The sequence below is a fragment of the Hyperoodon ampullatus genome (assembly GCF_949752795.1).
Source record: "Hyperoodon ampullatus genome assembly, chromosome: 1".
Classification (NCBI taxonomy): Eukaryota; Metazoa; Chordata; class Mammalia; order Artiodactyla; family Ziphiidae; genus Hyperoodon; species Hyperoodon ampullatus.
Genome location: NC_136914.1, coordinates 121,967,459 through 122,098,174, shown reverse-complemented (window position 1 = coordinate 122,098,174; position 130,716 = coordinate 121,967,459). Strand labels below are relative to the sequence as shown.

The 130,716-nt window shown below is 44.2% G+C and overlaps 3 protein-coding genes across 12 annotated transcripts; 1 reads left to right on the top strand and 2 right to left on the bottom strand.

Moving 5' to 3' along the window:
* Positions 1 to 16,864: 16,864 nt before the first annotated feature.
* Positions 16,865 to 87,166, bottom strand: TTC13 (tetratricopeptide repeat domain 13; the record flags this gene model as incomplete). 10 transcript variants are annotated; one of them, XM_079708915.1, is made up of 23 exons in its annotated part: positions 16,865 to 16,979; positions 18,481 to 18,560; positions 18,702 to 18,780; positions 20,552 to 20,631; positions 21,585 to 21,720; positions 24,006 to 24,115; positions 27,937 to 28,021; positions 28,863 to 28,946; positions 31,211 to 31,303; positions 32,127 to 32,259; positions 33,230 to 33,360; positions 36,850 to 37,006; positions 39,023 to 39,197; positions 39,493 to 39,634; positions 41,128 to 41,210; positions 46,905 to 47,015; positions 47,968 to 48,084; positions 50,811 to 50,903; positions 52,619 to 52,684; positions 61,721 to 61,791; positions 65,048 to 65,123; positions 69,176 to 69,270; positions 86,884 to 87,166. In XM_079708915.1, 23 exons carry the CDS (start codon positions 87,149 to 87,151, stop codon positions 16,865 to 16,867), a joined length of 2,580 nt encoding a protein of 859 aa, XP_079565041.1. The 10 variants fall into 10 exon arrangements, with proteins under 10 accessions (XP_079565041.1, XP_079565040.1, XP_079565042.1 ...); XM_079708914.1 differs by having other exon boundaries at positions 24,006 to 24,112; positions 86,884 to 87,151; XM_079708916.1 differs by lacking the exon at positions 50,811 to 50,903 and having other exon boundaries at positions 86,884 to 87,151.
* A 224-nt stretch (positions 87,167 to 87,390) lies between these two features.
* Positions 87,391 to 99,301, top strand: ARV1 (ARV1 homolog, fatty acid homeostasis modulator). The gene is made up of 5 exons (XM_079728271.1): positions 87,391 to 87,636; positions 92,039 to 92,158; positions 94,741 to 94,894; positions 97,814 to 98,038; positions 99,080 to 99,301. The coding sequence occupies exons 1-5, from the start codon at positions 87,427 to 87,429 to the stop codon at positions 99,220 to 99,222; spliced, it is 852 nt and encodes a 283-aa protein (XP_079584397.1). The 5' UTR covers positions 87,391 to 87,426; the 3' UTR covers positions 99,223 to 99,301.
* Positions 99,302 to 110,278: 10,977 nt separating this feature from the next.
* FAM89A (family with sequence similarity 89 member A) lies at positions 110,279 to 127,842 on the bottom strand (the record flags this gene model as incomplete). The annotated part of the gene is made up of 2 exons (XM_079697150.1): positions 110,279 to 111,366; positions 127,570 to 127,842. The coding sequence occupies 2 exons, from the start codon at positions 127,840 to 127,842 to the stop codon at positions 111,103 to 111,105; spliced, it is 537 nt and encodes a 178-aa protein (XP_079553276.1). The 3' UTR covers positions 110,279 to 111,102.
* Between the last annotated feature and the right edge of the window lie 2,874 nt (positions 127,843 to 130,716).

Genomic DNA, 130,716 nt, shown 5'->3' with positions numbered 1-130,716 from the left:
TGGCGAAGCCCCCGCTGCTTCTCCTTCCTCTGACTCAGGAGAATGTACTGAATACACAGCCAGCCACCCTGACATTCATGGGCCAGAGCAAGAGGGCAGGCAGAGGGTCATATGCCCTGTGTCTCAACAGCTAAAAGTTATAAATCAGAGTAACAAACTATTTGAAAAGTATATGCTATAGCCTCCTAACTTGAAAACTGTACCTTCGTAAAGACCTGGAAGACCATGTTTGAATTTAGAAGTTTTAGAATCCTTGGAGTTCCATGTGAATTGGTGGCACAGGGTGGCACCCAGGTACCTTCTTTGCCCTCCCAGCTCTGACTGGCATGGCTAAGGGCCTCGAGTGCAGGCATGTGGACACCTTGACCCATCCATTTGAGCTACGTCAGCAAAATACTATCATATCTGTGCTTAATTCCTACCTGTTGAATTATCGGTGCTTAGCAAAAAAAAGGAAAAAAAAAATTAACGGAGGGGGCAGTGTGGGTGATGTTCCATGCCACCCTTTCCATAAGCATGTGCCTGGAGTGTGTACAAGAGAGGAAGGTGCAAATCTGCTGTGTTCTCTGTTAGTCTTGAAGGGTAGCAGAACCTGCCACCCTAAAACATGCTGTTTTGTTCTAAGGATTATTTTGAGCTGAAGGCAGTTGGAAGAAGAAGATACCAGAAAAGCTCCCTGCCCTCCCTCTATTTGCCTAAAAGCAGGATGTAAATTTGCAAAGTTGTCCCTCCTCACCTCCCTACCAGAAAAGACAAAGGCTAATTCCCCTAGACAACTTTAGACCCTTATTCAGGGAGAAAGCTTGGACTCAGATCTGCATAACAAGCCTCACTTGTGTTTACGGTGCTTTTCCAGGTAACCTCCCCAAAGTCTTCTACCCTACACCTTTCTTTCTTTTGTCTTTAGCTCGAGATGGTATTTAAGCTGGAGTTCTAAGCCGCCTTGGAGAGTTTCTCCTTTTTCCCTGGGTTTCTCCCAGGTACACCTGAGGTATACATGTTAATAAACTTCTGTGTGCTTTTCTCTTGTTAATCTGCCTTTTGTTGCAGGGGTCTTAGCCAAGAACTCAGAAGGGTAGAGGGAAAATTCTTTTCCCTCTTCCATAGTTTCAATTCTTTCTTGTTTGTCTTTCATAGAAGAAGTGTTTAAAAATACATTTCCCCCCCAAAATGGCTTCTAAATGCAAAAAAACTACCTTATGTAGGGCTGGACATAAGAAAGTGCAATCTGTCCCCATGCTGGAAGAAACAAATATTGTGATTTAATGTTGTTGTTGGACTTCTGGAGAGATGGTTTGTCAGACTTCAATATGGCATTCAAGGGTAATTTGGACTCTGCTCAATATTTACCTTATACATGGTTCTCTATCATCAGAACAGTGTTTTAGAAATTATAGCAGAATAAGATGAACCAGGAGAGCAACTGTCAACTTGGGAGACCAGTTCGGGGGCTGTTGTTCCTATAACAGCATGGAGGTCTCAAGTAGGACCAGGAGCCATAGATGTCAGAAATCAGTCAGACTTGGTAAAGCCCATCTTTCCTTATTTTTAAAAAATATTTATTTATGTGTTTATTTATTTATTTTGGCTGTGCTGGGTCTTAGTTGCAGCACACAGACTTCTTAGTTGCGGCATGCATGTGGGGTCTAGTTCCCCGACCAGGGATGGAACCCGGGCCCCCTGCACTGGGAGCACAGAGTCTTACCCACTGGACCGCCAGGGAAGTCCCAAGCCCGTCTTTCTGAACAAATCTAATCAAGTCATTGCCATGCTTTAGCATCTCCCTCAGAGAATGAAGTCCACAGTCCTTAGTACAAGTGCAAGATCTGAGTACAAGTGCAAGATCTCTTAGTACAAGTACAAGTGTAGGCTCCACACTACCTTTCCAGCCCCATCTACAAAGCCATCTCAAGGTGCCGGGCACTTTCACATCTCTGATTATTTTCTCCCGATTTTGCCGCTTCTGGGAAGATTCTTCTATCCAACCTGGCATACTCTTATTCACCCTCCAAGACCCAACACCCTCATTACCTCCTCTGAGTAGCCATCTCCCAGCTATCTATTTAGGCAGAAATAAATCGGTCCTTTTGGTTTTCCCACAGCACTTTGTTCTTCCACAGTCACCATCGTTTTGTATTATTTGTCTTTCTTCTGAATCAAGCCCGAGATCAAGCAATCCAGGTGAGGGAAGCAAGAAAAGACACCCAACAGGAAAGCAGTTGGAAAATAGCAAAAGCCAGGGTAACGCTAGGGCCCTGGACAAAGTAAGACAAGGGTATCAAATCAGAGGCTGAGGTAGAAACGAGAGACCATCTGGAGGTGATGCCGGAGCACAGAGCACAGTCCAGAGCTGGTAAGTCTGGGCGGAGTGACAGCATCTGATTTACAGTGACGGCAGCTGGTAGGAAATGCTTCTCAGAGCCCTCCCTGATCTCCCAGGAGCACTGCACTCATGGTGCTGGGGAACAGAATGAGGCCAGACACACTTGTCTCTCCTGGGATTTCATAACACACTTTTCTAACTCATTTTGATGCCTTTCCCAACTTTTCCAGATTTGATCACATCACCAAGGTTCCTGGTAAAACCTCTTTCAAAACCCCCTATAGGATGCTCCCCTCAGTGGTTTTATTGTCTTTTTGAAGCTTTAAATGCTGGTTAAGTAATGCAAGAAGTGTCCACCTAGATTGATCGTACCATAGCTGCTTAAACAACTGAGAAATTGCTTCTCGCGCCTCAATTCTCTCACTTCACTGTAAAGAAAGAAAAACCAATGGTTTATATAGGACAGTGTGATTGTCATTTTCCCACTGAATATGTTTCTCTCTCTGACTTGTCCACCTTTTCCTACTACTGTCCTATTGTCCTCTGCTATTCCTGATAGTAGAGTTATTGTTATTCCGAATTTGCATGCAGTATTTAAATTATACATTAAAAAAAGACACGGCTTTTTAAGATCTTTAAAAACCTGATTTCTAAAACAATGTGACTTCAGGCCAGGAACTTTTTCAAACTCTTGACTTTAAAAGAAGCATTTAAATAGAACATGTCAAATTTTTTTTAAAAAACTTCTTGGCCACACCCCACGGCATGTGGGATCTTAATTCCCCTGACCAGGGATTGAACCAGCACCCCTTGCATGGGAAGCATGGAGGATCTTTACTGGATATAGTTCTTGCTAGGAATCAAGTGCACTGTTTAACATTAAGTGCTACCAAAGGGAAAGGAACAAGCTTATCTGTTTGCAAGGTATCAACAGAGCCTTAACTTGCATTTACAGGGATGTATGCTGTAATCATAGTGGACGTGCGTATGTACAGGACCCAGAGTACAAGTGGAATTTTCCTTGTGAGAGGCTGAGGCTGGGATAATTTTCCTGACTAATGTGAAACAGAGAACTGTTCCTATAAATTGCAGTAATCGAAGCCCATTTGCAAAGAGGCAGAAGACTTGGGGGCCTGTTGCTGTCATATAAGCTCATTTTAGCAACTAAAGGTTAACTCCCCATTTCCTGGGGAGGGCTCTCTCCAGAGGAGGACTGAAGCCCAGTAAAGGTGAGGCAGCGTTTGGTGGCCATGTCCATGGTATGACCCACAGATGTCATTACCCTGGTGTTCATGAGTCCTCATACTCAAACCTTCCATGACTCGCTCTTTTATTAACTTGCCACCTGTTGCTTCTTGTGATTTCTTTCTTTTCTCTTTGTTGCAGCACGCGGGCTTAGTTGCCCCATGGCATGTGGGATCTTAGTTCCCCGACCAGGGATCAAACCCACGTCCCCTGAATTGGCAGGCGGATTCTTAACCACTGGACCACCAGGGAAGTCCCGCTTCTCGTGACTTCTAACTGTCTGTTGGTTTAGTAGCGGAACACTCTGACTTCACACCAAGGCATAGTAGAGAAAGGTGAGGGAAAGAGCCTCATGTGCCTCGTGAGGGTCTGGCTGGACCACACAGCTCAGCCTGCTTTCCTGAGTTCCTTTTAAAAAGGAGAAATTCCACTGCAGCTCTTAGACCCTCGGGTATCCGCCGACTGACACCTGGCAAGAGCCACGCCCCCTGCGTTTTACAAACAGGGAACCTCGCTATTGCCCAAAGTTAGCAAGTTGGGGGATGCCTTTTCCCCAACCCTCAAAACTAGCTTATTTATAATGTCCCAACACCAAACTAATGAAAGTAAAGTGAAACCTGAAGCGTCTGTCCGGCGAGGATGGAATCACGTGTCTGCGCAGAGAGAAGAGCCGCCCTTTGCTCCACCGAGGCCTCGCTGGGCCTCACCCCCAAGCCCTTTTCAATTTTGCGTTGCAGATGTCAGTGTCCCAGGCCACCTCTCACTCCTCTGTCGTAGCCCTTCTCTCACTTAGCCGTCATTACTGATTTTTGTCCAGAGACACCTGCTGAAGATGTCAAAGACATAGGCTCTGGGTCACATGGCCAAGGCTCAGATCCCAGCTCCACCATCTGCTGGCTGTGTGATCTTAAGTGACTTTCTTTTTCTCCTCTTCCATAGGTGCTACCTTATTTCCGCTTCTATGTGTCTCACAGGAGGACTAAATGAGACAAGTGAGTGCTTAGCACGGTGCCTGGCAAATAGTAAATGCTTGGCAACTCTCAGCTGTGACTATTATGATTGCTTGTCTCTTTCCGTAACTCAACTATGAGCAGGCCGTGATTATGTCTTTTTTGTTTCTGTTCCCCAGCGCTTACTTAGCTCAGTACCTAGCACTTTTGATGCGTTCTCAGTAAACATCTATTGGTTGGATGGATGGGATGAATGAAAGAATGTATGAACTGGAGACAGTTCAGTGTAAGCAGTGTCCTGTGTCCCATCTTGTTCTTTTCTCTTGTATTGGAAAGACACGTGTAATGCTGAGAACCAGTGTAGGGACAGGTTTCATAGCACAGGCTCCTCTGCCTGTGTTAGGTGGACACTGTGTCCCTTGTCTACTCTGTCATGGTCTGAGAACTATCTTTTCACCATAGTCACCAACGTTTTTCCCCAGACAAAAACTACCTACTGACACTTACCACCAAGAAGGTAGACTAGGTAAGAGCGATGGGTTTAGCTATCTCAGCAAAACATGGTTCTACAGAATCTGTTTTCTCATGATGCAAATTGCTGCAGATATAGCCACAAGCAAAAAGAAATAGCAGAGGGGCTTCCCTGGTGGTGCAGTGGTTAAGAATCCGCCTGCCAATGCAGGGAACATGGGTTCAAGCCCTGGTCCGGGAGGATCCCACATACCGTGGAGCAACTAAGCCCGTGCGCCACAACTACTCAGCCCGTGTGCCAGAACTACTGAAGCCCACGCGCCTACAGCTGGTGTTCTGCAAAAAGAGAAGCCACCGCAATAAGCCTGCGCACTGCAATGAAGAGTAGCCCCCGCGAGCCACAACTAGAGAAAGACTGCGTGCAGCAACGAAGACCCAATGCAGCCAAAAATAAATAAAATAAAATAAATTAATTAATTTAAAAAAAGAGAAATAGCAGAGAAACATATATGTGTAATAAAATATAAAGAGATACATGGACCATATGATCTCACAATTCAGGGTCACAGTTACCTCTTAGGGACGACAAGGGCTGCTGATGAGACTGGGGGGAGAGTACATGGAGGGCTTCAACTGTTTTCTTAAGCTAGGTGGTGAGTGCCTAGGTGTTTGTGTATCATTTTTTATACTCCCTGTGTTTATTGTTTAATAAGTTGAAAGCAATCGCCAAAGATCATGAAGACAGTTCAAAAAGGAAATACAAATGGCCAATAAACAAGAAAAGCTGTTAAAGTTGGGGGCTGGAGAGGGAGAGAGAGATTGAGACAGAGACAGAGAGAGAGACAGAGAGAGAGGGAGTGAAGGAGGGAGAGAGGGGAGTGGGGAGAGAGATCAAGAAAGAAAGCCTAGCTGGAGAGAGCAGAGAAGGCTCTGCCAAGAGGAGGAAAGAAGCCTCTATGTAACGAGAGGGTAAAGGAGGACAGGCAGTGAGTCGCACTCACACACTCTGCCTCCCACTCTTTTTAAAAATTTATTTATTTATTTATTTGGCTGCGTCGGGTCTTAGTTGCAGCACACAGACTCAGTAGTTGCGGGGCGTGGGCTCAGTAGTCACGGCATGCCGGCTTAGTTGAACCGCGGCATGTGCAATCTTAGTTCCCCAACCAGGGATCGAACTCGTGTCCCCTGCATTGGAAGGTGGATTCTTAACCACTGGACCACCAGGGAAGTCCCATCCAACTCTTGACATTAGGACAGAGTGAGGGATTTGAAAGGCTTTCCTGAGCGTGAGTCTGAGGAGGCAGAAAAAAACCCAAAGTTTAGACTATGAAATTATTTATGACCCTTATGCCCAACACAGAGTGGTTTAAGGACAGTGAGAGCCAGAACTGTACTGGTCTACAAAGCAGTACAAACTACAACAGTGGTTGCTTTCTCCCACGTCTGCCACGAAGGATTCAAAATGCAGAGGCCTTGGGTAGAGGTTTTATCGGTATAAAAGTATTTGTGGTTACACCAAATGCATATAAAAAGGAGAAACTATTTTAAAGTAGCTCTGACTTTTCTGAAAGAATCTTCTCAAATTAGCTACTTAGAGATCATTTGATTTAAGAATTTGTAGTTGGATGACTATACAACAAGCAAAAGTTTTAGGGCCAGAAGAAACACTGTGGATTGTTTAGGTTCACGCTTTCATGTGCCATATAAATTAAGGCTGGAAGGATTAAGTGATTTGCTTGGTGGTAAGCGGCAGGGCTGGTTCTGGAACCCAGGTCTCCTGACTGGATGCTGTGCACAGCTCATGTGGCTGCCTTGGTTCTAGAGCAGCCTCGGGGGGATTCCCGACTGTGAAATCTCACAGGGACGTCAGGACATTCTGGTGTCCTCACACATGGCACAGCACATCCCAGTCTGCTCCTCTAACTGCAGGAACTGAGACACCCAGTGCAGGACTGACCTTGGATGAGGTGGCCCAAATTCACTGTCAGAAAGGCATCCTGATGTGACTCTCTGGTCAACAGTCATCTGTGTGATGATGAACTTCTCAGCTTTGGATTATGCGTTGATAAAAAGAAGAGGCACAAGCCAATATGCCAGAGTCAGCAATTTTGAGGTTCATGTCACCTGGTCCATCCTTTCTGGGTCTTTCCCAGTTTCCTCAGCAGAGTTTCTTCCCTTCTCTGTTCACACCAGATTTCATAGGCTGTATTATACCGACCTAATTTGTGTTCTCTCTCCTAGTAGGGCCATGGGCTCCTTTGGGACAGGGTTTCTTACTCAACTCCAACTCCATTATCTAGGACACTGCTTGGCCTCTAGTGTTGCTGGGACCAAATGATGGCCAAATGTGCCTGGGAGTAAGGCTCCACGTGAACCAATCAGGAATATAAATTAATGTTCATGCTCACCAAACAAAAGGCCACTTATAATCAGGGGCACTGTATGAACGCTCATCTAAACCAGAATACATTTGAATGAAAAGGGGCACTATTAATAATTATAGTGGGACAACAGGCATAAATCAAGACTGTTCTGAGCAAACTGGGCTGTATGGCCACCCATCTTGTAACTTAGGTTTGGGAAGTTTCTCCTCTGGAAATCATGCTCAGTTAGAAAAGATACATTATCCTAAATACAGGTAAATGTATGACTTGAAACCGCTAAGAAAGGTCTGCTGAACAAAATAAAACAACTACACTCTATCAAAGCATATTGGACAAGGTGGGGATTGTCAGCCCAGCAATGCCCATCCCCTTTTCGTTGTCACTACAAGGTCATCACAGGACTCTACCCTATGGCCACAGTTGATGGTTCTTCTGCCATCAATGGTCACCTGACCTCAGTTGGCCCATCAGAGTCCTTTCCCTGAGACCATCCTGGAACTAGGACTGAGACTGATGGCCTGTCTTTGGGTCCTGGACCAAAGCCTAGTGCTTGTGGTAGCCCTGAGCCTACCACGTGGGGACCGAGGGTCTGAAGACAGCAGCAGGAGCAGAGACGGGACCCCCACCTTCCAGCCCGGCCCTAACATTCTGAGGGCCTGAAGCAAGATTAGAGACGGAAGGCCACATTTCATATGCCTAAATATTTGGAGGTTGTAAACCCATTGTCAAATAGAATACGTTATGTCTTCCTATCTTGGTACATTTCATAATAACAACCGAGAAGGAAAAATATGTGTAAGGGTAGAGGTTTTATATGTTCCAAGGTTGGCAAAATACCAAAGACACCTGAGTTTTTTTTTAAGTTATAATTTTTTTAAAATTTTATTTATTTCTGGCTGCATTGGGTCTTCGTTGATGAGCATGGGCTTTCCCTAGTTGTGGCGAGCGGGGGCTGCTCTTCGTTGCAGTGCGTGCGCTTCTCATTGCGGTGGCTTCTCTTGTTGCAGAGAAACTGCTGGAAAGCAGTGAATGAGGCAGGGTTTGCAGTGGTACATTCTGCCTCATCCATTAGCTGATGAAATCATATACAAATAAAACATTGTGAGCACACTAAAAAAAAAAGAAAGAAAGGAAGTCAATTATTGCTGACACAAAACTAAAAGGGCAGGTAATGTATTGAATGACAACTAGATTTTGTAATGAAGTGAAAAAAAGAAAACAGGTATAAGAAAGCATGGACCCATACTGATAAGATTGTCCTTGATGGAGATTAAAAGATCAAATGGTAAAACTTTATTAAACAAACATAGTCACAGCTAGGGAAGAGTTAGGTTAGGGGTTTTTGGTTGACTTAGGTCAGTAGTGTGATTAACTGCCTCACAGAATTACTGCAGTCTTTGTTATATTTATATAAAATTTATGACATATATTTACCATGCATATATACATATATAAATTCCTGGGCTTCAGGTAATGTTCTGTTTCCTCATCTAGATGCTGTTTATAAAGGTGTGTTGGGTTTGTGACAATTCACCAATGTAAACACATATGTGCATTTTTCGTATTATGTTGTACTTCAACAAAAAGATTTTTTAAAAGAAAAAGATAGGGCTTCCCTGGTGGTGCAGTGGTTGAGAGTCCGCCTGCCGATGCAGGGGACACGGGTTCGTGCCCCGGTCCGGGAGGATCCCACATGCCGCGGAGCGGCTGGGCCCGTGAGCCATGGCCGCTGAGCCTGCACGTCCGGAGCCTGTGCTCCACCACAGGAGAGGCCACAGCAGTGAGAGGCCTGCGTACAGAAAAAAAAAAAAAAAAAAAAAGATAGCTCCTTTACACACTGTGCTGGCCAGACCATAGCTGGACTGTTATTTTTATAAATGTTTCATTTTAAGAAGAAAGAAGAGGAGGTATAAGTTTAAAGAGGAAGGGAGAAGAGCAATATAAGGGGCTATTTAGCCTGAAGAGGAGAAGGCCCATGGGTTGGAGTGGTCAGAGGCTTTGTGCAGTAGAATCAGCGATGGTGTCCTTTATAGCCCTGTCAGCCTTCACTGTGTAACTTGGGAAACTCACCTCTTCATGTCCCAGTTTCTTCCGTTACAAATTGCAAGAGCTCAACCAGATAATCTGAGAACCCTTTACATTCTAAACTGCTGGATGCATTGAAAGGCATGTACCTTAAAACGGGAAGGGTGTATTTCAATTTTTCTTTTTTTTTTTTTTTGGCTGTGTTGGGTCTCCGTTGTTGCATGTGGGCTTTCTCTAGTTGCGGCGAGCGGGGGCAACTCTTTGTTGTGGTGCTTGTGCTTCTCATTCCGGTGGCTTCTCGTTACAGAGCACAGGCTCTAGGCATACGGGCTTCAGTAGTTGTGGTGCATGGGCTCAGTAGTTGTGGCGCATGGGCTTAGTTGCTCTGCAGCATGTGGGATCTTCCCGGACCAGAGATTGAACCTGTGTCCCCTGTACTGGCAGGCGGATTCTTAACCACTGCGCCACCAGGGAAGCCCTGAAGTGTGTATTTCAATGGTTTGTTGGTTCCCCCCTTGTACTATTCTTCTGTATTGCATATATTTTTATGCATTACTTTAAACCTTTGTGAACTGGGATGGATAGTTAACATACACATATTTACCTGAAGCAGAAGATGCTATATTCACTTCAGGAGTGACTTTTACACAACAATGGTAATTTAGGACTTAATTTGCATGTAAAAATTGTTCTAGACCTACTAAGCTTACTAACTGAAAGATTCATTGATTCAGAATCTATTTTTGGTCAGAGATGTATTATTTTAAATTCTGATCCTAGCAAGTGACAATTGTTAGTCTTAGTTGAGATTATAAGCCTTAACAAATTTGTTCATTCTTAGGCAATCTCTAGAGTTGCATTAAATTACAAGCCAATCCATATGGTCCCCCAATGGATGACCGCTGGGAGATCCTCTAAAAACATGGTGGCATTTCTACCTGGTATATGGCGGGAAGCAGTCAGTGCACTTTACAGCTTTTTTCCTTCCTCCTTCCCTCCCTCCCTCCCTCCGTCCCTTCCTTCCTTTGTCCACCCAGGTCAAATCCCAAGGGGGATTCATCCCTGGGCCTGCTGTGCTCAAGGCAGTTTTATTTTATTTTTCAATAAAACATGGTAATTTTCACATTTTATTTCCTTTTAATACTTTTTTTTTAGTTGAAGAAGAGTTGATTTATAATGTTTCAGGCGTACAGCAAAGTGATTCAGCTACACACACACACATGTCCTTTTTCAGATTCTTTTCGATTATAGGTTATTACAAGATATTGAATATAGTTCCCTGTGCTATACAGTAGGTCCTTGTTGTTTATCTATTTTATATATAGTAATGTGTACTGTTAATCCCAAATTCCTAGTTTGTCCCTCCCTCCACTTTCCCCTGTGGTAACCATAAATTTGTTTTCTATGTCTGTGATTCTGTTTTGTAAATACGTTCATTTGTGTCATATTTTAGATTCCATATATGTGATCCTATGATATTTGTCTTTCTCTAAGTATTTTACTTAGTATGATCATCTCTAGGTCCATCCCTGTTGCTGCAAATGGCATTATTTCATTCTTTTTTATGGCTGAGTAATATTCCATTGTATATATGTGCCACATCTTCTTTAACCATTCATCTGTCGATGGACATTTAGGTTGCTTCCATGTCTTGGCTATTGTAACTAGTGCTGCTATGAACACTGGGGTGCATGTATCTTTTTGAATTAGAGTTTCTGTCTTTTCCAGATATACGCCCAGGAGTGGGATTGATGTATCATATTGTAACTCTATTTTTCTTTATCTGATTGACTTAGTAAGCGGACATATATTCAGGGGTTAAGGCCAAGAGTACCGGAGCCCATCCCCACTGCCCCGCCCCCCCAAGTAAGTCCTTGCTTACTCAGTGGCAAGCACTCAGGCAAAATTCAAGAGCTGTGACGGGCAAGTCACTCCGTCATCTGAGCCACTAAAGTAGAGTTAACACCGGTGCTTACTTAGAAATATGCCAGCCGTGGTAAGTGCTCAAGATGTGTTAGCTCCAGAGGGCCCTCCCCCGGGGAAGATGGCAGCCAGCCCCATGGAGAAGTCCCCAGCCCAGCACAGGCCCTGAGAGCAGAGGAGCGACAGCCGATGGGGGAGCCTCCAGCGTGGGTGGACGGTTCAGCCCCATCCTGCTCGCGCAGTACGGTGTCCAGTGGCCGCCGAGGGGAAGGGGAGGTGAAGAGGCCACGCGTGCACCGGTGGGCCAGCGATGGCCAGACACAGTGGCCACACAGTCGCAGCCGCTGCTAGTGAGCAGGGCACGCACGCTGCACCCAGTGGGGCCCATTGGGACTGAGCACAGTGGGCAGCTGAGCCGCCCCACTCCGGGTCAGACCGTCCTGTCCTGTTTGATGGGGAGCTTCAAAAAGGCAGCTTTTTTTTTTTTTTTCAAATATTTATTTTGGCTGTGCTCGGTCTTAGTTGTGGCATACGGGATCTTTAGTTGTGGCATGTGGGATCTCTGGTTGCAGTATGCGGACTTCTTAGTTGCGGCATGCGTGCGGGATCTAGTTCCCCGACCAGGAATCGAACCCGGGCCCCCTGCATTGGGAGCTCAGAGTCTTACCCACTGGACCACCAGGAAAGTCCCCCAATAAGGCAGCTTGAAACTGGAAATGTCTGAATCACCGTGATTCGGTGATTGGGTTACATTTTCCAGTCCTGGTAGAAACTGGAGCTTGTGAATTGAGTTGTATTCAATTATAGAGAAATATCAGTTTCATATATGTTTGCATACCCAACTTTTGTGGACTACCAGTTATAATACTGGTAAAGTTGAGGCTTCCAAATTGTAGAACGAAAGTGATTTTATATTTGTGGGAACGTAGCTTGAAGAACAGAAGGATTACCATAATTCTAATCACAGCTATATTATTCAAGAAGATACTTGGTTCTATGGGGTTTCATAAAGGGGAGGAAAAAAAAAAAAACTCCCAAGGCAGCGAGGCAGGTTTTCATATCCTAGCTCGATGCTTCTCACGTATGGTTCCTGGACCACCTGTGTGTGAATCTCCTCGGGGAGGACGCAGACCCCAGGCCTATCCCCAGATCCCCGAGTCAGTAATCGGTGGAGATTTTTCAAGCTGGTGGTGGTGATTTCCTTTCTCTCTCCCCTCTCCCATTCATCTCCCTGCGCTGCAACTAAACTCTGTGATTTTTACCCCAAACCCCTCAAAACCTGTACTCTTGCTTAAAACCACAGGGACTCCCACTCTAATTATCGTCTGATGCACAAGCATGGAGGGGCGGTCTGTTTTCAGGGTAGCAGCACCGTCCAGCACAACTTTCTGTGATGATGGAAATGTTCCCGTCTCTGTCCCGTCCAATAGGGCAGCCGTCAGTCACCGGCAGCTCCTGGGCACTCGGCATGGGGCAAGTGTGACTGAGGAACAAGTGTGTACTTTCATCTTATTTAACTGCTTTAAATTTAAATAGCTTGGGCGTGACAGTGATGATGGCTGGACAAGAGCATATCTGGGACACTTTGGAGTCGACTGGACGGGCCAGGGCAGGCTCGGGGAGGTCCCTGGGGCTCTGGCCGGAGCTGCTGGGTGGGAGGGGGTCACTTAGGGAATAGGGAAGAGTCGGGGAAGGAAGTGACGTTGGGGTGAGGAGTCCCCGGCTCCAAGACAGACATCTTGAGAATGTTCATGAACATACAGCCAACTCCTGCTGGTCTGGGACACACAGGTTTCTTCAGGTGACTTTGCTGATCTCTGCTCTGATTCGTATAAATCTTGCCTGAAAGGCAAGCACTGGAGAGCTGGAGCTTAGTTTCCTGTCCCTCACACTTTCATCATCAGAAATTATGTTCCACGCAAAATTCCTAGTTTGCTAACAAGTCTTACCTATAGGATCTTTTAGTCTTTTGAAAGTTTGAACATGTTGTTCATAGGAGCCTTTTTACAAATAGAGCTGAGATACTTGGAAAAGTCTATAACAACGTGTTCATAATCCAGTTAATTGCCACCAGAGGACACCATTTGGGGTTATTCCCATGACAAAGCTTCTTCTAGTCTAATTCAGAACTCTCTAGGCTGTGCTATCCCATATAATAGCCACTAGCTCCATGTGGCTATATGAATTTAAACTCTTTAAAAATAAACTCTCAGTTCCTCGGCCACACTCACCCCACTTCAAGCGCTCAGCAGTCACATGTGGCTGGCGGCTGCCATACTGAACCAGGCAAATTCCAGAACATCCGCATCATGGCAGATAGTCTCACTGGACGGTGCTGAGTTAACTGTGAGGCTCCCGTGGAAGGAGAAGCCTCAGAGAGCCGAGGGAAAGAAAAGAGAGTGGCTCTGGAGCGTGCAGGTGAGGGGAAGGGCAGAGAGAGGCCACGTCACGCGTGGGCCGGGCTGCGACTGTAGAAGGCTGAGTTTTATCTCCTGGTGCTGAGATGGTTTGCGGGGATTAATCAGAGCGGCCGCGGGAAGACAAGTTGAGACTGCAGAAGGGGTCAGGAGAGATTCCAGGCACGGGGGAGATCGCGATGGAACTGAGGGCAAGTGGAGCGACAGGGGGTGGTGTTTTGTAGGAGGGAGAGAAGCACTGGCTTGTTAATGGACTGCGTCCTGGGTGACATTTCTGGACCAATGCACAGCCCCCTCTAACACACACTTCAAATCATCTAGGGGGTAAACGGGTCCTAAGACAGACAACTAGTAGGCAAATGAATTACTCAAAGAATTTCTAATGGTAATAGCTGTAGCATAAGAGAACCAAAATGCAGGTATACAATTAGACCAACCCGCAAAACACTGGGAACCCAGCCTCTCACACTCAGATCTGACCTGGGGCAGAAAAGCCTCTCAAACCTGGCGTTTCCAGTTCTCATCACAGAGCTGGGGGTAGGCTCAGGGTACCACAGGCCGAGCAGGAGAGCCCTGATTTCTGTGCCACGAAATCGAAAGGATCAGGGTATCTGATGAGCTAAAAACCAAACACAGACAGAAGACACGGAGCAGCCTTGTTTCTTCAGAATGATCAAAAGTTTTCTATATAAAATTTTAAGGATAAAGGTGAACCTGATTCTGATTTTAAAGACTTACGTTTAAAGAAAGCTTTAAACAGAGGACAGCGTGTATGATGCAACTCTGATTTTTAGGTGAAATTGTTCAATGTAACAGAAGATGTGATGAGAGAACTTTAAACATTATGATATAAAAATGCATTCCAAATCTTCATGACCTTCTCGAGACAAGAACCCTCAAAGATGGGAACAGGAGTCCAGTACCCTCTCGGCCACCAAACAGACCTGCTCTGTTCAGACCACAGTCAGATTGGCTCAGGTATTTTGGGACTTGGAGCAGAAGATGAAAGGTTTTCCCAGAACATCTTGGGATCACAGAATTTGGCATTTCAGTATGTCTAATGACATGAGAGTTATAATACTCGCATGAGGAGAAACTGGTCTATTTAAATGAAAGCTGAAACGTAGTCACTTGGAGTTGGTAAACGAAGTTTCAAGGAAAAATTACATACTAATTCTGGGGTTTCGACACACTGTCGTATATTTTAGAAAAGTCAGCTAATTTATTTGGACCATTTCCCCAACTGAAAAATGGGTGTCTCTCACTTAAAAATCTTGAAGAGTTGGTGATAAAGTAAAGAAAAGTCCTTGATAAAGTTGAAAGATTTTGCTTTTGAGATAATAAGGAAAAAAGAGGGAAAAGTTTAAAAATGTATTCATTTCTCCTTTGTTTAATCTCTGCAATCCCTATCTCACTTGGCAATGCTGTAGGCTATACCTGGATGCAGCTCCTTTGTGGCTTCAGAAGTCTTTAGGTAGCCCAGTTTGGTCAAACAGCATGAAGTTGAGAGTGCAGAGAACTGTAACAGATAGATGGAGATTTTGCACGGAACAGTGTTAAGTACTCTGAATCTTGAGAAGAACCTGCGAATGAATCCTTGCTGCCTCGAGACCGTGGTGAGGCAGGCTAGGCCCTGGGGGTCAGAGAGGCCTGGCTGGATCCTAGCACCTTGGCTTTTAATAGCTGGGGGACCCGGGAGAGTCATCAACCTGCCAGAGCCTCAACTCCCTTATCTGTAATATGAAAATGAAGACCCAAGGGAAAGCTGGCCTGTGGGTGTGAAATCTCTTTCTAAAGTCAGGTGTGCCTGACAATTTCTATCACCATCCAGATGAGAGGAGAACACGAGCCAATCTTTTTTTTTTTTTTTGCGGTACGCGGGCCTCTCACTGTTGTGACCTCTCCTGTGGCGGAGCACAGGCTCCGGACGCACAGGCTCAGCAGCCATGGCTCACGGGCCTAGCCACTCCGTGGCATGTGGGATCTTCCCGGACCAGGGCACGAACCCATGTCCCCTGCATCGGTAGGCGGACTCTCAACCACTGCGCCACCAGGGAAGCCCGAACACGAGCCGATCTTGGTGGCTGTTCTGAAGCACACGTCAGGACCCAGAACAGCATCTGTCCAAAGGGCAAGTCCTATCTGACTAAATGGCCACGTTCTGCTGAGACCACAGACAACTCTGCCAGTCCCCAGCGTTAAGTCCCTGCCAATGAGCATGGACGCCTATAGACACTGCTGTGTCCCTCTCGTGCAAGCCTGCGAGACAAAAACTAAATAACGGAAAGAAGCAGTGACTAGTTTAACTCTTTAACAAAAATCAAAGAAAAATGAAAATGATTTGGAAATGGCAACAGTTTAATTGAACCCTTTTACTGTCATCTACCCTGTCTGAAAAAGGAAATCAGTAATTTTCTGACTGTTCTTATAACCTGACAGTGAAACTGGTTCACACAATGAAAACGTACATAATCCAGTGTCAAAAACTGGTGATTTACAGAAATCACCCCCATTTATTTTTTCCAGCAAAGAGGAGAAAAACACACGTTTCCACAACTCAGTGTTTGAATCACTGGCAAAAACTGTCTGCCTCATTCAACGTTCCCGGCCACGAGCTCCTGGAGCACTCTGATGGCCACGAATCTCCCGTGGTTCAAACGAAACGGAGAGCCCACGCATGAGGATTATGTGAGTTGAAGACAAGATGCCTTCTCACAATGTGCCTAAAAAGAAGGTCTTTGAAGAATATCCAGATCTTTAAAGGAATGAAAACACTCCTGTTTTGTTGTTGGTTTTGTTCCTTTTAATGATTGATTTTTGGTTTTTGGAATAAACTTTCTTCACTGGGACGAAGGAGTTGTATGACTTGTAAGTGGAAACCAAGAGGCCGCTGGCTAATACGTATGCCTCCCCTCCCACAGAGCTTTTCTGTCGCCCCAAAACCCTCTTCCATGATTTTTGTTATGGTTCGGAAAGGTAAGGAAAATGACTTCAAGTATTCAATTCCTATCAAAAACTGGTATCAAAAGTAATAAAGGACCTAATTTCTTTATATTTCCATGTTTTAAAAAATAACTTAAGAAGCAAGAGGTCCGGCCCTTTACTTGTATAAATACCACAGCGTAACTAGAGTTTCTTAAGACAACGTGGGGAGGAGTCCGTGTTGAGCACCTCGATCATTGATCTTAACGTTGGGAACGTCTCGGACACGGACGGAAGAGTCTTGTAAGAAGGTGAGATACTGAAAAAGAAAAACACAGAGCAAGGGTGTGAAAATCAACATAGCTGTACAAAAAAGGCAAAGCTTACGGTCTATTAATTCCTATTACGATATTCACTTTCCAGTACTCCCTACGCACGACAGCAGACAATGTTACAAAGCAGGGGGCGCTGTGAACAGAGCAGGTCCTGCTGCAGCGATGGTCTGGGGTACGGGCAGGCTCCCACCATGAGCTGCTGGGAAATTCAGCCAGTCTTCGGAAAGAAAAATCAACCCGATTTGCACAGCAAGTGTTACGCACACACGTCCCATTGGGGCACATGCTGGACATGGAACCGGGAGACACAGGTTTCGGGTCCAGCCTTGACCCTTATCAGCTTTAGGGGTTCCTTTCAGCCCCGCTTCCCATATCTGCAGCAAGAGGGAGAGGGTTCCTAACTCCCAGAGCTAGCAGGAGCATGGGATAGGTGTCAAGGTACGCTGTGAAATGGCAGCTGCACAACATAGGGTAGTGTTGCTATCTTTTCCTTAAAGAGTTGTTGAAAGATCAACCCTGTAAAATGATGTAGGAAACAGAGGCGAGGGCTTTGACCTTATGGTCATGTTACTAAGACATGTGTAAACTAGTAAACGTGAAACAAGAATATACTGCAACGAGGTGTAGCTGTTAGGAGTTTCCATTACAGAGCTCATGGAATCCTTGCAAACTGGACAAAAGTGTCCTACAGACACAAATTTCTGTTTTAAACAGAGCACAAATTATCCAGCAACTTTTAGAGAGGTTGCTGTGTTCAGTAGGTAATGAAAGGCAGAACTGGAAGTGGTTATGATATAAAAAACATAGAGAAGGAGCAGGAATAAATAAGGTTAAACGGTGAGATTTGCTTATTCTTAACTAACTCTGAAAGCATCTGTGAGTTTAATTTCATCGCAAATTTACACGTTCCCCGTGGTGCTTCTGAAAACAAGGGCCAGGAAAGATCAGAGTCTGCTAGGCTCTCTTACCGTAATCGTCAGGGGTAATTTCTGGCTAGCATTTCCTGACTCACGTGTATTCCGCACCTAAATAACAATAAAGTACCACCTTCCCAAAACCTAGAGCGCAGGAAAAATGCAGCTGAAAGGCAAGGCACTACCACCGAGACTCAGTCTGAATCGGGTGCAGCTCAGTGTTCAAAGTCACTCCCGAATACTGACCCTGAGAGTCTGGGACAAAGGGCGGATTAGGCAAGAGATATGGATATCTGACTCTATAAATAAGACATTTGTAACCCTTTCTTCACAAACTGGTTTCCTTACTTTATTCATTATTCACGTTTATCCATATACTCACCTGCTAACGGGTCTTAACGCAACAGCAAAAACATTTTAACCTTGAAAAGTGGATTAAATTCACTGTATAATCATAACTCATAAAAATGAGTACAATTCCAGTTTCACGACGCTCCAAAAGTAACGGGGAGCCCCTTCTTTCCCTTTTCAGTTGTAACATCCTTTTGTTTGACCCCTATCAAGCAGTTACCTTTTCAAGTTCATCCAGCTTTTAGCTATTTTGCTAAAGGCCTCTGAACCAGGGGCGGTCATAGCTTCAAAGTCAACCAACTGAAAAAGAAAGAAATTTAACAATGTGATCAAACATGGAGGGGAAGCTCCCTTTGGGATCCGTTGCATTCGTGTGTCTCAACACAGAACTCCACAGATTGGGATTTAAATGTTTCCCTTCCAGCTCCAGCTCCGACATACCTTCCCTTTGGGAATTTTTCCTGCTACTTCTTTTCCACTCGCCATCAGGGCTCCCACAATCACTGAGTAAGCGATCAAGCTGTTTAGGTAAAGAACAATTACCAGTCAGTCCCAGGCCACGGAGAGTTACCACGTTAGAGCTCACCACGGATTTTCCATCCTAAGAGATGACATTTTATTTCTCTTAAGAATTCTCTGGACATTAAACATAAGAATATTTTCATTTGCCTTAAAAATATTTACTAATTTACTAATAAAACTATTTACTGATTTACTAATTTAAGGGTAAACGTGTAAGAATAATATTTTTCTGAGAACAAAAAGTTTCTTTTAATTCCTCACTTGGCTTTTCTATTCTTGTGAAAGAGTGAATTAGAAAATGTGCCTGCTTATATTTTTAACAGCTTCATGAAGCTTGGCTTTAAAACGCAATATATACGATATACTTTGTCAATGCAAACATATTAATATTATTGTTTAAACATTAAACACTTTGGCCCTGAAGAAGAAACAAGCAGAACGCGTTTGCAGAACGCACTAACAGACTGGCCCGAAGCCTGCTGCGTTACGAGGACTTCCTGGCATGTCCGGACTCACTCTGGATCCAGATGTCTTTGTGGCACCAGCTCTGTGCCCTGTGCCAGGCAGCCCAGGACGAAGACAACTAAGACAGACGTCTTGCCCCGGCGAGCTGACACCAGAGAGAGTGAGCCCGTCCCGGGGTCGCCTGCCAGGGAAGCCCTCACTGAGGCCGCGGCCACGCTGCATCTTCGAGGGCCACGGGTGGGGCCCCCGAGGCAGAGGAGGGGGAAGCGGGCCGGCAGGGGCGGGGGACAGGAAGGTGTGGGCATGGGCAGGGGGCGCGGGGAGGCAGAGAGCAGGGCGGCACAGCCGCCGTGAGGACACGTGCGTGCACAGCGCCTGCGAGGGCGGCAGGCGGAAGGCGGCAGGCGGCACGTGGAGGCTGCCTGCTCGTCACCCATCGTGGGCACATCTAATGACGACTGTCCTGAAGGCACAAGATTTATGTTCCCACTGTGTTTCAATGCCGTCATTGCCGTTATGTAAGTTCCGCGTAAGGGCACGCACCTGTCTACACCGCAGAGTGATCGCCACAAGCCTGGTTTCCATCCATCACCACGCAGGGGACCCCCTTCGCCCATGTCGCCCACCCGCCCCCGACGCTCTTGTCATGTTATAACAAAATTTACCACATTGTGGAGAGTTTTACTTTCTAAAGTAGTACTTAAAGATCAAGACATTTAAGTGTATTACTTTAGCCAAAACATCTTAAAGTCAAACATGTGCTAACAGTGGCATATGCCATTCGCATGATTTACTGTACACGGTACCAGATAAAAGGGAAGAAAAAGAAAGCTCTACAGACACATCCTTGTTTGAATGACACCTGAAAGATGCCTGATGAATTCAGTAAGTAGCAAGAATTCATTCATAATAACAGAAATACTTTGCAATGGTTGGTGACCCAAAAGTATTACACGTTAGGGCTAAAGGTCAATGAATGGCCATAACTTGGGGCCAAGGGGAGAAGAGGGCAGGGTACAGTCTGGGCAAATATCAGGAATTAAAGCACAGGGAGCACACGTGTGCACACAGTGAGACTTCGAGCTCCAGCCTATAAACGCCAAGTACCTTCTTTTAGAACTACCTTCCAAGACCCTTGGTGATGCAGTAGATCAAGGACATCATGTTTGGGTGGACTTTGAGAAAAACCAAAGGGGTCTTCCCGCTATTGCTGGGGTACCTGTACCCAGGGCCACACAGGAGATGTAAGCAAAAGGAGTGCGTTCTTCACTCCAAAAACTGTCAGATTAGAGGATAGCACTCACCTGGATCCACGAGAGAGTGGCATTAAATTATAAAAGTAATAAACTAAGGATAAGATTAAGTTGCCAACAGCATCAGTCTCCTAGGAAAAAAAGACATGTGCTTATGAATTTAAATAACAGATTATAAACTCATTTCTTATTAGGTGACAAGACACATCAGAAGCATTTACATTAGGAAGAGGATTATTTCATTCTTCTCCTACAAGAACCTACTTTTCACATCCTTGAATATTTTATACTCTTTCCAATGATTTTTTTTCTCACGAGAGGGTATACATTCAGTTCGGTTTACAGCAGTATGTCCCCAGCTGCCTTTAAAACTGAAACCTTTTCTGATAAACCTAGACATCTGTTTCAGTCTATAATGTTACTTGAAATGTCAACATATACATTGAGATGAAAATAAAACAAAGCACTTATTAATACTGAATACACTTTCTCAGACTACAGGCCTCTCTACTCCAGGGTTCTGATTAGTGCCCTATCCCTGCCCACTGAGATTTAGGTGATCAGTATACTTAATTTATGTGTATAAACTGATTAAGATCCTGAGAAACAAAGTAACTTCCCAAGGGCCACGGGCATCCATTCCAGAATGCGGATGGAGTGGCCGCTACACTGTCCACACAGTGACAGCTACAGCGACGGAGGTGACATTGCAGCTCCTGCTACCAAGGAGCCCCTCCTTGAGTCGGGGAAGCAACGGAGGGAAGAGGTCACAGTCCAGGAGAGTGTCACTAAATGCAGCACAGGTCATGTCCATCATGGACCAACCTGTTCTCTTAAATCTTGACAAAGCCCAAATTTCTGATACTATGACACAGTCACTACATACATGTATCATTCCCCCTCCCCAGTTTCTGTAGTTACTAACTACGGGAATTGTCTCTACAAGAATATTAAAAGAAATATTTACCGCTCAATTAAAGCTGATTTCAAGCATAAACTGTGTAATCCCAAGGAAAGGGTAAAGGCTTTAAGAAGTTTACAGAAGAATCAGAAGAAGCATGGATAAAATGAAGATAAAACCTACCCCAAATTCTGATGAGAGAATCAGTACTTTTCCTTTTGCTGTTAGATCTTTATAAAGTGCATCTATTTCGGCGTGATATAATTGTGTTCTTTCTTCTGTGGTCTGGGTTTCCACGGAAAATAGTATATTGCCTACCCTAAAAATACAAGAAGGTGTGTCCAAGGCACGTATTATACGGTTCAAAGAGCTAAGCACAGAAGGGTGGGGAGGGCAGCGTGGTGACGGGGTCACGGGACGCAAGGAAGACTGTCTCTGCCTCTCTGAGCAGACAGATGGGGCGTGTCTCACAGCAGGCAGCTTTTCCACAAAATACGGTTTTGCTCAGTCTAACTGTAGGCCCTGTTTACGTGAGCTTAAGCTAACACAGGAGGAGGAAACTACACAGAGTACAATGTACTTCAATGCCCAGGAAACATTTTATCAGACAGCCACCCTATTACAATAGAAGAGCAGGGGCCGGGGCTGTGCCCTGAAAGCGAGCTCAGGGCCTCCACTGTTTCCTTTTCTTTAAGCTTCTGCTGCATGTGTAGCTCCATGTGAGGCTCTGTGGAGCATATAAATTCTATGCAACAGGTATTTACTGGATAACGCCGGTACCCAAACGCTGAAAATACTCCTCAGACCCTCTAAAGGACAACACAGCAGAGCTGCCGCCTTGATGGAGGGACGGAGGGGGAAACGAGGCCACAGATTATGATGAGACCATGCGTAGAGCTGTTACAGTTCATCAGAGGTCCCAAGGAGAGAGAGTTGATCTACTCTGGAAGACATGGAAGAAAACAGGAAATGCTTGCGGAGGAAGGAGCCTGAACCTGGGTCTTGAAGAGGAGGATTGCAATGCCAGAGGCTCAGAGCCAAGAGGTGGGAGGTGACCTTGGGGAACAAGCAGTCCAGCTGAATTAGCAGGCCAGGCACTGGCAGGAAAGTGCTTCAGGGAAGGCAGGAAGCGTTGTTTGAGGCCATGACTACAAAAGGCCTGAATGTGCGGCAGGGGGGCCGATTTTGGTGTCAACAGGCAAGGGCAGGGTATGGACTGGGGAGGGAGTTCTGGAGCCACGGGGGCACCCCGTGGACCTGGCCTTAGGACCCGAGGAAGCACTGGTCAACCACAAGAGACCGGAGATGGAGGCAGGGTCATGAGTCTAGGTAGGGGTCAGAGGCCCCGAGCAAGACTGACAACAAATGGGGTGAGACAGAGAGCTGAGCAAAGATGCTGTGTTTCAGGGAAGGCCTTAGGGACTCTTACTCGGCAGTTCCATTTCTGCCTGGGAATTTAATCATGGGTGGATGAAGAGGTAGGAGAAAAAATTTCACCTCGGCAGAAAACCCTGGAATTCCTTCTTGGGGGAGAATGACCCTTATTGGGAAAGTACTTTGATAAGTGGCTTGGGTTAGAGATGGAGACCTCAACGACGTGGCAGAGTCATAGAATCTGGAAGTTGCTAAATGGGTGTTTCCTCGTGAAGGCCCATGTAAGTTCGGACAAGGAAGCCAGAGCCCAGGAGGGGCTGAGAGGACATGGCTCCCACGGCTGAGCTGCCGGAAGTCCCTGATGCAGAAGTGGTGGAGCCCCCTAGGGAAGCAACTGAGGAGTGCGTGTTTCGGGGACGGCAGTGAATGGAGAAGGTCAAGGTCATTCCATCCAGAACTCAAGGGGTATGGAGGCTCCTAGGTGAAGTTTGGATTTCAGATGTAAATAAAATGATCATTAATAAAAACGGTCACTGCGGCGCTACTACTGATAAGGTGAAAAAATGGGAAACACCCTGAATGATCAGTGACAAAAAAATTAGTAGGAGCAACTCTACAATATCCCTAAAATGGAATACTATGCAATTTTTAAAAATGCTTCTAAGAATAGTATATGGGGAAATGTTTGTAGTAAGGGTAGAAAAGAAACAGGTTATAATACAATATGTACAGTATAATCTCAGTTTTTAAAGGAAATAATGATTTAAAATTTTTAATCCTTGCTTATCTGTATTCTAAAGTTTCAATAAGACTGCACTTACACTCTCATACTACATTAAAACCTATATTTAAAAATCCAATAATAGCCTTCAACCTGCCAATCTCTCATCTTTTTTCCATTTAATTGGTAAAAGTCTTCCCCACGACAAACTTCAAGAACCCAGAAGAATGCTTTCCACAAACCACATCAGACATTATACTTAATATCTAGAAAGTTGTTAGATTTAGCACAGTCAGAAAATCTATCTGCTGGTGTAATAATCTAAATGTCACGTTAAAAAAAAAAAAAAAAAAAAAGCTGGTTCTCGTTACACACTGGACCTTGATAATCTCCGTTTCAGGAGACAGCCAAAGCCCAGGAGGTCCGATCTCCCACGGCAGCGCCAAGCGTCTGCATGCCTTCTGACACCAGCCCCCGTCTGCACACCCGCACGTGGGAAGCACACGTACTTGTCTCCTGTAATAGTGATCGTGAAGCCATCATATTCCTTCCCTTGGTCTTTGAGGCTGGGAACTTTTGTGTTCACAGTGAACCCATCCTTCGTTTTAGTATTAAACTGCTTTCGGGGAAAAAGAAAATTCACGTTACTGCTGAGATTCGCTGTAAACTCCCAACTGCCACTCTGCAGCTCCGACTCCGACTTTCATGTTTTTAAGAAGGGTCATGGTGTGCCAGACACCGTGTATTCTCTGTCCTGGCCCCATGCCCCGACCCAGACTCTCAGCCCAAGTCACGCTCCCCGTGGCCCCTGCCAGAGGGCAGCAGAGAGCCTCAGAGCAAAAGGCGCACAGCCTCCCTGCAATGGCAAGGCCCCTGCTCACTGCTAAGAGCTCCCTTTTGGTCTTTTCTCTCATTCACCTTAAGTGGCAGCCACTTTGATACTTTGCAGAATAGTTGTACTCAACATCCTGTAATTCAAAAGAGCACCTTGTGTTTATGCTAGTGCTTCTTCAAAGTAGACTCTCATCTGTCTGAAAATACTCAGAATTTTGTCAACTGAGAATTTTATACACACGCATGCACACACCCCAACTCTGCAGACCACAGAGTGACAAAGCAGAGTATTCTAAAGGAATTACACAGAGATCAGAGTGGCCCTTAAGGGTGATGAGTATGAACACGGCTTTCTGTTGAAAACACTTTTGACAAAGTGAAATGCCAATAAATTGCTCCAGAAAAATCCTCCCCAATTCGGTTATTTAGTGTAGCCAACATTTTTGTAGGATTGACAGACTTGAATAAGAGAATCAATGGTAAAATTAAAAGAGGTCGTGCTTCGCATAAAATATTGGAGGGAAAGTTTGTCCAAAAACAGCGACAGCCAGCAGGCGTTCACCAAGGTCCAGAGAAGGAAACAGATGAATGGACGTCAGCAGGGGAGCCGGCAGCAGGGGCCAAGACGGGAGGTGTCCTGTATGAGGACAAGGACTTGTAGAGGCAGAAGGCGCTAACACTTAGTATGTGCCCATGCTTGTTCCTGCTCACAGCATGCCCGTAAGACGAGACACAATCTCCATCTTACAGGTGAGGAAACCAAGTCGGTGAGATGAAGCGAGGTGAGGTCTGGCCCGAGCTGGCACGAGGGAGTGGCAGAGTGGAAACAGGGACCCAGGCCCTCTCGACGTCTAGTCCCCTAATTTACTAACCAGCTGCCCCGAGGGGAGCTGAGGTACATCTGAACTTGGCTTTTCAGAAAGCAAAAGTCAATGTGCTGAAAAAGTACACATACTTTTCAGCAAAAGTACCTATATCTCAGTGGAGGCTGTCATGGCATCATATTCACCAAGCACTTTAAACACAAAGGTGTATTTTTATATACTTCTACGTGTGCCTTTAGAAAGGCCAGTGTACCCACAGCCTGGCTGGAGGTGCAGTGAGCAAAACCACAGTGGGATGGCCACTCCAAGATGTGGCCAGACAGGCAGTGACTTTGCAGTGGGAGCCAGGCACTGGGCGGGCGATGCCCGGCCCCTTAGCTGCTCTCCAGGCAACTGCTGCCTTTTGTCCATTGCGCTTTTCTTTTTAGACAAAGATACACATATATTAAAATATCCCTAAGCTGATTTTGTATTCTGCCTAATATAGTAAACTTAAATGCCTAAAATACCCACAGGACAGCTAAAGACTAAAACCTGAGTCAGGCTCTAGTTTTCTTTCCGTCTGGTGCATCCAGCGGCCCTCGGTGCGGCCCTTCTGCCCCCTCGGGGGCGTTTGGGGAATTTATGGGAGAATGTGGTGGCTGCGGGGATGAGGTGCAGGGGACCGTCACAGAGGCGTGACTCCCACTGGACTTTCATGTAGATGAAGAACCTGTTTGTAATGTAATGATTATCTAGGCCTGGAACCAGACTCCGTTTTACACTCACACGCTAAATATTTGTTACAGTTTTAATACACACGGACTTTCCTAGGAATGCAAACAGCATATAAATTGAGGAAAGAGGATACTATACATTGCGTGGAACTTTATTAAGTGTGGTTTACCATTACAGAAAACCATTATCGCCGACATCGTAGCTCATGATACTTGTGTCACCAAATGACACATGGATACAGGGCTGCATCTGTCGCTGTCACGTTCACCAAGATTTTAGACATATGTGCAAGCAACTGGCTACTTCTTTGTGGCTTCTCATGAAGACATGCCTGAATGTTGACATACTGAAATACATGGTTTTCTACTATAAACAACTTACCTTTTAGAACTCCCTTACGGCACTATGGTGACTTTTTTTTTTTTTGCGGTACGCGGGCCTCTCACTGCTGTGGCCTCTCCTGTTGCGGAGCACAGGCTCCGGATGTGCAGGCTCAGCGGATGTGCAGGCTCACGGGCCCAGCCGCTCCGCGGCACGTGGGATCTTCCCGGACCGGGGCACGAACCCATGTCCCCTGCATTGGCAGGCGGACTCTCAACCACTGCGCCACCAGGGAAGCCCTATGGTGACTTTTGAAAGAATTTTTTGAGTAGGTGGGATACATTCTTTATGAATTTCATTCTAGTGCAGTAAAGGGGCCATCTGAACATGTTTACGGAGTTAAGATGGGTCTGAGAAGACTGAGAACCACTGTCTCAGTTCATGAGACCCTCACAACAAGCAGGTCAGTCGGAATTACGGCTCTCCAGCACCCGAGAGCCTGGGATGAGACCGGGAGAGCCTGTCAAACCCGGCGAGAAGACTGGACCCTGGGTACGGAGTCAGCTCATGGCTTTGTCCATGACGGGATTCTTCCTGGTTATTCTTTAGAAATGGATAAGCTTTGGTCAGTTATAGAAATTTCTTAACGTTTATTTGATGCAAATCAATCTCATCTACTATAGCTACAAGGAGAACATTGGTTCAAGTTTTATGTTATAGTTCAAACCATTAACTGAAAAAAACCAAATCAACCTGCTGCTGGCACATTTTTGGGTAGTTATGTTCCTAGGTGGAGAAAAGGTGCATAAAATTATAACTTCTTAATGGATTATACTTTTAAACAATATAATTTCTGTCCCCTGACGTGCCCTTTATTTTGAATTCCAATGTTTCTGATACTGATACTGCCACACCTGCTTTTCTTCAGTAGCATTTGCCTGCCTACCTTTCCACCTTCAAGTTTTTGAATGTCATCTTGTTGTAGGTGTTTCCTGTGAATAGAACACAGCCGGGCTTTAAAATACCGATCTGCGATGCTCGTTCTTTCAGTGAGGGATCGATTATTAACGTCATGTTGAGACACAGCATCCATTACAGACATTTCCTCCTTACCTTTTTTCCCCTCTCTTTCTGTAAGCTTTTAGTTGAACTGACTTCGTTTTCTTTATTCCATTTTCCTACCTTCTAGGGTCTGTTTTGTTTTATTTTCGTTATTATGCACAATGTGTTTTTATCAGTGTTTTCAAGTAGCACACTTTCTAAAACTTATAATACTTATTAACAAACATGCATTTAATAATTATGAGTTCTTTTTTAAAAAAGTACTGGGCTGCGCTGGTGGCCCAGTGGTTAAGAATCCGCCTGCCAATGCAGAGAACACAGGTTCTAGTCCTGGTCCGTGAAGATCCCCCCATGCCACGGAGCAACGGAGCCCGTGCGCCACAACTATTGAGGCTGCGTGCTAGAGCCCGCAAGCCACAACTACTGAGCCCGTGTGCCACAACTACTGAAGCCCATAAGCCTAGAGCCCATGCTCTGCAATAAGAGAAGCCACCACAATGAGAAGCCCGCGCACCACAACAAAGAGTAGCCCCCGCTCGCTGCAACTAGAGAGAGCCCAAGCCCAGCAACGAAGACCCGACACAGCCAAAAATAAATACAAAAGTAAAATAAATAAATTTTTTTAAAAAGTACTAACTGTTTCCCCTAAAAACACCTACTGTGATTTTGATGATAAATTTACCTTCATAATTGGAAGGAGGTCTTCCACTTTGTGGACCTTTTCCAGAGCTTCTCTAACTTCCAACAATCCTTTAGGATTATTAGCTCTTAAAAAGGGAAAGACAGAGAGATGGCAACTAAAATTAATACAGAAATTAATAATTATGCTCTTACCTTTAATTAAAATAAATCATCCTTAATTACTAGTGGCTCAATATTCAAAACGGTGGACCAAAAACAAAGTTTTGAAATAATGGGATGGTTTAGTCTAATGAGTATTGGGCTACAGATGAGAATTAAGGAAACAAGACAGCAGTCTGTCTAGAATGTGAACTGGGGAAAATCTGAAAGGATGGACAGCCAATGTCTGTGTGGACATGCATGGGTCTGGGCTTGGTCAGAAAACCTTGATTCTCCTATTCCAAGTATGAAATTAGAAGTAAATGTTTTTTCTTCCTAAAGTTGCTCAAATGGAAGTATCCTACTAAGCTCTTATAACAATTTTATATTTACTTGGTGACAGCTAACATTCAGAATTCCTTTTTCCCCAGCATTCTGTCCACTGTCCTATCTATACTGTACTGCCTCTCAGTTGAGGGAGAATGAGTATTAAGGCGGAAATCCCTCATTTAATCCCTAATTAAGAAATTCAAAGAAACATCCTGCTTTGAATTCAAAGAAAGGCTAGACGCTTTCAAAGAGGCTAGAAAAGTCACAGCATTGTGTGTAATATAAAAATACTCAGTTAAGGTCCACGGATTTTGTGAAGCTCTTAAAAAGAAGGTTGATAAATGATTATGAAAGGCTTTATGATTCCAAACACTACGTAAAAATATGACATATTTTGTTTAGCCCGTCAATAGGCTTGGTTTTCAAGTTTCATAAATATAACTAATGTAAAATACATAAAATTTATCCATTACTATGAAAAGAAAATTGAAAGATTACCCATGATAAACTAGAATTCTATCTTTAATAAAATGAAGAATTTTCTCAAAATATTCCAGGTATCTCATGTTGATCACCTGACCCCTGTAAGAAAAAAACAATTAAGAATGTTTTTACAAAGAAATATGTTCCACACAATATCTAATTTCAAAGTTAATTCAAAAGGACAATAAGAGAGCTGGGAAATTCACTTGTTTGCAGGCAAAGAACGGTAGAAACAAACACCTGTCTAAGTAAGACTGATGGTCAGCAACTAGGCTTATCCTGGTGGGAAAGGCACCAAACTCAGCCCTGGAGATGCCAAAACAGGAAGAAAAGTCCTCAGGTACTTAAACGGGGCTCAGACTTGTATGCCCCTTTCCTCTTATGGATCCTTTCCCTTTTTTGGCAATATGCTCCCTCCTGCCCCTCGGCGCTCCTGATAGCATTAGGGGCTAATACTCCTTCTTGCTGTCTAGGTTACTAGCTGTCTTCATCTCCTCTACCACTCTAAATAGTATCTTCCTCCTGTTTCTATCCCCACCCCCATTTTTAAAACTCTCCCAGAACCTCACGTACAGCCAACACGCCAATGTACCCATCCAACTGATGTACATGTCTGGAAACAAACATAGCCGACTGCTTCCCGGACACCGCTCCCTGGACTCCCCACAGGCGAGTCAAACCTCAGGTTCAGGAACTCACCCCAGCTCCCCAGCGTGTTCACCTACGTTCTGCCCTGGGGCTTCCTGGCCTACTGGGGCAACCACGTGCCCACCCAGCAATGGGACAGCCTACCCGCAGCTTCACGCTTGCCTTCACTTCTAACCCACCCCTAGTGTTCCGACCTTGCCTTCTCAGTATCCACTCTTCCCCTCCAGTGCACTTCCACAAAGCTTTCCAGACCTCGGTACCAGTGCACCAGAATGTTCCACAACTTTCTAACCAGTCCCATGCCTCCAAGGGAAGTCGCTGCCCTCTCATCTATTCTGCCACCTGTGGCCAAAGTGATCACCCAGATGTGTAAATCTGTTCAGCTCACTTCTCTGCTTATGATCTCTGAATGACTCTCTTTTATTTCAGGACAAAAAGTGCCTTAGCATGGATATGTTAGCTATATTTTGGGGGAAAAAAAGCTGTTTATGTTTCAGCCTCTGCCTGTCTTTCTGGCCTCGACTGCTGACAGCCCCTTAATCATAAACTATTCACCAGTCATAATGAATTAGTGATACCTCCCTGACCATGCCTGACTCACAGGTGGGTCCATGCCTCATCCACCTCTCTCTGCTTTCCATCTTTCCAAACAGCATCACCTGAAGGCTGGACTGGGACCACCCCCCGCCCCAGCATCCTGTACACGTGACCACCACCACTCTTAACACACTACATAGTAGGCTCATAGCTTAGTGAGGTCCATCTTCCTCACTAAGCTACAAGCCTTCTGTAGTGAGAGGCTGTACTTCATGGCTAAATCACCATCATGCTGCACAGCACATGGAGAGTGGCCTTTAGTTAAAGGTAGTTGAGTCTACCTGTGAATGTCACAAATTATTCTGTAAGAAACAGGAATACACAAGTCACAAGGGGAAAGGAAATTTATTTTCTAGGAATTAAAAAAGTAAATGTCTTAACATTTCCATTAAACTTAAATGTCCAAGTTGTATACTAGAATATTTCCTTGATTCAGGGTTCTGGAATTAGAAGCGTTTTAGATGTGACACAACTACCATAGGTGTAAAATTTACCCAAAATTAAATTCAGTGGGTCTGATACTGAAGCTGATACTCTTTAATATTTGCTCATCATATATCTAGAGGGTGGCTAAGCACATGAAGGGTCGGGTAACGAAGTGAGCACTTCACCCACGCCCCTGACTTGCCAGAGCCTCTGGACAAACAAAAGCTCTCCAGCTAACCTGGCTCATCCTCCCAGGAAGGCAGCTTAGCACCCAGACAGCGTTTTTCATCCAACCGCCTTGGGTGTTGCAGGGTTGGAAGGAGGAGTCTTTCCCTCACCACAAGAATTCTTTAAGCCACACGATATTATCGGGATCTTATGGTAATGTAATATTCTCCATCTAATTACTTTCTATGATGTTTTAGGACCCTTTAAAGACTGACATCTAGGCAAAAATCTGGCACTCTACCCTTCACTTGAGCTCTGCAGCAAAGAGCCTGGAGAAGGGGCACAGCATTTCTTCCTGCAACCAGGCTAGCTCAAAGGAATGCGGGAAGGAGCTTGCAGGTGCAGAGCTGATTTGTGTCAAAAAGTCACCGAGGAGGGAGCACTGGGTTGCTCGTGGTCTCCATGAACTGACGATTTAAAATAAACTCCTATGAGAACAGGAAAGATAAACAGAATGTTCATACCTGATTAAATTGATGTGGTTGTTAAAACCTCTGCTAAGACTTCGTGCTGGCATTTGATCCAACCATAACACTGGCTGGTCTGGGTCAGCAATCCTGTAAAATAGAGCTTATTTAAAAATGAAGGCCTGGGCTTCCCTGGTGGCGCAGTGGTTGAGAGTCCGCCTGCCGATGCAGGGGACGTGGGTTCATGCCCTGGTCCGGGAAGATCCCACATGCCGTGGAGTGGCTGGGCCCGTGAGCCATGGCTGTTGAGCCTGCGCGTCCGGAGCCTGTGCTCCGCAACGGGAGAGGCCACAGCAGTGAGAGGCCCGCGTATCGCAAAAAAAAAGAAGACCTTATAAAACCTAGAAATGTTCAAAAGCATTCAAAATAAAACATGTAGAGGTCTTTGGAAAACAACTGCTCAGTCCATTACATCTAAAAGTATGAAACACAAACCTGCAAATTCCAAAAAGATGTTCTAACTGGAGCAAGGAAGAAGTCAGTACAGGTTTACTAGTAGAGCAGGATTTTTCTCATGAAAATGAGTATCAGCGGTTCCCCCTCTAAACTGTAGCTGGTTGGCCAGGCCCACACTTCAAGCATAAGAAGACTGGTGCACTGAAGCTCGTTCAAAGGTACCACAGGTAATGAATGATACGCTCTTCCAGAGAGACTGCTTTTTCTACAACACTTCACTTAAAAATGTGCTCGGAAGCACAGCAACAATCAATTCCTATTTCATTAATATTCATCCAGTGTATTTCAAAGAATAATGATGTCAGGAATTTCTGACAAACTTTAGAAAGGAAAACATAACTTACAAGGCCAATTATTAGTAAATAAAATGGGATTCAAAACCTGTGAACTAGAGGAGACTTAACATTTTCTGACAATGATAAGACGTCTAGCTTATTTTCACTGAAACGTCAGTTACCGTCTCCACTTCACTGCGATGTCAAACATGTCTCTCCACTGCATCAGCCGTGTTTTCCCATTCATTCGAACCTTTGAACTGGTCCACGTACGCTGTACAGCTTGCATGACTTCTAAGGCTGCCAAACCCATGGCTAAAAGAAGGAAATGTGGGGGAAAACAGAGTTTGTAGGTACCCTTTAGAGGGAATGATCTTCGCCGACAACTCGGCGAAAGAATCATGGAATCTTAAAAAATAATAATAATTGGTTCTGATGCACCTAGGGGCCGGAAAGGAATAAAGATGCAGACGTAGAGAATGGACTTGCGGACACAGGGAGGGGGAAGGATAAGCTGGGACGAAGTGAGAGAGTAGCACTGACATATATACACTACCAAACGTAAGATAGCTAGCTAGTGGGAAGCAGCCACGTGGCACAGGAGATCAGCCCGGTGCTTTGTGACCACCTAGAGGGGTGGGATAGGGAGGGTGGGAGGGAGACGCAAGAGGGAGGGGATGTGGGGATATACGTATGCATATGGCTGATTCACTTTGTTATACAGCAGAAACTAACACAGCATTGTAGAGCAATTATACTCCAATAGAGATGTTAAAAAAAATGACAAAAAATTTTAAAGGCAAAAAGAATGAATAAAAATTAAAATAATATGAAAATAAACTGGGGAAAACGAAAAAGAATCACAAGTATTGGTAATTTAACAGGACCAGAGATGCATTACACAATGGCCTGACTAAAATTCAACTCTATCAGAGGAAATTGGAGACAAGCTCACACTTGGCCGCTCCCAATCCTGAAAGAACTGAGGTTCAAATCCCTCCTCACCCTACAATAAGGAGACAGCTCTGGTGGATGAGCTGTCTGAGTTACAGCAATGACTGAAGGCCTACCTTCTACATCTACACCAAAGCAACAGCATAAGAGCCAAAGCTGGAAGCAGTCTTCTCTCAGAATGCAGTGTGAATGAATCTATACATTTCTGTTCTGATCACATGGAGATTTTCAGTAAGCACAACAAATGATTCTTTTCAAAAGTACAACGTGGTTTACCAATCCTCTGCTCCTTTGTCATAAACACTTCCATTTTCAGATAGTTTTAAAATACCTCTGTGTATTCTCTTGTTTGGCAGGAAACCAGGTGTTTCATATTGCATCAGAGATCCCAAACGATCAGCTACACAAATCAGCTCTTGGACCTCGGGCTTATAACTCTCAAAATTCTGATGTAACACATCTCTGGAAGAAACATTACGTACATGATAAAGACTTTTACCACAGGTATCTGGTTATCCAGTTTCACCTGAAAAGCAGTCGCTTCCTCCACTGGAAAAATAATCAAGGAACTTCTGACCACGTAATCTTTACTTCAGTGGTCTGTACCCAACCAGACACAAATTCAAAGAAGGACTCTCCGTGACAGTGTGTGCACAGTCGCCGTCACGTGCTTGTTAGTAACACTGATAACTAGTTTGCAATTCAGGAGACACGTCTGAGCCTTATTTGTTCTGTAAACCTCTCCAGAACACAGGGACTGCCTCTTTTGACAACCAACCAGACCCGACCCTATGTCCATCTCCTGCTCCGGCCCCAAGTTATTTATATGATGCCAAGTGGACTTGGAATTGTGTATGTGACTGCTACTGTTTACCCGCCAATCTGCTAAAAGTTTTCGTAACAAAGACTGCAATTCTAAGTTACAGGCTGTGTCAGCGTCCCCAAGGGTTCTGTAATTCACTAGGAGGACTCCCAGGCTCTGTGGACGGTTGTATTCGTGGCTCTGAGGACACAGCACGATCGCCAGAGGGAAAAGGCACATGGGGCGAGGTTCAGAGGAATCCAGGCGCACTTCCAGGACCCTGGGGAGACACGTGGCACTGATTCCCCGAGTGAAACGCTCACTGGACACGCCGGGCCCAGGGATTGTACTGGGGGCTGACCACGTGAGCACCCCTGCCTGGCAGGTACCCTAGGCCCCCAGAGGAGGGCAGGTGTTCAGCATGAACCGCACTGTTCATACACACGGCGCAGGTGCTGGGAGCCATTCTTAGCTCTGGGCACTTGGGGGTAGGGGGAGATCCCGAAATCCCCGTTCCCAGATGCCAACCCGGGGCCAGCCTGGTGAGCAGGCCTCTCCAAGGACAGCCCTTCAGGCCACCCCCCCTTTTCTGCACATAAGTATTTCTCTAAAAAGGGGTGCTAGAGAACATACATACCTCTTTGGGCAATCTATTTTGTTTTCATTATCTTGATTATTGAAACTGACAAAAGCATACAACCTCATTACTCAACGAAAGAACCAGAACAATTATGTAGCTCTACCTACTTGTATGCCACTTTCCTGTCCTATCCTCCTGCCTCCCAGGAAGAGGTAACTTATCTTGAATTTTGTGTTCACAGTTCCCTGACGTCCTTCTTTTAAAAAATAGGTTACATATGTATATCCCTAAACAATATATTCTATAGTTTTGCTTATGAGCTCTATTGGAAAAATGATGTGACCCTGCAGTGTACCAACGTGCTGTTTTTACTCAACTTTATATTTCAAAATTAGTCCACACTGTTGCTTGGGCCATTTGTTTATACTGCTGTATAATACCCCACTAGGTGACAGTATCACATTTATCCATTTTTCTGTTCATGAACATTTAGGATGATTTTGTTTTCAGTTGTGAACAAATAAAGTGCTATCAACAGGTCTCCAAGCAGACATGTGCACAGGTACATGTTTCTCTCCTGAATATACACAGGAGCAGAACTTTAAGATTGTAGGACGTGCAAATATTCGATTTTACACAATAAGGACAAACTGCTGGCAGAAGTTCATGGAGCAATTTATACCCCAGTATATGAAATTTCCCCATATCCTCCTTCTGGTCAATACTACTATTATCAGACTTTGTATTGCTAATATTTGTTTACCTAGTGGGTGATGTGGTCGTATATATTTATGAACTGAAACATCTTTTCATATGTTTGCCATTCATGTTTTCCCCTTGATGAAATTACCTGTTCATGTCTTTTGCACTTTTCTAATTAGCTGTTTGACTTTTATTTGCAGAAACTGTTGATGTCGAAAGGTTTACAGTCAGTCCAATAATTGACCCTAAGTAGGTGATATGACTTTCCTATTTTTAAGATTTTTCTCTTTACCTTAGGTGTTCTCCAGTTACTTATGATGTGTCTGAATGGATTTTTTTTTCGTTTACCCTGCTTTTAAAAAAAAAAAAAATCTATGAATGTATGTGTTTCCTTCGTTCTGGAAAATTCTTAGCCATTATTTCTTCAAATATTGCCTCTCCTCCATTTTCTCCTTCGGGAGTTTGAATTACACACACAAGTGTTAGCCCTTCTTACATTTTACGTATCTTCTCTCTTTCAAGTTTTCTAACTCCTTGACTCTCTGTGCTCTATTTTCCAATTCTGCAATTTTCTCTCAGTTATATCTAATCTGCTTTTTAGCCTGTATACTGAATTCTTCATTTCAATGATTATATTTTCTATTCCTAGAGCTTGTTTCTTTGGTCTGCAGCATGTGGGTCTGTGGCATCTGTCTGGTCATTTTTTATAATCTCATGTTTCTTGATCATGTTTGTGGTCTCTTCATAATTTCTTCAAGCATTTCATTTGGAGTTATTGTAGAGTCTGTTTTCAACAATTCTAATACCTGAAGTCCTTAAGGGTCAAAGGACCCTTAAGGGTCCTTTGGTCATCTTGGTTTTCATTCTCACACTAATGATCTTAGTCTGTGGGAATACTTGGGGTACAAATTGGCACTAATTTCTCCCCAGGAAGGATCTGCATCTGCTTTTGTTGAGATCCTGGGAATGCGTCCAATATGGGATCACTTTAGCCCTTTGAAGGTCAACAAACCCACCCTGTCATGCCTCAAGGCACTCTCCTGGATAGGATACCTTCTTCCTTTAAAATGTGTTTACCATCCATCACTGTAGTTTGAATACCTTCTCTTTTCTTTCTTTTTAGGCATCGAGGGAGCTGATCTTTACAGATTTTTCCTAATTTTTAAGACACTGCTAGACTGCCAGGAATTAATTTCTATTCTAAATCTAATTGTTCTGTAATGGGATAGCCTTTTAGCATATCCATTTTGCCATACTGCAGCAGTATTGGCCAGTGCTGTAATTTCAAACTTTTAACATGTTAAGAAATTTGTTTTAAAGTAACACGGTAAAGGAATAATGCATATCAAACGCTACCAAGAAGTATAAGTACATTTGAAGTTTGAAGTTACCCCAATTAGCAGGGAATGTCATGCTAAAAGGAAAGACGATGTCCAAAGGTAAGCTAAAAGAAATATTTGCAGACATATCCAATTCAAAAATAAATTCATCAGAAACATGAATAGAAAGCCATTTATTGACCAAGAGATATTATGATGAACTTACAGCTCAGTGTTGAAAAAGAAAAAAAAAATCTTCATTTAAAGCACTCACTTTGAGAGTAGCACTGACATATATACACCACCAAATGTAAAACGGATGGCTAGTGGGAAGCTGCTGCATAGCACAGGGAGATCAGCTCGATGCTTTGTGACAACCTAGGGGGGTGGAATAGGGAGGGTGGGAGGGAGATGCAAAAGGGAGGGGATATGGGGATATATGTATACGTATAGCTGATTCACTTCGTTGTACAGCGGAAACACCACATTGTAAAGCAATTCTACTCCAATAAAGATGTAAAAAATAAAAAAATAAATAAAGCACTCACTTTATGTGGGGTTGCAGCCCTGGCTGCTCTTCGTAGTCTTCTATGAGGAAAGGCAGATTCTTAGCCCAGTGGTCTTTAAAGCTTCCGGGCAGGTCCGCGTCAATGTTATATTCCGTAAGGGGAGTATCAAGGTGTGCATGAAGATATCGAGAATACTCTGCAGATGGGAAATGGGATCTGACACACCCGGATATGCCAAAGAGATGGTTTTTATAGCTAACTGTAATTTTTTATAGCCAGTCTGTACAAATACTTCATAACAAACCGTTATTTAATTACAAGGATTCTGGGACTTCCCTGGTGGTGCAGTGGTCAAGAATCCGCCTGCCAATGCAGGGGACACAGGTTCAATCTCTGGTCTGGGAAGATCCCACATGCTGTGGAGCAACTAAGCCCGTGTGCCACAACTACTGAGCCCACACTCGAGAGCCGGTGAGCCACAACTACTGAGCCCACGTGCCACAACTACTGAAGGCCACTGCGCCTAGAGCCCGTGCTCCGCGACAAGAGAAGCCACGGCAATGAGAAGCCCACGCACCACAATGAAGAGTAGCCCCGGCTCGCCACAACTAGAGAAAGCCCGTGCACAGCAACGAGGACCCAACGCAGCCAAAAATAAATAAATAAATAAATTTATTTTTAAAAATTACAAGAATTCTAAATGGAGACTCCAAATTTTAGCAAGTCACTATTATATGATAACGGAGGTGGCCTGCCGCTGACTTGAGTTACCAGGGTCAAATACAAGCCAGTCAATCAGGGTCCACTTCGGCTAAATTTTAACCACCTTTCCATAAGCGACACCGAAGATCTCACTATTCAATTCCAGGGTCTGGGAATGCAAGTTCAGTGTTAGACAGAGCCTGCTTCCTTCTCAACTAATAGATCTACTGACTATGTATACGATTTCATCAACTGACTGACCAACTGTTGCTTATCTCTAGGGATGCAGTGTAGAAAAAACCAGGATTTGGAGTGCTCCCATCTTCAGTCTATAGTTCACAAGTCCAAGTTCTCCTAAACCAGGAAAATAGAGGGAATTACAATTTAGAGTAAAGAGCTGTGCTGTCGAAAAGGTAACCCCTAGCCAGCTGGCTATTGACAACTTAAGGGGTGACTAGTGTGGCTGAGGCACTGAACTTTAGATTTTACTTAATTTGAATTAATTTAAACTTAAAACTGATATTTTATTCAATTATTAGAAAACTGCCGTATGTTTGGAACAACTTACATGTATCAGTCTACTTTTACAACTTTAAACTTTATGAAATCTAAGTTCAGACCAAGTATTTCCAATGAAAATTTAGCATCCAAATTGAGATGAACTGTAAGTGTAAAATATAGGCCATATTCAAAGACTAGTACCAAAAAATGTAAAATATCCAATAAATAATGTTTTCATATTAATTATATATTGAACTAATATTGTGGATGTACCGAGTTAAATAAGACAAAATATATTATTAAAGCGAATTCCACCTGTTCGTTTTTACTTTTTTAATGTGGCTACTAGAAATTTAAAATTACACACATGGCTTGTAAATATTTTCACTTGGACAGTGCTAGTACCGAGGGCTAATGATAAAGGAAAGAGAAGGAATAAAAGTAAAGATTTGGGCTTTATATGAAAAACAAAAATGTCTTTATGTATGGCAGAAAAAGGGTAAGACTGACTAATAAAAGGATAACCCAAAGATCTGCTTTCTTCTTCATCTCAATTTAAATTCTCCAAACTATGTGGGAATTCTGATATGAAGGAATGACAGATCAAAGATACCAAGTTTTTATTTAACAGTAAAAACCTCATAAAATGTTCCTTTCCTGTCATTCCTGTATCTCTGGATGAGGTGTGACAAGTCATGGATACCCAGATGATTGTCACATTTAGGTCAAAATATGTTTTTTTGGCATAAGTAAAATTTTTTAACTTTAGAAAGAAAAAATGTGAGGAAGAGGCAAAAAAAAAAAAAAAAAAAAAAGCCCTAGATTGGCCTTTAGAAGACATGGGCTCGTCCTTCTAGTCCAGATACCACCACTAACCAAGGGGCAGCTGAGGACAAGTCACCCAGCTGCTCTGAGACTCAACTGCCTAACATGGAACATCAGAGACACAAGCAGTATCACTCCTACTCCAAGCACTCAGGGTCAGTGATTCTGCAGCTGTTTGACTTACCTCGGAGATACTTCACTTTAAGGTACTCTGGGCTGGCCTTCTGGCCTGGGAGAGGGTCATTTAGCATAACTTTAGTTTGTGCTTTTATCCCTTCATAAAACTGTCCCATTGCTACGTGGCTGAGTCCTTTCATGTACTGGCACACCTCGTTATACGGTTCCAGCTGCAGACACCGCTGAGGCATCGAAGGAGAAAATGCTGTATTAGAATCAATACAGTTTAAGGAAACTTTAAAGTACTTTCTTCTAATCTGGAATTAGGAAAGTTTTCTCTCCAGGTTAAATCAGACCAAATACATCCTCAGTAAATCAGTCTACAGGACCAGGCCATGGTTTTTTCCTCTTTCTTTTTGTTGAAGTATAAGCATTACTCTTGCCCGCCCTCCCCGCTGACCCCATTCATTTCACTGAACTTGGTTGAAGAATGACGCAGAATGGCAGTTACAGTGCTTCTCACTTACGGATGCTCACCTTGAAGTTCTTAAGGGCTTCCTGCAAGCTGCCATGGTGGTAAAGCATCATTCCCCGAAGCTGGAGGGTCTGCACGTGATTTTGGTTCAGCAACAGAGCCTTTTGAAAGCTCTCAGTGGCTGCTTCAAAATTTCCCAGCTCTCTAGGTATTTAACAATAGTAATGAACATAGTATAGGCATTTCAGTAAACATACAGAATAAGTTATCCTCAGAATTATGGTTTAATCTACAAATACGATACTTTAATGTGGGTGTTTGCTTTTTTATTTTACCACTTTATAGCTACTTAGCCTTTGACGCATCATATCCTACTTACTTTTTCTAAATCTTACCAGATTATAGGATCACCATAGAGCTCTTGAAATTCTTTAGGGGAAAATTAATTTATTGATTTCCAAAGACAAATGCTTATTCAAATCCCTTTCCCCAACTCATGATCAGCTCCAACCCCTAAAAAAACTTTGCGTAAATTTTAGTTATCTGGATAGAAACATATGCTTCTCCTTTGGAAAAAAGTAAGTAGGTTATAATCATACAGAGGTATATCATTGAGAATCAAATTCATAGGCTTATAATTTAATTTTTTCTGTCACTGAAGGTACTTCACTTAAAATCCAGTAAATCATTGTCTACTTTAAAATTCTGTAATAAGAAGTATATTTCAGAATTGTGATCATTTCAGAGTGGAAATGGTTATTACTGACCAGCCTTGCCCTCTTTCATATATCAAAATTTTTATAAATAATTGAAGAACCTTCAAAATATCCCATGTCAACTTTCTATAAATAATGAAGATTTAAAATATATATATATAACACCCACTTACATTTATACAGCACTTTACTATTTACTAGGTTCTTTCAAATCTGTTTTCAATTTATATACCCAACAAATTTGTGGGACAGGAAGGATAAATATCATCCCTTAAACCTAGAACAAATCCAAACACACTTTCTCCAAGTTAGTATGAGAGCTTTTCCAACTACGGCATCAGATCAATAAACTCTTAAATGTAATCCTTCCTGAATAAGGCACCTAACAGGGTTTTACAGAGGATTTCTATTACTGTCTCTCTCTTTCCTAACTTTTATAGTACCTTTATACAAGTCAGAATATTAAAAAATTTTTAAGCCAAAAGTCAGAATAGCTTTGCTGGTCAGGGCAATGCATGTAGTCAGGAAGCAAGGGTCCAGGCACAACTGCTCATACCCTATAGAGATGCAGCATAACTGTAACATTTCCATCCCACAATTCTAGGAATCTTCAAACAGATCCTAGTGATGTGGGTATTAACCTTAGTTACTGCCTAAAAAGGCAGCAGCGCCTGTAACTCAGCAGCCTATAATGCCACTATTCAAAGCAACAACCCTTGAAGGACTAATGTTTTCTAGACTAATATATACAGACCGAGGTTGTTTTAAGACACAGTAACAGGCATCACGATATGCTCTTACCCGTGGTTCTTTCTATGTTCCAGAGAAGATCTTAATAAGTATGTGAATGCCTATGTGATTTAGAATGACCATCTCTTTTGGTTAAGAAATGCATTTTTTTAAAAAAAATCACTATTATGTGAGGCTATCCCACTCTACGCCCTCCCTCCTACCCCTACTAACTATTAGTACTTTACTTACCTATAGGCCTGTCCCAGACTTTTATATGCATCAATAAAATCAACTTTCTGCTTCAAAGCTTCTTTGAAGGATTCAATAGCTTCCTGTAAAAAGTATATAGAAAATTATTTCATTTGCTTAACTGTTAAAATTGAGTTTCTCTCAAATCACTAAAGGACATACATATGTATGTGTATATATATATATATATATATATATATATATATATATATATATATATATATATATATATATATATACATGGTCTCTGAGTACTTTTTTTTTTAAATAGGAGTACTTAAAAAAAAGAGAGAGGTAGAAAGTACAATAAACTATGAGTCTGGAGGATTTAATTTCAATAGTAAACAAATGCATTACTATGAACAACAACAGAGCCTTAAGTTTCTCCTTCCAAAATGGGAAAACAGCTTCTCACTATCTTTTTCATTAGGACTTTGAATACTGATAACACCTGCATTTTAATATCATTCCCTTAATTAATAAAAACCCTATGGAACAAAAATAAGCCTAATAGCTGTGTGAAATGATACAAAATGATCACAGCTAGCAGCATTTGAAAGTGAGCCAACAGAAGAGACAAAAAAAAGCAAGCCCAATGTGAAATTATTTATAGAACAAGAAGAAAAGTTCCCAGGATAGCTACCTGAAGGATTCCCATGATCTACGAAGAAAAAAGAAACCGTAAAATTCAGGAGAAACCTTCAAGTTGGGGGCAGGTGGGCATGACTCCTGCCAGCCCAGCTCAAGGCGGCACTCAGGGCCCAGAGCTCCACACACTATGCTTTCAGGGGAGCCCTTGGGACCACAGTGCACTTGGCTGCAGGGGGACCCTGTGGGGAAATTGGTGATAAAATAAAAATTGGTGATGAAATGTTTCAGAATAAACATCCTAGGCTTACACTGGGATTGAATGTACTTTTCATTATGACTCTATTTATTGTGATTAAAAAAAATTACGAAGACATTTCCACATTTCCCAAGGAAAAGATTTATCTGACTTAACAGCTATAAAGGCTCACAATCTCTAAGAGCTTTAATTGAGAAAGACTTGACTTTAAAACTTCTGGAATAGATCATTTCAACCTGATTAGAGAATTCAGAGCAGAAAACCACTAAAGATATCAAATGCCTTGCCCATGGTAGGCACTCAATAAATATTTAATGACCCGGTAGGCACACAAAATAGTTTTGCAAAAGCTATACAATCTTGATTCTTTTCAGAAAGTCATTCAGCCCCTGCTTCTTGATTTTCTCAGAGGGGGCCAGCAGGGCAAGAGAGGCTGGCTTTGAAACTCTTCAAAGGCAATACTGAAGACAAAATCGTCTCATGAAGGAATGCCACTGAATAGCTACTGTTTGGGTGAAAGATGAGAACGGATAAATTTTAACACCAAAGAAATGTAAAAGAGCACTCTTCATTGGGCTTCCTGCCGTGACATAGTCTTATCTTTTAGGATTTGTACAGCTGTACTTTTAATTCAACAAACATGTATTGAGCGCCTACTATGTGCCAGGGATAGCAGGAGGTAAGGGGACATGAAGATGGGTGAGTCATTACCTCTGTACTCTGAGAACTCACAGTGTCATTAGAAAGCCAAGTAGGTAACCAGGTTATTAGAATACAAACTAACAGCTACAGCAGAGATATGAGGAAGAGGCTCTGGGAATAAAGAGAAAGAAACCACTAAACTGAGCCTGGGAGACCAGAAGAGGCTGTACAGAGGCACTGACAACTGAGCTGGGTCTTAAAGAACGAGGAGTTTGGTAAAGCAAGAGGGCATCTTGGACGGGGCAGGGGGCACCGCACAGCGGCACAGAGCGCTCACCGGCACTGGGAAAGCCGGAGGGGCAGGAGCGCAGGGGGCATGGGGTCGGGGGGAGTGGGGAAGAGGGAAAGCCGGGGCCAGAAGGAAGGAAGCAACGAGGACTGGGGGCTCTGAGGAGGTGTGGGACCTCACAAAATTTACTCTTTGTAAACATGAAAACTGCTGGTAAAAAAGAAGACACGCTGGAGAGGGGAGAGGATGGAGCCCAGATGGGAGGCGGCTGTGATAGAACAGGCAAGAGATAATGGAAGCTCAGATTGAGACAGTGCCTCTGAGGAGGGGGAAAGAAGGGTCAAATTCGGGAGAGAGTTTTCAAGGCAAACTAAGAGAGAATTTGGTGGCTGTCTGGGTATGAGGGAGGGATGAGGGAGAAGAGAGGGCAGGAAGAGTTTAGGCTGAGAACCCGGCTGGAGGGAGGCGTTAAGGAACGTTAGGAAGTACGGGGGAGGTCGTGAGTCCACTGGGGCGTGTGATGTGTGGGGTGTTTGTGGACGTCTAGTGGAGATGCCCAGGAGGCGGCTGCTGCCCACTGCACTTACTGCATGCTTGGACGCCACAGTTCTTCAAAGTCTGATTTCTCTTCAGCTTTTAAGTCTTTGGTTTCGGGGTTCCTGTCTAATCACTGCACAGCTCTCTACCTCATTCTGCCAAAGAGGGGACATAGCAGAATCAAGATTTTGAGCCATTGGGAACAAAGAAACTACGTTCGTTGAATCAATCTCTAAGCACATGAACTGGCTCTGAATTCGCTGGCATCATGAATGCAACCATCACCACTTAAGTCACTGTCTTCTTTACTAGCTAAAGGGCAGCCAACGCCCTGGGGCTGTTCGGTATAACTGAACAGAACAATCGCAGGTAACTCTCAAAGGAAAGGCTTATAATATACAATTTTTGAAATATCCTTACAACATGGGTAGAATTCAGTAGAAAAGTTCTTGCTGTTTTACTCCCTAGGAAAATCCAAAATGTCTGATATATCTTCTGAATTGGACAATTGTGAAATTTGTCATGTAATATATCCTAATATATTTCTAATGTATTATATCACAAAGTAAATAAGCCATCACCCACTCTGTTTCTAAACTGCTGTTGACCTGGAGAGACCACCTTTAGGATATAGAGATGGCTCAAACTCATTGGTCTATTTAATACTTCGCCTCTACAGTTAACGAGAGAAAGAGAGATATCTGAACTAAGTTCATTAATCTAATTAAGGCATTTCACCACTGACTCAGTTTTCCAATCTCTGTAACTGGGACACCCTCTGCTCCTTCTATACTTCACGGGGATGCTTTTGGGATGAGTGAGACACTACGTAAACACTCTGACCTCCTCACATGGCAGATCTATAAAATGCAAAGAAAAAGTTCCCATCTATTACACATGTTGCTGCTGTGTCGGTGGGCGTGGTGAAAAGGACGGAAGACCAAACCATTTGGTGAGACAGGTTCACTGAGGGGCTGCTAACACTCAGAGAATAAAAGCATTGTTTCTAGGTCTTCATCCGGGAGGTTTGGAATAAACCAAACTGAATTTTGGTCCATGTCCATTTTCTACTTAGTGTCTCTGTTATGGCTCTTTTCTGAAAAATTCTCATTTCAAAATAATACAAAGGGCCCTGCCCACGTTCCTAAACATGGCTTTACAGTTAAAAGTGAAATCAGGGCTTCCCTGGTGGTGCAGTGGCTGAGAGTCCGTCTGCCGATGCAGGGGACACAGGTTCATGCCCCGGTCTGGGAGGATCCCATATGCCGCTCTGCGGCTGGGCCCGTGAGCCATGGCCGCTGAGCCTGCGCGTCTGGAGCCTGTGCTCCACAATGGGAGAGGCCACAACGGTGAGAGGCCCGCGTACCGCAAAAAAAAAAAAAAAAAAAGAAAGAAAGAAAGTGAAATCAACTGCTTGCATTTGTTTACTTTAAAAATTATCTGTACCCTCTTAGTACTAATAATTGGCCTTTTTTTTTTTTCTATTTAAGATCTTTCTCCCTCATGTGATATTCAAGGGAGAGACTCTGAACACAGCATTGTGATTCTCAATTTTTTAACTGAAGGGGACTGAGAGAAGATGAGAAGACAGAGGGCAGAGACAAAATAAACTGGAAGACATCACCTGGCAGCTGCTCAAAGCCTGCACTGCCTGTCCGAATCCTCGAAGGGGGACAGAAAGGGTCCCTGTTAGGACCACCTCCACATACTTGCAAAACGGAGATGAGGTGTATGAAGTAAGATTTGCAAAATTCCTTCTAGTTTGGTTTTTAATGGACGGGAGTTATTTTTTAGAATCCACAAAACTTCGATTAAATTACATTCTCACATGTAAAATAATCTGTATCATCATCAATACCTGATTCAGGTTTACAGTTTATAAAGGACTTTTCACACATGTTGTTTTATGGAAGCCTCACTCTCACTTCAAGAGACAGAGAGTAGCATCATCTCTGCCTGATAAATGTGGAGGGACGGGCTCAAAGGGTTCAAGCAGCAGCTTCAGCAGTGCAGTTAATAAGATTCAGAGCGAGAGCTCAGAGCAAGGCCTTCCAACTCCAATTCAGCTCTCTGCCCTTGATATGCATTTGCCCCACTGATTCTTACTGAGCACCTACTATGTGACAGGCACTGTCTGTAACACGGAGGACTTACAACTTGGGACCTTTTTAGAGGTAAACCCTCTCCCCACCCTCCCAGTGTGTGTGTTTATGTGTGTGTCAGACCCTCAGAACTATTTTCCATAATAACACGCATGCTCTCTCTGCCAGAGTACCCTTCCCTGCCACAGGCTGTTGAAGCTCTTCCCACCTTTCCAAGTTCAGGGTTAAGTGCAGCCTACTCTGAATTCTCCACCTCCTGGTCAGAATGAGTGTCTTCACCTAGGCGGGCAGACCATCTGTGACTCTCAGGCCGGCTGTCTTCAGTCGGGCAGTTTGGGGTGTCAGGCCTTGGGTGAGAGCCAGAGCTCCACTCTCAGCTGTGTTTCTGCCCCTTGCCCCGGGCCAGAAAGAAGCTGCTGCAGGACAGGCTCCCCAAACGGGCTCGGAGAACGCAGAGTCCCGGGCAGGAGGAGGCGCAGGCAGGCTGGCAGTGGCGTCCCTGCCCCACTCAGCTGAGACAGAGCCTCTCCTTTGTCCCTCGCCTCCTTCTTCCCACAGCAGCCTTCAAGGGACAGTGCTGGGACCGCTCCTGCAGCCCCCAGAGGACCCGAGGCAGTCTGGCAGTCCCCGACCTGAACGTGGCCGGCGACCCCCTCATCAGTCCCCCTGTCCCCATCCTCCTCGGCCACCACTGCATCAGCAACCACTTCCTCAATACAGATTGGGTCTCAACTCTGTATTTCCCCCCAGATCTAGACTTCACAGCTCCTCTGGGCCTACCAACTCAAGTCTGCACCCGAGACCTTTCAGGGCCCCTCCCCCGTGCTCCAGCCCTTCACACTCAGGCTGCCTATTTGCTCAAGGGCCTGACCATGGCCCCGCCCCCCATGTCATCACTCACACCTTCCTCTCGCCTTCAGAGCCCTTCTCCTTCCCAGCCCTGCTCTGCCTTCTAGGTCAGGACGAAGTCCACTTGTTCTCTGGACCTTCCCTAACTCCCGAGTTCAAATGAATCTTTCTCACCTCTGCTTCCAAAGCACTCTGCTTTTATTGCTTTCTTTCGTGTATTCACCCTATGATAAGTTATCTGTGGGGAAAGCCTTTGTAAACTGTATTCATCCCAAGTGTAAAGCATTATTTCTCCCTTATAACCTTTCATCCTCTCCCCTTCTGCACCTTCCTCCAAGTACCTATCAGATAGTAGGCGCTCAATAAATATCTCAATGCAAACGACTTTCTAAAATAAACCAATGAGACACTTGAGACGTCATTTTAAAACCTGCCAGACTAAACCCCGCTCAATTCACCGCAAAGGAGAAGCAGGATCGCTGTAGGTACACATATGGCACAGCACTTTCACCTTCAAAAGTCCTCTGTGAAAGAAAGTTAAACCTTTGTATAGCATAGCTATGGGCTGGTTTTTGTTCAGTTCTAAGGACTGCTGAAAGTCTTCGTGGGCTGTTGCATAGTCCTACAAAAAGGAGAATGAAAAAATAAATAAAGTAGTATTCGTTAGATATTTGGACATGTCCTACTTTCGACTGATAGAGGAAAAAAAATCCCAATTTAGTTTGTGCCCTTTCTGGCTTTAAAGGAAACATTTCATGACCACGAATATTAGAAGAGTGTTACACTGTTTGTTGAAAGAGTTGATTTCAATGACAGGAGAAACTCACAAAGGTTTAATTCAAGCATACTGTCTCAACCACAAAAAAGAATATTATTTTAAATTCCATTATAGCCATAATCTGTTATAGAAATTTTACAAATTATTTTCTGGTACTAGCATTTTATTATACTGAATTCTAAAATAATTAGGACATAGATCAACCTTAAAATGTGTTATGTTGAGATTTTTAAAATCTACTTTCTTTTGCAATAGAAAAGTGTTATTAAACTGACTGTAAGCCCACAAAAATAGCTATGGCAGTCATAAGTACCACTCTGATGATAAAAGATAATCTTGCTAGATTGAGAAGCTACAGCCTGGGAAGCTGCATTAGTTCAGGTTATGGTTTTCGGGTTGTGATACCCAAAGAAATTCAAATTGTACCTCTAAGTTTAATGATCACACATTGACAACATGCATACCTGCTTCTCTATGCTGACATTTGCAAGAACAGTTAAGGTATAATCTGTAAACCAAATTTCTCTTCTTCTGTTTCTCACTCTTTCTTTTCTCCCCCAGCCCAGAATTTGTTACTGCTGACAGTTCAAGCAAGAAAATGTGTTCCTGGTACTTAATATTTCCCCACTGGGTTCGACTTCAGCTAAAGAAAATGCTTTCATAACTGTCTTATATCACGAGCTATTATTATACAGCCCCAAACCCAAATCTATCAAATAGCAGCTTTCTGAAGTGGAAGGAAAGGCGAAATCTTTATCATCATGAAAGGGCATGTTTTAAGGCAAGAACAATTCACCTCTGATATGAAGTACAGGGTCCCGCGGTGTCTGTACAGCCGTGCTGAGGGCTGAAGTTGAATAGCTTTAGTGAGATCATTCACTGCTTCATTAATTCGTCCCAGAGGGGACAGAATCTATAAACCCAAAAATGTAATTAGGGGAGAAAAGTCCCAATGATCGCCCCTACAACTGTCAATGTTTTTGACTTTTCAATTCCGCTTCACCACCCCACATTCACAATGTGACTCTCTCAGCAGTCTAGAACCCTTGACGCCACGTACTATGCAGTGAGGTTCAAAGTCAACAGCTGAGGGGCTGCCAATCTTGTCCAGCCAAGGGGATGCGGATGAACTATGACCATGGCAATTGCCTTGTCATTGTTTCATGTTCTAGGTCAAAGCAGATGTTGCTTTTCTTGAAGTGTGACCATTTGTTCCCCAACCTATCATTTACCTTTCAAAACAAAATTTGGCATGTCAAATTAATCTGAAAGATAACTTTGAACCATTAAAATAGAGGAATTGTTAAACACAGATTGGAGTCCTCCATGGTGTCTAGCTATGCCGTCTGTAGTATTAAGTGCTGAGTGGCAATTTCTAGGATTCCAGGTGTTTTGTAAGCCCTCTTCTGTGAACGACTCTCAACTCGTCTCAAGATCATCATCAGTCATGATCTGCAAGGCCGTGAAGAAACAACTGCAGGCCTGTTCTGAATGCTCTTTTGATCCAGCAATCGGTTGTGTTCAGGCAACAATGACAATACAGAAGACAGCTCAGAATGCAGAAGTTCACCCAAATGACATAAGAAAACCCAAAATGGGTATCAGTATTCATGCAATCAAGCTCAAGCAATTTATCCGGAACAAATGTCCTTAAATTAGGGTTAATTTTGTTCTTATAATAGATCATTTCCATCAAGCTTTACTAACTGGTTTCCTCCTGTGCAGGAACTTAAAACCAGCAAGAGAGAGAAGATTCAGGCAGGCATATCACCAGGGGCAAGAAAGCTCAGAGAGAGGAAAGAAATGGAAAATATGCCCTTAGAATTCAAGAAGCATAGTGGTCTAGGGTTATATTTTCAAAGGAAAAACATCCCAACCCAGTATATTAACCTCTAGAGACATTAAGTGAATTATCACACCCCAGCACAACAATCAATATGCATAATAATGACCAGAGTAACTAAAAAAGGTTAAATTATGTTCACTAAATATAGACTATTTCAGAAAGTATAAAAGTGAAAGGTTTCTTATAAAATAATTCCTGACATATATAAATGGTATCCTGTAATTTAGCTGGAAGAATCACTATGTCATGACATTATTGCCTGATAATGCCAGAAAAGGGGGATATTACTATATATTTTTAAGATCATTGGAAATCACTTTTCTGATTACTAACATCATTTGGGGTACACAACTAGCTTTTTATTAGATATACAAATTTTTTAAAGCTGCTAAATCAGTCTTCTCTCTAAGTGTGCTTAATTAAATTCATGCTTTATCATAACATTTCAGCATAGCATCAGCATAATGGCGGGGAAAAGCACAGTACCCACTCCCTGGAGCAGAAGGTCACCAAGTGAGCCACCAAACACTCACCCTAAAAACCAACAGGACTCTCGTGCAGCAGCGAACAGATTACGGTCACTTAACCCTTAGGGTTACAATCCAAAAGTGACATGAGAAAATGAATTCTTTCATTAATTAAGAAGGAATTTCCTTCAGAAAGCCAAATTCCCAATAAAACAAAAAACTCGTTTTAAGAAACTGAACTGTAACTTAAGACACTATAATTTTGAGAACAAAAACATCACATATGCAGTTTTAAAAATACTAAAACACTTAGTGTGCCCTTTGCTTGCTAAGTTTTCTCCCCCAAGAGAGGGGGGAAAAAGTCATTTGTCCCTTTAGTCCAACTATGAAATACCACCAGATCAGAAAATTAAAAGTTACGTTTTATTCAGATTGAAAACATTAACATAAATTCTAAAGCATTTCATATGGTTAAATGTGCAGTAAAATAAATGTAACATGAAACCTGGATAGTTTACTATTGTTTTATGAAAATGGTAAAATGGACCCATTTCATTTAAAAACATTAAAAGGGGTGCCTTTGCACACATTCCTTTCTCTGGCCTGAACGCCCTTCTCTACCTTGCTCCCCAGGACATGGTTTCTGACCAGCTCCAGCATCACCTCTTCAGTGAGGCCTCTGCAAACACCGCCCACGCCTCTCCCCTTGCCAATCTGTCCCAGGGCTCCAGCAGACCATGCTTCTCTGCTCCTGACCAAGCAGCCCCTCTCCCAGTGTCCACTGTCACACACGTTACCTGGAACTGTCACCACGTGTTGCCCCTCTGTCTCCACCGTGAGTCCCAAGTTCCAGTTATGGTCATGTCTACATGTCTGATCTACATGTCTATGTAGATAGGTTTATCTCATAAAAATTATATACAAGTGTGCGTGCGCGCACGCGCGCACACACACACACACACACACACATATGCTTCCAAAGGCTGTAAATCTCATTTGACCATACTGTCATATTGTTTTGCTAAAGTACGTCATGTATACAATAAACACGGTGACATATTTTTCAACAAACATTGACAGTGGTAGTACACATCATAACTGTACACCTTAATACTAAATGTTACTGTTATATGTTAAATCAGGAGTATCACTCGGCCCATAGTTTTCTAGTAATTTCAACTGTGTTTAAAGGCGTTATGTATGTATGGAGGAAAACACAATAGGTATACGGGAGTTTTAAAATTTCTCAGTAATAAAATAATAGGAAAGAAATCTGAGATTCGACTAATCCAATAACAACAGAGGGAAAAAGAAAACCACACTCACTTCTGCTCGCTGCTCAAATACCTCTGGACGATCTGGTTCCAAGGTAATTACTCGGCTCAGTTCGAACAGAGCAAGCTCAGCATTCTTAATGTCCTTGAAAAGGCATTAGCTTAGTATGAGATACACTGTTCCTCAAAACCAGCTTGAATAGATTTTCTGAAAAAACTAATAATTTAGCAATGACATAACTACTTATTTAGAAATAAATATGAACTTAGCTTCTAAATAAGAGATAGGCCAAGTTAAATAAGCTCTATTACAATTATTTAACTCACTCAAGTCTACCTACCCATCAACAGCACATGGGACCTGGCTACCTATCCCAAGTTCCACAGAGGGCAAGACATTTTCTCAATTTAACCTATTTAAACACCACATCAACAAATTTCAAGGGATGAGCATATGGACACCAGTGTGCAAAATGGTGCTGACCAGTGGCAGTGTGGGAACAGAGTGGAGCCGTGTCAGTGTCAATCAAAACCCCTAGGCCTACACACCTACACCTGGAGAGGTCTAGGTACACCTGTTCTCTTTAAAATTTACACATTACTTTATATCAAAAATATATGAGCATGTTACTTTTACATTAAAAGTGCATTGAAGACACGAGCAAATTTCACATCAAGATATAAAATTAAAAGAGATGAGAATGAGGAAGAAGCAGTTTATCACTGACCTTTACTAGGGCAACTTAGGTCATTTACTGATGCCCTGAACCTAACTAGGTTATTGATGCTCTGAATGTAACATTGTTTCCTTCCTAAATGTCTTCATTCCCAAATCTGAGTTCCTGCTCAGTCTTCCTTCTCAAGTCTCAGAAATATACAAATATTATACAAGATTTCTCCAGTAGGCCGGCAGGCAATCAGGACAGTTTTTTTTTAATTGGCAAAGATACAAAAGTGACATTTCTCCCTCAAGACATAATGTCATTTGAATATTTTTAATATAAAATAATAGAAAAAGTTTATGTAGAATGTTCAAGACTGAAAATTTGGACATCTGATCTTAGACCACTTCATTATTTACTATATACTCTCAGGAAAAGTCTTCATTTTTATACCATAGTGCCTTTGTTTGACCAAAATATATTGGGTTGACCAAAAAGTTCATCTGGGTTTTTCCATAACATCATGAGACATACTGTTATTCAAAACCAGCTTCAATAGGTTTTCTGAAAAAACTAGTAATTTAGTAATGACATAACTACTTATTTAGAAATAAATATGAACATCTTATGGAAAAACCTGGAGGAACTTTCTGGCCATCCAATACTTATTATAACCTTCCTCCTGCATTCCTCAGAGAAATAAGGGAAATAAGGCTCCAAAGACATATCTATCTGGGAAAGTATAATATAGGGTAACATATTAAAAATAAATTTTGCAAAAAAAAACTTTTATTCAACCTTTAAAAATCGTGGAAGGAACTCAGATTCTAAGTCCTACTACACTATTGATGCCCCGTCTCTCTTTTACAGCAATGAGTGTTTCTCAGGAATTCAGTCAAGGTCTCGTGTTTTTCTAGGCTTATGTCCAGCTCATCATGAAATAAAGTTTAGGCTGCCAAAGGCTGTCCTTTTGGAATAGAAAGTAACCTCAGAAGACCTGGGCAGAAATTCCCATCCCCCCACGTCCCAGTCACTTGATCTTGGAGAAGTCCCCTATGGCCATGGTCTCATCTGTGAACTGGAATGACACCACTGCGTGTTCCCTCAGAGCCCGGGGAGCGGTGAGGGGCTCTATGGGAACCCTGGTCCGAGTCCGGTCACGTAGACACTATGGCAGGCGTAACTATTCCATACTCACATGTAATCCCTTCTTTCCATAGGCTATCCCTCGGCCATAAATTGCACTAACCAGATCAGGTTCCTCCTATTCAGACCAAAACAGAAACACGTCAAAAGCCATAAACAAAACAAAACAAAACAAATCAGTTTCTGCTTAAAGCACGTTAATGCCACAAATGACAGCTCTACATTATGCTACCACTACTCATGTCAGTCAATACACAGTCCCCAACCACAAAACTCTATATTTTTAGAGCTCATTTGAATGAGACATGAATAAGAGTTTTACATCAAAAAAAAAAAAAACACTTAAAAATAGAGAAAACCAACATTACTGAGCGCTGTGCTAGTTTCTTTCGCACAGTCGTCTTACTTAAAATGCAATCCTCTCAGCAACTCTATGGGGGGCAGCACCAGCAAACACAGCTCAGAGAGAAAATGGAGGTTCGGAGAAGCAGATACAGCAGTGAAGGGCCTGGGTGATGCCCCCTCCTAGTTTGTCTGCTTACAGGTAGTCATGAAATAATCTGAAAAGGAGAGAACCCGTCGGAGCCAGCACAACAAGGAACAAGAGGTGAGTCGACTCCACAGTCTGTTGGGGATTAATACAGTCCTTTATTCTAACGGGTCAGAGCGAGAACCAGACCCTTTCTGCAACCTGCTCCCATGTGGACTGGATGCAACGCCTCTCAGGCCCAAGGACAGAGCGTCTGCTGCCCCTGCCATCAAGTCCCTACGCGTGGGGCAGTGGTATGAACTCCCGTCTGCATTTAACCTGTGCAATTCTTAGCCTCTTCTCTGAATCCTTCCCTGCATATTTAAGAAAGAAGAGTACACAGACTCTGGCTATAAGGTCCTGAAGAAAGAACTTGACAGGACTACAGCAGATGAGCTATTTTACAGGCTAATCTATTATCAGTTTCAAATCTGAGATAGGGTGTCTGCGGGTATTGCCGAAAAAGACACATCAACTTCAATGATGAGAAAGTGGGAAAAAATAAAGGATACAAAGCTATACACTGAAAAACAAAAAAAGGCTACTATAAACAGAATCAGGTACATCACCTCAGGTAACAAGTGGGTGCATTACTGGCTACAACCCAGCCAGCAGATGGGCCTCATGGTATGTGGAAAATTGGAAAAATTCAAGTAAATAATTACAGATTTCTAGCTTCTCTTGAAAAATAAAAGAATCCAACAATGACAGACCCACATTTGGGCATGGGAATGTGAGAACGTGACAGAAACATAGGCACCGCTGCCTATTTCGATGAAGGGTGTGTATTCACCAGCTTACCATGAGCCCACCCATTGTCTCTACACTACATCAATTCACTTTGCTCATTTAATGTGCTTCTCTGGCTCCCAGAGAGTTTTGGATTTCTGATTCATAACGTATGTGTAACTGACATGAAAGGTTGTCCATGCTATTTGCTAAATAGTAAAAAGTATGAGTTACAGGACGAGAGAGGAATGGTAGTCACTTCTTATAAATAATACTTATATAGGATTGTATGGGTCAGTAGGTGCACAGAAAAAAAGCTCTCCAAAATACTAACAGTAGTTTTCTCTACAGAGTGAGATGACTAGGTATCTTCCTATTCTGCTTAATACACTGATGCGTTCCTTTTAATTGTTTAAAACAAACACACTTACAGTTATAATCAGAAAAAAATGTGTTAAGTAAGACGTATTACAGAAAATAATAGAAAACTCTACTGTCAATTGAAAATATTGTATTTAAATAAAGAGAAAATTTATTATAAATTATAGAAAATTTAGGAGGTGAAGAAAAGCACAAAAAGTAAGGTAAAAGGCACCCTACAATCCTGTCACCCAGAGATAACACTTTAAACATTTAAATATTCCTCTGGAGACTTCCCTGGTGGCACAGTGGTTAAGAATCCGCCTGCCAATGCAGGGGACACAGGTTCGAGCCCTGGTCCGGGGAGATCCCACGTGCCGCAGAGCAAATAATCCCGTGCACCACAACTACTGAACCTGAGCTCTAGAGCCCGCGTGCTGTAACTACTGAGCCCGCGTGCTGCAACTACTGAAATCCGCGCTCCTAGAGCTCGTGCTCCGCAACAAGAGAAGCCATCGCACTGAGAAGCCCACGCACCGCAATGAAGAGTAGCCCCAGCTCGCTGCAACTAGAGAAAGCCCACGTGCAGCAACGAAGACCCAAGGCAGCCAAAAATAAATAAAATTAAAAAAATAATAAATAAACACATAAATATTCCTCCTGGCTTAAAGAAAGGCAGAGCAAGTAGTTTGAGAGAGGGATACAGGTACAGAGGGTGAGGAGAAGCAGGAAAAAGAGTTCCCCACTGAGGAATCAAAGTCAGACGGTCTTCACGCTTTTCCCTAGCAACGGCACCTGCCAGAGGACAGAACAGTCAACAGAGCAGCACCTTGGCCAGGCTGGGTGGGGCTGGTGAGCCCACGCAGCTCACGCCTGCTGATGACAGGCCTCCAGGGAGAGGAAACCCCTCTTTCAGAGAAGCTTTTCTCCTCAACTGAGGAAAATTTTATACCAGATGACAGGAGGTTAGTTAGAAAAAAGTGCATTTAAATAACGAGTTATTCTACTTGCGTGACGGACATCTACATACACCCTGTGGCCACCCCAGCCACCCTGGGAGTCGTCCTCATGTCCCCAGCCAACATATCTACTCAAGAAATCCCGGTGCTTTCACCTGCTGATCGATCAGCCACTGCCCAGTTTGCAGCCTTCCTCTCTCACCTGGCTACTGCAATGGCCTTAAGCACGCTCCTGTTTCTTCCCGTCCAGTCTCCAGGCCCACACTAAGCCACCTCAGGGTGATCATGGCACTCCCCTGACTGAGACTGTTCACTGCCCCCCAGCTCCTACACTAGAAAAATTAAAACACTTTCACTCTCATCCACAGTAAGAAATACATTTCACACCGTAACCCAGTACACTCATACATATATACATAAACATACACACAAACACATCAGAAACAAAAGTTTCACTAACATCGCATCAAGAGCCTTACTACACACAGTGTAATCTGGTATTTCCTTGTCTGGTATATTTCATTTAAAAAAATGCTAGCCTTGACTCACCAATTAATTTCAAGGCCCACTAAAGGGTAGCGCCTCATAATTTGAAAAACAGTGAGGTAACATCTAAATGCCTTTGCAAAAAGTACTGACCATTTTCCTGCCTCTCTGTTCACCTCCTTTCTCTGCCCCACGCACAATTCATACTCTAAAAATTGGCTTAATGGGGGCTTCCCTGGTGGCGCAGTGGTTGAGAGTCCGCCTGCCGATGCAGGGGGACACGGGTTCATGCCCTGGTCTGGGAAGATCCCACATGCCGCAGAGCGGCTGGGCCTGTGAGCCATGGCCACTGAGCCTGTGCGTCCGGAGCCTGTGTTCCGCAACAGGAGAGGCCACAACAGTGAGAGGCCCACGTACCGCAAAAAAACAAAAAAACAAAAACAAACAAACAAACAAAAAAATTGGCTTAATGGGACTTCCCTGGTGGTCCAGTGGTTAAGACTTCGCCTTCCAATGCAGGGGCTGTGGGTTCCATACCTGGTCGGGAAGCTAAGATCCCACATGTCTCACGGCCAAAAAACCAAAACATCAAACAGAAGCAGTATTGTAACAAATTCAATGAAGACTTCTAAAAAATGGTCCACATCAAAAAAAAACCTTAAAAAAATAATAATAAAAATTGGCATTACTTAGTAGTTTCCTAGATACAACAGGGTCTCCCAAGCTCGGTGCATTTGCAAATGCTCTCATCTGCCTGAAACACCCACCCCCGGCCTCTGTGCCCAAGAAAGTCCTTCAATCCTTGAACCCTCTCTTCTGATGCCTTCCAGATGCCCCTGGAAAATAGATACGCCCCTCTCCTCTGTTCCACTATATGTCATAGGGATGTGAGTCATTCATTCAACAAATATTTACTTAGGGCCAGCTAGGAGCCATGTCCTGGCCCATGTGCTATGAATACCATAGTAAGGGAGAACCAACACAGAAGGCAAAAAAGATTCTTGTCTTCTTGGAGCATAGCCAAAGAATCACAGACATAAACATAAAGTTACACCTTCAGTAAATGCTAGAGTGCTTTTAGAAAATGTATAAAGACTTAAACAAGGTTAGGAAGGATTTCCTACGGAAGAGATACCTGGGCTGAGATCTGTAGAGGATAGGGGAATCCCAGAATGACTGGTCCAGGCAGCGTGGGCAGACGGTGCAAAGGCTCAGAGGGAAGCGGGGAACACGGCATCTCCAAGCTGAGGTTGGAAAGGCAGGTAGGGACCTCAATAAGGATTTTTATCTCTAACCTAAAAGTAGCAGCAAAGTTTATGTGTGTTTAAAGTACATGTTTGTATGGTGTGTACATGTGCGTGTGTGTGGAGGGTGTGAAGAGAGAAGCCAGGAACCGAGAGCCCCATCTGTCATCTGGCATATGGAAGTGGCTCAGCCCTGGTTTGAACAGAGCTGGGAGTAGCAGATGGACAAAGGAGACACTTAGGAGGCACACAGACAGAGCTGGTGATAAAGTAAGTGGCACACATATGTGTGGAACATGTAGCCTCACATAACCCTGTGCCATTCATTGAGCTTGGCGACACTAGGATGCGAGTAGGAATTCTTTTTCAGTTGTGGCTGGGGAGGGTCTGGTGGGATCAGAGGAGAGCAGGCAGTCGATTTGGAACCCGTAATACTAGACTATAACTATGATAACTACCGCAATAACTAAACATCCTTCTGTGCGGTTGGAAGAAAATTCTGAAAAGAAGAGTCAGTCGAATGGAGAAAACCTAAATACGTTACAGATGCACATGTTTGTTTTCTCTATTATTCAATTTACACGTTATTTTTAGAATTTCTTTCCGACAGCGTAGAAGGATCTATAATTATTGTGGTTGTTACCACACAACAATACAGCCTAGTATTACAGGTTCCTAAATTTAAATAGTAGATTTTATTGCTTTTTTTGATTGATACAATTTTATTACTTTATCACTGGCTTTGGATATTAACAAGTCAAAACTCTTTCTTTATGAAATGTCACAATGAATTATTGTTTCAAATAAAAAACAATATTTATTTCTAAAAACAAATTGAGCTCAGAATATCATTTCAAAGTATTTTTGAATACACAAGTCTAATAATATTTACACTTTATAAAGTTTTCAGAATTTTAAATGAATTAAATTAAACTAATATTTCAATCGTCCAATATTACTCACTTTATGCAAATGCAAAATCATGGTATAATAAGACTGTTATCTTACTGGATCATGTCCACTTAAATGTCTCAATTCTCAAAAGAATCAATTTTTTTAAACCCATAAAAGTCTAATTTACCATCTTCATTATATTATTTACATAGTGATTTTAAAATTTACAAATATTGTTTTTCCACCACAAGGTTGGCTTTTTGTTAAAACTCGAAAGTCACTGGATCAAAGACAAACGAATAAGTCAAAAACGTCACTGCACAGCAATGTAACAAGGATTAAGTTCTGTATAAGTGGCAGGCGCACATACATATGTACATAAAAGATGGTTACAAGATCATGTGCAGAGGAATGTTTTACACTTTGTCTGCTAATGCAAAGTTCTTTCATGAATTCAATTCCACCAGAATCAGATCAGAATCAGACGAGGTCAAGGTCACACAACTAACAGCAAAGGCCAACTGCCTCATAACATTGTCACAGCACTTACGTCACCAAGCCCTGCGTGAGCATCAAAGCAGCACAGACATCAGGAAAGGGTCCCACTTTCAAGAACACTGTGATGGAGGTGCTGACACATGTGGAAGTAACACAAGGACACTGACGTGGAGACAATACTGACTGATACGCTTTTAAAATCAAGAGGTTCCAATGAAGACGGACAGATCTATTAAGTCTTGAAATTGTGCTCAGTTGGAAACCTTGATGCTCAAGGAACACTGTATTCCTTTATAGACGTGCCAAACAACCCATACTTGGATAAATATTTAAAGGAACAGTTTGAAACAACAAAGATTATGGAAATAGCCCATAAGTTTGTTCTCTGATGCTGGAGCTAAGACCACAAGAAAGTATAAAGGCTTTACATCAAAAGGTCACTCGGAATATGAGTGGCCCTCATGCATAGATCCAAATTTCACATTAAATGATCTTATATAAATGGTGAATATAATAAAATCCTAGCCCCCATGGCCCCATCTGTCTTCAGCTTTCTATGAATGGAGTCCGATTCTATGCACTCCTGCTTCACCCTGGAGTTCGCGGGCTGTCCAAGAGAAACACTTTGTCGGGAGATAACAAGCTAAAAAAAACTGGAAAAGCTTGTCTGTGAACAGTTATCACTGAAGATTTGTCAAACGATGTTTATTGGCTTAAAAATAAAGAGTTTTCGCACATGTGGAAGGGTCCTGCAAGGAAAGGATGAACATCTGATAGCATGTACTGACAAAAAAATGACCCTCTGGTGATGCTTAGTTGAGTCCTAACTTGGCATCCCTCCACGCTTGAAGAAACTCTTTACCACTATTCTGAATACTGGATACGAAAAAGTATTGCTGGGGTAAAAATCAGTTTCATTACTGCAAGACCCAGTATTGCTGCATTTGCCAATAAAAGAAAAGGAAGAGCAGTTAGATCTAAAGAATGGTCATACTTTAAAAATACAATATAAAGAGACTGATTTATGCAAATTCTGATTCATGGTAAGAAGAGGAGTTTTGTTCAATTAGAGAAGTAGCAATAACTAATCTTTGGACACTTGATACCACGTGGTTGTACAATTTCTTGATGAGATTGGCTATCAAAAATTTGAAGAAATCAACGAAAAGCTCTTAAACAGGAATTATGTGCATCAGTTTCAAACATAAAGCCTAATATGGAAAAGTTATGTCCAGAAAAGCAGGATCAAGTCTCATTAAAATTTTAAAAAAGAATTTTAGCACTTAATATCAAATCTTTGTATTTTGTATTTATCATAGTCATATAACATAAAGAAAATGTGACAGATTTTCACCAAGCTCTATCTGGATGGCTCTAAATTTGCTCCTGCTAACTCCAGTGTGTCAGATTTTCCACGTGTTATAATGCAGAAAAGGCTGGGAAGCACCGAAACAAAGGGGAAGAGAGACATCCCCAAGAAGAGTACCAACAGGAAAGCCAAAGGCATTGAATTCCCATGTAAAGATGTGTTATGAATGACAACGCAGTCTTGTCTTCTGCGGGCCCGTAGCATTTGAACTTTCTGCTGCTCCACCATCCTCTATTCCTGCCCCATCGTAGCTTGAATCACCAAAGTCACCAGTCCAACCTTATAATCCACACATTCTCAAAGAAAAGTTTACCAGTTGAAAGCAACCCAACGCAGATTGATGAAAATGTTATATCAAACTTCGATATATTAATATCTTTTCTTAGCACAAAGAGAAAAATTCTGATCTACTTTCTGAATGTTTTACATAGGTTTTACAATAATAAATGGACAACAGAGATATTATGGAGTCACTAAAATTATGATTGTAGAGAAAGACTGAAAAACATTTATAAAATTAAGTAAAAAAGTAAAACAAAATAGTACATAAGTTCAGATTATAAAAAACAAATGCATACTTTGAAAAGGTCGTAAACTTAAACAATGGTAGAGTGGCAGAATTAGGAAATTTTTTATTCCTTAAAGATTTTTTCTTTAACGTTGTTATATTGCCTTCAGCTAGACTGATAACAATATTTTTCAAAAAGTTAAATGATTTTAAATAATAAATAATTTAAATATAAATAATTTAAATATAAATAATAAATAATACGTCTGCAAGCCTGTACTGTTGTCTTCTGTTGGCTACCGAAAATTAACTGACATTTGCTCCTATAAATGTATCAAAACCTCCCTTTCAAATCAGGGTGTTAAAGTGCTTTCTTACCTTTTAAAATACTGCAATGCTAAACAGAAAGGCAATTTTTAAAACTTTATAATCTACCCATCGTACTTTAAACTCCACTGAAGAATATTATTCCCTATGACCATTCAAACACATAGCCGCTTGGATCTAAGCACCTTAAAGTAATAACTATAAAAATATCTTATAGATTATTTGAGAGTGAAGATAGAATTGTCAACATAATTAATCATATGTTTAAAAAGAGAAAACAAAAGCAGAGCAAAAATTTCAAAAATAATACTTTAAAATTAAGTCTGCCTGCTGGATTGTAAACTATCTGTTGGCTCTTATTGTATTAGCACAGATGAATATGCCAGAATGGTCCTTTGAATAGCTGAAATTAACTGAGCACTTACTATGTGCCAGGCATCTAGTAAAGTACTTTTAAAGATATTTCATTCAAACTGAACGAGAATATTTTTGGAGGTAGTTATTATTATGCCCATAATCCAGGTGGTTAAATAACTTGCTAGTAAACAGCAGAGTAGATGAGAACTTGGGTATTTCTAACTCTACTTGACCCTCCTGGACAGAGAATGGATAATGGCCAGCATCTACCAGAGTACAGTTAAATCATGACCCGAGATACACAGCCAGCTATGTCAGGCTGCATTGCAGGTCTCCTATGCAACTCTTATACTTGCGTATGAAAGCACTTGGTCTGTACCGGATTTTAACACAGCCAGCAATCAATAGAGGCCCAATACTTCCACTGAAGAGTCTCATAATTCTACTTTAAGGTGAGAAACAAATCCACGAGTGGACTTAAGCATGCAGATCAACTCCTGCATGGAGAGTAAATATCCGTAGCTCCAAGAATGTCCAGTGTCCACATCTCATGGGAGATATCAAGGTAGAGAGGAAAATGAACTGAAGCTAACGTTTGTCTTTTTGAAACTTGGTTTGAATCTCACCTCTGCCACCTGATGGTGGGGAGACTACAAGCAAATTGCCTGATCTTAGATCTCATTTTCCTCCTTTAGAATAAAGTAATATGGCAAAGATTAAATGAGAGCATGTTACAAGGCCTGCACTCAGAAAGTGCTCAGTCAGGGCTGATTTCCTTTACTTTCTTGTAAAATCTTAAAATCCATGTTTTATTGCAGCACTCTAGCTATGCATAAGCCCATATTTTTGTCGTGACTATAAACTTGCAATTATATAATTAAGAAGAAAAATTACCTGAAGCATTGTTGAAAAATGTCTTATTGCTTCATCATAGAGACCACTGCCAATCAACACATATGCAATAGCTATGAAAAAATACAGAAACATTAAAGGAACGAATAAAGGATCTCAGACTGAAATTGGTAACTAAATTCTTTACCAAATCTTAAAAGGCAGCTCCGAGGACTAGAAGCAGTTAAAGAAAACCTAGAAGTTAATAAGATGTAATTGAATTCTCCTACCACTCAGCACTTGCTAATCAGTCTTCTAGTTCCATCTAGATTTAAATTATTAAAGCCATCTATAAAACATCTGCCTACAAGAAGTAATTATCTTTTTCTGAGCCCATCACTCACTTTCAAATACTAAATAATCTTTACGATGTTTCTTATCTATATATACAAAAGAGCTAGTAATAAGCCTGAATAATATCCATATAACATGGCAATGTGACTTTACTGTGAAAGTTAGAAGAAATACCCAAATAGCATCACATATCTCGATTCCTGCAGGTGCTGACTTTACTGCCAATTACCTAGCAAGAACAAAAACAGAGGCTCCAATTAATATATATTAATATAATGCTTAACTGTAGATATAATTCACACCACTGCAAAAGACCACTGGTCTTTTCCCTAGCTCTTCTATTCAAAATATAGTCAAGACACTACTCAAAATATACTTTAAAGATCACAAATAGTTTTTAATCAAATTGTTTATGTAAGTGGTATTTTGAAATTAGAGCCATGAATATCTCTTAAAACATGGCACAATTTTGACTAAACTTTTTCACCCGTCAAAAAACCCAATAACTTTTAATATTCTAGATTACATTTTTATCTATAATATTTGCCCTAACTCTCTAAAGTCCCAAATATCCCTGAAAAATTGTATTCCTAACTCAGTATAATACTATTTTGATCCTATTTCTTTGCAAAAAAAGCTTTATGCAACCCTCTAATTCAAGGACATAATTACGTGTTCAAGAAGATGGGTAACTAAAACTTTTAATGTCATTCAGAGTTTAAATTCCTTGACAGTAAAAACTAGTCAAACATTAAATGCAGAAAGAGATTTAGAGTATCTTTATAACTAACCTGAGAAAAGTAAAGTTCAGAAACATCGAGTATCATAATAATACAAGAGCTTTTGGGGGCATTCATCAACATGAAAAGAGGACTATTTTCATCCTAATTTTTTTGAAAAGATAATTAAGCTCAAACTCCTATTCAGAATAATGGGAATGGATACTATTCAGGTAGTTGTAGCAGACAATGAGATAACCAGAGACCTCTTCAGTGGGGATCAGCGGCATTAGTAGTAAAAACAACAACAACAACAATAATAGTTACATGTACAGTACTCTTCATACGTGCCAGGCACAATCCAAATTATATACATGTATTATAACCCATTTACTCCTTAATTGCGGTGAGGTAGGTACAACTGTCATCCCCATTTGCAGACAAGGAAATGAAGCATTTAAACTGTCCAAAGACAGCATGCAGTGAGACAAAGGAAACAGGCTGCCTGGCTTCAGGACCCACCCTCCTCACCAACACGCTACCCTGAGAGAAATCTGGGCTGCACTGAAACTACTGTGCACGGGGCCGGACCGCAAAATGGTTTGAATTCCTTGATGATTGGATGAACAGGGACTGAAACATAAACTTGTGCATTTTTGAGTGTAGGAAGATACTTTAGAAAGCCAAGATCTGGGCTCAGATTCTGGCCCTGCCACTCGCTGGCTGTGTCACCATGGGGACCTCAAGTCGCTCTCATGACTCTCTGGGTCTTGCTTAACAAGCCTGTAGAAAATTTTCTTAGATTCCTTTCAGATCTAAATTTTCAGAATTTCCTATCTATCTTCCCAAAATCAGTAAATATCTGTTGAATGAACAAATGAATAAGTGACCCATAAGAACAAATACGGCTTTAGTGGATAAATGTTATACTTAGGAACATGTTGAAAATTGTCGTCCTTGGCTAGCCTACTGAACTCCACTCAAATAAAATCAAATGCAGCTCTCAAATCTTTCCATCTAAAAGTAAATATTTTTTGAGAAAAACCCAAAAGTATGCATTAAAAAGTAATCTAAATCTTGGACAAATATAAATAACTATTCGTACTAGGATCTAAATTTGGTTGTGGGAGTTCAAAGACATAAAGAAAAAACTAGGATAGCTGGAAACTCCCAGAAACTGTTAATAGCCAGCAATTCCACATCTCCCCACAACAGGTATGGTGACAGAGGTCATTTTTCCAAGAAAAAAAAAATACTGAGGTTCAAAAGCTCCTAAGCCAGCTCAGGGCCTATCCTATCCCAGGGTGTACTAGGATTATTCTTAGAGCACAGGACAGGCCTGGCACACGTTAGGCTCTTAATTCATTATTTAATAAATGAATATAAGGCTGAACAGAATCCAAGGACTGCAACAGAGACCAAATCTGATGCCTTAAAGGATAATTAATTCTCAAAGCCCACTCAAAGAATATAAACAAAAAGTGATTAATACTTTCAAAATAGTCAACTCTCAATTATCTGCACTAACAGAGGAAGAAGCCAGTACAAGAAGTGCTCAGTCTTAATATAAAATGCATATGGCAGAAGAAAGGATAAAATGGTTATGTGTAAATTAGACAGAAAAAAATTTCTGCAGGTGCTTTGGGCCACCAGGCAACCTGCGGGAGCACGCACTTATGTGAAATCTGTCCAGCTGCAGTGTTCAGTCCTCTATTCAATTTTGTTTCCACTCTTTCAAGTGTGAGCTGACCAGGCACTGATGGAGACACACCCAGAGCATATCAGACACTGGCAAAACCAGACTGTTTTAAGACATGCCTTGAACAAGCCAAACTGCATGACCCATTTGCAGATTAGAATGAACTCAACTTTCTACACCCACATGCTTAGACCCAACAATAACTGATCGGTCCCATAGTAAAATTAACTCAAACCTAGCTATTGTATTACACAGAAGACTGAAGTAGGTGTGATTCTCTCCTGCTTTCACTTCTCTATTGTTCATATTTGACGACAGCACACAAATAACCTTCTAATGAATGCTAGTAGCTCATAAGAACTCATTACCATAATTATTAATCTCCATAGAAACACAGATGTGGAACACTCCTTACGGATTCCATCCAGACCTTTTATTTTATGACTTATAGTACCGAGACCCTCACAAGGGTTGAATGCCCTACCCAAGAGCAAACCTCTCGTGCTGTCAGAGCCAGGCTCTGTGATCTTTCTGTCTCACCATCCTGCCTACCTGCTCTGCATCTGATCATAAATTCTAGGCAAATATCCCAGGAACAGCCCCCAAGTCAAGTCTCACCTAACTCTTCATTTGTGCTGTCATTATCAGTAGCAAATGGGAATCTCTTTTGTTCGGCAATAGACTTGGCCTGGCTCTGAAATAAAAACAAACATACATTTTAGCTTATTGCAGAGGAGGAGAAACTTACCATGAAACCTGTATTTAAAAAAATTAAAGCTACATTTGATTTATATGAAAGCAAGAAAATATTCACATTAAGTCATATCAATCATGTACTTCAGGGACACAATTTGTGCTGTAACTGATTTGCTTCCTCACCTTATCACTAGTGGTTTTTGGTTTCCAGGAACACCTACCTATCTTTTTACTTTCATGGGGATTAATCTTCCCGGCTCCCTCCACAGACGACTACTCAATGACATTGATCATGTTACAAAGACCACACTCTAGTGTTTGGTCTCCAAAGTGGCTTGATAACAGAATATTTTTTAAAATAAATTTATTGATTTCTGACTGCGTTGAGTCTTTGTTGCTGCGCGCGGGCTTTCTCTAGTTGCGGCGAGCAGGGCCTACTCTTCGCTGCAGTGCTCGGGCTTCTCATTGCGGAGGCTTCTCTTGTTGCGGAGCACGTGCTCTAGGGGCGCGGGCTTCAGCAGTTGTGGCTCGTGGGCTCAGTAGTTGTGGCTCACAGGCTCTACAGCACAGGCTCAGTAGTTGTGGTGCATGGGCTCAGCCACTCTGCGGCATGTGGGATCTTCCCGGACCAGGGCTTGAACCCATGCCCCTGCATTGGCAGGTGGATTCTTAACCACTGCACCACCAGGGAAGTCCCCCAGAATATTGCTTTTAAACTTTAAAAATATTTTAGAAGAGCTACAGGTTGTTGGGACTTCCCTGGGGGTCCAGTGGTTAAAACTTCGCCTTCCAATGCAGGGGGCCCGGGTTCGATCCCTGGTTGGGGAGCTAAGATCCCACATGCCTCGTGGCCAACAAACCAAAAAAACCCCATAAAACAGAAGCAATATTGTAACAAATTCAATAAAGACTTTAGAAATGGTCCACATCAAAAAAAATCTTAAAAAAAAAAAGCTACGGCTTCCCTGGTGGCGCAGTGGTTGAGAGTCCGCCTGCTGATGCAGGGGACGTGGGTTCATGCCCTGTTCCGGGAGGATCCCACATGCCGCGGAGTGGCTGAGCCATGGCTGCTGAGCCTGCGCGTCCGGAGCCTGTGCTCCGCAACGGGAGGGGCCACGGTGGTGAGAGGCCCGTGTACCGCAAAAAAAAAAAAAAAAAAAAAAAGCTGTAGGTGTTACAGGGATGACACTGTAATAGGACCAGCAAAACCTGACCAAGAAACAAGACATGCTATTAAATAATGCATAGCAGGCGATGACCATAACCATCCTACTTGATGCATATGCAGACACGCATATGCACGCTTGGCAGAAAAGCTAAAGCAAAAGTGGAAGCTAGGGAAAAACTAAGTAAGTAAGTTAGCTTAGTAATTGGAAAGATTTTATAGGCAGCAATGGTCCAACATACAAAAAGATGGCTCTATTGTGTTTTGGAGACAAATCATGTCTGATTATGCAAACAGCTGTCACTTTGCCAGAAGATTTGACTGTCAACGCTAAGTTGTGATATGCTTAGCCTACAGGGTACACATTAAAATGATAACTTCATACCAGATTCACCTAAGATATGATTAAAACTTGTACACACACATAGGAAAAGCTAAGATAATACAAGACTAAAGATGTCGCTTTTGGCAAAACTTTACGATCAGAACCCAGTGACATCTCAATTATTTGAATTCCTCTTTTTGTTAATCCATTGTACAGATGCCTACAGGCATGTATGACAGCCAAATAATTCTACACAGGTGACTCTTCTGACTGATGGATATGCTCTTCAGCTAATGATTGGTACTCATTAGCCATGGTCTCTTGGGCTTCACTGACTCAACAGAGTAACAGGTACTTCCACCTATATTCCCTACACTCTTAAAGTCAAGATTGATGTTCAGATACAGAGTGGTTTTGGGTTTGCCTATAAAACAAGTCAAGAATAAGCTACCTCTACTTAGAACACAAGTTAAAAGATACAGGTCAGAAGGGCATCCCATCTCAGAAGACTCACAGTTCTCACTTTATTCCATTCAGGACCCCAAGCAAAATGAAACATCTGAAAATTCTACTGCTTTGGGAATGTTTATACTTTATTTCTTCCAGTAAAACCTTGATGTCTAGAGAGGAACTCTGTCAGCTCTTTCTTGCTTTGCTCTATAGCTGGGAGCTTTCACATATGGGAACCTCATTCGGCTTCTTTAAGAAGTGGTAGATTCCACAACACGTGAGGGCAACACAGCACTGTACATACATCCAGGTGTGACCAGACACAAGTCCTTCCTCTTTACCAGCTGCTTACAGACAAACACATAAGTGCAAAACATTTTCTACTTAATAAATTGCTTAGAGCCAAGGGAAGGGGTCTATAAACAACACTTTTAATACTTTAAAAACTTTTTATTATTTCATCCAGTATTCAACGAAGGTCTTGGCAACCATTTTCCAAGACTTCGTGCAAAAAGATGGGAAGAGAACAGAAATGAAATCCCATAAAAAGAAGAAATCATTTACTAAGCAACATTAAGAATATACTGAAGAGCATATCTGATTTTTAAATGTTTGTATTATATAGAAATAAAATTTGTAACAGAAGTGGGCAGGAAAAGTATAGTACAGACAAAGTAATTTCCTGATCAAAAAGAATCTTCCCCACGTCTAATACTGCATCTATTGATATCTTCTGTGGACAGAGTGGAGCAGCTATGATCAAGGAAGTTTAAACACACAACCCCACATTGCTAGTAGACTAACTCCAATCCACCTTTCAGGTCCCTGTTCATGTTTCAATTCCTGAAAGCTGTCTTGCCTGATACCCCTAACTTAAGGGAGATTATGTTGACCCTTTGTTTTTCCTTCATATGATTTGCACAATTATACTTCTATGCTTACTTGTATAATTATTTGATTAGTAGCTATAGAGCCCTAAGTGCTGGGACCAAGCCTATCTGGCTCACCACTCTCTGGCTAAGTACTTACTTAGCTCAATGCTTGACAAAAATAGGTGCAAAATAAATATCTGGAAAATGAATGAATAAATGAGGAGTTTAACTCCCATATTTTCAACCTAGAGAAAACAAAAGGCCTAGACTGATAAGCTTTCTCCCATAGGTTACTAGCTAGTGCCATCTTAAACTGGAAAGGCAAATAGTAGATAATATTTGAATTACTATCAACAAGAAGGTCCCTAATAACTCAAAGAATCTAATCACTTCTCCAAGGTGGGGATTATCCAGTTTCTATTTAAATGTTTTCAGTGATGGCCAACTCACTACTTCACAAGTTAGCCCATTCTGGTTTGGGACAAGTCTAATTCAAAAGTTCTTCCATATACCACATTGACGGCTATGCAATGAGTTAAGTAAAATCAGTTGATCATTCTCTAGTTTGCAGTTTCTACCCATATTGAATAGTTCTTACATGAAAAGGCAGAGCTTTGTCTGGAAAAGAAAAGAGTATCCTAAAGGGAAATTTTAAACAAAAGAAGCCAACAATATCTATGTGGATGTTGAAGGAAAAGGCCTGGTGAAAAATTGTTAACCTTGGGCACTGAAAGAATAAGAGCCTCACAGAATTAAGTGTGAACAAAAATACCCTGGCACCGTGAGGCAGCCGGGCCAGAGGGGGACACACGCTAGCATGATAGGTAGATGCACGTTACATGGCACAGTGCCAGGTGCTCATCCCTGGAATGGAGAGGTCTCTTGTACAGCTTAGCTGGTACTGATAAAAAAAACATAGATATAAAAGATACACAGGCAAAGGCTGGAAAAATAAGATTATATGCTACCTTCAAATCCGTAAGGCTCCTAGAAATAAGGTTCAGCCATGATCTCCTTTATTCATTGGAACTTAAAAGTAAAGAGTCCTAGGTCCAGAATGACCAACCGTCCAATTCATAAGACACAATAATTCAATGTGACTAAACACCAGATGACCTATCTTTATCTTATGCAACTGGACTCAACTCCTAGTTGATAAACAGATGCAATCTCCACCTTTTGGAACTAGTATCACCATGTTTCAGGTCACAAAAACAGAAGGCATAGAAGATGCATACCAGAATCTTTTCAGTGTTGAGGGAAAGCAAAGAGTCACAGGGTGGTGATCCTTTGGGTTCGCAGTCGGAGTCATGGAAGTTCAAAAAGGATGACTCTGAAAAGCAAACAGTCCTTGTTATTCTCCTCACCTTAGATTTATGGCTCTTAGGTGCTTACCTATGAATTGCAATGTGAAGAATCCACAAAATCAAAACAAGGACAAGTGTAAAAAACACTAAAAGGGGCATCCTGTCTTCCACCTCTACAACTGGGTAACATTTTATAGTTTCCAAGTATCTCACACACGCATCAGTGATTGTCCTCACAACAGCGAACACAGCTGTTAAGATCCTTTCATGGGATACCTCCTATGTGGCAGCATTTCCCAGAGGTTAAAAAAAAAATCACAAAGAGGGGAACAAAGTCAAGCCACGAAGACCTGATGTTAAGAGGTATGTGCTAAGGATCTAGTATCCAGAATATCTAAAAACTCCTCAAATTCAACAAGAAAAAGACAACCCCGTTTTAAAAATGGGCCAAGGACTTGAACCGGCAACTCTCCGAAGATATACAAACAGCCACTGAGTACATGAAAAGATGCTCTACATCATTATTAACTAATGAATACAAATCAAACCACAAGGAGGTACCATTTCACACCCACTAGGATGGCTATAATTTTTTTTTTTTAAACGGGAAATCACAAGTGCTGGCAAGGAGGCAGAGAAATTGAACCCTTGTGCAATGCTGATGGGGATGTAAAACTGTGTGGCCACTGTAGAGTTGGCTGGTTCCTCAAAAAGTTAAAGACAGAATTACCACCTGGTCCCGCTATTCCACTCCTCGGTACGTACCCCAAAGAACTGAATACAGGGACTCAAACAAGCACACATATGCACATGTTCATAGCAGCAATATTTACAATAACCAAAAGGTGGAAACAGCCTAAATGTCCATCAACAGAAAACGGATAAACAAATTGTGGTATATACATATAGTGGAATATTATTCAGCCTTAAAAATGAATGAAGTGGGGACTTCCCTGGTAGTCCAGTGGTTGAGAATCTTCCTTCCAATGGAGGGGACGCAGTTTTGAGCGCTGGTTGGGGAACTAAGATCCCACATGCTGCAGGGCAACAAAGCCGCACACCGCAACTACTGAGCCCGTGTGGCACAACTAGAGAGCCCGTGCTGCAACTACAGAGCCCACACGCTCTGGAGCCTGCGTGCCACAACTCGAGAGAGAAAACCCATGTGCCACAACGAAAGATCCCATGTGCCGCAACTAAGACCCAATGCAGCCAAAAATAAATAAATATTTTTAAATGAATGAAGTATTGATACATATTACAACATGGAAGAACCTCCAAAACAAAAACTAAGTGAAAGAAACTAGACACAAAAGATCACATATTGTATGATTCCATTTATATGAAATGTCCAGAATAGGCAAATCCATAGACACAGTATGCACCTTGGCGGTTGAAGGAGGGAATGGAGAGAAACTGCCTGATGGGCAAGGGAGTTTATTTTGGAGTGATGGAAATGTTTTGAGGTAATTGCACTACCTGGTCAATGTACTAAATGCCACTGAACTGTTCACTTGAACATGGTTGATTTTACATTATGTGAATTTTGCCTCAACAACTTATTTTTTAAAATATGCTCTAATGCAGCAGTCATTAAAGAGCACAAAATTGGGCTTCCCTGGTGGTGCAGTGGTTGGGAGTCCGCCTGCCGATGCAGGGGACGTGGGTTTGTGCCCCAGTCCGGGAGGATCCCACATGCCGTGGAGCGGCTGGGCCCGTGAGCCATGGCCACTGAGCCTGTGCGTCTGGAGCCTGTGCTCCGCAACGGGAGAGGCCACAACAGTGAGGCCCACGTACCGCAAAAAAAGAGCACAAAATTATGTTCAAGGAACCACGTGAACCAATTTAGCTGAATTCTCACATGTGTGTATCCTAACAACAGGAAGAAGGACATGATGGATCCAAGAGCCCTGGTGGGGAGCAGTGACTGAAGCTGGAATGTTAAGTCTCATGAGGCACAGCGGGGTTTAAAGAATGGATGGGTTCAGACTGGCGGGCAGAAAGGGAATGGATACTCCAGGCAAAATGAGTGGTGTACAGAAACACAAAGGCAAGCAAATGCAAAGGGGCAGTGAGCAGACCTAGCTAGAGGAGGGAGTTGGTGCTGGAAAATAAAAAATAGGAGTTTGGAAGGTGAGTGGTCAGACTAGGAAGTCATGGACCCAGAGAAAGGCTTTAGTCTGACAAGAATGAAGAATGAGTAATGCTTGTTGATAGGCAGTTGGAAATACATTCATCAATAACCTGTCTCTCCTACCTTTTAAAAAAGGTACGATTTGAGAACTCACCACATGTTGAGCACAGTGCAAAGCACTACATAGACATGGCTGTATTCTCTTCTAACAATCTCTCCACTTTATGGAATTCTTTTTAGTTTCAATAAATAAACATCTACATAATTTTTTTATTGTAATTGAATTATAGTTGATTTATAATATTAGTTTCAGGTGTACTGATTTTTTTTTAATTAAAAAAATTTTTTTAAATTTTTGGCTGCGTTGGGTCTTTGTTGCTGCGTGTGGGCTTTCTCTAGTTACGGCGAGTGGGGGCTTCTCTTCCTTGCAGTGCACGGGCATCTCATTGTGGTGGCTTCTCTTGTTGCAGAGCATGGGCCCTAGGCACGCGGGCTTCAGTAGTTGCGGCACGTGGGCTCAGTAGTTGTGGCTCACGGGCTCTAGAGCACAGGCTCAGTAGTTGTGGCGCATGGGCTTAGTTGCTTGTGGCATGTGGGATCTTCCCAGAACAGGGCTCAAACACGTGTCCCCTGCATTGGCAGGTGGATGCTTAACCACTGCACCACCAGGGAAGTCCAAACATTTATTTAATTTTAAATGGCTGCACAGTATTCCATTGCATGAAATTTAACCATACCCCTATCATTGGATAATTAGGATGACCTTTCTTTTTTCCTTAATACAGACACTTTCAATGAGTATCCTTGACCTGTATTTTTTGCAAATTTACACAACTGGGCAATTAAACTACAGTATAACATATGTAATTGCTGAGGCAAAGGGTGTAAACAATTTTAAGACTTTCCATATATTGCTCCATTTCCATCCCAATGCTTAATAATTCCATTCCCATTCGCAGTGTATAAACACCACCATTTCCCTCTGCTCAAAGCAGTGCCATTCTTTTTATCTTTTCCAATCTGAAAAGAGTACTAGTAAGATTAAACTTTTGATTTATTGGCCATTTGTATCTCTTTTGTAAATTGCTTGTATCTTTTGCTAATTTGTAACTCATCTCATCTATTCTGGCCTAAGATTTAGAAAAGAATTTCTAATTATCTACTTTCTAACCTCAGGACCACTTATGAAATTATCAGTTTGAATGCCACCTTTATAACACATTATAGTCACTGGGATCTGTTTCTAGACTCCTTTTTTTAAAGGAATCTTTGAGATGATTTACATCTACCTTCTGCAATAGCTCTGACAGATGACTCTTCAATCTCTACATGGACATTTATTTCTAAAAAATTATAGTAGCTATTCACGATCATTGTAGAAAATACAGAAAAATGTAAATAAAAGTCACTTAGAATACCACCATGCACTGAGAACCACCATGAAAATTTTGGTGTGTATAATTAAGAGTGATAATTCTGAAATCGGGTGGCTGGGTTTGAATTCCTGTTCTCTGCCACTGCTTACTAGTTCTTGGCCACTGACTTAGCGTCCTCCATCTTCAGTTTCTTCATTTGTAAAACAGGGTCAGTGATAAATTATCTACATCACAGGGGTGGTTGTGAGATTTAAATAAGGAAATATAAGTAAAGCATGTGGTGTAGTTTCTGACACAAAGAAGGAGCTCAAAAAATGTTTGCTACTATTGTTATCATGAGGTTGTGAGAATTGAATGAGCTACATTGTTTTGTAAGCTGCCCTTTTAACTTAATAGTATAATGTAAACACTTAACCATATGATTACATTTTCTTCTACATTATTTAAATTTAAACTTGGTGAGATTATATATCATTTTAATTTAATACTTTAGACATAAAATTTCAATTCTCTACAATAAACCTGCATTTTGTTGTTTTGTTTTGTAGACTTTCTAATCCCGTATAATGATGTTTATTCTGACTTCAGTATCATTGTTTCAATTACTATAGCCTTACAATGAGTGCATACATGTTAATGTAAAAGCAAAGCCTCATCACCTTTTTTTAAAAAAAATTTCTTGGCTATTTGGATAATCATTCTTCCTTCAGATAAACTTCAGTCATTTTGTTACGGTTCCAAAACAAAAAGCCCTGTATGATTTTTATTAGAATTGCATTAAAATTGTAGATTAATGAGGGGAGAAACACTTGACTTCTTTACAAAATTTAATCTTTTATTAACCTATGTGGAATTTTATAACTTTTATACAGGATGTACACGTTCAAGTCTGTTGTGATCTTAAAAAAAAATCGCTTGATAACCACAGATTCATCGGTGGTTGAATCTATTATTTGCTGAGCATCTACTATGTTCCAGTCACGGCCTTAGCCTCAATGGTTGTCAAAACCATAAATGACCCCAGTCCTTGCATATAGCATTCAGTGGGGAAGCTGACAGTAATCAGAGCCACATAAAAAAATGTCAGAATGCAACAGTTTAAGAGTCGTGACCTAGAGCATAATCAGGAGAAGAGGTGTGTGTGCTCAGGAAAAGCTTCCAGAGGACTGAGTAACGTCAGCTAACACTGATATAGTCACCATGTATAGGTACCCTTCCAATCCCCATTTTAAAGAAGAGGGAAACGAGGCCGACAGCCTAAGCAATTTGCAAAAGGCCACCCTCCAGCAAAGCAATGGAGGTGTTGGTTGGCTGCCTGCCATGAGAGAGTGAAGGCAGATCTAAGTGAAGTTAAGGACTTAACAGGTGAAGGCCCATGGGAGGCTGGCAGGACCGGGACAGTGGCCCAGGCAGAAATACAGCATACTGTCCATCTTTTGCCTTCTTAGCTGACTAGAGCTGAATATTTTATCTGTCCACATTATTGAACTTTTAACAGCTCTATTAATGTCTTCATTTACACAGTGGATAACTGTGCCATCGACACGTAATTGTATCAAGGTTTAATATTTATACTCACTTAGTATCTTATTTTACTGGACAAAACCTCCCCAAAGTGCTCAGTAATACTAGTGATAAAAGCCACACTCCTGGGCTTCCCTGGTGGTGCAGTGGTTGAGAGTCCGCCTGCCAATGCTGGGGACACGGGTTCGTGCCCTGGTCCAGAAAGATCCCACATGCCGCGGAGCGGCTGGGCCCGTGAGCCATGGCCGCTAAGCCTGCGCGTCCGGAGCCTGTGCTCCGCAACCGGAGAGGCCACAGCAGTGAGAGGCCTGCGTACCGCAAAAAAAAAAAAAAAAAAAAAGAGGCACTCCTGCTTAGTCCTGACGTTAACATGTTATTTGATGACCCAGAATTTCCTCAACTTTTGACAGTAATACTTTTATTTTTTTTTTTAATTTATTTATTTATTTATTTATTTATGGCTGTGTTGGGTCTTCGTTTCTGTGTGAGGGCTTTCTCTAGTTGCGGCGAGCGGGGGCCACTCTTCATCGCGGTTCGCAGGCCTCTCACTGACAGTAATACTTTTAAATTTAACATTTACAAACATCCAGTGGGAACCTGCTCTATGTGCCTATTTTGAGATTGATATATTTTACCATATAAAGGAAGGGTGGAGATCGATGTATTTTACCATATAAAGGAAGAATTCTCCTATTCTTTGCTTTACTAGAAATTTTAAATCAGGAAAGCTGGCTGAAACTTATGAAGTGATTTTGGATATTTCTTTATGATAATCATGATTTCTCTCCTTTGATCTATCAAGGTGATTAATTCAATTCCTCTGAAAGTTGAACCATCTTTTGTACTTCTAGAATAAACTAATTGATCAAGGCAGATTATTCTTTTTTTTGCTGGCTTCAGTTTACTAATATTTTAATTTGGATTTTTTTTGTGCGTGTGTGGTACGCGGGCCTCTCACTGCCGTGGCCTCTCCCGTTGCGGAGCACAGGCTCCGGACGCTCAGGCTCAGCGGCCATGGCTCATGGGCCCAGCTACTCCGCGGCACGTGGGATCCTCCCGGACCGGAGCACGAACCCGTGTCCCCTGCGTCGGCAGGCGGACTCTCAACCACTGCGCCAGCAGGGAAGCCCTACTTTGGATTTTTATAACTATGTTAATAGCTTTCTTTTCTCCCCCCCGCACTTTATCAGATTCTGGCATCAGTGTTTTTTGCTGGTTTGGTAAGGTCTGTGATACAAAACTAGTTTGTTCTAGTTGTAACTAGAGTTGTCTGGAACAGGAGGTTAAATTTGTTCTTTAATCTAAAAATATTTAACTCACTATGAATTCAATTATTTTCAAATAATAACCCAACCAGCTGTATTTAAATGCTACAGATTTCCATGAAATTAGGAAAAGTCTGTTTTCTTCCTTGTTCAGGTCATACAAGTAATTTCATTGTGATTACTGCAGAAATAGTCTCAAAACACATTACAGCATCTCATCTTTTTCTTCTACATCATCTTCCTGGGTATTTCTCTACTGCTTCTTATTTTTAACCTATTAGCAGAGATTTCTGGACCGTTGTCTCTTTTTTTTTTTTTTTTTTTTTTTGCGGTACGCAGGCCTCTCACTGTTGTGGCCTCTCCCGTTGCGGAGCACAGGCTCCGGACGCGCAGGCTCAGCGGCCATGGGTCAAGGGCCCAGCCGCTCCGCGGCATGTGGGATCTTCCCGGACCGGGGCACAAACCCGTGTCCCCTGCATCGGCAGGCGGACCCTCAACCACTGCGCCACCAGGGAAGCCCCCGTTGTTTCTTAAATTCTAATAGCCGCTACAGTTGTGCACATACCCCCTCATTCATTACACGCATTTGCATCTGCTCCCTACTTACACGTTAGCCTTATCAGATTCATCTATTTTATTCTTTTTTAAAGAAGCAGTTCTTGGGTCTATTGATCCATTCCGTTGTTGCTGGACTTCTAATTCACTTATTCTGGATTTGGTCTTCTTAGTCCTGCAATTTCCTTTATTTCCTCTTCTAGTTTCCCAAGTTTAGTATCCAGTTCATTTATTCCCTTTCTTCTTTAGTATTAAGATGCCATGGAAAGCTTCAGCAGGAAGAAAGATCAAAGACAGTGGGGAGAGAAGGAGATATGAAGGAAAAAGGACAGGGCTTTGAGAAAATTGGGCACAGGAAGACGAAAGAGGGACTGTTTCCCATTTGTGCAGCTAGAAAGGGGTAGTGCCTGTAACTGAAGTGGGGAGTCTAAGAGGAAGAGTGCTTTTAGGGGGAAGTAAAGCGCTAACTCTGGGTTTAAGCAATTGCTCATGAGATACTAAACCAGGAAGCTGTCTTGCATGTAGTTAGGAAATTCCAGAGAAAGAGCTACAGGTATAAATTTGATAATCATTAACTGATGGTAGATGATTAAGCAGGAAATGTAGGTAGGATCTCTAAGAAAGCTTAGGAAGCTTAAGTTTAATGGGAAGGAAAGAGCTGACCCTGGTGAGAACAAGATATTTAAGAGGCGGAGGGAGAATCAACTTGATAATTTACCTTTTTCTAAAGAGCTACCTATTTCTTTGAACTGTTCTACATCTCTGTCATAAAGCTATACAGAGAGTTATAACGATTCCTAAAGGCAAATACAGTTGACCCTTGAACAACATGGGGGTTTGGGGTGCCAATCCTCTATGCAGTTGAAAATCTGCGTATAACTTGTAGTTAGCGCTCCAAATCCGCAGTTGCACAACTGAAGATTCACCAACCACAGACTGTGTAGCACTGCAGTATCTCCTACTGAAAAAAATACGTGTATAAGTGAAACTGCACAGTTCAAACCCGTGCTGTTTAAGGGTCAGCTGTATTTGTTTCTTCTCATTTTTCTTGATTACCCTTGCTAGATAATTGTCTAAACTTTACCCCTTATTTTCAAACAACCAGCTCTTCTATTTAAAGCTCCTCTTTCCCTGACTTCAAATGTAATTAATTAGTTTTGCAGCAAAGTAACAGAGGGGTTCAGAGCACAGGCTGTGGTGCCAGACTGACTCAGATTAGATGCCTAACTGGCTGTTTGACTTTTGGGCAAGTCCTTTCATTTCTCCTAGCCTCAGATTCCTCATCTGTAAAACAGGAATAACTACCACCACATACCCTCTTAGGGCAACTGTGAGGAATAGACATAATGCCCACAGTTCACAGAATGATTGTTAAATGTTAGTATATACATCTAGGCTAAAATTGCTGGGTTTTTCTTATAAATTTCTTCTTCTTGCTTTCCTGAAGTTTATTTTGGCCTTCACAGTACTTTACAGCTTTCAAAATACTTTCACAGACATTATTTCTTTTGGTCCTCCATTCTCTGAGGCTGGTGGAACATACCTTGGGCTCACTGTACACGTGGGGAATGATGCTCAATTTTTTTTTTTTTTTTTTTTGCGGTACGCAGGCCTCTCACTGCTGCGGCCTCTCCCGTTGCGGAGCACAGGCTCCGGACGCGCAGGCTCAGCGGCCATGGCTCACGGGCCCAGCTGCTCTGCAGCATGTGGGACCTTCCCAGACCGGGGCATGAACCCGTGTCCCCTGCATCGGCAGGCGGACTCTCAACCACTGCGCCACCAGGGAAGCCCCGATGCTCAATGTTAATGGACACGTTTAAGGTCACAAAAATGAAGAAACAATGAAGCGAAGATTCGCCACAAATGCACTCTAGGACACCCCGTCGATAGGGGCACACGGCACATTTGTCACCACTCATTCTGCCAAAGTGGGGTCCTGGTAATAGTCTACTACAGCAATGCCATCCAACTTCTTTCTTCTCCCCCTCAACCTTACACACAGCTGACTTTAAGAAGAGCATCTTTGATGGAGAGACAGGAGCTGACTGTAGGACATGGAGACAGTGTATATAAACATCTTCTTTGAGGAATTCTGCTGTAAAAGGGAACAGAGAGATGAGGTGGTGGTTGGAAGGACTCGGTGGTCCTGTCTTTGTTGCCTGTTTTTTCAAGATGGGCGCTGCACCAGGCAGAAGCCACGAGTCCTCCAAGGAGACAGGACCACAGGCAAAGGCTATCAGTACAGCTGCGGGCGGGCTTACAGCTAGAATGGTGGGAAGGCGTGGAAGTTCTCAATCAAATAAGAGGAGAGCGTTGCCTCCTGCTGAGGAGAGGCGGTGTTACTGCAAAGAGCATGCGTGTGTCACACATTCCTGTCCTGCAAGGGAAAGCTGACTGAAAGCTTGCATTTCCCCGAAGGAAAATGTTTCATAAGGAATTCCACAGCTGCTTCTGTGCTCATCACTTGACCACCTGGCCCTAAGTATAACAGACGGTGGGCCAGGTTCACCTGAACACAAGGATGACTGGGCTTTTCCCATGGAGGAGCCAGAACTTGGAAGTCGGGTGCCACATATTTATCGACAATTCTGGTCCCAGGTGTAGGGTAACCTGGGAAGAGCAGACCGCGTTACCGTGGCTGGAGGAGCTCCCTGAAGGTCAAACAGGTGCTACACGGCATCAACTTGTAGTGCCTTTGCTTTTTTTTTTTTTTTTTTGGTCAATAACTGGACTTTAATGAGTAATTCTGGTAAAAGCGTTTTTGCACAGATATGCAGGTATAAAACATATAAAAAATGAACAAAAAGATTCCTTCTCTCCTTAAGTACATCTTAGAACAGCCATGACTAAGTTTAACGTGATATATATTTCAGAGCTTAAAACCCAAGAAACTTTGCTTTTGTCAGTTTCTGCATTTGTAAGCCAACCACTGTTGAGGGTAAAGCTAGGTCCCCCTGAAACCGAGCTGCCCTGTCAAGTTTATGATTAACCTATCTATCCAAGACTTTATTCTCTTTCTTATCCTGCTCCCTGTTCCCCTCAAGATTGAGGAGTATCAAAGAAAAGGCAGGGGAGGGTTGACCCCTGCGGGGTCCTCCCGGGTACCAAAGGCCCTCCATGTCACCTGTTTCTTGTTTGTGGAAAAAGGCTTTAGTCTCTTAGGTCTTCCCTGAGTTCCAAAGAGCAGACTCAAGCAGTTACCAATTAGGGAAGTGAGGGAATGCAGAAACTAAGGAAAAGCAGTCAAGCAAGAAACGTAATGGTAGCTTAAACAATAGTTCAGCGATAAAAGTCCTAGTTCCTCCTAAAGGACGATAAACTTGGAGTTAGTTTCTGCAGAAACTAAGACCCCACCCAGGTGGAGGATGGTGACGACCTCCTGATCACAAGCCTGTAGATCCCAGACTGGTTGGAACCAGAAGCTTGATGATTAAGATCCCCAAAACATCACCTTATTTCCTCACCACCAACCAATCAGAAGAAAGTCCACAGGCTACAACTCTCACCCCAAATGTTGCCTTTAAAACCCTTCCCTGAAAGCCATCGGGGAGTTTGGACTTTCTGAGCAGAAGCTGCCAGCCCTCCTGGCTTGGTGCCCTGCAAATAATCGTTGAACTTTCCTTCACCACAGCCTGGTGTCAGCAGACTGGCTTTATGGTGCCGTGGGCGTGCAGACTCAAGTTCGGTTCAGTAACAAGGACATTGTAGATTACCTTGCTGGATGGTCCCAGGTGGTACTTTTCCTTTAGAATGTAATAACAGGAAAAGTAATAAGAGGGAAAATTCTCCTCTGAAGAATTTATATGCTTCTTTTGTTCTAATAAAATACCATTCATCAGTACCTGAGATGTGTAAGTTATCATAAAACAACTTGAAAATAGAGGCTGCCCACTGAGAATTAGATTATAAAGTCAACATATAACTAGTCCTCTAGAACAAGGATCTGCAAAAGCCATCTTAAAAGAGACAGAATGGCTTTTTAGCAAAATATGAATGTAATTTGACTGAAACTGTATTAACTCACATAAAAGTAAAGTACTTGTAAAGAATGTATAAAACCAAAAGAAAAGGAGTTGGTCAGCTGCACAGAATGGAAAAAGAAGCATGGAAGCAAGTTACAGGGCGCCGATCCAGGAACAGAACAGGATGGCAGGTGCTGCCTCCAGCATACTGGGCAGCGGGCCTTACCCACAAAGGCTGCTCACTTAGCCTGGGGTTATAAACTGCGCTGAAAATGCATCGCAGGCTCAGGGTGGCACACACTCTTAAGAGCTGAAGACTTTCGCATAAGCCCACACGTACTGTCAAACATCATCAGCTCTACTGGGAAAGCTGAAGCAGATCAAGGCAGTGATGTGAAACCATTAGAGACAAGGAAACACAGTGTCACTGAGAACACTCCAAACACAGGCAGGAAAAAGTCACAAGAGAAGTCAACTGGTCTTTCATGCAGAAGTCGTGCCAGGTGGAGGACAGACCACCTGACATAGGACCCCCAGGTACCTGTGTGAAGAACGCCAGCGCCTGAGCAGAGTCCATGCACTGTGCCGGTTCCTGAGGCAGAAATGAAGCCACAGCAAATATTTCCCAATGAAACAAGGGTGACGTAGAATAAGACTTTATTAGCATGCTTAAAAACAGATAGCAGTTATTGATTTGGGGTTCTTTCTGGTTACACGCGTTAACTCAGTTTGTGAACATTTATGGAGCTTTACACTTGTGATGCACACATTTTTCTGCATATGTCATATTTCAATAAAGAGTAAAAATTTTAAAAAGACAGCAGAAGGAAAATGTTGGAAAGCATTAACCCGAAGTGCAAAGTATTAAAATTCTGTTATTTTAATAAATTTTGTACTTATTCTATCTGCAAGATAACAAACCCAAACAAAAAGATAAGATGACCTCTTGAAAACACTACACTGTGAAAAGGGGATGCTTTATAAGTTGGTCAGTCAGGCAAGTATCTCTTGAGTACAAAGAAGCCAAGCTGTCTCTACAGGCTGTAAAAGAGACTACTTGAAAAGTTTTTATATAGAAAGTACTCTGCCACTTCTGTAGTCATGCTCCACGTAGGTTGGTTTAAAAACCCAGGCCACATATCTTTTGCCCTCATCCAGCGGGGAAAAGAATTAACCTCTGTCACCCAAAGCTGAACACATCTACCAGTGCACAGAAACTTGTAAAAGGTAAACGTAATTCTTAACAACAACATATCTACAGGAAGAAGCTAACGAGTATGCAAATACCCTGGGCTACCAGCTTCATCGGGCTCTCACGACAAAGAGCCATCCCTAAATCAGAGAACTTTCTGAAAAATGTTCACCCTCACAGTGATCAGTCGTCTGGGCTGGTTGAAGTAACAATACACGAATCTCTTCATCACTCCGTGCCTCAGTCTCTGCGCTCAAAATAAGCTAGCTCCTTTACACTGTCAAATTTACTGTGTATGCCTTGAAAAGATCAGAAGAGATCTGCCACAAAACTGTGTATGATAACTAACGCAGATAATCAGGGCCAAGGGGAAAAAGGATCAAGCAAATACACTAACAGTAAGGGTTACCACAGCTGCCGTAACTGAGCATAAAAAACTTGGCTCTTCCCCGCAGCCAGAGCAAAAGAGGAAGCAGCTCTCATTATAGAAGTTTCCCTCTATTGATTCCTTACCACCTCTAAGACACAGCAGTAATTTAAGGCTGTGGGAAATAAGACCGATTTCATGTATTTAAATAACCGATTACGCAGTTAAGAGAGAGACCATAAATACTGACAATCTCTTTAAGTCTGACTGACTTTGTCAAAAACACAGAGCTAGGTTCACAGCTACTTCCTTGTTTTTCTGGCAGTTAAAGCTCCCAAATCGGACAGACAATAATGTTCCGTTCTCCACAACGAACAGTGGGAAAATGAAATAAACTCAAAATTGGGATTGTTAATTTCAACAAGCTAAAGAAAAGTACTTCAGGTTGCAAATTAATCATTGAACTTGACTGAGGCATTAAGCACGGATAGTGCTGATGTCACCAGTTAGATGAAAACTACCCGAAGACATCAAGTACAAAACCACCTCACCTAGGAGCAGACGAAAAACTCTCAAGAAGGCAGTTAAGAAAAAAACAAGAAAAACACATAAATTCACTGCTCTTATTAATACATTTTCAAATAAGGAAAACAAAAGTATTTTGTTGTTGTTGTTGTTGCGGTACACGGGCCTCTCATTGTTGTGGCCTCTCCCGTTGCGGAGCACAGGCTCCGGACGTGCAGGCTCAGCGGCCATGGCTCACGGGCCCAGCCGCTCCGCGGCATGTGGGATCTTCCTAGACCGGGGCACGAACCCACCTCCCATACATTGGCAGGCAGACTCTCAACCACTGCGCCACCAGGGAAGCCCAACGAAAGTAGTTTTGAAACAAGTACTAGAAATGCGTATGTTTGAACTAAAATACAGGTGGACCATCTATAAAGAACACATAAAGACATATTTAATACAGACGAATGCTGCACTGGAATAAGATGCAGCTTAACCTTGGTAGGAAGAGCAGAGGAGAAAACCTGAATTCTTGAATCAGTGGACAAGTTACAACTTAACTAGACCTTACTTTACCAGATCTATGACATCAGGGGGTCAAGTTAAGATACGGCTAAGCTCTCTCTCTAAGTCTCACTCCATCCGGGTCTCTGCTCGTGTCACCTTAGCAGAGCCCTTCCCAGGTCACCTCTCAAAGAAGCATCCCCACACCACTCTATCCCTCAAGGCACTTATCACCAGGCCTATTGCACACTGCTCCCTCCCCCACCAGAACACAGGCTCTACTGAGGAACTCAGCCGACTGTGCTGTAACCCCAGGGTCTACAGCACTGAGTAGAATCTAGGAGGCACACAAACAGGTTTTCAGTTAAAGAACAGATCCAGGGACTTCCCTCGTGGTCCAGTAGTAAAGAATCCGCCTTGTAATGCAAGGGATGAGGGTTCGATCCCTGATCAGGGAACTAAGATCCCACAGGCTGTGGGGTAACTAAGCCCGCGTGCCACAACTACTGAGCCCGCGTGTCGCAAACTACAGAGCCCACGCGCCCTGGAGCCTGCATGCCACAACTAGAGACAAGAAAACCCACACGCCGCAACTAGAGAGAAGCCCATGCACCAGAATGAAGAGCCCACACACCGCAATGAAAGATCCCGCATGCCTCAACAAAGATCCCACGTGCTGCAACTAAGACCCGACACAGCCGAAGTAAATAAAATTTAAAAATAAATAATAAATAAATCTTAAAAAAAAAAAAAAAAGAACAGATCCAGTCCCCTCTACGGTTCAAGTATTAGGTTCAATGGCACATCCTTGCACATAATGTAAACATAAAATTCTAGGACAAGTTACCTAAGACTATAATTTGCAACAAAGCTTAAGGGCATAGGACTTTATCAGTTATATTAGTAAGAAATTATACTAACACGCAAATATTACTGACGGGAAGTTCACAAACTGTCGGGAGGCCAGGTTCAAATCCTGGCTCGACTCTCTACCGTGTGACCATTCTTAACTTCTCTTTGCCTCAGTTTCCCCTTACATAAAATGGAGACAAAAACAGTACCTATTTCAGTGTCAAGTGCTGTGTGAAATAAGGATGCAGTGTTGACAAGGATAAAACCGAGGGAAAGAATCAGGGGAAAACTGCTGTTCCTTATTTCTTCCCACAGTTCCAAACTACAAACAGGGCAAAGATAACAAGGAAGGGAGGGAACATTTACTTTTATTTGAAAACTATGTACATTACAGTGTTCGTGTTTTTAAAAGAGCAAGACAATTTTCACCACGGGAAAACAGAATATCGGAAGTCTGTGGTTACACATGTTTTTCAAATAAAAAGCGAAATGTAAAAACGTGCTAGAGGAGAAAAAGCTGAAGCGGGGGCTGGGGAACAGGAAAGCCAGGCTGAGGTCCCTGGCACTGAGATCACCCGTGCTTGTCGTCTGGGCAGCTGGGCCCCCTGAGGCTGCTCCCTGGGGCCTGGATTCCGGCCACTGCCATTTTGCTGTCCAGACAGCTCCCACCAGCTGTCCTCTTCGGCCCTACAATCACTGGAGGTTCTGCCTTAAGAGAATACATACACAGCTCATCTGAAGGTGTGCAGATTCAGACCCAGGCAGGCATCAACTCAGTCATTTTATCCAAAAGCAGGGGGAAGGCTTCTGAAAAGTGGCTGTGCAGCCGTGGCTGCCCTCTGAATAGGGCCTGGCTTGATTTGGATAGGCTTGGGCTGGATGAGCCAGCAGGGACAGTGACGTGATTAATAGTTGGTGAGGGCAGGGCTTGATTCTGAATAACTGATTAGTTCTGGATCCTGGCACTTGCTTAGACCCTAATGCTGATCATATGGGGGCTCTGGATGCAGAGCATGAACCCCTCAGGCTACAATCTGGCTCGTTGTAAATCCTGAATTGCTGTTCTTCCTGGAACAGAGAGGGACTGAGGCAGGTTTCACTTGCTTCTACCTGGCTGTCTAGGACAAGGAAGGAGAAATAACAGACAGGTGGGTGAGTTTCTACCATAAAAGAGACGGCTTTCGTCACACATTGTGGCCAGCAAAGCTAAGGGGAACACCTGGAGACCCAGGTAGCATAAGCAGTTGACCCTGGGAGTCATTTCCTGAGGTGGCCGCAGGAGCAGCAAAGCCACTGCAGCACCTGTGGGCAGCCACTGGGACACTCACATCAGCCCAGGGAAGGCTGTCTGGAAGACGTGTCACCAATTTTCAACAGCATGCTCTTAATTCTAAACTAAGAAAATAAGTACTACACGGAGGGGATAAAGAGAAAATTGAAACATTTAAATAAATTATGCTTAAAGCCTCAAAATACAGTGTTCATCCTCTGAAGCAGAGAACATTAGATAATGGTCTCCATATGTGAGGGAACGGAGGATGAACAGGATTCCTCCAAATGCCCTGGTTCTGAAAACCTACATTTATCATTATTTGGGTGAAAAGCATAATACAAGTCAGAGGTGGTTCAAACGAGGAATCTTAACCATTGGCGAAGCCTGATGCTACAAAGTGAAATGAGCCACCTATATCAATAATATCAATTGATTTCATAATTTGTATCTTTCATTGCCTAGACTCTGGGTCTCCCTTAGCCAGCGAGCATCACATGAATATAGGAGGGAAAGGAAAGGAAGATGTACATACTACCTACTATATGCTTGTAAATATTACAGATGCTTTTTCCCTAACTATAATCACTGAGTGCTTCAGACAAATGCTGTCTGGAGTCTGACCACCTGGGCTCCTCCCCTTCCAGCTGTGGGCCCTCAGGAAAGTGATGATTTCACTGTGCCCCAGTTTTCTCCTCTGAGAAAAGGAGCTACTATCCAATGACGTAGTTATCAGTGCTCTGACAGGCTGAGAGTACTGCCTAACCAACCTAAAGCTGTCACAACAGCACAGGGCACACAGCGAGCACTGCGTACGTGTACGATCGCGATTTCCCATTTCCCTCACGGCATCCTTGTGAAGAAAATAAAACCCCGTAATTAGGGAACAGTGTCTTCAATTTACAGAGGAGGCAATTTTGCAAAGACACGCAATTAACCTGCTCGGAGTCACAGAAAGTGACAGAGGTAAAAGCCATTCTCTTTCCACTGTGCAGTGCTGGCCATGGCATTCATGCTCTTACCAGCCACGGCTTACTTCAAAATACAGAAGTCACACAGCCCTCGGTGAGCGAGACGTCCTCAAGGAAGTCAGATTGTGCTGAAAGGAAATCAGACTGTGCTAATCTCGACATTTCATCTCAACCAAAAGACACTTATTGTCTTCCCAGGTACACAATGCTAGACAGCTGTCAGGCCATAAAAGCAAGCAGCCAGCTCCTAATGAGTTAGGTAGACCCGGACGTTTCAAAAGCAAGCCTTAATGGAACTCACGGAGGGCAAGAGGAAAGGGAAAGGACAAGGGAGGGGATTAAAGAGTAAAAAGACTCACTACAGACCTTCAAAACGAAAAATGTACATATCCACCTTGCCCCTGAGGAATCTGACCAGGACCTTAAACTGAGGCCAACAGCGCCCGATCTTAATGAATGAACTGGCCCAGTTCCAACACACACACAGCTCTGACATACACAGGTCCGCAGGGCCCTTTTGACTCTCTGGGAGACACCTGACAGATCACAGGTCAATCTTAAAACACCTGGGAGCAAGATGTCAATGAACAGATTAAATGGGGTTACTCTTCTGTTTCCTCCTTTCTTCCCAGGGATCAAATTTTTACAGGCTATGTTTGATACAATACGTCAATCGGGAGGTCAGGAAACCTGATTTCCAGGCCTAAGATGGACCAGACACCTCCGATCCGGGCGCGGGTCCGGTCCTCTTTGTCCGTCAGTCCCTCCCTCGCTCCCACAGCACCCGCGGGGGCCAGAGAAGGGACTGGGGCTGCCCCGGGCCACCTGCCATCTCCTCCGCCACCCTCTCAAAAGTTGCTAGGGCTGCAGAGAGGCCGCCTTGGCCTCGGGGACATGCTGTCAGCTCTTTTCACTATTCACCGCCCTCCCCACGGCGGCCTCGGGAGGAGGGCGCGCAGCGGCGTGGGTGTGAGCGGCGGGAAGCGGCCCCGGCGTGACACTTCACGGAGCCGGCTCCCGCAGGGGCACACGCCGCGGCCGGTGCCGGCGAGGCCCGGGCGGCCCACACATCGGCCCCGGGGCCCGCAGCCCCCGGACCCGCCGCGCCGGCGCTCCGCGGCAACCCAGACGCCCGCCCGCCGCCGCCGCCGCCCACTCACCGCCGCACTCGGCAGAGTACTGGTCCCCCCAGTCCCCGGACTGCGGGCTGCAGCCGCCGCCCGCCGGGGCCTCCTGATGCTGCCGGTGCTGCAGCTCCTGCTTGAGCAGGGACAGCGGCGAGTAGTGCTCGGTGGCTAGAGCGCCCGGTCGCGGCCCGTTGGACAGAACCCCCAGCAGCAGCAGCAGAACCAAGACTCGCCGGGCGGCGCCCGAGGCGGCCACAGCGCCGCCCCAGCAGCCGCAGCACCAGCAGCCGGCAGGTGCCATCTTCCCTCAGGGCGCATGTGCGGCGGCCCTCGCCGCGCGCTGCGGCCTCCCAGCCTGAACCTGCGGCTGGCAGGTGGGCCGTGGAGAGGGGGCGGGAGAAGGGGTGTGGCAACGCCTCCTGGGAGTTGTAGTCCTAGCTCAGCCAGCCTGCGAGCCCCTTTTCAGTGCTGGGACTACAAATCCCGGTAAGCACCGCGCGGCGCAAGGTTTCCGGTCTGGCGTGTGACGTCTTCCCCGCCACTGAATCGGAAGTTCTGGCCCGCAGTTGCGTGGAAATGAACACTGATGGGCGGAGTGGGCTTCGGCCCGGCAAGGGGACCACCGAAGGGGTGACAGCTGGAAAGGGGAAGACGGATGGGGTGGCAGTGACTCCTACTACTGCTGCTGCCTCGGCCTCCTGCCAGTACAGGTGCATCGAATGCAGCGAAGAGGCCAAGGAGTTGTACCGAGACTACAGCCACGGCGTGCTGAAGATAACCATCTGTGTGAGTTGTCAGGTGTGGGCTGTCATTGGGGAAGAAATGGCGCTGCGAGGTTTGGGAACCGTGAGAGACCATGGTATCTTTACCATATTTTTAGGGTGTTAAAAATTAGAAGCCAACGAGTTTCAGGGTCCTCTAATACAGACTTCAGTTCGATGCTTGACATTCCCGTTCCTGCTCAGTAGAACCTTTGCATGAATACCCATAGTGGTAGAGAAGTCATACCCTACAGCGCTTTTCTCATACCGGTCACGTTTGCTGATCCGGGCGAACGAATCCTCGGACGGAGATGGATGCAGGTGTTGTGCCTAGAAATTTAAAGATCGGATTAAGGTGACATTTGGGCTCACGCCAAAGCTATTTCATTCTTATTCTCCCTTTGATAGACAGATGTTACCATCTTTACACTTCATAACCTATAGTAAATTCTCCTAGAATACTTTTTCAAGCTTCATCCATTGTGGTTTTTGAATGTAGAGTATCATGTACAAAGCACGATGCTAGACGTTGGTGATATAAAAACCAAAAATGAGGAAGTAAAAATTCTCTGCCTGGAACAGTCTTCTCTCAGGTATCTGTGTGGCTCATTCCCTCACCTCCTTCAAGGACTTTTCTCGAATATCTTATAGAGAGGCCTACTTTGACCACCCTATTAAAAATGATGATTCCCCCCTTCAAGGCTGGTATACCTTATCACCCTTCCCTGCTTATCTTTCTCCATAGTACCTATCATCTTCTAATATTGTATATAATTGACTTTATTATTTATTGCCTGTCTCCTCCCACTGTAATGTAAGCGACACAAGGACAGAGATTGTGTATATTTTATTCATTAATGTAGTTGGACCACCTAGGACAGTGTCTGACACATAGTAGGTATTAAATAAATATTTGTTGAATGAATGAACCCTCTCTAGGTTTTTTAGATGGTCATATCCTAGGCCATCCCCGTATGAGAGAACAGTAAGTTATATGTGGTCTAAACTTAATGGCTTTGGACTAGTCCTATTAAATGGCCCGTCTAAAAGATGACAGCTACGTTACTGTGAATATAGTTTGTCCAAAGCAAAGCTAGTAAATGCCTTTGCATTTTAGTTAGCAGTGGTTTGTAATATAATCTGTATTTTAAAAAATTATTGGCATTAAGCTAACAACAAAATCCCTGTTCAAATCATCAGACGCTGGCTTCTCTATACCTTTACTTATGTAAAGAGAAAATAATTATTGGATAGCTATTTAGGTCAACAGCTATACTCTCCCCCACTTTTCTCCCCCAGACATTGCACTTTCTCACCCAGGAGACAGATTTTAGAGTAATAGTTGGAATACTGAATGGTGGTACTGTACATTATGGATTATTTGTACCCAGTCATTCCCTAATGAAACAGAGTAGGTAGTATCCTTGTTTATATCATGCTAATGCTTAATGATATGCATGATTGCATTACTCAGGAAAATCATTCATGTGATGCCAGACTCTGAAAATTAAACCATAAAATAATTAACTTTGTAAAGGCTGTCCAAGTCCTGAGATTAAAAGTAAAAAGTTTTTAGACATCAGGCTATTTGTTGTGAAAAAATATACAAAGTTTCTAAGTGGTTACAGCCGGTAACTTATAGGTACTTTGATCTCTTCTCTGCTGTATTTGGAGTCAGCAGTATACTCAGCCTGATCTTCTACCAGTATTTTTCATTCTAATCTCCCTTCCCTTTGCTCTTCTTGCTTTTTCCTGCCATTCCTCCCAGCTTGCCTATCTGTGTTTCTCTAACTTTCTTCTAATGGAAGCATGTCCCTTGCTTTTAGTCACTCTCTCTGCTTCAGCGCTTCACAATTTATTATAGTTATGTTAAAGATATTGTACTTTTAATATCCTGAGGAGCCTGGCCTATTTTAAGTGCTCAGATATTTGCTAAATCCATTATGGTAACAACAAAACAAGACTTCTTTGAGACTGTCTCAAGTTTTAGTTCTGTTCGGGACAACAAGATGCAGCTTTCACCCCTGGGTGCTGGGTGCAAAGATGAATAAGACAGCACTGCCCTCACAGGTTCCACTTCTCAGATATGTGTTTGCTTATTGTGAAGCTAAAATTTGAGAATGAATGGGGAAGGGGTTAGTCCTGGAGATGATGGGAAGGAAGCAGCAGCAAGAATATTCATGAAAAAAAATGGCCAATTTATATTCTGAAAGAGATGTGATTCATTATAGAATTAGAGAACATAGCAGCAGAAACTAAGCCATATCCATGTTAAAATTGAGCTGGTGGAAGCAGTATTTGAGTTCCCAGGGTGTGCACGGTCCCTGTGCTGTAGGGATTTCTTAGAGGACGACTTTCTCTTTCAGGATACTGGTCTATTGAGTAATAAATGATATGGAATAGAACAATTTTGCCAGAATAAGAAAACATTTCTACTACATGTAGCTATCTCCCAATTGGATGTTTTACCACATTTGTTTGTTTTGTGTGTGTGTGTGTGTGTGTGTGTGTGTGTGGTTTGACTCATTACATTCAAGGTGAAGGAAGCACTCAAGGGAAAAGCAAATAACAGAAGCAGAACAAGGAAAAAATGTGGCCTAAACTGATAGGGAGGGAACCAGCAGACTTTAATGAATTCTCAGTGTTTCTAAAATACTCAGCATGTTGGGAAGGGAAGATGGGCATAGCACATAGCATGTCCCATGATACCAGCAGCTGCCTCTTCTGTTTGGGTTCATGTCACCCTGTGCTCATTCCATTGTAGCACTTACACTAGCATGTTTATTTGACTTCCCCTTCTAAACTGTAAGGTCCCTGAGGGTAGAGCTTATGTCTCAAGGAAAGTATCTAGCACTGTGGAAGTGCCTGGTCCATAGACATGGCTAAGTAAAGAGAGCTGTTACGAGTGTAATAGGCACTCCAAACACATATGTCAGACAAATGATTGCAAAAGGAGTCACTACGCTGCTGTGTCTCCTGCTGCTGGGTTCTGCCTACCTCCTTCTAAAAAATGTCCAAATCCCATCTTAGACTTCTGATGCTATCAGAAGATGGGTTTTAGGGAACTTTTAAAGGACAGAGAGAGGATCCCTGACCAGTCTGCAGTTTCATTTTAAAGTGAAGTAGCATCTCTGGTCTTCCATTCTCATTTGTATAAACAGAGGAAGTGTTCTCCACATGAGTAGCACAGGGAGAGGTTCTAGAAAACAGCTCTGTCATGTATATAGAATTTCTGATTCTGTGGCTTCTGTTTAGATACTGTCTTACTCTTTGCACAGCTAAAAAGCCTAACCTCTTAAACCTCAGATCTATTAGGTAGATTTAAATTTGGAGTAATAGCACATCTCCCTTCATTGGTTCACCTGATGACTAGACAAACATACACACTTCTTGTAATGACGTGAGTGAAGTGGAGAAACTTTAAATTTGGAATTGAATCTAACTCTTCACGACACTGGAAGGGCAGGGTTCATATTCTTCAATGCACTCCATTTTTCTTCTAGCACTTTGATATAATTAAAAGGCCATCCTAGTATGTTTGCATATCCATCACTTCTTCTATTTCTATTTTATCCCCTCGAAGTTTCAAAATGTTTTGTGTTTGAATTGTAGCCATTGTTTATGCAGTGAATAGGAGCCTTGATGCAACTTTGTAGCTAATACTCTTTCAAATGTCATTTCTAATGAGCTTGTTCTCCTATACCTGCATTTTATATGTTCTGGTGGTATTGGGATTTCATAACATTGTAATCACGTGTCCAAAAAAAAAAAAAGCCCTTTAATAGGAATGGCTGAGAGCCCAGGGAGCCTTGATTTCGGCAACTCAGAATCAGGCGGCACAACCCCGTTCCTTGCATACAGCCAGCGTTCTCCATTGTCTACTGTGGCAGAGAAGGACCATTTTCTTGCCATGTTCTCCATGGAGAGAAAGACAGGCTTCTCTTGGTATGTGCCACCCGAGGATTCCTACCTGCCTGGAGCTCTCAGAAGCTCTGGGTGCAGGGTTACTTTTCTGAACCCTTTTCTCCAAATCGTGTTTCAAGAACCACAAAGTTGGGACCATCTAGCCAACAGGCAGTGAAAGTACATTATAAACTTATTTTATAATAATTCCTACAAATTGAAAGTAGCGTGTTCTGAGATACTTTCCTGCCTAAAATCAGTCTTTAAATCAAATATCTTTTGGGTCTTCTTAAATATGAGATTAAAAGATTAATATTTTTAGCCTAGAAGATTATATTTAGTCATTTCTGAAACCAGGTCTTATGCAGATGAACATTTTGTATCTGAATGGAAGTTTATTTAAATAAATGCTGATATAGCCTTATTGCCATACAAATCCAAAATAGACTCTGCTGTTTTGAAATCCTTGAAGATTTCAGAATGTATGAATATGTTTATTCTAATATTATCTTGCATTATTTCAGAAATCCTGCCAGAAACCTGTAGACAAATATATCGAGTATGATCCTGTTATCATCTTGATTAATGCTATTTTATGCAGAGCCCAGGCCTACAGGCATATTCTTTTCAATACCAAAATAAATGTAAGTTGTTATAATTTTTTTCTTTTCTAATTTTACTGGATGATTTTGCATTTTTAAATAATAATATCAACAATTTTGAACAGAATTAAAGAATATTATTTAAACAAAGAAATTCTAACAAGAGTGGGTCTTTTATCTCAACAATGTCTGGAAATTTCTAGAAATAGCAGGCACTGCTTTTTAAAAAAGTGTACAATGTTTAGTGTATATTTAAGAATATGGTCACTAGCAGGAAGTTGACAAACCATAACCTGGATTGCCTTTTAGTAGGTTACCTTTTGAAACAGACATCAATAATTTTGAACAGAATAAAATTCAATGTAACCTGGTAGGGAGAGAATTATACCTAAAAGAAATAAGCAAGCACTGAAAGAAAAAGATTTTAAAACATAACTTATTGCATGTTATACTCTGCTGTTCAGGGAACACATGAGGTGAAAAATCAGAAAAGTCCTAATATATGAAGTTGGATTTTTTTTTTTTTTTTTTTTTTGAAATATACATTTAATGTACTGACTTGTGAACTCTTTTAATAGTTTGGTTAGGGTTGACAAATAAAATACAGGACACCCAATTAAACTTGGAAGTCAGATAAACAATAAATGATTTTTTAGCATATGTCCTAAGTATTGCATGGAACATACATACACAAAAAAAGTATTTGTTGTTTATCTAAAATGCGTATTTAACTGGGTGTCCTGTACTTTTCTTTGCCAAATCTGGCACCCCTAATTTTGGGCTAATGGGGACAGTAACAGTGCAATTTATTTTCCCTGTGCCTCCTCCCCCAAGTTAAACAACCCAGGCAGTGTTTATATTAGTAATATAATTGAGTCTCAAACCTTGCTACACATTAGAATCATCTGGGGGAGACGGAGGGGATGGCAGTTAATTCTTCCAAGCCGAGGCCTCACCCAGAACCAGTTATATGCGAATCTTTAGGGATGGGATCCAGGAAAGGGTATTTCTAAAACTCCCTGGGCAACTCCAGAGTGCAGCCAGGAGCACCAGTGCGCCAGCTGGAGGAGCCTCAGGAGCTCACCCCGCGCTTGTCCCTGGACCACATCGAGTTTGCACACACACTTTCTCTTCCCCACTTTATACTGATAAATGTCAACCCATGGGAAAAATATATGGAACAAAGCCACTTCTTGTTGCCTAGTATTTTCTGTTTTTGCCAAAATTTCAGCCTCTTGAAAACTTCCAGCCTTTAATCGCTTTCACTATTTTCATTTATATTTTCATCCAACCTAGGGGCACTTTTTAAGAAATTCACGTTCAGACTAATCGTTTCTTCGGAGGAATCATGAAATCTTCAGGTTAAATCTCTTCTCTTATTGCTGCTTCCATCTCTCCTGAGTCACATAAATTCTTGCTGGATTCCATGTATCACACGAATGTTGAAAATATAATGGAGGGTGAACTACTATTTAAAGCAGTGATTCTTAACCAGGGTGCACATCAGAATTCACCCTCTGGGTGCGGAGAAACGGGAACCCTCTTGCACTGTTGGTGGGAATGTAAATTGATACAGCCACTATGGAGAACAGTATGGAGGTTCCTTAAAAAACTAAAAATAGAGTTAACATATGACCCAGCAATCCCACTACTGGGCATATACCCAGAGAAAACCATAATTCAAAACGACACATGCACCCCAATGTTCACTGCAGCACCATTTACAATAGCCAGGTCATGGAAGCAACCTAAATGCCCATTGACAGATGAATGGATAAAGAAGATGTGGCACATATATACAATGGAATATTACTCAGCCATAAAAAGAAACGAAATTGAGTTATTTATAGTGAGGTGGATGGACCTAGAGTCTGTCATACAGAGTGAAGTAAGTCAGAAAGTGAAAAACAAATACCGTATGCCAACACATATATATGGAATCTAAAAAAAAAGATTCTGAAGAACCTCGGGGCAGGACAGGAATTAAGATGCAGATGTAGAGAATGGACCTGAGGACATGGGGAGGGAGAAGGGCAAGCTGGGACGGAGTGAGAGAGTGGCATGGACATATATACACTACCAAATGTAAAATAGATAGCTAGTGGGAAGCAGCCGCATAGCACAGGGAGATCAGCTCGGTGCTTTGTGACCACCTAGAGGGGTGGGATAAGGAGGATGGGAGGGAGACGCAAGAGGGAGGGGATATGGGGACATATGTATATGTATAGCTGATTCACTTTGTTATACAGCAGAAACTAACACACCATTGTAGAGCAATTATACTCCAATAAAGAGGTTAAAAAAAAATTCACCCTCTGCCTGGAACTGTTTCAAAATATGCGTGCCTAGGATTTACTTCCACAGATTCTGAATCAGGACGGGGGCGTAGACATTTGTGTTTTGAAAACTCTCCCCATGTGATGCTTCTGCTGAACATTGCTGATTAAGAACTACTGGTTACAGACTGAATACAACTGGCATTTAATTGGGCAGTTCAGAGTCTGACAAGCTACTAGGTGGGACATTCTTCAAAAACCACAGAAGTTAGCTCTGTCTGTGCCTGTTGGTGTTAAATACAGTTGTTTCTTTACCTGATTGAATGGCAATGTCTTTTTGACTACCAGATGCACGGAAAACTCTTCGTGTTTTGTTTGCTTTGTGAAGCGTACCTGAGATGGTGGCAGCTTCAAGATTCGAGCCAGAGCGTTGATCCTGACGACTTTATCAGATATGCTAAAGAGTGGGATTTCTATAGAATGTTTGCAATTGCTTCTCTAGGTAGGAAGAAGCCATGCTTTCTATTCTTAGTTGACCTAACATTTTGATTTTAAAATTAAGATGTGTGGTCTTAATCACTGGTAAAGAGGAGCTATTCAGAAGACTTGAGACTAAATTTTCAGCTGTACCACTAATCTGCTAGGTGAGTTTGTATAAATCACCTGCTTTCTTACTTTTTGTTACCATACATATGGCATGGAAATAATTATGCTTATCAGATCAGAGTGTTTCATAAAGTATTTTGAGACCGTATTTTTAGTAAAATTCTTCAATTTAAGCTCTGATTATCCAATCTGAAGATTGCCTGAATCTCATCTTTATTAAAACAGATTGATAGGGCTTCCCTGGTGGCGCAGCGGTTGAGAGTCCGCCTGCCGATGCAGGGGACACGGGTTCGTGTCCCGTTCCGGGAAGATCCCACATGCCGCGGAGCGGCTAGGCCCGTGAGCCATGGCCACTGAGCCTGCGTGTCTGGAGCCTGTGCTCCACAACGGGAGAGGCCACAACAGTGAGAGGCCTGCATACCACAAAAAAAAAAAAAAAAAAAAAAAAAAAAAAACAGATTGATAATTGCCAGGCATTATTCAATGTGTTATACTAACTGCATTGTACTAATGCAATGTATTTAATAGGGGAAACTTGTTATTTATCTGACTGCATGCAGGGAAGGGGCTACTCCCCCAAATTCTTTAAGTTCTGAAATGGCTTTTCTTCAGAATTTGCATTTGTTACTTAGGTCAGAATTGGGTTGAATTAATTTCTGTGACTATTTTATTACTTACTGGTTTCCATGCTTTTCTGCTTCTAAAATCTTTTCTTTATACTGAAATATTATCTTAGTAACATTGTCTCCAGCCCACTCCAATGTCATATTTCTGGACTGTGTGTCCTCTTTTGTCCCTTTTTCTTCTCAATCTGCCCTTATTCCCTCGGCCCAGTGGTTTTAAAATTCATCCAGTCCCAGGGGTTTTAAAATTCATCTATATGCTGAGAATTCCCAAATGTACGTAATAATATCAGAAACGTCCTTGAACACATCACCTAAACCAAGAACCAGAACCTAATATAATTTTAAGCTTTAAAGCAAAGCCTCTTAGAATTGCTATAGATAAACTGCTTTATGTCCATAATTTCTAAAAAACAAACCAGGCTTGTTTTCAAATAGTTTGGAATTTCTGTAGCACCAACTCCATAGTGGCTATTTTGACACTTGATCAGAAATTTTTTTCTCCTGTTACTTTTTTATGTGTCTTAATCTAATCCCTAGTTAGGTTTCAAATTCCTAAAACAACTTATAAAGAATATTTTACACAAATAACAGTATTTTACAACTTAAACACGGTTTTTATGGTATTATCAACTCAGTTTTCACAAGCATCCTCTTCGGTGTGTAGATGGGGGCTCCTTCCCTGTCCGCAGTTGTGGGAGCACAGGAACAGGAAGAGCAAATGGTTTACCCTAAGTCCCCCCGCAGGTTACCGTCAGCGCAGAGCCAGGGGAACGTCTCCTGGCGCCCTATCTCCCATTTCCTCCACTGCTGCTCTTTCTCCACTGCCGCTCCTACTGAAGCCACCTGATCACGAACGCCTTAAGTACGAGGGGCTCTCCAACAACTGCCTTGTGAAAGAATGCAGAGCCCAAGGGCAGGTACAGTTCCCTGAGTCTCCCAAGTTCTAAGCTAGAAAGCTATGGAGGGTGACCTAGTCAGCCCTCCTGTCCAGTGCAAGAAACCCTTCTCTAGATTCCTGCAAGTGGGTTTGAGTATCCCCAGTGACAGGAGACAATCCACCATCGTTAGTTGGTTCTTGTTGTTAGGGAGTTCTTTATTATTATTATTATTATTATTATTGGTCCAAAACCCAGGCTGTATGATCTGCCTGATTGAACAGATCCTTGCAGTTGACAAGCCCTTCAGTCATTTCGAGGTAGTGTGTCTCTCCTGAAGAATACATCAAATTTCATGTGGGCTAACCATCCTAAATTATGTTTATTGATCCTAATCACCTATATTTGGAACCTCTTTATCTTGGCTAGATTCAGTTATAAAACATTTTAGAAAGAATACAGTTGTTTCTCCTGTAATATGATATATGTGTTCCAGAAAAACCTGATCCTGCAGAAACCTAAATAACACAGCTTATAGGAGAAGTAGAATTAGGGACAGACCATTCAAAATGTATGCAGCTGGGTAATCAGAGCACTAACAATCTTAATAAAAAGAATAATGCAGTTAAAAGAAATGTTAAATTCCTAGTTGATGGGAACAGAACAGATGGTGCTCTATTCTGACTGTGGGACACCAGGGGAACTATTGCTTCTTCTACTAGTCTGGACTCTGTCTCTGAATGCTTTCTGGAAGGATATGGAATTACACTCAAAAAGTTTGTTAAAATGAATAAGGGAAGTTTTAAATTTAGGTAACAGAGTATTCAAAATCTTATGGCTAATAGGCACTCAATAAATAGTGGAAGAATGAACAACGAAAAACATCTTCATATGTACTTCCTAGGATGGGTCCCATCTTTCAGATTTAAAAGCGTCCATTCTCCTGTCTGTTCTGTCTGTGGAGATCTCTAGGACTAAAGCTGTTTAAACAGAACCTGACTTCCTAAAAGGAACTTTAGAATGTTGATGATTACAGTTCTCATGGAGTTACTTTTTCTCCAGAGGATGATGAAGTATTTCATGAAAGAATTATTGAAATGTTTCTGAAATCATACAGGATTTGACACAAGAGACAGGGGTTTATTTTTTTAAAAAAAGGAAGAAAAGGGGACAAAAAAGAAAATTTGATCTTGATAAAGCATTTCTTTTGTGGTCAGCTGATAGGCTGTATTTTGGAACTGTGGTTTATTTGCTTTTAGGGGGCTCTGATTTGGATTGGGACATTCATATCTTTATTTTTCATTTCCTCCTTAGAACAAACTGCCTATTTTACTGGCATCTTTACTTTCCTGTGGGTAGAACGACCCATAACATCAAAAACAACCCTCAACTTCGCTTTGCTGCTGAAAGCGCTGTTATTATCTAGCTACGGAAAACTCCTGCTGATCCCAGCTGTCATCTGGGAACATGACTACACATCCCTGTGCCTCAGACTCATCAAAGTATTTGTCCTTACGTCAAATTTTCAGGCAATTAGAGGTATGTTTATGTCTTATTGTTTTCTCAGCTTTCAACCCATCTGAAAGCTTGAAGTCTTGTTTCTATAGAGTAGTTTTTTCTGCTTTTTTGGGGGGTTTTTTTTTTTTTTTTGCGGTACGCGGGCCTCTCACTGTTGTGGCCTCTCCCATTGCGGAGCACAGGCTCCGGACACGCAGGTTCGGCGGCCATGGCTCACGGGCCCAGCCGCTCCGCGGCATGTGGGATCCTCCCGGACCGGGGCACGAACCCGCGTCCCCTGCATCGGCAGGCGGACTCTCAACCACTGCGCCACCAGGGAAGCCCTATAGAGTAATTTTTATATAACCTGTTAAACGCTGAATTCTTCGTAGAATAATCACGATGCCTAACATTTCTATAGTGCCTTACATATAGCACACGTTCAGTATTTGTTCAGTTTAACTACATGGTACTCTTTAGTTTTCAAAATGCCTTCTTTATGCATTATATCTATCCCATGGGGTCTGTAGGGCAGCCATTATTATCTCCACTTTATGACTCGTGGTGACTTGTCCAAGGTTCCATGGTCGGCAGTTGTCAAGCCAGGGTAGGGTGCCAGCCTGCCTCCCAGCTCAGGACAGTTCTTACTATATCAAGGAAGGAGTAAGCAGCCCTGTGTGTCTTCCTTTTTCCCACACATTGTGAGAAGTGCTATTTTAAATGAACCTATTATCTGATACTTCTTATAATGTTTATCATCTTGTAAACTATAAAACCAAGAGTAGCAATTTTTTTCTGTAACTCTCTTTATAACCTTAGAATCTTTCATTTTCCTGGTTAATATTCATGGGAATCCGTGTCTTGATGCTAGCAGAAGCAGCTCAGTGTTCTTGTTATAAGCAGATGCTTTGGTTCTCTAAGAAGGTTTGCAGATAGAAGAGTAACAGCATAGGTTAATAAGAACAAACAGATTTTCTAAAAACAGCTTTACAAAACAACTCCATTCACACTACCACATAATTTACATGCCAGTATCATTTAATTAAACTCTTAAGAACTTATCAGTTGCCTTCTCTTTTTCAGTGACCCTAAACGTCAACCGCAAGGTCTCCTTTTTGGCCATCTTGAGTGGTTTACTGGTGGAGAGCGCCATGGTCTACTTCTTCCAGAGGATGGCTTGGGTTGTTGGAAGTGACTGTGCCATCTATAAATCTCAAGACTTTTGAAGAGGTACAGAGCATCTCTCAGTGTTCATGCACGCAGACAGGTGTCCTCCTCAAATTAGACAGATGTTGTCGCAGAATACATCACCCACCCCCCGGCACCCGGGTGCCTCGAGGTCACCTCCATCTCCCTCGGGGTCTTCAGGGTCCTGCACTCTAGTTCTTTCGTCATCCACAGTGACATCAATAGCTATGTTTTTGTTGCTTCTGGGGCCCTATTCTCACAGTTCTGTAACAGCTTCCCTCCAACGCACTCCTCCTAAGACCTCGGACTCTGAAATCTGTCCCTGCCGACAGCCGTCTCCCGCCCTTTCCAACCATTCCGCTCCCTCCCTCCCATGACCCCTGCCTTTGCTGCCTTTTGTACCTCTCTTCCCTAAACCTCTCACTTTCCTCTACTTCTCACCTCCCTTGCCTCTCTCTTGACTGTGCCTGGAACCTAGAGGCAGCTGTTGCCTTATCCTGTTAGTCCCTGGAAATGAGCCAGCTTCCTACCCTTCTGTCAGTGCCCCCGTTAGAGCTCTTGGGGTGAGTCCACCAGCCGTTTCCTCTGTGAAGCCTGGCAGGCGGTCCCTGTGTCTGCACAGAGCACGGCCGGGGTGGCCACTCCTGTCTTGAGGGCACCTCTAGGGACCCAACACACACACACACACACACAGCGGCCTTAGAGCAGTTGTTCTGAAGTCTTCCCGCGCTCCTTCCTTCCGCGTCTGCTGTCACTTTGCTGAGAACTGACACTTACCAACTCCTTGAGTGTCCTTCTCCGTTCCAGAACTTGTCTGGGCGTCTGCCTTCTTTCCTCCTTCCCTCCATCCCGCCTCGGAGTCCTGCTCAGCGTTCCACGCCCCGCCCCCCGGGCGGATTCCACCCTGCAGGTGTCCTCCCGCCTCTGGTTACCCTCGGGGGGTCTGGGCCACAGCTGCAGTCTGCCTTGAGGCAGGATGGGCGACTTGAAGGCGGGGCAGCTGGTGAGGGAAGCGAGGGGCGGGAGCGAGCAGCTGTCGGCGGGCGGAGACCTTCTCCGCCTCTCCTGGTCCCTCGGCCTCCCTCCCTCCCTGCTCAGCTCATCCTCGTCCTCTCCGCACCCTCAGACATCGCTCCCTCTTCATCCCCTCTCGTCTGCGCTGGCTCCTCCCCTCTGCCGGCAGACACGTGCAGCTCTCGACTTGCGAGCAGCTACTCTGAGCCTCTTTCTCCACTGCTTTCCCTCTTGGTGACACATACTTCCTCCCTAGTCTCCTGAGCCACGGCTCCTGCAATCGAGCCGCTGCTCCTGCAGTCGAAGGCAGCCGGCCGCCGGCTGTCAGGCTCCTCCCCCTCGCCGCTCTGCCCTAGAAGCGGCTGGCGTCTGAAACAGGCCGCCCGGGCCCTTTCTGTCACCCACTTCCCTGTCTGTGCCCGGCTTCCGTCCTCAGCCCTCCGCTTCTCCCTCCTCAGCCCTCCGCTTCTCCCTCCTGCCGTGCAGACGCCCGGCTTCCGCACGCCTTGGCCCATCTCTTAGTGCAGGTTGCTTCCAGATCTTTCCAGATCTGATACCTCTAGCCCTCCGCCTCTGCCAGGTCACTCATGCCCTTCCACTGCTTCCAAGTGTGTACTGCCAGGACGGTGTGACCATTACCTCTAAAATCGAACTCAGTAGCCCGCCCGCCCGTCCCCACGGAAACAGAACCTTCCTGATGGCTTCTCATCTTGTCACTCTGACCCCAGCCCAAGCCTCCTGGTCTCCTGCTTCAGAGTTTACAACAGCCTCACCCACCTTCAGCCTCTCTTCACAGAGCACCGCTCCTGGTGTCTGTCTGAATTTTTTTATCCTTTCCTACTGTGGACAGGAGCTTCTGGTCTCTTCCTGAGGAACACCTTTTAGTGTTCTCTGAGCTCTAGTGCTAACTCCTCCTCTGCAGGCATGCTCCTGCCCATGTTCTCTACTGCACTATCCTCCTCCCCAAAGATGTCACGCCCTCCCCAGGACCCGGAGGGGCCTCTTCTCCGCCTAACCAGATCCAGTCACCTTTGCTTCTCCATGGAACGAAGCCCTTCCCCACACTCCAGTCTGCCGTGCTCACTCCCTCCGTAGACCTCCTGGTGCCCAGCTCAGCACAGTCACACTGCCGGCGCTCCTGAGACCCTTCCCGTGCTGAGCGCCTGTCCCCTCCTTCTGTTAGCGCTTCACTTGTCAGGCTACCCATGACAGCTTCTGGTTAGGAGGTCACCTGTCTTTAACGTCCCTTACGTTGTCTCATGTTTTATGCTTGTCTCCCCCAGTCTGGTTGGGTGCCAGGAGAGGCCATGCCTGTGTTAACTGTGTCTCCCATAGTACAGGGCCTGCCCTAATAAGTATCTGTTGATTTGATTTTCAGCAGAATGTGCCACTCTGAATACTTCATTTATCATCCACAGTTTCCTTTCTTTTACCCTCTGGGGCATGACCAGCTGCATCCGTAAAATAGAAGGTGTAAAATACAAACCAAGCTTCTCGTTATTGTTGTGTAAAATGAAGCAAAGATTTGGATACACTTCCTGAAAAAGAAAGCAACGGTTATGGTGTTGGGGACTCCTAACCCTACCACCCCACCCCTACATGTAGGAAACAACTAAACCACATAGGGACACACACAGAGACACTCACACAAACACAGGGAATTAATGCAGGCAACAAGTGAAGATGTGTACATTGTAGATGGTTCAGGTAAGCATCTGAATTGAAGGAACATGAATTCATGAGTCACACATAAGAAAAGATCTTTGTTCGTTCCTTTGACATATTTATATCTTTTTAATTTAAATGTTAATGGTTAAAATAATATTTTGTGTTCTTACAACAAGAGAAACGCTTTTCTCTCAATGCGGTCACAATAAACTGAGCTTTTGTGAATATTTAATTCAGTATCTTCTCCTGTAACTAAGTTCCTCTTTAAAATCAGCAGATCCAAAAATAAATAACTAAAAACAACTGAATTGTCCACTTAACAGGAGAGAATTATATCTCAACGGAGCTGTTATTAAATATCACCTCTCCTTTTCTCTCTCCCTGCTTCATTCATTTGTTCTTTCATTCATTATTTATTCATTCAACAGATATTTACTGAGCACCTATTCTATTTGGGTCAGACACTACGGATACAGTGGTAAAAAAGACACGGCCCTCTTGACATTAACTGAGTAGTGATGGATTTAGAAACAGGAGTAGGTAATTGCAGTACAGTGTCGTAAGTGTTATAAAGGGGTGAGTATAGGGTACTCGGGAAAGGCAGAGTGGGAACACCTGTTCCAGTCTCAGAAGTCGAGAAGGTCTTCCAAGGGGAGGGGGAAAGGACACGAACTTTCCAATACCCCTGGTAGACAGGATACCAGTGCACATACATTCCTAGAGAGCAGAGTGCTAATAACGTGCACAGGCAGGGGCTGAAAGCGAACAGTCCAACTGGGTGGAATGTGGACAGTGGGAGTTTTACAAAGGACACTAGGAAGACACGTAAAGGTCGGATCATGAAGGGCCTCGTGAGTTGTCATTTATCCCAAGGATGATGAAACCAACACAGAGAGTTAAAAAGAAGACTCCAAAGTAAAAAAAAACAGGACAAAACCAACTGGGATAACATCACAGAATAGCCGTAGGCTGGAGAGGACCGTTAGCCACCAGTTGGAGCCTGTAAATGTTAAGGAGTGGGGAGAAAACATGTTTCAAAGGCACACAACCAAAAGAAAAAAACAATTCGAAAACAAATATTAGGGGGAAAAAATGACAAAAAAAAACCCTACACTGATCATATCTTTTCAAATCTTTGACTCAGATAAAGAGACACACATCACCCATTTATAAATTCATACTCAATACATTCCCAGGCTGTCTTGATCACCATAAAGGTATTTGTTAATCTTTCAAAATGAAGCAAGTGTTAGAAATCCCTTTCCTGGGTGTCGGTGAGGCATCCGTGAGCGGGAGGTAGCTAAGCGCTGCAGAATGTGTGGTAAGGACTGCAAGGGAAACCCATCTGATCAGCTCTGACCTTGGACTCCACTCAGCCTATTTATCACATCACTCGCTGGAGTGAGAAAAGAAAGGGCTAGACTCCAGGAACAAGGGATAGAGACGGCCTTCCAGGTCACTGTGAGGTGGCCGGTTCTCCCGCCGCCCGGGCCGTGCCCCAGTGCCCAGCACAGGAGTTCATCTTATCTCTGTGCTATCAGTGGCCCTACTTTTTCAACATGTTTTATGAAAAATTTCAAAGATACAAAAACGTTGAAAGAATTGTACAGTGAAAACACACCTATCCGCCACCTAGGTTTTACAGTTGTTAAATTTTGCCCCGTGATTCCTGAGATGGCAGAATTTTCAATTATGCTGGGAAGATGAGGTAGTGGTGGTGCTTGGTGCCTTAGAATGATGGCTATGTTTTCCAAGCCGTCCCTCTCCCCCAGTCATTGAAACATGGTCCGACAACAACAAAGAAGGCATTTATATGAAAATTCTCTTGAAGGTATAAAAGTTACTTTTAGATATCCACACTTTTATTGAAAAAGCATATGCACCCAAGCCATCCTAGAAAAGCTACCTTAAAATCACGGATCAGTTACCGTCACAGTGGCTACACAGACAGCCCACTGCTGACTCTTGAGTTTTCAACACAGCCAAGAACCAGGAGAAAAAATACTCAATTTATGAGAGCACAATATAGATGAATAAGGCACAGAGAAAACAGACAAGTGGTCTTCTGTGGGACGATTTTCCATCACAGTGTTTGAAGCCTTTGAACTAAATCGGGAAGAAAACATCATGGTGTACCTGAGCGCCAAAGAAAGCGTATTTTTAGGTTTTTACAACAAAACAAGGCAAACATGAGTCAGAAAAGCTGAAGGTATTTTTAAAATCAGTCTTATATGAAGAAACTGAAGCTTAGAATGGTTCAGGGATATGCTCATGGTCACATAAGCATATAGTGATAGAACTGGGACTAAAACCTAGTCTCCACTCCTAGTCTAACAGGGGATCCCTGGGTCTATATTAGTCTCCACCCCTAGCCTAATGGTAGATCCCTGGGTCTATCTTGGTCTCCACTACCTAGTTTAATGGGAGATCTCTGGGTCTATCTTGGTCACTACTACCTAGTCTAATGGTGGATCCCTGGGTCTATCTTGGTCACTACTACCTAGCCTAAGGGTGGATCCCTGGATCTATATTAGTCTCCACCCCTAGTCTAATGCGGGGTACTGCAGTCATTCTTACCATGTTAAGAAAAAGGATAATGTTCTTCCAATACAGTTAGGAATAGAGAACAACAGAGTTTTAAATAAATAGGGAACTCAAGTGACTAGAACCAGATTAAATATTAGTCCTTTGTCTCCAAGGAAGAAGCTGTAGAAGAAAATGAGCGTTTTATTGTATTCTTTCCTCAGAATTGCTGCGATTCTTAAGAGTTGTGTTGTACCTTTCTGATATAACCTTATTTACAAAGCTGGCGATTCATTCTGAAGGGAGAGTTAGTAACCCAAGACTAAATTAAAGTGTTCTCTGGCTAAGCCAGTAGAGGAAATACGCTGCAAAAGCCAGATCCTCAGTACCCAAACAGGATTATAGTTATTCATTCCTATTTAACAGGAGTTTATATATACTATTTACTTTGCACCAGGCACTATTTTAGGGACTTTATAATCGTTAACTCACTTAACCCTCATGATAACCCTAGAAGTTGCCTCTAAGGGCCCACTGGGAAATGTATCCTGGGTATTTTGAAAGGCGGGGGAGGGGGCACAGTGTATTTGGCTGGCAGACTAAATGATGCTGTCCTGTCACAACAGAGATAAACAGCTCAGCGGGAGGAACACAAGGGTGCCCAGAAATCTGTGCCAGTTTCCTGTGGCTGCTGTGCCCATTACCACAAGCTTGCGGCTTAAGACAACAAATGTATTCTCTCGCAATTCTGGAGGAAGGAAGTCCAGAGTCAGTTTCACTGGGCCACAATCGAGGTGTGGACAGGATTGCCCGCCCTCCAGAGGCTCTAAGGGAGAATCCATTCCCTCCCTCTTGCGGGTTTTGGTGGCTGCTGCCAGTTCCTGGATCCTGGGCACATCCATCTCCCCTCCGTCTTCACATCACCTCCTCTTCTGTGAGTCAAACCTCCCTCTGCCTCCCTCTTACAAGGACATTTGTGATAGCATTTAGGACCCACCCGGGTAATTCAGGATGATCTGGTCATCTCAAGATCCTTAACTACATCCACAATGGCATTTTTCTCCAAATAAGGTAACATTTACAAGTTCCAGAGACTGTATCTTTGGCCCAGATATCTTTGGGGGGTCATTTTTCAGCCTATCACAAAATCATCTGGCAAATAGCAGCTCCACACCCAACACACACACACAGCCTCCCAAATTTGAGCAGGACTCGCCTGTGAAACTTAACCTTCTATCTGTGGCTTCATCAGAGTCCCAGGGACACAGATTTCAGGGCACCACAAGGGGCTCCCCGCATTGGCTGGGAGTGGACTCCGTGCAGCTATGACGATTCCCTCACGACACGTAAAGAATGCCATTCTAACTCCTTCCCGTATTTTCCAGAAATCACCTTGCTTGGACTCATTTGGCAGGGAAACACCCAGGCAAACACCTGCTCTAGAGCTGAGCATTCTCCATCCATCTATGGCCTTCATTTCAATTCAAGGTCAGAAACTCCTTCATTTGTGTTCTGCAGGCAAATAGAACTACTTGTCTTTCTCACAGCAGGTGCTTCCTGTGCTGATTTTACACTTGGCTTCATCTTACCTTTCCTGCCTTTGTATTCCCTTTGTGCTGATTTTTAAACCCACTTTTTTTTAAAAAAATGCATTTTATTGTGTTGTGTGGATTTTTATAAAGCAGCCTTAAATAGTGTTTTTAAACACAGGTGGTATATAAATCGTACCAGTCCATTTAAAATACATAAATGTGTGACCAGGCATATGTCTGTACAAGAGTGTGTCTTCTGCCCTAGGGGGCGTGTTTCCACCCTTCCTTCCACAGCTGGGGGACAGAAGTTCAACCTCCACGTCTTATACTGGGCTCCTTCCAATTCGAGGTCCAAGCACACTGGAAGTGCTTCGGGCAGGGTGCTAGAGCTGGTGTAAATTACTGATCAATGAGATGGTCATTTAGGGTGTGTCTTCATAGCTTGTTGAGAAAAGTCACATGGTGTATGACCCCAAGGGAAATGAGTTGAACTTATCTTCCCTAGTATTTCTGGCAGGAAGGCACATGGGCATCGGCCAGAGAGGACCAGCGCCCAGTGGGGAGTACTCCTGGCGATGGCCTGGCTGGGGACACACAGTAACTGCAGGTGGAGTCTGGTTAGCAAGCACCCTCCTCGTTCTCCAAACTCACCTCCATCTAGATTCCTGAGGCGTCCATGCACAGGGACACACCAGATGAAGAGGCGCTATTACCAGCCTGCCCCTCAACCTCAAGTCCCCATGGCTTTCCCATCACTGTGCTGGACTTAGGAATTTCAGAGCTTTCTTGTCTCTAACACAAATGATGTCCTAGAGGTCATCTTAAGTGGTTTCCTCTTTCACCCTTTCTCCCTGAGCCCACCCTGGCATCTCATCACCCTGAGGGCAGGAGAGAGAGAATGAAAGGTAAGCTGCTCTCTTCCCTAAGTCCCAGAACAAGGTCCTAACTTCTCTTCTCCGATACCCCGTGCCCTTGTGAGAGACTTGGGAAGTGCTCCCAGGTCGTATGGTGACTGTGGCTTTAACCACGTCTATTTCTAACGCAAGTACTCCTCCCACCAAAATCGGCCTTCCCAGTAACAATGGTTTCTGTGTTCCTGGGGCCCCACTGGTCACTGACTTTCATTAGTGCTTCTGTCTTGGAGATGCAACGGAGAGCAGAGAGAGGGGGTCTTTGAGCTTCTGCTTGAGGTTGACAGTGCATAATTCTCTCATCCTCTTGTCCTCCCCTCTCACAGGGACCTGCCTCTCTGGGGCTGTAACTCTTCCTAACCTACTAATCATTTCATGCTTTTATTTTGCTAATCTTGCTTTGTTCGTGTAGTTAACAAGGGTTGTGCTCAACATTCTGTAGATGCTAAGCTTGCTTGTGCGAGTTCTTCAGAAAGTCAGGAGAACCAGGTTGGAAGCTGGGTCTCTAGGGACCTGTCCTCAGTTAACTGGTGGCCAGAGGAGTGAGGTGGAAAATCACGCATCCTTATCACAGTTGATTAGAACAAAGGCATCAGGCAGGCTGTTGACACCCTCTCCAAAGCCCACACTAGGTGGTCTGGAGGCCCACACGCTCCCATAGCCTTTTCACCCATGACACTGACCCAGCAGGTGTCAGCTGTTCTTCAGGTGTAACCTCCAGATGTTACCTTCCAACCGAAGTTCTACCACCTCCGTACAGAATGGGCTCAGATACATCTCTCTGAACTGAAAGTACAATCCATGAAGACAAGAGGACTGGACATGCTTGGGCTTTGACCATCGCTAAGTCTTCCTTGGGCAGAGAGATGAGACTCCACTGACAACTCGCCTCCAGTGAAGTGATGTTGGTTGCTGTAGGGTCTTTGGGTCACACATACACTTGGCATACGTTTATTATCACAGGCTCTGAAAGAAATCAGGCCTGTGCGTGTAGACGTCAGACCAAGATCCAGTAGAAAGCACTACACAACAAATCATTAAATAATACAGCACTGTGATGAAGGTGAAGGGGCTGTACCAGACAGTCTCCTTAGATTTCACATTATCCCAGCACCTGCTCGCGCCTTAAACGCAAAGCACAAACTGCGTCTGAGAACTCCAGCTCTGCTGTTATTTAGCCATGGTCTTAGGCAAATCGTTTAACCCATTTAAATTATAGAAAGGAAAGTGTTTTATGAAAGCACACGGCACTGCACGAAAAAGTTTTTGGAGACTTTGTTTAAGCCGTTACATCTGCCTTCTCACTCTTGGCCTCTTGAAGGACTTATTCAGCCTCCAAAGCCAGCTCAGATGGCTCCACCAATATCCCCAAGTAGCTGTGGAGTCTCCTTCTGGCACTCAGTGGCCCGTGGTACTTCCCCCATCACAGTATTTAACATCACGTGCTAAGCTATTTGTGGAAGTGGAGCACTGGCCAGAGGCTTTTCACATTCATCTGTTCTCAGCGCCTGGATCAATGTGATCCCAAAAAATGCTAAGTAATAATGTTGGCTGAATGAATAACATCACTCTAGGTTACAGAGACATGAAAGCAAGGAGTCAGGTTGGCTAACCGACTATGAATTCCACTGGGGACATAAGGGGAACAGTATCGTTTGTGAATTGCAAGGCTTAAATTAGCAACAATTCTGAGTTCACTGCACATATGCCTAGGAAGCTAGAGGTGTTTTTCTTAACTACTACGGATGTCGCCTTACAGAGTAGTTCACAATTTCTTCAGCTTTCATCAGGTAATGCTGGACTGCTTATCGTCTATGTTTCTCTGCTGGTCACTGAGCAGCAAGACAGACCCACTCTGAACTTACAAGTAATGACTTATGCCAGGTAGCAAAAAAGGAAACCAGCTGAATTTATTTTCTAGTCACCTGTGGCACCTTTGTAGAAGGGTATATTTGAAAACATTTTATGATTTTGGAAACTTTAATATTCCTTGCCAAGCTGTATTTACAGTATTTAAAGTGTACTACATTTAGAGTAAGAGAAAGTTTGGGGTGATTTATATATATTTCAGTTGGAGCACTAACCACCACAGTGGTTTATGTGTATCTGCCACTTCACTGCAGGAGCGAGGAATGTGTCAGCCCGGCCGGAAGGGAAGGGCCCCTTGCTCGCCTTGATTCATTCCACTTCTAACTCTGACAGGCTATCCCACAGTGATGAGACAAAGGCCCAGAAACTCACAGGCCCTAGGAGTCACTGCGGGTCCCCACAGACCCAGGGAACGCAAGCATTCTGAATCAGAGCGCTCCCCCAGACAGAGCCAGCCCTGCAAGCTTCGCCTGGGGCAGGCCAGGCAATTCTTTAGTGCTGCAGGGAGGGGCCACAGCCCTCTGAGAGCGGCAGTGTTGGTGCTGGGCTGACTTAGAGCAGCACTTCTGGAACTCTGTGCAGAATGATCGTCGGAGGAGTCGTGTCAAGGTGCAGGGCCGGGGGCAGAAGGCTGGGTGGGGTGAGATTCCGCACCACGTTTCCGGTGACGCCTGCTCCATGGACTACATTTTGAATTCTAGATCTCAACTAGATCCACATTAGACTCACCGGGGGGGGGGGGGCGGGTGATCCCACATGCCACGGAGCAACTAAGCCCGGGCGCCACAACTACTGAGCCTGAACTCTAGAGCCCACAAGCCACAACTACTGAGCCCGTGTGCCAAAACTACTGAGCCTGCACTCTAGAGCCCGCGAGCCACAACTACTGAGCCCACGTGCCACAACTGCTGAAGCCCGCATGCCTAGAGCCCCGTGCTCCGCAACAAGAGAAGCCACCACAATGAGAAGCCCGCGCACCGCAACGAAGAGTAGCCCCCGCTCGCTACAACTAGAGAAAGCCAGTGCACAGCAACGAAGACCCAATGCAGCCAAAAATAAATAAATAAAATAAATGTTCCCCACCAAACAGTCACGCCACTTGCTGAAGGCAGTTTCCCGCCACCCCTCATTTTAATGGTGACTTTGAACACAGCAAATGAGCAGGAAGGCTCTTCCTTCTCTGCTAATCACCCCAAATCCTGACATGGGGTTGTGTACATAACAGGCTGTCAACATGCTGGTTCACGATAGTGAGTTTTACTTCCTCTCTCTGACCCCAAAGAGGTGCTAATAAGCAACTACTGCACCAAAGGGAAGAAGAGAAGCAAGGGGTCCAGAGTATTCAGTGACTGAACAGCACTAAGACGTAACTGTCAGCCGCAGTCTACTGATAAAACAACTCCAAGAATGAGCTAAGAGAGGAATAAAGCTTCTTTCAAATTCTTAATGGCAAGAAAACAAACTGCAATTTTCTTTCAGCAGTTGATCGGATTCAACGCATTCAAGTGATGAAAGTTGATGATTCTTCATTCAGACCAAAATAATATCGATACACAACCACAGACAGTTTAGCATTTTATCCTCACTTTTAACCTACAAAGCGTAAAGTGTGCATAAAAGATTTTAATAAATATAGTAAGGCTTAAGGTGACGACCGATTTGAGTGGAAGAGTTTGCTTTCTCACAGAGTAGCTGACATTCGGGATCTTTAAAACCTGAAACGTTCACTGCCTTACTGTGAGTGATACAAAACACAGCTTGCTCCAGTTTTTTTCCCCACTTGAAGTGTCTTTGTACTATTTTCCTTCCTCCCACATCTGATGGACAAACGATGATACAAAAATTTTTGACAGGTTAAGAGAATACAGTTCTCTTGATTGGCGTGACCTGAAATGTTTACTGTTTCAGTGAAAAGCTTTTACTGAGTCACCTGGACAATGAGTAATGCAGCTTACAAATAAATACAGCTCAACCCAGTGGCTTCAGAGCTCAGGAAACAGCAAGAAAGGCTGTTGAACACACCGAGGAAGGGCAGCAGGGAAGTGTTAACTCTCTTACACTGTAAACTGGAGGCAAACCCTACCTGTGAGAAGGCCGCCAGCTACACACGGGTCCTCTCATCTCGCACAAAATACCCGAGAAGGTCTTCTCCAGGGACCCTCTCATCATGCCCTCAGTACAAATCCTTGGCCGCAGGGCCTCAGGACCAGGCTGTGAGGAGATTGCTGAACACCTCCAGGTCACCTCAGTAGAAAGTGGCCCCCGAAACGGCCCGAGGCCCCGCGCCCAGGCAGATCTCCCAAACTAAACTGGCAGCACTGGTCCCGCTGGCCCGGGGGCCGCCCGCAGTAGGGGAGGAGAGGAGAAGTACACGCTGACAGTCGCCTCCCTCCTGGGTCCTTTAGATGGATTCCAGGATCCAGTCGGCGCTGCAGAGCGGGGACACAGGCGGTGAGGGGTCCCTCGGGGGTCTTCGCTCCCTCCTGTCGTGCAGGGAGTTCTGCTCCTGGAAATAATCCTCCTCCTCGTCGAAGAAGCCGTTCTCCAGAGCGTAAGTGCAGTCTGGGCTGGACGCTGCCTGGCACGCTCCCTTGTATTCCTGGATGGACTCGTAGAGGCTGTACAGCTGGCAGAGCAAGGACATGTCCAGCTGTCGGAGGCCAACCTTGAGGGAAGGGGCAGGCAGGTAAAAACGAGAAGTCAGCACTGGAGTATCATCTCAGCTGTACCCTCAGCCAGCCATCTGCTCACGCCAGCACATTCTATCCACGCGGCAAATGACGCAGAGCATCACCTGAATGCTTCGGATTTCCAGTTTTGAGAAAACCTTAATTACGTGATGCCCACGCCTCAGACATTACTCAACATGTCAGGGAATGATCACACCCGCAGGGCGGCGGGCCCCGGCACGCCCTGCAAAGCAACAGCTTTGCACATTCTGGAAGCCCCAGCTGGCTTCACTTTGGACAGCAAGATTCAAGGGTGTCATTTCCTCTTGCCACAATCAGATTCAGAGAAGACCCATGTGTGCCTGCCCTGCTACGGCCGTCTCTCCTCCCTGGGGCAACAGTCTCCTTGCCACCGCCAGTGGCTCACCGGTCAGTGTCACACACTGCCCCCTGGAGCGCTCACCCTCCAACCAGCTCCGTCTCCAGGCTCACAAGTGGTCAGACTCCCTCTCCTCTGGACAAGAGGACATCTCCTCCTGAGATGGCTGTGGGATCACTCACCAGAGCGGCCACCGAATCAGCCTAGTAAGACCCGGGACCTCTACAGATTCTCCTGGGAACTATTTTCACAAGTGATGACAGAACGAAGAACATTTAAAAGTCACGTATTTGTTTACCTTCAGGTTCCTCCCTTCCCCATGGCCCATCCCAGGGAAGAGAGCACAGTCAGGACAGGTGATGCATCGTTTCCATCAATCCCAAAGGGAGAAGGGTTAATTCACCTAGAAATGCAGCCCTGACCAACGCATCTACACTTTCTTGTGCATGAGAACCACTTGGGGATCTTGCTAAGCCTGCAGATTCTGACTCGGGCCCCAGGCCTGAAGCCACTGGTGACAGGGACACTGAGCAGTGCTGCTGGGTGGCAAACCTCACGGAGTCTTGAGGGGAGACACTCTAAACAAGATGCCAGATGACGTGCCTTCTGCTTCTTGGCCCTTGAGCAAGTTATTTATCATCTCTATGCCTTACTTGAGGACAAAATGGAATACTTTCTCTTAATCTATTGGGAGGATCAAGTGAAATATCAACCATTTAAATAAACAGGAATCAAATGCCTCCTGTGTATCAAGCACTAGGCTAAAGCGGTCACGATGCACGGGGAAGAGTACACAGAAAAACACAGAGAGTGTCAGAGGAATTAGTCTCTATAATTACCCAGCGGTGAGATTTTCTACACAAGGGAAGCTAGGGCCCAGTAAGGAGCGGTCACCTGGTGACAAGACTGGGTGATAAATTCCAGGTCACTCTTCACACCGTCAACCACTCCCAATCACCAGCCCTCTCTCCAGTACAGCCGAAAAGACCACAGAAACGGAGCCGCTCGCACCACCTTTGCATATTAGCCAAGATGCTCAAAGGAAGACCCAGACGGAGATGCAGGTCCTGTTCTTTCTGGAGCGTTTCCCATTATTCTAGAATTCCTTCTACCTAGAACTCCTGAAGAAGTTGTTCCCAGGAAGAGACCTCGCCACAAGCCGGGGGCGTGGCCTCCAGGCCCAGCTCCGGCACTTTCCATGGCTTTGTTGAGGCCCTTGCCCTCAACCTGTCAATAAATGGAGGCTTTGGGCCAGATAATCTGCGGCTACGCCAACACTGGGGCTCTGTGTCCTAAGCCACCGCTCTTTAGTCCTCAACGAATGGCGAGCGCCTGGGAGAAGGCTTTCCTGAAGGACAGACATGCCCCAAGGCATCCTACTCTCCAAAGCACACCCTGAACAGGGAAGGCAAACCAAGAGGTGACCGGGCGGCCACAATGTCCCACTGTCGGGTCAAGACACCATCACTATTCCTAATGAGTGTGTGTGTGTGTATGTGTGTGTATGTGTGTGCGCGCGCGCGTGAGTGCGCACACATGTACGTATGTCGGAAGAGTGGGTCCCTGACATTTGTGTTTTAAAAATTACGCAGATGATCCTGAAGTCCAGTTCCAGTGAAAAACCAGGGTTCTTGACAGGAGTATCCGTCTGCCTCTCCTGGGCCACGTGTAGGGACTGTCCTGGGCGCCCGGAACCGCAGGCCGGCAGGGGGCGCGGCTCCGTATCCGGGGCGCGGCGCCGCATCCAGGGCGCGGCGCGGTCCCGGGCGCCCGCCCGCCGGCCCGGATCCAAGCTGCGAGAGCATCGAAGACCAACTGTTCAGCTCCTGAAAAGAGCAGCAGCTGCTGCCACCCTTGTTTCCCTCTTCACTGTTCTTTTCCACTCTGCTGGCCTGCAGGGTTTCAGCTTGGAAAGGAATGGCAGGGACCTCGGGGCTCCGGGCAGGGCAGCGCCCGCGTGCCGCCTCATTCCTCCGCCCGCTGAGCCCTGATCCGGCCCGGGGTGTGCGTGGTGTCGCCGGGGCAGCCACACTGGATGCACGCTCTCCCCGCCAGCCTGCTTTGTAGGAAGCAGCGGTAACTGCAGACTCTCAAGGGGGAAAGGCCCTCCCGTGTCTTACTTCAAACCCCAACAAAGAGGACCTTGCAAACCAGCTAGTTCATTTCAAACCGATGTAATTATTCTTTATACCAAGCCAAACTCTGCGAGCCCTTTGATGTTAGGTGTCGCCGCTGCACATACAAATTTAGTTACTCTCTTTCTTAACCACCTTTTAAATATTTGAGGATAATCTCTTTCCACCACCTTCACCCCCTAAACCATGTGCCTTCTCCGAGCTAATATCCTCAGTTCTTCCACTATTCGTGAAGACTCTCTGTTCTATTAACCATCAGTTCTTTGGACCTTCCAAAGCCTCCTCCACGGTTTCCGGATCTGAATACAGTAACCAAGCCACAAGGTTCAGACTTGGCACATTCACATGGCCCTACCTTCTCTAGAATTTTATACAGGGAACATAAACTTTAATAAAGGAAGTCACACCTTCCAGAGAGTACCACCAATATTTGCTCTGAAAGTCACAGTAAACATTCATCCAGAATCTGGGAGACGCTTCTACTGGGTTACTCTGATACCAGCAGGGTTGGGGGAATCCCAAAACTGTAAGGGAAAAAGACAGAAGTAGCAGGGACGGACATGCTACTGGCCCAGGTCTGTCACCCTGCTGGGCCACTGGAATGCAGTGGGCACAGGTGAATGCAGAAGATTAGGCTCCACGGCTCTACAACCCCGGACAGGCTGCAGAGGCCCTGAGCTCCCACGATGCCGTGCTATCCCCGAAGTGAGGTTCCAGGTTATTCTCTTTAGGTGCCAAGGCTCTCCAAGGCATTCCCAGGCCTACGTGGGAGACACACTAGGCTGGGAGTTGGATCATGACCTGGACCTTTTTGCACCGCGGCGTCCGGTGACTCACAAAGCTGCCTTGTCATCGGGCAGAAAGCTGGCCTAGAAACCAAGTCTGACCAGCCTAGGAATACAGCGCAGCCCTGTACATGCCTGTTACACAAGCCAACAGATGCCAAGCGTTTGGACTAACTGAACAGGATTACAGGGATTTAAAAACAACACACGTGCACGCCCACGCCCACACCCGACCCAGCTTCTCGGGACCTCCTTCTTCCGGCGCTAGATTCCACTTCCTCTGATTCACCAGCAATCCTCCAGATTAGCTAGGAGGACATGGGGTAAGTAGACAGGAAGCTAGGAACAACCTAGCTTCCTAGCCAGGACTCCTCTCCCCAAGCTGTGCTTGTTTAAACATTTTCACTCGAATTTTCTAGACGTAAACTGAAAATCCCTAGGCAGCATCCCCTAATCTGGTCTGAAACTATGCTCCCCTGCGCCTCATGCACTGTTCAGGTTGAGACCCCTTCACCCCGCGTGTCCCCTGGCTGTCTCCAACTACATCTGTTGAAGCCCAGCCCCAGGGTCTCCTCCACTCTTCAGACCTGGATGGGCTCAGCCACCAGTGCTCCTTGCTTTCCCTTGCCTTCTCTGCCTGTCTCATGGCATTTATCACTCTCTACCTTATGCTATGGGTACACACACGGTCTTCCCTCTCCTACTGTAGGAGGAGCCCAGAAGGCAGGGACCCATCTCCCCTTTGGGTCCCTCAGCACCCAGCGCAGAACCTGCAGAGGAAACTCGGATACTGGTTGCCTGAGGGAAAGCGCCTCGCTGTGGAGACCTCGATGCCCTCGATGTGGAGAGGACGCCTGGCAGCGTCCTGGCAGTGGGTCGCATGAGGATCTGCAGGCCCCTGGCTCCAAACCAAGGTCCCCCTGAGGAAAGCCAAAGACCACGTGGTTCTCGCCACGTCATCAAAAAAGCACTCACCTCTTGCCTGACAGGAGAAGGCACAAAACCAAGATTCCTTCCTGAGCGCTCATTACAGAGCCAGCCATCTGCAGCTAGAAGACAAACTCATGACAGGCCAGAAAGCAGGCTCTCAACACTGACGCCAAGAGAGCTCAACTGCAATTATGTTTTAGGACATGATGAAATCACCCATGAACAAGAACTTCTCATCCTTCCAGAAGAAAGTGAGGCGGCGGCAGGCGGTGGGGGGCTAAGCAGGGGAACATGCCCTCAGCAAGCCCACTAACCCTCGCCACTGTCCCCACCCTGCAAGCAGGAGAAGCCTGTCACCTTACTGACGTGTTCCCACGTGTCCCTAAAGGACAGCTGCTCTCCTGATTTACAGCTGGATTCAGAAAATGCAGTTCTTATTTGAAAGCTCAGTGGAAAAATTCAGACAGGCTCATTTTAGAAAACCACAGAATTCTAAGACCCTGCAATTTGCAGCCCCTTGTTCTAGATCTCTGAGACAATTCAGAACAAGCCACTCGCTTCCATCTCTTTAAACTGCTAGCGTGATTCCTTCCTCTCTCTGTTCAGGCTTCCTGCCTCCTTCCTGAACTCTTCCCATGAGCAGAGCTCCCTGCACGCTGCCTGCTGCACGCACAGGTGGCTCACCAATCCGCAGCATCTCCAACGACGGGACCGGACAATCCTGAACAACCCCGCTCACGACGGTTTCAAGAGTTCACAGTGGGCTGGCCCCATGAATACACGGCAGACAGGGTGGTGGTTCCCAGCTGGGTCTGGGGTCACCCAGCCTCTGGATATCTTTGGAGGGTGGTGTTGAGGAGGAAGTTCTTCCTGACTTTCAGATTATAATAGAAACATTACCATTAGGGTACAAGGCCTAGAAGATGAAAGAAGACTTTCATGGGAGATTTATGTTGATTGAAAACAAAGCATCATGAAGATTTTTAAGATTTTCTCAGAAGTAAAAAATACATTTAAGAAAAATAGTCTGTTTTATCTAAGTAACTAAAAACAAAATTTGGGGTAATTCACCGGTGCAAATTCTTCCCAAACACAGCAGTGAGTAGAAAACAAGACAAACATACAAGGAAATGGCCTTATTTGTAGCCAGCTCCGTATAGGAGCCTGGGCCCAGGGGAGGGGGAAGCAGACCCGGTGCCAGCATGGGCAATGAGCCCTCTCCCCTGGTAGTCCACTATCTGCTATCGCTGTGATTCCTCAACCTAAGATGAAAAATACCGCACCTCACATGGGGCGAGGGATGTACAGATCCAAAGTTAAGCTATAGAATCAGGAACTACAGTACAGGGGGCCCAAAATATGGGGACAGATGCAGAAAAAGTCTGTCGGGTGAAAGTTTAGTTCGGAACATAATGGATGATAGAAACTTGACTTAAGAAATTATATTCTAGTCATACAATAAAAACCAGGCAGTCATTTAAAAGACAGAGCAGCTCTCTAAGTACTAGAGTAGGACACTGACCAACACACACCATTTGGCACGAAAGTTCAAGGTACAGAATAGTATGTTTAGTAGGATCTCACTTTATACATCTATGCACACACATGTGCAAGCTTTTGACTAGAAGAGAAAATGTCCGTTAGCAGAATTTACTTCTGGAAAGTGGGACTGGATGTTCATGGCCTTCTCTACTGCTTTATTTTTTTTTTTCCAACAAGCATGTTACTCCTGATTTTAAAAACTAGTAATAATAGGGCTGCATGCTTGTAAAACCTTTCTGGACGACTCACTGGTAATGTCTATCAAAAGCCTTAAAACATCACATAACTTTTTTTTTTAATTTTATTTATTTTTGGCTATGTTGGGTCTTCGTTGCTGCACACAGGCTTTCTCTAGCTGGGGCGAGCGGGGGCTACTCTTTGTCGTGGTGCGTGGGCTTCTCGTTGCGGTGGCTTCTCTTGCTGCGGAGCACGGGCTCTAAGCGCACGGGCCCAGTAGTTGTGGCTCGCGGGCTCAGTAGTTGTGGCTCGTGAGCTCTAGAGCACAGGCTCAGTAGTTGTGGCACACGGGCTTAGTTGCTCCACGGCACGTGGGATCTTCCTGGACCAGGGCTCGAACCCGTGTCCCCCGCATTGGCAGGTGGATTCCTAACTTGCAGGCAGGCTTGCTCTGCCTGCACAGACAACACTGGGAGGTGCCGCCATGTCAGCTGCGGTGCAGCAAGCTGCTGAGATTACAAGTGCCTTTTATTTGGGGCTTTTCTGAATTTTCCAGATTTTCTACTGTGAATACGTATTAATTCATAATGAGAGAACTTTTAAAGTTATCTTTTGAAAACGTAATGAATAAGTAAGCATATCCAATGAACAGCTTGTAAATTTATTTTAGACAAGACTTGGTAAATGCCCCCAATTTAATGAGAGTGTCTAGTATGCATCCACAGGACTGGAATGCAATAAAGCAGTGACTAATGGATCATAACCTGATTTCTCAATAAAGGACGTGTTGACAGAAGGATGCTGACCTGCATACTGTTTAGAAAAGGAAAGCCAAAGAGGACAGCTTCATCGGTGTTGATCTAATAGAGAAAAAGCTATGAACTCAGCAGCCGGAGCTGGACAGAGCTGCCCCTGCAGGACCCCGAGCTCCCCGCATGCTGTGATTCTAGGCTCCCTAAGCAGGCTTCCATCCGTCACACAGCTCCTTCCCAGGGGGATGCACATCAGTCAGCCTCGTCTCCTGTTAACACTGTAGCCCCACTGAGCTGAGGACTGCCTCGGAAGAGCCCGGGTGACTCAGAGACAGCAAACAGACCAGGTGCGTGGCCTCACCAGGGATTAAACCAGACCCAAAGCTCGGCCCACCTCTACACTCTCCCGTAAACTCCTCGACCAGGAAGGGCAGTTTGAGTGGAATTTTCTGCTTCCACCAGAAGGCATCCGCACTGATGGATGGAGCCCATTCTGCAACCCAGCAGTTCTCATGAAGACGTTCTCGCTCATCTCTAACCTAAAGTAATGATAGTACCAATGAAGCCCATTTCCTCTCATTGTGTCCTAGGTAAAGATGAAGAAAAGCGATCAACCGTTGTCTTTAAGAAACGTCTTTGTACCTTCCTTAACTTTCCCGATTACAAAAATAAAATATTCTAACTATTAAAAAGTCAACGGCTCATAATTATACAAAGAGTCTTCCGTAATTTCATGTTCTAAAGCAGCCATCTTCAAATGTTTTGGTCTTGGGACCCCTTTATACTCTTAAAATTCTTGAGGGTCCCCAAGATCTCTTGTTTATGTGGGTTATACTTATCAGTAGTTACCTTATTGGAAACTGAAACTGAGAAACTTTAATATTAATCCATTCAAAAACACTATACCCATTGTTAATATAAATAACATTTTTATAAATGAGATTTTGTAAATCTTTTTAATCTCTGGCTTATCTGCTCTGTACTTGATCCTTGTAACATGCTTTTTTTGGTTGAAATAAACCTGGCCTCACACAGATATGTAATTGGGAAAAAGAGGAGTATTTTAATCACCTTTCAGGTAATTGTGGCTATTCTTCTTTGACACTACACTTAAGGTGGCTCCAGGGTGGAATTTGAAACTATGCCAATGAGCTTTTCATAGTTTCATTAAAACCCACCAGTCTCGCACTCTGAATGGATGTTTTAACCACGTGTCAAGCGTTGGTTATGTGAAAAATGTGGGAAAATGATTCACTGAATTATCTAGCTCTTTGAAATATTGATACATTTTCTTAGGTACTATTTTGGAAAATCACATTTGTCAATGTGACCACCACATAATTACAGGCCCCCGAAAGGATCTGGGAACCCCTAGATTGTCCACAGACCAGAATTTAAGAACCACTGTTCTTAATATATCCACTTTTAGCTGTTTAGCATATGTCCCTCAAGACACCATGCAAACACAAATGTATACATGTGCTGTTTTGTAACTTACTTTTCCATACCTTGAACACCTATGTTTATTTACATAGTTACCACATTCTTTTCAACAACTATACAGTATTCTATCACTGTTATATATTATCATTATAGAATACTACTATGTATCACTGCAAAAGATATTCTTGCACAAGGACTGTTATTCCCTTGTGTGACTATTTCTGTAAGATAAATTTATGAAAATGAAATTGCAGGGGAGAAGGCAGAGAAGGGGAATGGGATGCCTTCCTTCCAATCCTTCCCCAATCCTGGGGCCACAAACAGCAGACCATTCATCAAGGATTTGTGTCCAAGGCCTGAAAGTTCATTACTCAAGATGATGAATGCAAACGTGTATGCAGTTGAGGCTAAAAATCAGGTGGGACTGGAGGAAAAAACACGACTTACTAATGACATGTTGGAACTCAACACACATTTGAAGGTTAGCTTGCATTCTGTCATTTTCTTGAATGATATCCAACTAATTGAAATTGCCTCTCTGCAAGAACAGATGCAGTTAAGGAAGACCATCTGAAGCTAAACATCAGAAAACCAAGTTCTTGGACAATATACAGAAAACTTCATGTCAGCATCTAGTGTTTTTTAGACAACTGACATAAAAAGCAAGAGAGAGTGGTTGGTGTCCATTCTGTTTTACGGTGCTTATTTCCCCAAACCCACACCATCATTAGGATCATTCTTTTCAAACTTCACTAATCTTTTAGGTAAAACGTGATACCTTATTGTTTTAATTTGCATATCTGTGGTTATAAGGGATTTTAAACACCTTGTCGGTTCTCTTTACCTGCATGAACTTGGCTATTTTATTGCCAATCCTAAGTACAATTGACAACCTAAGAATACACCAAACACCCTCCTTCCAAGTTTCTAGTCTCCATATGTATTTTGGTAATCTTCCTTAGCCCCGCCTCCCCAGGCTGGGACAGGCCTGGCATCCCACAGATGTTACTACCCCTCCCCTAGAGAGCACTGATCAGAGGACACCCCCCCTCCACTTCTCCAGTCAAGGACAGCACCTCCCTCCCCGAATACTTGAAGACAGGATTCTCTGACCTGCAAAATGAGGCCAGCCCATGGCTCTTTAGGGCCAATCAAGGAAGTGAACAGAGAGCGCTCATAAAAACTGAGAAGGCCACCTCTCTTAATGAATTTCTGTAGATCCACAAGGAAGGCTAAGGGTTTGTCTCTTGGGGGAGAATGAACATCTCTGTTATGTCTGTGGGGGAATGAGCCACAGGAAAGAAGGAGCAGCCTTTGTGAGCCCTGCCTGCTTATCACTTGGAAACATCTGGAGAATGTGGGCAAGGAGTGCGGTGAACAGGAGGCCAGGGCTCTGGAGAACAGCACTAGGCAAGAGGGGCAAACATCCGACCTGGCCAGTCTCAGGGCTGGTTTCCTGCTCAGGGAGTCTGTGATCTGTCCATAAGGTTTCTTACCCAGTATCGTGAAAAATTTAGCTTCTCAAATTGGGTTCTGAAGTCCCTGTAGTGTTGAGGCAGGCACTGCAGGAGCAAAACTGCACAGCTTCTGACTGCTGCTGGGTGGGAGGAACTGCCTGAGGGCTGTGGTCCTCTTCCTGGGCCCTCTCTGAACAACCTTGCCCACCTGGCCTCGAAGATCTACAGCAAAGTCAGGCCCGGGCCCAGGGCGGGGGATACGGATGTCTGCAGGGTGCAGAAAGGCCTGGGCACTGGCTCTGTAAACGAAGAGGTACCCAAAGTGCCAACGACTGGGGCACTTTTAGAGCCACACTTAACAGATGAATGCCTTTAATCAAAAGGGGGAGACAAAGCAGAAGGGCAGCGCTATTCGTGAGAGACTTCTGAGTTAGGAAAGATGTGAATTTATACTCTACAGGGAGGTACAGTAATAGATAAAAGTTGAAAGTGGTACGAAAAAATATCTTTCAATCTTTTACATCTTCAAATCTTAAGACTATAAGTATAATCTCACTTAGAGATAACCTTGAAAGGGAATGAAACCAGGCCAATGACGCCAGAGACACAAGTCTGCTTTCACACGCACGAACTATCATAATAGACTTTTAGCTTTTGCTTTTATTGGGTGGATACTGGGATGGAGACTGGTATTACACACGGTAAGAATGGCCTAAAATCTTTAAGAATTATTGTAGACAGCCAAATTTCTGATGAATGAAGTCCAAGAATAGCAAACTTACACCCTTCTTCCTTTTCTGCTCCCAGCCCTTTGTGTTAAGTGGATCTGCCACAAGCAGGTATAGCTGTGCAAGGGTCCTCAGGGGCACTAAGCACACTGCATTAGGGAGGACCTGCCCCCGTGCCCATGTTATTTTATGACAGAGCAAACGTCTTCTATAGGCACCATAATGACCCATAAAAACATGAGGGGAAAAGGATTATACTACTATTGCCAACCGGATCCTTTATGGCATTTAATCTCATTTTCCCAATAAGGGACCTGTAGCCTAAAATAATGAAGAGGCTTGCCCAAGTTATATCACATAATTTAATAAGAGGATTCAAGCTCTTGATGCCCGCCTCATGAGCTTCCCAGCTCTCAAAGAGCTTGTTAAAAATGCAGATTCTGCCTCTCCCCCATTCTGATTCTGTTGGTATAGGAAGGGGCCCAGGAATCTGCATTTTTAGCAAGCACCACAGAGGACTCTGGGGCTGCTGGTCCATTTGGGGAACACCAAGATAAGCCATACTAGTGAGAAGACCAGTGGAAACACAAAGACAATACTAAAGGCCAGTGGCCGTCCCCAGTCTCCTCTGACCAAGGTCAACCAAGAACGCTGCATTGGGAGCTAATGCTCTTATTCCAGATGGCATTTCACAGGCCTGCCTCGAGATTGGACCTCCAACCAGAAACCCATTTAAAGACTCAAACCTCCTCTCTGAGACCCTAGTTGCGTGTGTAGGATGAGGACTGAACTCTGTGGGGATTTGGACTATTCAAGCTCATGCCTGTCTCCTAGAATAAAGTTCACTGGACAAGCTCGTTAGGCCTTCAGCTGTTGTCTCAACTGAAATGCAGGCAAGATAAGTGTTGCTGCTCTCAGGAATCAAATCCTTTTTCTCAGATTAAATTCTTCACCCAAACCATTGCAGTTCTGGAACTCGAAAGTTCTGCGCAGGTGACTTCCCACTCACGCACAAGTGGGTGACCAAAGCAACTGTTGGACAGTTTGAAGAAAAAAAGAAAAACATGAGGCCATGAGTCTTTAAAGCTACTAGAACGTGCTGCTGGTTTGAGGAGCGGAACCCAAGAAGACACGGACCCCGTGTCTCTGAGGAGAGACACGGCCATCTCCTGGCCCCACGGCTGAGGCTCTCGTGTCTCTCCGCTTCCATGGGACGCTTTTGAGGACCTAAGCTTAATGCGCTAACCCCACAGGGCTGCTGGCCAGTGGTCTCTGAAGAACCCTGCAGGGAAAGGTGTGTGCCAGGTCCCTGGGGCCCTGAGAGTCGCCTGGGTCCTTCAGCCACACGCAAGGATTTGAAACGCCAACTGAGATCTTCTGAGCCAAGCTAGCCTGTCAGCGTGGCAGATAAAAATCTTTGAAACTATGGGGCCCTTGAGGGCAAAGTATTCTTATCCAGAAAAAGGTCTGTGGTAGACATCTAGTATTTTGGCTGTCCAACAGCTGCCCCCTGCTCCATTTCTGCAAATTGTTCTTTCTTTGAGGGATGCCCAGCCCCGAACCCCATCCACATGGTCATACCATCTTAGTAAAATACCATCCTGTCCTCGGTCACCTATAGCTGGCCCAGGCTGGCCAAACCCCACCAAGCTGGACCCACTGGCATCCTTCCACACAGTATTTTCAAAGTGGCAGTAAGAAGCATGGCTGAGGGACTTCCCTGGTGGTGCAGTGGACAAGACTCTGCACTCCCAGTGCAGGGGGCCCGGGTTCGATCCCTGGATGGGGAACTAGATTCCAGCATGCATGCCACAACTAAGAGTTTGCATGCCACAACTAAGGAGCCCATGTGCCACAACTAAGGAGCCGGCGAGCCACAACTAAGGAGCCCTGTATCTGCAACTAAGACCCGGCGCAACCAAATAAATAAATAAATAAATATTTTTTAAAAAAGAAGCATGGCTGAAACTGCGAGTGTGGACACTGCTGGCAGCCACATTCCAAAATGTAGGGAAAAATTTTTTTTACATAAAAAGGAGGGGAAGGAAGAATACAGTGGCCTCCTGGGTTCCCCATCAACCCTGGTTCTAGTCTGTCTCTGTACATGCAGAGACAGCAGCATGGGGACCCGGGCTGTACATGCATGTAGGGCTGTACATGCAGCCCTACAAGGTTCTCTTTTTGCAAGAGTTGGTTCAAACTGAGTCTCTGTTACTAATACAGTCTTCAGACATGAAAAAATGACAAGTGGTCTAAACTACAGCAATCATATTGCTGCAAAGAGGCCCACCTCTACCAGATGTTATAAGCTTCTTAACACCTAAATACTTCCTATTCACCTCTGTGTCCTCCACAACACTTTACAACTAGCAGACACCTGGTCAACATCTATTGAATAGGATCCAAAACTATCCTCTGATGTTGGAAAACAAACAAACAAACAACAATCTCTGCTTCTTGTTTTAAAGGACTTTTTCAGGTCTAAAGAGCAATAAGCATCTGTGTGACCCTCGCAGCTCTCCAAATGAGCTCGCTAGGGGAGGGGAAGGGAAGTCACAGGAGCACAGAACTTCAGAGTTACCCTGTTATGAGGACAGGAAACCAGCACTCTCAGAGCAGAGCAGGGCGTCGCCAGTCATGGGACAGAACCTCTGCCCACACGGGCGCCCCTGGACACCAGCTTCCCCAGGTTCTGCCCTCACCATCCATCAATCAGTTATCTCCAGGCCAAACTCTGCCAGCCTCCAGCTTCACATTCTGAAATGTTTAACATACTCTTCCGCTGATGTAATGGCAAACCACCTTCCCCCATAAGCAGCCACTCCGCCTGACTCCCCTACTGCTGGGATGGACCCCACTTTCCCCATGATGGATTATCAAGGTTATTACTGCCATATAATGGCACACTATGGAGTGAGAGAAGACATTATAGTATACATTGACCTAGAAAATATTTGTAATATGTGCCCCCCAAAAGCAGTAAAATGCAGTGATTAAACAGGGTCTTGGAGCCGGACACATCTGGTTGAGTTTGTCCCCCTTAGGTGAGTTACTTAAATTCTGAGTCATATTTTTAAAAATAGAGACTTTCACTACCTATCTTGTGGAGAAGTTATAAAATTCTAATAAGACGATGTAAGGAAAGCATTTACATTGTGCCTGTCGGGAGATATACCCAGATATTGACAGTGACTATCTCCAGGTGCTAGGACTGTAATTTTTCATTGTTTTGCTTAGCTGCACTTTCCATTAAAACACTTAACTCATCTCTGGTTCCTCAGCATCACTGTCCCTGACTCCTAACATTGTACCGCTTCACTGTTGTGGCCTCTCCCGTTGCGGAGCACAGGCTCCGGACGCACAGGCTCAGCGGCCATGGCTCACGGGCCCAGCCGCTCCGCGGCATGCGGGATCTTCCCAGACCGGGGCACGAACCCGTGTCCCCTACATCGGCAGGCGGACTCTCAACCACTGCGCCACCAGGGAAGCCCCCATTTGATTCTTGTTTCCCATTCCCGGGTCCCCATGCTGCCGGAGGCTCTCACCTGCCCGGACCATACCTCTGGCCTCTGCCAGGCCCAGCTCTCCCTCCTCAGCACCCTGCTATCACATCAACGCTTCCAAGCCAGCTCTCCTGCTTAAGCCGTTCCTTTGCTACTTGAGGCTTTCCGCGACCCACCTGGCCCCGGCCCCCCGCCCCTCGTAGCTGCAATGTCCACTCCTGCATTATGCCAATGGGAGCGCCCTTCGGGCCGGCTGTGATGCTAGTCTCCTATCACCCTCTCTCTTCTTAAAACGCAGCCACCTCCTGAGGCCTTCCGCACTACTGCTGCTGGCCCTCTTTCTGTGCTGGCACAGGACTGTTTCACAAGGAACTAATTTCATTCTGCCAGGACTTCTAGTTAGGTCCCTTGACACAGATCTGACCTCAGGCCTTCAGAGTCAATAGATCAACACAAACTACTAGGCAGATAATTCAGGCACGAACTCTCCATTCTGATCTTGCAAGGCCCCCCAGCGGGAGCCTCAGTTTGAGGTGACCACTCAGACCCCACTGTCCTAGGTTAGTAAATCTCCAAAAGCCAAAAAAACAAGAGTACTTCGAAAGACCTTGTGACATTTCTTGCAAGGGACCTGTCAAGGCCTGTAGCCATAATTTGTCTTTATCTCAGCTAAATATCAGACAGACCTAAGATGGCTGTTTATTTTCCTTGTGCTTCAGATAGTTAGGCTTTGAGAGAGCTCTGGTCCAAGGCATAATGAGAAGGCTGTGGCTATACTGCAGTTGCACCAGGAGGGACCTGGAAAAACACTTTCGGGAAGGGCATGTTTACTCCCACTTGGGAGTGTGTGAGACTCCAAAGCACTTTCACAAAGCAGAGAGAGCTTCACAACAGGAAAAAACCTCTCTGAGGTTTTCCTGTCTCTGTTCTGGTAACTTAACCAGGATGGGTCTTCCTATTTCATTCCCGTATTTATGCCGCATCCAAGTTCAGGCTGTAAACATACTCGGTGTACATTTATCTAATTAAAACACAGCTTACCAGCTGTGCAATGCTGGTGTCGATTAATGTTTATTAATAAATTTAGAACAGTTGGCTTGGAATTTAAGTCATTCTGTAAGAAGCTTAGAAAAATCTTTTCGCAGAGAACTGGAAATCACTTCAGTGGCAGCCACGGAGTGGGAAGACAACATCTAATTGATTAAAAGGTGTTAAGGCTGTTTTTCTAGATTTAATTCTTAGTTTTCAGAACAGATATGCTCCTGAAAAAATGCATAAATTGAATTTTTCTAAAGAATATCTTAATGCACTCGATGAATATTTAAAGGATTCCTATTATAAATTTTTTGGGAAATTTATTCTTGGGGAAAAAGGTGTTTTCATACATCAGATTTCCTTAATAAAGTATTTACCTGTGCCAGGAGAGGGGAAAAACCTGCACTAGGTAAAAGGAATGGGCAAATTCTAAAAAGAGAGAGGGTGGTCAGGGGAAGGTGCTCAGGGGCCCTGCAGGAGGGTTAGAAGGAGGAAGTTTTTCTGTTCTCTTCTAGGCTGGCCTAAGCCTGGAGAAGGCTGGAGAAAGGCTCCCTGCCACCCAAATCCCTGTCCCTGAGCTGCTTCTGGCGTCACCCTAAGTCGTGCGTCCTGGTCCACAAACACCTAATATACTTCCCAACGACTGCGAAAAACTAAGCCCCATTGTTTGGAGCCCGGACACAACCTGAAGAACCTGCACGGGCTTCACCCAGACGGCGAGGATGCCACCGCCCCACTCCTCTCGAGCGGGCTCGGGGTGTCGCCGTACCGCGCGGACACGGTCAGGTCGAGCGGTGGCTTTCACGGCCATCTGTGGGCCGGAGCCGCTCCGCCGTAATCCAATTCTGCACGCGCCGCCTCGGGCGCGGGGGAGGGGCGAGGGCTGTTCCCATCTGCCGTCTACACTCGCAAGGACAAAAAGCTGTTCCTCTTCAGGGCAGGAAAACACAATCGCACACAGCTCTCAACCCCTCGCGCGCAGCGATGGCCGCTCCCCGACCCGGGAGGTCTGCTGCCCTCTGGGGAGGGGTGACCAGCCGCCCCCGGCCCTAGGCCAAGCGCCAGCCCCACGCCGCGCCTCCCGGGTCTCTAAGCCAGCTGGGGCCGGACTAGGGGAGCCCGGTCTCCAAAAAGCTGCCTTTTGAGAGGGGTGCCCTCCCAGGGCGAGGGTCTAGTCGCGGGCACAGAGCGGACAGTGTCCCTCTTTCGGCGCCGGCGCTTGGGGCAAAAGAGCCGGAGACGGGCGGGTGTCGCGGGGACTTCCGGCGAACTTTCCCGGGACGGCGAGCCGGGAGAGGAAGGACCCCCGCCCCAGCCCGCGGACCTCCCTTACCATCTCCTTGCGCAGCAGGGCCAGCGCGGCGTCCAGATTGGGAGGCTTGGCGGGCAGCGCCGCGGCCCGCGCCCCGCCGCCGCCAGCGCCCCCGCGGCTCAGCTCGTCCTGGATGCGCGACTTCTGCGCGTACAGCCGCTCCAGGTGCCTCCAGCCCCCCGACGCGCCGCCGCCCGACGCCGAGTGCAGCAGCCCGCTCAGGCTCTTGGGCAGCGGGGGCAGCCCGTCCACCCGCAGCCCACGCACCGAGCCGGCTGCCCCGGGCCCGCTCATCCCGCCCGGCCAGACCGCTAGCCTGCAACTCCTGCTGCTCCGCCGCCGCCGCCGCCGCCTGGGGCCCAGGCTCCCCGGCCCGCCCCCTTCCCGGCGGCGCCCCGCCCACTTCCCCTCCCCGCCGCGCTGCCCCCGCCCTGCGCCCCGCCCCTCCCTGCGTCCCCGCCCCGCGCCCACGCCCCCTTGGCGCCGCACCTCCCGGGCTCTCCTACGACCCCGCCCACTTAGCACCCACCCGACCTCCGGCGCTTCGGCGTTCACCCCCGCGTCCCAGTTCACCGTGGACCCCTACCCCGTACCCCCCGCGCCCACCCCCACCGCTGCGCCCATCCCCGGCGCAACCTTGAGCACCCCTCGAGACTCCCGCCTCACCCCCGCGCCCTCCTCGCGCGATCGAGCCCTGCCCGGGCTGCCCCACTCCCGGCAGCCCCACTCCGCGACCAGCCCCCAAAGCTGCTTGTAGGTACTGATGAGGGAGGGTCACCTCAGACGCCACCCGACGAGGCGGGCTAGTGCGGGGAGTCGGGGTACAGAGGCTCCCCCTCGGGGCGGGCAGGACATCGGGGAAGTTTGGCCGTGCTGGTGATCCCGCCGGCGGTCACCGTCCCCGGAGGCCAGGATCCACCTGGCGGCGTCCGCGCTGACCGAGGTGGGAGGAGGCGGGGCTCTGGAGTCACTAGTTCACTCGGGGCGCGCTGGCCTTCTCAGTAAATGGCGATGTCCAGCCTTGCCCACAGCAGCCAAGAAGAGCGCCAGGTCCACTTTGGGAACTTCAAAATGCGAACGAACACGTCTTTCAGCCTGGCTGTGAACGCGAGGGTAGTTCTAAACGGAAATAGCAGAGTGGAGAACGGGATTATCGCTCAGTGAGGCGAAAATAAACACGATTCACTCCTCAGAGAGGGAGAGAAAAGAGAGAGAGAAGCAGGCTCTACCCTTTGGAGGAAGAATAAAAATGACAGATGTTATAACCAGATTAGAGACAGAAAAGGTAAAAACAGAAGTTAGGCACCGATTTGCAGAGACAACCTCATTGCAGATTAAAAACTACTGCAGTATATAGAGAGTGGATAAATTTAATGCCCAGTGATCGTTGGTTTTCATTATAAAAGGGGCTTAATTGTTCTTAATGCGTTCAATAGGATCACAATTATAAAGTGTTCTGAGCGCTTCAGGCATTCAAAATAAAGGAGCCCTGCACTTTTGGGGGGGTTCCCTTTTAATCTACCACCCCCCCTTAAAGCCCTCTCCAGAATCAATGTTTGTAACATTGGCAGATATTCTCGCTGGACACTTGCGACTGGGTGAGACCACCATGGAGAAGCCCCAGCGCCAGCAGTGTGATTCAGGGTATCAGGAAAGCTTCCCACCCCACCCAGTGCCCAGAATTTTCCTCCTCATCACCGTGCCTCGCCTTCCACTAATTGCCTGGTTACCTTTCCGGATTTCAGGGATTCATTCATTCGCCTATTTAAACAGTGGGTGTCTGGGAGAGTTACAGATTTACTGGTGCCGGGACTAAGGAAGAGGAAGAGATGGGACATTTGATCTTTGGCTCACACCCTGGCATGAATTCCTTTAATTTGGGGTGTCAGGTTGCTGTCTGTCCTGCAGTAGCTAACAGAAGTCACTGAAGTGAGGTGTTTGGAGGTTCGATTATGTGATGGTACAATAAGAAAAGAAAAAATTTCAGAGTATCTGGGCACTGAACTCATTTGAAACACGTTCTTGAGAGAATTACTGACGGCAAGAAGGAAAGAGGCTCGGGGCCAGCGGGATAGCAGCATGAGATCCCTGATGCCAGGACGAGAGAGACAGTTTACATGATGCAAACCCTACAATATTAAAGGCAGTTTCTGTGTTCAGGTATATACTCAACGAGATGAACACATTGAAATCGTCCCCTTTATATCAACAAACAACATCCAGTGTGAATAGTCGAAATTTCTACAGAATTCTGTGGTACTGATTGAGACTTTATATGTATAAACCCAAAACATAATTATGCAAGAGCCCAGCAAATATTGTGACACCCATGGGGCGTGTCAGATAGTACCTGCTTATTCAAATGCAAATATAAGGTACCTTTTAAGGTTCATGCTTATATCAGGAATGAAGCAATTTTTAAAAACTTCTGAAAATATGTGTTTTTGCTTTAATTTAAGTCTGAAACACCAGCATTCTGACCTCAAACCAGAGTGAACCCCAGCCATCTCCTATGCAGCTAAATCAGTCTTTTTTTTTTTCTCTCTCTCTTGAGTTTTGTTTGTTCACAGGCTCTTGGAAGTCAGAAAATGCAGACTATTTTTTTTTTTTTTTTTTTTTGTCACACTGCGCGGCATGTGGGATCTCAGTTCCCTGACCAGGGATCGAACCCACAACACCCGCATTGGAATACGCAGAGTCTTAACCACTGGACCGCCAGGGAAGTCCCAGAAAATACAGACTTTTAATTCAGTGCTCTAGTCGTTAACCCACACGTCTTCTTAGACTTTTCTGTAGGTCAAGGTCCAGGACCTGGGCCTGGGAGCACTGACCTCACATCTGCTGACACTCAGTGGATCTCAGCTTTGTTTCCCAGCCTTTTCAGCCAGGAGTGCGCTGTGAGCTCAGAGTGAACTTTCAAAGACTCACCAAGAGGCATTCTCATCTCCCTTCTCCCTGTCCTTCTGCTAATCCAGCCACTTCTTCATCCCACCTCTAATCCCTACCCACTTGGTGTGTGCTTTCTGGAACATCACAGAGTCCTTCTGTGCTTTTTTATAATTCTAAAAGTTTAATAACTTAGGTTGTGGATAGAATAGAGGAACCTGAAAAATACATTAAAATTTCGATTGAGCTTTCTTTTTAGAGCTGATGACCTTAAATTCTGCT

What these genes read in the sequence shown, in the direction of transcription:
- ARV1 (XM_079728271.1), top strand. Translation starts at nt 87,427, where the DNA reads ATGAACACTGATGGGCGGAGTGGGCTTCGGCCCGGCAAGGGGACCACC. An exon ending in TGCTGAAGATAACCATCTGT is followed by an intron (nt 87,637 to 92,038) that starts GTGAGTTGTCAG and finishes GCATTATTTCAG; the next exon opens with AAATCCTGCCAGAAACCTGT. An exon ending in AAATTTTCAGGCAATTAGAG is followed by an intron (nt 98,039 to 99,079) that starts GTATGTTTATGT and finishes TCTCTTTTTCAG; the next exon opens with TGACCCTAAACGTCAACCGC.